At 38.0% G+C, this 141,967-nt stretch overlaps 1 protein-coding gene across 11 annotated transcripts; it reads left to right on the forward strand.

Moving 5' to 3' along the window:
• Positions 1 to 4,971: 4,971 nt before the first annotated feature.
• On the forward strand, positions 4,972 to 99,568 carry LOC149843588 (uncharacterized). Of its 11 annotated transcripts, none has more exons than XM_089999939.1 (19): positions 4,972 to 5,243; positions 40,873 to 40,910; positions 41,055 to 41,077; positions 58,221 to 58,327; positions 58,420 to 58,471; positions 58,545 to 58,629; positions 60,188 to 60,278; positions 61,366 to 61,404; positions 61,507 to 61,574; positions 61,665 to 61,742; positions 85,391 to 85,458; positions 85,564 to 85,637; positions 85,745 to 85,837; positions 85,929 to 86,030; positions 90,560 to 90,640; positions 90,728 to 90,819; positions 90,932 to 90,947; positions 99,048 to 99,158; positions 99,276 to 99,568. In XM_089999939.1, the coding sequence occupies exons 1-19, from the start codon at positions 5,121 to 5,123 to the stop codon at positions 99,384 to 99,386; spliced, it is 1,452 nt and encodes a 483-aa protein (XP_089856065.1). In that variant the 5' UTR covers positions 4,972 to 5,120; the 3' UTR covers positions 99,387 to 99,568. The 11 variants fall into 11 exon arrangements, 8 of the variants coding, with proteins under 8 accessions (XP_089856065.1, XP_089856066.1, XP_089856068.1 ...); XM_089999940.1 differs by having other exon boundaries at positions 90,731 to 90,819; XM_089999942.1 differs by having other exon boundaries at positions 85,391 to 85,446.
• Positions 99,569 to 141,967: the final 42,399 nt, after the last annotated feature.

Raw genomic sequence — 141,967 nt, forward strand, 5'->3', positions numbered from 1 at the left:
TAAATGCATGATCAATAACCCAAGCCAAACTTAAATGGGTAAAACCTTGGGTCCTCCAGCAAGAATCAATTTGAAAGCACTCTAAACCGGTCTGAAACAGCCCCGAACCGGTCATCCAAGGGTCCGAACCGGTTCTGAACCTTATGAATCGGGTCAAGTATGGACAAAAGTTCATAAAAACCCCATAAACGTATGCCAAAATCCCTGTATTTTCTTACATTTAAGAAAACAGAGTCTTAGCATCTCAGAATCGGTGAGAAATTGGAAGAAACCGATCAAAAACGGCTCCGAACCGGTCTCGAAAGGGGACCGAATCAGTCCTTGATTTGGTCTAGGCCAAATAGTGCCTGGACCCTACTGGATCCGGGTCAGACCCGACTGTAACCAGATCCAGGTCAGACCCAGAATAATATGGATCCGGGTCGGACCCGGTATTATCTGGACCTGGGTCGGACCCGGTAATATCTGGATTCGGGTCAGACCCGATAATATCTGGATCCGGGTGAGACCCGGTATGAATCGGATCTGGGTCAGACCCGATATTATCTGGATCTGGGTCAGCTCGGGGTTTACTGGATCCGGGCCAGACCCGGTAATAACCGGATTCGGGTCTGACCCGAGGTTTACCAGATCCGAGTCGGCCCGGGGTTTACTGGATCCGGGCCAGACCCAGTAATAACCAGATCCGGGTCTGACCCGGGGTTTACCAGATCCGGGTCGGCCCGGGGTTTACTGGATCCGGGTCAGACCCGGTAATAACCGGATCCGGGTCTGACCTAGAGTTTACCAGATCCGGGTCGGACCCAGTCCGGTTCCACCACGATAAAAAAAATGAAAAGGGGCAGAAAACCCCGATTTTTTGAAAAAGGGGTTTTTCCCTTTTTGCAGTCGGCGACCAATGTTGCCCGCCGGCGACCGATGTTGCCCGCCGGCGACCGATGTCGCCCGCCGGCGACCAACGTCGCCCGCCGGCGACCCAGTGTCGCTCGTCGACGACCAACGTCGTCGACGGCGAGCCACCACGACTTCCGACAACTCTCACGGAGCCCAGACCCGGCGCAACTGCATTACAGGAAACCCCAAAACGCCGCCGGCTGGATGCTTGCATCGCCGGGCAGTGGTTGGCCAGAAAAAACGGCGACACTGCGCGGTAGTCTCCGACGACGATGAAAGAAACAACAGCCTTATGGCCTCAGGTAAAGAAAAAACCCGAAACCTTTTTTTTTTTGCTGTCTGTCGCCCGACGGCGACAGTCGCCGGAAAAGGGGTATGTCGCCCCATGGCGACTGTGGCTTGAAAACACTGTCGCCCAATGGCGACAGTTGCCGGAAACCTCGCAGCGGAAGGCGAGATATGGGCCCATAACCCAATGTTGGGGTTTTCCGATTCCGGTGGTGGATTTCCGGCGAAGCCTCAATTAGCACCCCTGAGCAGTGGTGGCCCTACATAAAAAACAGAAATAACACAGAGCACGTGTACTTGATGCCGCCATTGGAGGAGCTGCTGTGCTCATCGAAGATGGTCGCCGGAGTTTCTCTGCTCAGCCGGATTGCTGCCCTTCACGAGCCCAGGCTTCCGGATGCAGTCGGTGAGTAGACCTGTATTTCTCTTTTCGTCTCTTATCCTGGGTCGCTCATGAAACCGAGTATTTATAAAGCACAAAATGGGAACGGTTGAGAAACCGTTCCCTCTGATTTTAATGCAGACGGAAGGAGCACATTCATGGGGAGCGTTACTCACATTGTGGGTAACCACCACCAACTTGGTGGTTTATCCCAACAAAACACTCTTAGGCAAAACTTTATTTTCCTACAAGAGTTTTTCTCTCTTGCAAACGTGCCCTTAAAAGAAGCCAAAGAGAATCTGTTTTGGAGAAAACAACTTTCCACTAAAAGAAATCGAGTTACCCAGATTTTGGAAGCAAGATTCCTCTCGTTTCTAAGGCGAGGAGCTTTCCTTCTGGATATAGCGAGAAGTAGTTAATAAATAATGGAGACTTTAGCTTTTTTATTGTTTTGTCAGTTGTCACCATGTCGGCATCTTTACAATGAAATGTGAGGTTAGGCAGACCCTACCTGTTGATTGTGAAATGATAACAGTAAATTACATATTTACAATGAAGGAATCCATGTTGGATTCAAATGAGACCCGTGTCTGCCGTCGATAGTGCTAGCCATGATAGTAAGAGATTTCGCTTCTCTATTACACTCCTTGGGAATAGGGATGGCAGTGGACCGGGGGAAAGCGGGGCCCCGCCCCGCCTCGCCCCGTTTGGACCGGGGATGAAGGGTATGAAACGGGGATGGAGGCGGAGACGAAGGTTAAAATCCATCCCCGTCCGGGGATGGAGGCGGGGATGAACATGCACTTTTCCCCGCCCCGCCCCGTCCCCGCCCCGACCACTTTTCCCCGCAATATCCCCGCCCCGCCCCGCCTCATCCCCGTTTGAACCGGGGATGGAGGACATGAAACGGGGATGAAGGCGGGGGTGGAGGATAAAATCCATCCCCACCGGGGATGGAGGATAAAATCTTGAGGCGGGGCGGGGGTGGAGACCTTGTCCCCCGCCCCGCCCCGCCCCGCCCCGCCCCACTGTCATCCCTACTTGGGAACAAGCCAAACTACAACCCGATAAAAATGATAAACATATTGAGTGAGCTGCTCCATGAAACCATTCACTTTTCGTCTTCCTTCCAAACTTTGATTAATATAAATCACCATATCCCTTCTAGATGATCTTATTATGATACTAGCCGAAGCAAAAAGACTTGAAAATCAGTATCCAACATTTGATTTCTCTCTGTAATAAACTCATCATCAATGCACCACAGCCTGCCTTCAAAAGACGTTCTTGAGCATCCCAAATTACATACCTTCCTACCATTGATCCCCATACACGCTAAAAGTATTGATCTGAATCCAATTCGCAGGTAATGAGGTTCATTGGCCTGCATAGAGCCTCTCTATCAAATGGTCTGTGTCGTTACACTCTCTTAGTCCATGTTAGCTTGTGGTAGCCAAACACATCTGTCCAACCATGCTTGCCAATGAAAAAGACAGCTACAGGTGGACCCTTCATCAACATGTCCGCGTTTGCATGAGTCCGAATATTCGCCTAATAATCCTTGTCGTTACTTCCTATTTTTATGTGAGAGAACGGACACCACAGAACATGGATATGGTTTCCAAACGCTTTCGTTATGGGAATTATTATATCGATAACCGTGGAATAAGGGTCTCGGGATTTCCACGAATCAAGAACATAAACCGACCACATTTGACCCTCTTGCAGAATGCCTTGCTTTTGTGAAACAATAACAAAATGCCACTGCTTTCCCTGCGTAAACAGGTGATTAGAAACTTGGGAATTGGGACCCTGGGATATCTTAGCTGATCCCTTATGTGTCACAGCCAATCAAACGCACATGAAATGCCATCATCTGATTGGCAGAGGCACATAAGGGATCAGATAAGAGATCACTAGGTCCCCTCTACATAATTAAATGGCTTTTGGTTTCTAAGGAGGTTGACGCTATAGGTGTTTGGATGCACTCACTTCATGCATCCAATCTTCAAGTGACTGGGAAAAATTTTCACTGGAAAAGATCGTACCATTCAGCAAACGTGCAAAACCTAGGGATGTAAACGGGCCGGATTTGGTTTGAATGTATATATGCTTCATTGAACTGCATCCCGTTGGATATTTCCTAATCGGATTCGGAGTTGGAGTCGGGTGTGGATGGACAGGTAATTCTAATGCCGGATTAGTCTGTCTTCAAATTGCTAAGTGGATGTACTTTTGCACAAATGGGTTTGAATGTCTATTTGAGTTTATATTCAGATGTAAGACTGTATAGCGAATCCAAATCCAATTATTATTTGGATGCACTTTACCGAATCCAGCTAAGCAGATTTGGATCTGGTTGGGTATCTGGACCAAAACCAAACCTTTGATTTAAGAACTTGGCAATTCAATGATTAGCAGTCTGTATAAACAAATTTGTAGGTGCACTAGGTTTCTGTTGGATTCAAATTTCAACACATGGTTGAGCCCAACTGGTTTTGGGTGTGAGCCCAGATTTGGTCTATCGTATCGGGGATCAATGTTTGATTTGAGTTTGAGCCTGGGACTAGGTCTGGACCTTGTTCCATGTCTAGGTCTATGGATCAATTATGTGGACTTTCATGTATGGAATCCCGAGTCTCACGTCATAAGTTCGTAATATAGGAATCCTGATTCTCACGTTATAAGATCCTAATTTTCATAATATAGGAATTCCAATTCTCTTAGATGGGAACCTCAATTTCATTGACATAGGAATCCAGTTCCTCTTGCATGGGAATGCTGGTTCTCACAACTAAGAATTTTGATTCTTTGAGTAATTCCAATTCCTTTCAAGAATCATGTTAATTTTTCTTACGAACCTTGAAGTCTTTGTTCACATGATTTCACATATTGCCTTTTAGGGCATGTTTGGTAACCTCTCCTGATATGCAGAATCTCATGCAAATGAGACAATGAATCTCATTTGCACAACTAACCAAACATTGGAAAATGCAAATGAGGAACCGAATGTAATTCGAATTCACATGAGAGTCACTTCAAATGTGATTGAAATGGAATAACATGAGATGCAATATACTGATTTCTAATGGCTTTTCGATTTATTTAAAAATTCCAAATATCCACTTCTTGATTTCAATCATCACCTGACAACTATGATGCAAGGGTGCACCTCTTCTGAGAAAAACTTGAAAATCCTAAACATGTTTCTGGAGGAAATCTACATTTTAGTAGAGGAATCACAACTTAGGAAATCAATATCAAGATATCCAAACACGCAATAACTAGTGCATGCACAGTGGTACTATCGTAAATTCAAGAACATCCGTACCTTAAAAAACTAGTCGCCTCGCTGGGGCGGTTTCATTTTTCGTATTCTTTATTTTCCCTCTCGCGGGTAGCGCCCTCGCTCGTCCTGTCCCGGTTCTTTCGTTTTCTTTCTTGTAGTTCAAAGAAAGTGAAGAAGCTTCGCGAGGAGCTCAGGGCGCGTGGGGTCTTAGGGTTTCTGTTACGTCGAGGAGTTCCTTCTTTTTCGTTCCTCCGGAACAGAGAACGAATGGGATCCGGTGCTGACGAAGAATTCCCGATGAACCCGCACTCTAATCACCTCCCGTTTCACGATCGACGCCGCACGAAGTACGTCTACGATAACGTCCACGGAAACATTCACCTGGATCCGGTAATCCTTCTCTCTTTCTCTCTTTCGTTTTTTTCTGCTTTGTATTTGATAATCGTATTGCCTTCATCGAGTTTAGTGGAATTCGCGTCGAGTTAATGGAGGAAAACGAGAATTACTATTCTATTTAATCATTAATATGCGGTTGATTGTCGCTTAATCGTGTCAGAAGTGGAAAATTGGCGTTCTTGTTGTATTATTGAGGCGGTTATACTTTACATGGAGAAACATGGAAGAGTAGGTTGGATTTTGAATTATATCGTTAATCTGTAGTTAATGCTGTCTTTCTAGCGTAAACTATGAAAGATTCGGTCTAATTCTTGTTGTGTAGTTGAGTGTGCTACAGTTGCGGTGAATTCGATGAGATTTAGTGTTAAATACTGAAATATAACTGAATCCGTGCAAAAGTATGAACGCTTTGTTCCTTTTTATGTCAATATTTAAATTTTTGTTTGGAACCTGTCAAGAATCAGTGAAACACATTGATAACTAGATTCTTTTTATTTTAACTTGATATCATGGTTTGGAATATTCAAGAGGCCGTGAGCTTTTGAAATTTTTACTTGATAAGTATTACTGTTTCCATTCTTGAGGTGATTATACTCTACATCGGGAAACATAGAAGCGTAGGTCAGATTTTGATTATGTTGTTAGTCTGTAGTTAATCCTTTCTTTTTCTAGTGTAAACTATGAAAAATTCGGTGTAGTTGTTTAGTTGAGTATGCTACAATTGCAGAGAAATTCGATGAAATTTAGTGTTAAATTCTCAAATACAACTGAATCCATGCAAAAAAAAGAACAATTTCCTTGTTTTTGTTTCAATTTGTTTTTTTTTTGGAATCTGTCAAGAACTGGTTAAACTTAAACACATTGATAACTAGAGTCGTTTTCTTTCAACTTAATATTATTGTGTCATAAGTCAAAAGTTTGACGTTCTTGTTACATTATTGAGGCGGTTATACTCTCCATGGAGAAACATGGAAGAGTAGGTCAGATTTTGAATTATATCATTAGTCTGTAGTTAATGCTGTCTTTCCAGTGTAAACTATGAAAGATTCGGTCTAATTGTTGTTGTTTAGTTGAGCTACAGTTGCAGAGAATTCGATGAAATTTAGTGTTAAATACTGAAATATAACTAAATCCATGCAAAAGTATGAATGATTTGTTTTTTTTTATGTCAAGCTTTAAATTTTTGTTTGGAATCTGCCAAGAATCAGTGAAACACATCGATAACTAGATTTTTTTTTCTTTTAACTTAATATTATGATTTGGAATATTCAAGAGTCCGTGAGCTTTTGAACTTTTTACTTGATAAGTATTACTGTTTTCATTCTTGAGGTGATTATACTCATCTGGAAACATAGAAGCGTAGGTTAGATTTTGATTTATGTTGTTAGTCTGTAGTTAATCCTGCATTCCTGCTTTTTCTTGTGTCAACTATGAAAAATTCGGTGTAGTAGTTGTTGTTTGGTTGATTATGCTACAGTTGCAGAGAAATTCAATGAAAATTAGTGTTGAATTTCCAAATACAACTGAATCCATGCAAAAGTATGAACGATTTGCTTTTTGTTTTATTCTTTTGTTGTTTTCTTTTGGAATCTGTCAAGAATTGGTGAAACGCATTGATAACTAGATTCGTTTTCTTTTAACTTAATATTATGGTTTGAAATATTCAATAATCAGTGAGCTTTTGAACTTTTTACTTGGTAAGTATTACTATTTTATTGATTAATATTTTTCCGATAGTATAAATTGAAGAAATTGCAATTGCAGATAGTTTTGGATTTTATTGATTCCTGGATATAGGTGCTGATGATAATTCATGAAATCAGGATCGGTCATGAATATGTTGAAGTTTTGTAAATCCGTATGATATTTATCAATGAGAATGATCGAAAATGATAATAAAAGATGAATTCTTCAATTTTCTAGATCCTAGTCACTACTTTGCCCTTATAGTTTCAGATGGAGATAATTGGATCATAATCCTTGATTTTTGGAAGTGGTCAAAAAGCAACTCTGACACAACATTGGTGGTTAATATTTACCTTGATAGGTGATCAACAGTATAATTGTTGTTACATTTGAAAAATTTCATTTCTGAGCATGAAACTCTCACATGGGTTCTAGAAGGTGGAAAAATATAAAAATATAGAGCTTGCTCACAGATAAAGGAAATATTTTGAACTTTTGTGACATTATTGTAATGAATTAAAATTGCAATTTAAATGTAAATATCATGGTATTTTTAAGATACTTACATTTTGAAAAAGCCGATGATGTCACAAAATGATCATGGTATTGTCATGACAGCTTCTGGGTTAACTTTTTGTTTTTCGTTTGTTAGTATATTCTAAATGTGTTTCTTTTTCTTGTTCCTGCTTTTTCTACATTTTTGTAAAACTTGTAACCCTTTTTTTGTATTGTAAGAAATAAATTTTTATTCTGTAAAATTTTAATATATTTTCTCAAAATGCCTAGATTTTCTCAAGTTTTTTAGGAAAGCCTATAAAATCTTTATAAATTTAGTTACAAATTGAATTTGATATAGATGGGCATAGATAAAAGATTCTTTCTTAATTTGCATTTTATTAGTGTCAAAACAAATAAAATTCTCAACTAATGTCACATGGATGTGGCTGAAGATACGGGGATGCAATTATTTTTATGAAGTTGTCTGTGTAACTAATATCATAGTCACAAATATTAGTATCGGCTATATCTCGGTGAGAGTATTTCTCGTGAATCATGATATTATAGGTTTGGTGATAAATCTCGGAAAAATCTCAAGATCTCATAGCTTAAAAAAACAAAAAATATATAAAAATAACAAAAATAAGTAAGAAAATATCATGTTTAGATAATAAAATACATATATGATAAAAGAAATAAGTAAAAATGCAAAATAAAGAAGAAAACACATTTACGATGTGGAAAATAAATAAAACAGTAACAATAATTGATAATATCGAGCTATTATCAAATTGGTGATATTTTCAAAATACTGCGACAATTTACCTATAATATCATTTGCTGAAAATACAACGATAATATCGCAATATTTTGAAAATATCACCGATATCTGTGTCTATGACTAATATACAAAGGGATACGGGACGAGATTCAAAATGGAATATCCATGTGACATACTTCTCGGTTCATTGCCATGATGCCATCAAAGAAGTAAGGGATATACAATCTCTTCTATTCACATCTGTGTTCTGATCAAGCAAATTGAGGATGCTTGCATCAAAGAGTAGAATGTGGATAGATTCCGAGATTAGGAGTAATGGTCATTGTAAGGCCAATTTAGTTTATTGAATTTCTAGGAAGAACCACGATGCCAAATCTTCAACATAGCATTTTATCTTTTATGCATTACCTGATTGAGTTGTTCAATGGTTTCACTTGCACTAACTAACATTTGAAATGTGGACATGGTCATGATTCACCATCCAAATGGTGCACCTCCTGCAGTTATCCTAAACCCTATAAGCTAATTGTAAAAATAGTAAATTTAGTTCTGCTGTTTAACTTAGTAATCATTGGAGCAACTTTTTTATGTACATCTTTTGGACCTTTCTTAACAATTATTACTGGAATGGAAGTATATTTATAAGTTATATTTGACACGATCTGCAAATCTGATTTGGTGGGGAGGATATGGTATGCCATTTACTATGTCAACAGTCAACCCATCCAGGCAGCCTATCAGGAATGATCTAGTTAAAGTCAAGATTTTGCATAATGTGATAAGTTTCTAGATCGTCATGGACATTTCTTGATGGTGGGGGTGGTGTAAAAATCTCTATAAAAAGAGATTTTGTGTATAAACACAATGCTAAAAACATGAAGTGTGCACAAAGGAGAACTCTCACAAGTGCACAAAGGCACGGATACAAATGCACAAGAGCATAACAAATATCAACTTCAATATATTGGGTCTCAAGAGGGGCTTTACAAAAGCATAAGAAAAAGAGAAGGGGAGCACCCCTATTTATACAATGTTGGAGGGGTGGTGGTGGGGGGGGGGGGGGCTCCAACATATACGTTGGAGCCCCTCCAACGGTTATAAATATAACTGTTGGAGGGGGCTCCAACGTCTATGTTGAGCCCCCCCCCCCCCCCCCCCCCCATGTGACAAAAAAAGAAAAGAAAAGCTGAAAAGAATTAAAAGAAAGGAAAATATAGTCATATTCTCAAATGAGAATATGCGCAAAATGAGAAAAGATTGAAATACCCTTTATCAGGTTTTGTAAATATGTTAATATATATACTTAGATAGATACATATACATATATATATATATATGTAAATGTATCTCTCCATATATATATATGAATATATATATAAAAAGATCATTACATTTTTACACCCCCTCTCAAACTTAGGGTGACATAACCGAAAGTTTGCCAAGAAGGAAGTTAAATCTTGGAGAGCACAACGTTTTGGTGAAAAAGTCTGCCAACTGGTATTCTGATGTAACATATGGGAGGTCTGTGGTTTTTCTCAAGTATTTTTCATGAACATAGTGACAGTCCATCTCAATATGCTTCGTGCGCTCATGAAATGTGTGATTTTTGGCAATGTAAATTGCACTTTTATTATCACAACACAGTTTGTGGGCCCTTGAACTTGAACATTCATATCTTCCAGCAAGCTGTGAATCCAAACGATCTCCATGGTAGTAGATGCCATGACTCTATATTCGGCTTCTGTGGATGAAAGTGAGATATTTTGTTGTTTCTTGCATCTCCAAGAAATTAAAGATTCTCCTAAAAAGATGCAAAAACCAGTGGTGGAGTGACGATTATTCGGGTCACCTCCCCAATCAGAGTCATTATAAGCAATTCAATTCAATTCAGAAGAAGATACAAATACCCCCTTGTTTACAATACCCTTTATGTATTTGATGATACGGAGAATGACGCTCATATGAACTGTAGTGGGTGCATGTTGAAATTGACTAGCAACATGTATTGCATGAGAGATATCAGGCCTTGTAATGCTGAGATACGTCAAAGGTCCAACCAGTTGCCTGTAAGGTATGAGATCTTTTAGGGGAATCCCATCATCAATCTTCATCTTCGAACCTACTATTTCAAGAGTTTCACAGACCTTATCATCTGTGATACCTGATCTGTCAAGAATCTTACAAGCAAACTTAGTTTGAGACAAAAAATAACCTCTGTGAGAGTAGACAACCTCAATTCTCAAAAAATATGTCAGAAATCCCAAGTCTGACATTTCAAATTTGGAAGTCAAGATAGATTTAATACTCTTGATTTCTTTGGTATCATCACCTGTTATTAACATATCATCAACATATAACAGTAATATAACAATTCCTGCATAAGATTTCTTAACAAACAATACAGTGTTAGTATAACATGAAGTGAAACCATTTTCAGTCATTACATTGTTAAACCTATCATGCCAAGCTTTGGGAGCTTGTTTCAAAGCACAAAGAGCTTTACGAAGACGAAAAACTTTATTTTTAGGAATTTTCATACCAGGTGGAGCATCCGTGTAAACTTCTTCATTAAGATCACCATTTAAAAATGCATTTTTGACATCCATTTGGTAAATATTTTATTTTCTAATGGAAGCAATGGTTATGAGACATTTGACAATAACCATATGAGCTACTAGAGCAAATGTCTCTTCATAGTCAATTCCGTATTTTTGGCTATACCCTTTAGCTACTAGACGAGCTTTATACCTCTCAAGAGATCCATCACTCTTGGTTTTGACTTTAAACACCCATTGACATCCTATAGTTTTCTTTTCATTGGGAAGCGATTGAAATTCCCAAGTGTTGGCTTTCCTAAGCGCTTTGAGTTCACTTTCCATGGCTTCTCTCCATTCAATACAACGCTTGACATCTTCAAAATTTTTTGTTTTAAAATATGAGTGAATGACACTTAAGCAAGCCCGATATTTAGGAGAGAAAGAATCAAAGGAGACGAATCTAGGGGAGTTTTTCTAGTTCTTTCGGTTCTTCTAGGATTTGAATCATCCGTGGAGATAGATTCGCTAGGTTCACTATATCGTTCAATAGCACTTCTAAAGGTGCGTCTATCTCTATGAGTATAAGTGATAGGGTCTCTAGATATATTTTCTTCTCGAGAGATAGTAGGGTTAGAGTTATTGTTGATTTCAACCACTTCATTGTCACTGCTATATGTTGATTCATCATCACTAGAGATATCATCATCTTTAGATAATAGATCAAAGAGAAACAAATAGTCGACATTTTCTAAATGAGATTCATTCTTTTCAAAACCACTATCATTTTCCAAAAACGTAACATTCCTTGAGACATATAACTTATCATTCTTAAAATCATAACATCGAAACCCTTTTTGGGTTTCGGAATAGCCAAAAAAAGCATAAGGAATGACTTTTGGGGAGAGTTTATTGTTTTATCTGTAAGGACAAAGCACTTACAACAAAAAACTCTTAATCTATTATAATCGGGTTTTTTTTCATATAGAGCCTTAAACAGAGAAATTTTATCTAAATTTTTGGATGAAAGACGATTAATAAGATAAACGGAAGCAAGAGCTTCCTTGGCCCAATTTTTTTTTGGAATACTTTGAGAAATAAGAAGGGTTCTAGTGGTTTCAATGATATGCCTATGCTTCCTTTCGGCCAAACCATTTTGTTGTGGGGTCTTAGGACACGATCTTTGATGGACAATACCATAGTCTTCAAGATATTTTTTAAATTCGTTAGAGAGATATTTTCCTTCGGAATCGGTCCTAAATATATTTAAATTACTATTAAATTGATTTTCGATTATCATATGATATGATTTAAAACATGAAAAAACTTCATGCTTATGTTTAAGAAAATAAATCCAACAATATCGTAAAAAATCATACACAAAAATCACACAATAGACAAAACCTCCCTTTGATATAACGGGTGCCGGTCCCCAAACATCCGAATGAACAATTTCAAAAGGTTTAGTGGTAAACATAGATCTTTGTTCAAAAGGCATACTTCTCATTTTTTCAAGAATGCAATCATTACAAGCGAGTATTTTTACAAAGATTTCTAGTAAAGTCCAAATAAGACAACTTGGTGATATTGGGATGACCAAGTCTTTTGTGCCAAACATTTATGTCTTTATGTTGGGCTATATTATAAAAAGGGTTTTTTGGACTTTGAAGAGAGTCCACATAGTATAAGTCTCTCTTCCTAGAGCCTTCCCCAATTAACCTCTCGGATCGGTGATCCTGTATTAAACATTTATTAGATGAGAATTGAATGCCACACCCAAGGTCTGAGAGTTGAGAGACAAAAAAGTAAATTTAAATTCAATTTTGGTATAAACCTAATTTTTGGAATAAAGAGGTTTTGAGTTTCAAAATTTCAAATTCCCTTAATTTCAAGAGAACTGCCATCCGCGGTTCAAACAAAAGATGGTGATGAACTTTCAAAATATTCGGAAAGAGAGAAAATGCTTGAAGACATATGAAATGAAGCACCAGAATCTAAAAGCCAAGAAGTTTTACCTGGAGGAGACAGAGTAGACACAACGGTACTGGAAATAGCCCCCTTAAGAAGAGGTTGAAGAGCTTTCACAATTTGATTTAGAGATAGAGCTCCATTTGTAGATTCCTCTTTTTGTGGTTGAGATGTGGTGGCCATTGCTAGCAATTTCTTCCGGTTAGGACAAACCGGTTTGATATGACCTGGTTCTTTGTAAAAGTGACACACAACTTTGCTATAGTCCCTTCTTCCACCTTCTCCAAGCAACCTTGCTTTGATACCATGTAAAAATCTCTATAAAAAGAGATTTTGTGTATAAACACAATGCTAAAAACACGAAGTGTGCACAAAGGCACAAAGGAGAACTCTCACAAGTGCACATATACAAATGCACAAGAGTATACAAAATATCAACTTCAATATATTGGGTCCCAAGAGGGGCTTTACAAAAGCATAAGAAAAAGAGAAGGGGAGCACCCCTATTTATACAATGTTGGAGGAGTGGTGGTGGTGGTGGTGGTGGTGTGTGTGTGGGGGGCTCCAACATATACGTTGGAGCCCCCCCCCCTATGCGACACAAAAAATAAAAACAAAAAAAAAAGAAAAGATAAAAAGAATTAAAAGAAAGAAAAATACAGTCATATTCTTAAATGAGAATATGCACAAATTGAGAAAAGACTGAAATACCCTTTATTGGGTTTTGTAAATATATTAATATATATATATATATATATATATATATATATATATATATATATATATATATATAGATCATTACATTTTAACAGGTGGTACCACAAATGGTCATATTTTGGATGTTGTTTGAATGGAAGAAATGGCCAAACTTAGAATGTTTGAAAAGAGATTGGCTGAAGAGCCAAGCAAAACATCATATAGTGTTTGAAAACCAAGTGACTCAGGAGTTGACTTGTGACTTGGTCTGGTCAACTCTGAGTCGGTCGGATTTTGTTAACTTTTAACTTTAAATAAGTGTAGTGCATTAAATTTCATATAAATAGCAAAAAGGTTATTACTTGTAAAATCAAGATATAAGGCAAAGTCAAATAATATCATGTCAAGCTACAACTAAGCTACATTTACTTATCTAGTAATAAGAAATTGAACAACTAAGCTAGTGTATAACTGCATATTGTTGGACATGCATCATGACTAACTATCAAGATTAATGATCAAAACAAAAACAACAAATACAAGCATTAAAATTCATCCACTAAGAATATCAATTAATAACATCACAATTTAAGAAAAATATTTGTAAAATAAATGGTCAAATTTATCAGAAATATACATAAATATAAATATTATATATATATATATATATATATATATATATATATATATATATATATATATATATATATATATAGAGAGAGAGAGAGAGAGAGAGAGAGAGAGAGAGAGAGTTTGACTTGGCTGGGTCGAACTATGAGTCTATGACAACCAAGTTATTTGACTCAGCCGAGTCCAACTATGACTTGGCCGAGTCTTGCATGGTTTCGCTAGTTCCCGATCCATTCACTGGTTAATCCAGTAAATAAATGGGCTGGGCCAAGTAGAACGAATCAACAAGCTGATGTGTAGGGTTTTAAAACATTGCATTGTTATCTTTATTGTGAAAAATCTTGAGTATTTATGTATTTATTGTTATTCTGGTACCAACTGTTTAATATTTATTTATTTGTTTATAGTTATTATTTGCTTTGGAGGCGCTTGCCCATGGAAAATGGGTACTGGAAAGCTGTTGAGAAACATCCCTGGCCTATTATTTTCACTAGTTTGGTCCAATTTTTATAAGCCACAATAATATCCAAGGATTTGGAAAATAAAAAACAACAAAGAAAGTTAAATTTGGTTTTATGTTGCATCAAGGTGCCATGTTTAAGCTTTCTAGCATACATTATGTGATTGAAATGATATTAGCTGTGAAGTCAATAAATTACAGGCCAGATGGCCACTTGTGATCATATTATGGACTTTGATGGTCAGGGATAACAAAATGCATTGAAGTCAATGCCAAACTTATCTAGGTTTTATTTTTGGCTTTCAATAGTTTACAAGCAGTAGTGCAGAGATATGGAAAACACCAATGTTATTAGTATCGGTCCGTATCGGCCGGTACACATCATATCTGTAATGAAACCAAGAGCTCTCCACACACCTCAAACAAGAGGCAAATACAAAACCTAAAAAAGGCAAAAAGCACAATAGCCACTTTGGGGCTTAGAGGAACACACAACGACGTAAACAATAATCTTTATTCAATATCAAATGCACACAAAATGCATTACATTACAAGGGGCTCTAGGCCCATATTTATATACAAAGAGGGAGTGATGCTCCAAGAAATAGCTATTGGGGGCTCCCCAATGGCTAGAAATCTAGCCGTTGGGAGCTCCCAACAACTATAATATTGTTGTATTTTCAAGGACAAAAATGCTCTTGACAATAGAACAATGTACAATAAAATAAAAACAATAAAAAAAGGGGTGACACCTATTATAGTGGTCAAAAGACCAAAAATACCCCTAAACTGTGATACATATTACAGTTACACATGTCTATGTGTGTGCGTGTGTGTATATATATAACAACTACCTATATTATTTAACACCCTCTCAAACTCACGAGAGTTTGCCAAGCGGAAAGTGGAATCTGGAGGACAATAGTACCTTAGTGAAGAAGTCCGTTAGTCGATACTCAAATGACACATATGGTAAAGTGATGGTCTTCTTTAGGAATTCTTCACGAACATAATGAAATCCATTTCAATATGCTTTGTTCGCTCATGAAATGTATGATTGATTGCAATATAGATGGCGCTCTTGTTATCACAATATAACTTTGAGGGTGCAAATATGAAAACCCTCAAATATTCGAGTAATTGTCGCAACCACACCAATTCGGAAGTCGTAGTGGCCATGACTAAGAAAGTAGATCCATGTGTGCCTAGTATAATCATCTACAAAAATTACATAATAAGAAACTCCTTCATTGGACATAACTGGTGTCAGTCCCTATACATCCGAATGTATTAACTCAGAAGGTTCTTTAAATACAAATTGTCTATTTCAAAAGGTAGAAATTTCATTTTTCCAAATATGCAATCTTTATAAGTCAAATCCTTTTCATTACAATTTTCAAGAAAAGGGAATACATACATTTTTGATATGCTTGGATGTCCTAATCTCTTATGCCAATGTTCAATAGTTTTCCTTTCAACAAAACTACAAAAAATTTGATTTGATAGTTCCAAGTTGTACATATAGTAGAAGTCTCCTCTTCTATGGCCTCACCCAATCGACTTCTTAGATTGAAGATCCTGTACCAAGCAATCATTAGATGAAAATGTGACCTCACACCCATGGTCAGTAATTTAAGAAACAAATAATAGGTTTAGGTTAAATTTGGGTACTACTCTAATGTTTGAGATATAAAAGTTTTGATTATTTTTAGAAAAACTTTTCAAAGTTCCCAAACTTTTAATTTTTAAAGATGTTCCATTGGTGATTGAAATATAAGAATAATTTGAGTCAATTAAACATTTGGATAGTAAGGACTCGTTTAGAGTAATATGAAAAGAGATACCAGAATCAAGAATCCAAGAGTTCTTACCGAGGTCCACGTATGTTGATACAACCTCACCGGAGAGAGAAGATTGACCTTTGATTAGTGGTTGAAGTATTTTCATGAGTTGAGCAAAGGAGACATTCTTGGAACCTTCGTCTATGCCACTCTTTTCTCTTGATGATCCCATAGAGGCCACTTTCATTTCATTTCTCCTTTTTGGGCAAAATGGCTTGTGTAATGAGATATGCGGAAAGACAAAGAGTGCGATAAACACTTACAACATCCACCAATGGACAAACAAAAAGGGGTAACACCCAAAACCACAAAGAGACAACACAACATAAAAATATAAATGTCTCTTATTGAAAAGAGAGAGAGAGCTCTCAAGAGTAAAGAATACAAGAGGGGGGCACCCCTATATATACAAAAAGAAAGGGAGAGAGGGGTGGCCTTATGGCCTAAAAAGAAGTGCCACAAAGGGGGCTCCCCATGGAGTCGTTGGGAGCCCCCAACGGTCACAAATGTGACCGTTGGGGGCCCCATCGACTCAATGGTGGGCCCCCTTATGTGGGTAAAAAAACAAAAAAGAAAAAAGAAAAAGAAAAAGAAAAAGAAAGTGTAAAATAAATACAAGAAAAGAGGAAAATAACAATTACCCCTATCGGGTACTTGTAAAATAACTAAAATACCCCTATTGGGTATATTAGACAATATATATAGATTACATGTATTTTAACACCCTCCCTCAAGCTTTACAGGGATATAACCGAAAGCTTGTTAAGGAGAAACAAAAAACGAGGAGCAACAAGGGCTTTAGTGAAGAAGTCCGCCAACTGGAACTCGGATGTGACGTAAGGCAGTGCTATGATTCCTCTTAGGTATTCATCACATATGTAATGGCAGTCCATCTTGATGTGCTTAGTACGCTCATGGAAGGTGTGATTGCTTGCAATATAAATTATGCTTTTGTTGTCACAACACATCTTCGAAGGAGTAGAGATGACAATGCCCATATCACTGAGGAGACTTCTTAGCCATATAAGTTTCATAGTTGTAGTGGCCATAGCACGATATTCCGCTTCCGTTGAGGACAAAGATACTTTGTGCTGCTTCTTGCATCTCCAAGAAATCATAGTCACCTAAGAAAACACAAAAACCCGTAGTTGAGACTCTGTCATTGGGATTTCCTCCTCAATCAGCATCAGTATAAGAAATTAAATCAAGTGATGAAGAGGAGAAAAGAAAAACTCCCTTAGATATGGTGTTTTTGTTGTATCTGACAATCCTTAAGACTGCACTCATGTGCACGGTTGTAGGTGCATGTTGAAACTGACTGACAGAGTGGACAACATGAGCTATGTCTGGCCGAGTGATGGATAAGTAGGTTAGAGACCCAACAAGTTGACGGTAGGGAGTAGGATCCTCGAGAGGTGTTCCATCTTCCAATCTTAACTTTGCATTGATGACTTCAGGGGTTTCTGTCTTCTTATCATCGGAGATACCAGACTTGGAACAAATGTCAGCAACAAGTTTCATCTGAGAGAGAATGTACCCTCGAGGAGAGTACGCCACTTCAATTCCTAAAAAATATCTTAAGAAACCAAGGTCAGACATGTCAAAATTTTCTTTTAAAACTTTCTTAATATCATTAATTCCTTGCTCATCACTTCCAGTGATGATCATATCATCAACATAAAGTAGTAGAATAACTACTGAAGACCTTGCACTTTTCACAAACAAAGAAGTGTCAGTATAACATGAACGAAAATTCAAACTTGTCATTAAATTACTAAATCTATCATGCCAAGCCTTCGGAGCTTGTTTCAAACCATATAATGCCTTTTTAAGTTTGAGAATTTTATTTTTCCCCATACGTACTCCTGGTGGAGGATCCATGTAAACCTCTTCATTTAATTCGCCATTTAGGAATGCATTCTTAACATCTAGTTGATAGATAGGTCATTTTTTAACTGACGCAACAACGATAAGAGTCCTAACACTAGTCATCCTAGCTACGGGTGCGAAAGTTTCTTCATTGTCTATACCGTATTCTTGAGCGTATCCTTTTGCTACTAATCGGGCTTTATAACGTTCTAATGAATAATCACTTTTAGTTTTAATTTTGAAGACCCATCTACTTCCAATCAATCTCTTTTCAGTGGGTAATGAAGTTATTTCCCAAGTTTTTGCCTTTTCAAGGGCACTAAGCTCTAAGTTCATGGCTTCGACCCATTGGGGGATGTTTTTGGCTTCATTATAATGTGAAGGTTCATGAAATGCGTGTAACGCAATTAGACACGCTCTATATCTTGGAGTTAGAGACTCATAGGAAACAAACCTATTAGGAGGATTGGAGATTCGGCCGGATCTCCTTAAAGAGGTTTCTTCTATGTTGGACCCTTGAGAGTATTTTTTTAAGGCGCTCATTTGAGCTTGTTGACCACGCCTAACATAGGTTTGGATTGGTCTATCACTTTTATTTTCAACATTGTTAAGAGGAATATCCTCTAGGTCATTTAACGACTCATTAGAGATTTCCTCTTCTTGAGGAGTCTCATCTTCTTGGGAGAGAAGATCAAATAAGAAATCATATTCACTTACGTCAATATCTTTAGTTTTCATAAAACCATTTTCATTTTCCAAAAAGGTTACATCTTTGGATACATAGAGTTTGTTATTTTTTAAGTCAAAACATCTAAAACCCTTTTGATTTTCTCCATATCCTAAGAAAACGCATTCAATAGCTTTAGGAAATAATTTGTCTCTTTTATGTGTAAGGACAAAACATTTACACCCAAAAATTCTTAATGTATTGAAATAAGGTGTTCTTTCAAATAGTTTTTCATATGGAGATGTATTTTGTAAGGATGAAGATATCATTCTATTTATCAAGTACGTTGAGGTTAAGGCGACTTCGGCCCAAAAACTCTTTGGAATTTCCTTGGAAATAAGGAGAGTCCTAGTGGTTTCCATGATGTGTCTATGTTTTCTTTCGGCTAAACCATTTTGTTGAGGAGTCCTTGGACACGATCTTTGATGACAAATTCCATTTATTTCTAAATACTTTTGAAATTCATTTGATAAATATTCTCCACCCGAATCGGATCTAAGAGTAGAGATATTACTTGAAAATTGATTTTTGACTATCATATGAAATTTCTTGAAGAAGTCAAAGACTTCGGATTTTAAATTGAGAAAGTAGATCCACACATACCTAGTGTAGTCATCAATGAAAGTAACGTAATAGGAGTATCCTCCTTTAGACATGACTGGAGAAGGACCCCAAACGTCCGAATGGACTAACTCAAATGGTCTTTTGGACATAAAAGTTCGATTTGGAAAAGGAGTGAATTTCATTTTGCCAAAAATACAACTCTTGCAAACAAAATGTTTCTCATTACAATTTTTTTTTCCAAATGGAAAGGAGTACATTTTTGAGAAACTTGGATGTCCAAGTCTTTGATGCCAAATTTTAATATTTTTATCTTGGACATGGTTATAAAAAAGAGTTAGTGGGAAGTTTCAAGTTGCTCATGTAATAGAGATCTCCCCTCCTATGGCCTTGCCCAATCTGCTTCCCGGACCGGAGATCCTGTATAGAGCAATCCTTAGTTGAGAAGGAGATTTCACATCCATGATCACATATTTGAGCAACAGAGAGGAGATTTAAATTAAGTTGAGGTACCACTCTCACGTTTGGCACAAAGAAATCTTTGAAAAAATTTAAAGTTCCAAAACTTTTTACTTGTAAAGATGTACCATCGGCAGTTAAAATATAGGAGTTTTTAGAGTTATTACACAAGTCAGAAAGCCCATTTTCAAGAGGGGTCATATGAAAGGAAGCTCCAGAATCAAGGATCCAAGAAGACATACCTGGAGGAGAGGAAGAAGCTATGACGGCACCCGAGGTTGATGGTATCTTGAGTAGAGTTTGTAGTGCTTCTGATAGTTGAGCAAGAGAGAAATACTCCTTCCCTTTGATAGTTTCCTCTTTTTTTTGAGTAGCTTCTTCAACGGAGGCAACCTTATTTTTAGGTGCTTCATTCAACTTGGGACAATTAGGTCTTATATGACCCGGTTCTTGGCAATGATGGCAAATGGCTTTTCTATATTTGCCATTATAATTATTTTGCCTTCCAAAGTGTGGAGGCTTATAGGCTTTCACATGGTTGCTGGGTTTTGATACGGCCAAAACGTCATCTCCTCCTTTAATCATGCAAAGACGAGTTTCTTCTTGACATATTTCGGCTATGACATCTTCCAAGGGAAGATGCTTAGATCTATGAAGAAGGGAAGATCTAACTTGTTCATATTCGGGCCTAAGCCCATGTAGAAATTGTGTATGCTCTGATACCATGTAATGAGATATGCGGAAAGACAAAGAGTGCGATAAACACTTACAACATCTACCAATGGACAAACAAAAAGGGGTAACACCGAAAACCACAAAGAGACAACACAACATAAAAATATAAATGTCTCTTATTGAAAAGAGAGAGAGAGAGAGCTCTCAAGAGTAAAGAATACAAGAGGGGGGCACCCCTATATATACAAAAAAAGGGAGAGAGGGGCGGCCTTATGGCCTAAAAAGAAGTGCCACAAAGGGGGCTCCCCATGGAGTCGTTGGGAGCCCCCAACGGTCACAAATGTGACCGTTGGGGGCCCCATCGACTCAATGGTGGGCCCCCTTATGTGGGTAAAAAAACAAAAAATAAAAAAGAAAAAGAAAGTGTAAAATAAATACAAGAAAAGAGGAAAATAACAAGTACCCCTATCGGGTACTTGTGAAATGACTAAAATACCCCTATTGGGTATATTAGACAATATATATATAGATTATATGTATTTTAACAGCTTGATGTGGCCAGTTCTTTGCAAAAGTGACATATTATCTTACCACTTCTCTTGTATTCATAGTTATTTGAATTTCTTTTGTAATCATTTAAGCTCTTCGCATAATCACTTGAGTTCCTTCCGTAGTCATTTTGGCCTCTTCCAAAGTGAGGAGGCCTATATGCTTTTGTATGATTCTCGGGTCTTGATATATCAAGCACCGATTTTTCGTCTTTGGTAGATGAACTTTTCTTCAATTTATTATCTTCCATAGTTAGCTCTTCTAAAGTTTCTACTATGGAAGGAACACCTCCTCTATGAAGAAGGGCCGATTTTGTTCCTTCAAATTCGGGCCTAAGCCCATTTATGGAATGATAAAAATGCTCTAAGTTGATTTGCTTTTCTCGGAGTTTAATGTCAAGTGGACAATGCCACTTAGGCTCCAAGAGAGCCAACTCATCCCAAAGGAGAGAGAGAGAGAGAGAGAGAGAGAGAGAGAGAGAGAGATAGAGCATTGTAATATTCTCTTATGCTCCTTGGGTCGTGGTTCTTTCTTTCTTTTGAAGATTACATATATTAGCTACATTTCTTAAAGAATACATATCTTGGAGATAGTTCCAAGCATCACTAGCAAATTCAAACTTTGCTAAGCTAGAACATTTCTATATTTCAATACTATTAATGAGCCATCCCATGATTTTGGAATGACCCATCTTCCACTTCTTCCATCTATTTTTATAGTCGGCAATGACTTCTTTTATCTCATCTCCTTGAAGTGCAATTTCTTTGTTGTTTTTATTCTTGGACACGAGCTTTGGTCCTTTTCGGATCCATCTACCAAACTCCATAGACCCCTTTCCCAAATCTTGTGTTTTACTATGGACCCCCACATCACATAGTTTGTGTCATTGAGCCTCATGTGTATGGTGACAATCACTTCTCGTTTATCCTCCATAGGTATAAGAAGAGAGAGAGAGGAAGATAGATAGATAGATAGGAAGAAAAAGAAGATGAAGGCAAAATTCTTTTGAGCACCACGAGTCCACGATCATACGATCAACGATCTCACGTCCACACACACGATCAAAATAACAATGGCTCTGATACCACATAATGAAATCAAGAACTCTCCACACACCTCAAACTTAAGGGCTTAAAGGAACACACAACAACATAAACAATAATCTTTATTCAATATCAAATGCACACAAAATGCATTACATTACAAGGAGCTCAAGGCCCATATTTATATACAAAGAGGGAGTGATGCTCCAAGAAATAGTTGTTGGGGGCTTCCCAATTGACTAGAAATGGAGCTCCCAACAACTATAATATTGTTGTACTATCAAGGACAAAAATGCCCGTGACAATACAACAATGTACAATAAAATAAAAATAATAAAAAAACAAAAGGGAGTGACACCTATTATAATGGTCAAAAGACCAAAATATCTCTGAACTGTGATACATATTACAATTACACACTGTCACAGGGATTCACCCAATAGGGTGTCGCACCCGCATCGATGTGACACGGGTGCGGGTGCAGCACTCGGTGTGGTAAAAATGCTGCACCCAGGGTCATATCTGTTCAAAATGGACTCAATCAACTTTGATTGAGTCCATTTCAGACAAAAGAAAAACCTATGAAAGGGGGAGTACCTCGAACCCCCCTCTATTAGAAAAATAAGGGGGGAACCTTGAGTGCCCCCACCCCCAAGGGGTACCTCGAGCGCCCCCCCATTAAAAAAAACAGGGGCTTACCTCAAGCCCCCCCCCCCCCCCCCAAGGGGTACCTCGAGCTCCCTCTCATTAAAAAGAATAGGGGTGGGGTGGGGGGGGGGGGCGCACCTGCACCTGTGACATAGGTTACAAATATCTATGTGTGTGTGCCAATGCTTACATTGCATTTGCGGGTAAAAGAGTAATTGAACAAACATTGAAGAAGACAGTACCTGAGGGTTCGCAAGTAGCGGAGTATTCATTCCATAAGGGTTTATTTGATCCAATCGTACCATGTAATCTTTTAAGAGGCGTTCCGAGTGAGTTATTTCAGTTCCATGGTTTCTTTCCCCGCCCTTGAACTTGAACCAAAGAAATTAAAGTAAAAAAGTAGAAGTAGAGCGATAGATTTGGTTATTTATAGGCAAAAAAGTAGTTCAGTTCATTTTATTTATCCGAATTGAAGTAACAAGAATGAAGTTATCTTTGCTGACATAAACATAATTTCTAATTGTAGTAAGTAGTAAGAATTTCATAACAACTACCCATATTATTTATCAGTATTAGTTGGTACACATCGTATCGGCAAAAAATCGATACGTTGCAAGTCTGAATTGACTATTTTTTAATAAATGTAAAAAATACCAAAGAATATATTTTTAATATTATTTTAAAATTATTTTAATGATTTTAACATGTCACATTATGTGTCACGGGCCTATTTCCTTCAATGGGCCAGCGCGGCGCGACGGTCCTTCCTTACCGCCGCAAGCCTACTCGTCAACTCGCTTGCCGGTCGCGGAAGCTTGTAATCAGAGTGCAAGAGAGCAAGAGAGAATAGAGGGAGAGAAATTGCAATCACAAGAAGCAATCACAACGAAGGTGAACAAAAGAAAGCTCAACGCATTTACTTCATTCACAATTTTGCCCGCAGGCTATTACAGTTCAAGTATACGGGCTGCCCCTTCGGGGTATTGATTCACCTGAATCGGGCAGCTTACATCAGACTCAACAAAAGCAAAACAGACTCTAAGCGCAACTGTACACTGTAAGTCGCAAGGGAACATGCTCCCCCCTTCAAATCATGCGCCGTCCTCGGCGCTATCTGTTTCGTGGTAGGCCCTGACTTCAGTCGGGTAGCGGCTGTTCATTCGAAATGCAGGCTCCCACGTTGGTTCCGCTGTTTCCTCCCACTGCACCAAGTATTTCTTCGCTTGTCCCAAGTAGTTGACCTTGTGGCGAAGGATCTGACTGAGGTGCTTCTCGGCCCGTTGTGCTGCCGGGGCCCTTTGCATGATGGGAGCGCGTTGCGGCACACTGCGTTCCAGGTCTCCATCATCTGGATGGAACTGCTTGAGGTTGCACACGTGGAACACTGGGTGCACCTTGAAGTCTGGGGGCAACTCCAGCTTGTATGCCAGCTTGCCCACCTTCTTTGTGATGGTGAAGGGTCCCTCATACTTTCTGAGTAGTCCGCGGTGCCGCCCACGGAAGATGCCTGTGCGACCAAGATATAACTTCACCAACACTTGGTCCCCAACTTGGAACCCTGCGGGCCGACGGTGTTTGTCCGCCCACTTCTTCATTCTCTTTGTCGCTTTGTGTAAGAATGCCTTCGCTAACTCATTTTGCTCTTGCCAGTCGCGAACAAACTGATAGGCGAATGATGGCCTTCCCTTTTCCTGTGTGGCAAGAGTGTGCGGGGTCAGTGGTTGTTGCCCCGTGGCTATCTCGAACGGACTGTGGCCTGAAGACTCGCTCTTCTGCAGATTATAACAAAACTGTGCCACATCAAGGAGCTTCACCCAATTTTTCTGATTGGCACTAACAAAGTGCCTAAGGTACTGCTCCAGTATCCCGTTGATACGCTCTGTCTGCCCATCTGTCTGCGGATGGAAGCTTGTTGAAAACAGCAACTCAGAGCCAAGTAGCCGAAATACTTCACGTCAGAACTTGCCCGTGAAGCGAGCATCGCGATCACTCACAATGCTCTTTGGTATGCCCCAGTGCTTCACCACATGCTTTACGAACAACTCTGCAGGGCACTCCTTGGAAGCTGGGATGAAGGTGACATACTTTGACAAACGATCCACCACAACCAAAATAGAACTGAGGCCCTCTACCTTTGGCAGACTAACAATAAAGTCCATGGAGATGCTATCCCAAGGATGTTCTGGAATTGGTAGAGGCTCAAGGAGACTGGCAGCCTTCTGGTTTGTCCCCTTATCTTGCTGGCAAATGAGGCATGTCCGCACATACCCCTCAATGTCGTCTCTCATCTGCGGCCAATAGTAGCCGCGCTCAAGGAGTGCTAAGGTCCGCTCCTGACCAGGATGGCCAGCCCATAGTGTATCATGGCACTCCTTGAGTAGCTCTCGGCGAAGGCTTCCTCACCGTGGTACAAAGATGCGTCCCCCTTTTGTTACGAGGAGGCCATCCTGTAGCCAAAATCGCCGAGTCTTCCCTGCCTGCGCCAGAGAAACAAGGTGTTGTGCGGTCGGATCCTGCTGCGTACCCTCGCGGATGCGGCTCAGCAATGCACCCTCCAAATGCACTTCAGAAGACTCCATACGCGCAACTGCCAGTTCAGCCCTACGGCTCAGGGCATCTGCCACAACATTGGTCTTTCCAACCTTGTACTCCAAGGCAAAGTCAAACTCAGCCAAAAACATCTGCCATCGAGCTTGTTTAGGCGTCAACTTCTTTTGTGTCTGAAAATAGCTCGTGGCCACATTGTCCGTCTTGACGACGAACTCGGCACCCAAAAGGTAGTGCTGCCAGGTCCTGAGGTAATACACAATGGCGGTCATCTCACGTTCGTGCACTGTGTAACGCCTCTCTGCATCCTTCAGCTTACGACTCTCATATGCGATCGGATGACCATCTTGCATAATAACTCCGCCAATGGCAAAGTCTGAGGCATCAATGTGGACTTCAAAGGGTCTCGAATGATCAGGCAGTCGCAGCACTGGCTCCCTCACTAAGGCTTTCTTCAAGCCATCGAAGGCATCTTGGCACGCTCCTGTCCAGAGCCATACCCGATTCTTCTTTAACAAATCTGTGAGGGGCGCAACAATGAGAGAATAACCTTTGATGAAACGCCAATAATAGTTTGCCAAACCAAGGAATGACCGCAATTCTGGCACTTTGCTCGGCAGAACCCACTCCTGGATGGCCCTTATCTTCTGCCCATCCATACGCAGCACACCACTCCCCACAACGTGGCCAAGGAAGCTGATCTCCTCCTGCCCGAAGAGACACTTCTCTCGTTTGACACAGAGGTCATTCTTCTTCAGCACCTGAAACACTGTTCGCAAGTGCCCGACATGTTCCTCCATGTTGTTGCTGTAGATCACGATATCATCCAGGTAGACTACCACAAACTTGTCTAAGTAAGGGTAGAAGATCTGGTTCATTAAAGTCGTGAACGTGACTGAAGCATTTGTCAACCCGAATGGCATTACTAGAAATTCGTAAGCACCATAGCGGGTGACGCAAGTTGTTTTCGGCTCATCACCTTCGGCAATCCTCACTTGCTAGTAACCCGATCGCAGATCTAGCTTGGAAAAGATACGGGCACTGCCTAGCTGATCGAACAAGTCCGCTATCAATGGCAATGGGTACTTGTTCTTCACCGTGATCTTATTCAAGGCACGGTAATCCACATATAACCGTCTAGAGCCATCATGTTTCATCTGGAAAAGGACCGGGGCACCAAATGGGGCTTTTGATGGACGAACAATGCCTGCGTCCAACATCTCGTCTAACTACCTGCGCAATTCCTTCAACTCAGCTGGCCCCATACGGTATGGAACCATTGCAGGAGGCTTCGCTCCCGGGGTCAACTCAATCTTGTGGTCGACCTCGCGTCTTGGCGAAAGACGCTTTGGCAATTCCGGGGGCATCACCCCCTGAAACTCCTCCAATAGTGGGGCTAGGGTCGGTGGCACTATTGCTTCCACTTTCCTTTCTTCTGCGCGCACTACCACTAAGAATGTCTGCTCCCCATGCTTGACACCCTTCTTTAGTTGCATTGCCGACAACACCGAAGACTTGTCTTTCTGCGTAAGGCACTGCACTGTGTGGGACATGTCTGACTTCATGATCGTCAGCGTGTTGAATTTTGGCAACATCATAACATTCTGGCTTCGCAGAAACTCCATACCCAAAATCATCTTGAAATCGTCTAGGGGCACCACAAAGAAGTTGGCTTTACCGACCCAACTTCCCACTTGAATAGCCACATCCCTTGCTTCACCAAGGATGTGCTTGGCCTCAGAGTTTACCGTTTTAATGGTCTTCTGCTTTGGCCCATGCTTCAAGCCCAACCGCTCTGCCTCTTCCCGCGAGACAAAGTTGTGTGTAGCCCCGGAGTCTATCATTGCTGAAGTAGACTTTCCATTCATAATAACTTCAGCGTACATAAGTTCCTTACTGACCTGCATGTTTTTAGCTGCACAACTTCTGGCCGCATTGATCGATCGCATGACGCCCATCCTCGGTTGCATGGTCTCAGTGTCACTGCATTCAGTATCGCTGCATTCTTCCTGTGCAACATTGGCTTGTCCGTCGTCCTTTACAAGGCGCTTTGGGCATTGCCGGGCGATATGTCTATCACCACAGAACCAACATGTCACAACCGCACCCTTGTTGCTATTGTTATGCTTTGTGTAGTTCTGTTTCTTTTCGGATTGATGGCGTGTCGACGCCTCACCTTTATCGTTGCGCTGCTCATCCTTCTTGCCTCCGTGGTCAGACTTCTTCCCAACTTTGGTTGATGGGGTAAAAGGCTTGCGCTGAGTGTCAACTAAGCGCTCAACCGCCACATATGCATCTTCCAAAATACGGGGGTTGCTCCTTTCCACTTTAGACTGTGCCTATGGTTGAAGTCCCACAATGAACCAGTTGATCATGTCGTCTTCTGGCATGTTAGGTATCTCCAACATAAGCTTCTGGAACGTTCTGACATAGTCTTGCAACGAACCAGTATGTTTGAGCTCACGAACCATACGGTAAGACTGTCTCTGCGCATTTCTTGGCATGAAGTAGTTGCACAACTCTACTTTGAAGTCATCAAAGGTGTCTATCACACATTGACTCCTCTTCATGTCATTGCGCTTCCGCCTCCACCAAGCAATAGCATCACCATCAAGTAAGGCCGCTGCAGCCTTGATCCTCATATCTTCGAGGGTCACACTCTGGATATCCAAGTAGTCTTCTACTTGGAACAAGAAGTTCTCAATGGCCTTGCTGTCACGAGAACCATTGAATTTTGCGGGTCTAGGTACATCAATCATTGATGGTCTCTCACCATTTCCGCCATTTAGGGTCACCGTCCGCTGCAACGTACGGTTCCTCAACTCAAGATCGGTCACTGTAGTCGTCAATGAAGTGACCTGCCCCATTAGTAAGTTCACCTGCTCTTGCAGGCTCGCCACCACATCATTCAATCCATTGAATGATTCACATGCGCGTGAAATCGCTTCATCATGCGAAGTCACATCTTCCACCAGCTTGTTAACAGTTGCAGCCAACTCTTCTTGGTCTCGAGGTGAACCCATCTCCTCAGCTTCGGCAACTGCCTTGCCTTTGGTGTTGCGCAAGTGTTAATAAGGCGCCACGATGTCTTGCTCACAAATCGCAGTCTGTCGGCGTGTCTGTCGACACCGACTCCGGAGTCCCTTCCCCAACACGAGAACAGGCTCTGGTACCACTTGTCACGGGCCTATTTCCTTCAATGGGCCAGTGCGGCGCGACGGTCTTTCCTTACCGCCACAAGCCTACTCGTCAGCTCGCTTGCCGGTCGCGGAAGCTTGTAATCAGAGTGCAAGAGAGAATAAATGGAGAGAAATTGCAATCACAAGAAGCAATCACAACGAGGGTGAACAAAAGAAAGCTCAACGCATTTACTTCATTCACAATTTTGCCCGCAGGCTATTACAGTTCAAGTATACGGGCTGCCCCTTCGAGGTATTGATTCACCTGAACCGGGCAGCTTACATGAGACTCAACAAAAGCAAAACAGACTCTAAGCGCAACTGTACACTGTAAGTCGCAAGGGAACATTATGATTGATATGTAATAATTTATTATTATTTTTGGGCCGATACAGAACAATTCACTTGAGTATCGGTATCGGCTGATACAGCTGAATTGGTGGCCAAACGATTCAGGGCCGATATGGATACTGACAACATTGGAAAACACAAGCGCTCTTGAAATGAATGGAAAAACTATAGATCTCAAACATCTATTTACCACAAAAATTTAGGAAAAGGTTCTGCCTATCCTCTTCTTGTTAAGAAGACACATTTGGATTGGATCAGATCTTGATCCAATCCATAACACCGCCTAAGGCACGCGCCTCTAGGCGGTGGCATACTTGTAATTACATTTTTTTTTATTATGTATTTTGTAAAATGTACATTTTGAGTATAAATAGAATGATACAAAGGGGGAGAAGAATTCTGCGCCCCTACTTTATCTCTCCTCTCTTCCTCTCTCTCAGGTTTTCCTATTTCCCTCTCTATCTCTCTCTTTTGTTACAGCCCAAATATATCAAAATCTTACATGGTATCTGTTAAAATGTAAAACTGTACATATATGTATATATAATAATATTATATTATTATATATATAAATACATTTTTAATTTCTTTCTTTTATGTATTTTTTTTCCTTTATTTTTATTTTTTGTCTTTATGTCATCTAGTTCAGTTTGAACTAGAATGACTGTTGCTAGTCAAGTCCTGTCCAGACTTGACTAGCAATAGAGCTGTTGGACTGACACAGTCCAACAACTCTTAATAGAGCTGTTGGACTGACACATTCCAACAGCTCTAAATAGAGCTGTTGGACTGTGCCCAACAGCTCTATTGAGTCCTCTTTCAGCTGTGTATATAAAGGGGTGCAGCCCCTCTTGTATTTCACTCCAATGCTTCTTAAGCAATTGGTTTTTCATATCAATAAAGAATACATTTTTATTTTTATTTTGTTTCCAGTTATACCCTTTTTAAGGGTTATGCTTTAGTGTCATTCTTGACACTTGCTCTTGTTAATCAAAGCTCGTGTTTCGAAGATCCCCATTTCATTTCATGGTATCAGAGCCGCGGAAGTACTAAATCTTGAGGAAAAGCTGCCTCGGTTTTCGTGCCCGTTTGCAAAAGTGTTCGCCACTTGAAGAGAAGTGTTTTATCACTTCATTGGAGAAGATTTCACATCTTGTTGTATTGTTTTTTTTTTCTTTCTTTCTCATTTTCCTTCTTGTTTCTCTTCTATCCCTATTCTTTCTCTCCTTGTAATCGATGGATGACAATGATAAAGTCACCATCATGCCTATGAAACTAAGCGATACGAACTATGTAACATGGGCTTCAATCATGAAGCACCATATATGGGGAAAAGGCTTATGGGGGATTGTGGATGGTTCCGATTCGGAACCTAAGCTATCTCTTACTAAAAAGGAGGGAGATAAAGACGTCCCTCTATCGGAAGAAGAGAAAATCAAGGCTATTGCCTCATACGAGAAGAAATGGAAAGAATGGAGAATATCTCATGCGAAGATAATGTCATGGCTTATCAATAGCGTTGACATTAAAAAATGCTCAAGTCTTGCCAAATTTGATCATGCCGCTAAGGCATGGGAATACCTTAAGAATATGTATTCCCTTAAAGATATTGCACACGTGTGCAACCTCCAAGAAAAAGTTCGAATGATGACACAAGGAGACAAAACTATTCGTGAATATTACAATGGGTTGTCCGAACTTTGGGAAGAACTTTCCCTTTTAGAACCAAAGTGGCATTGTGCCGAAGACATCGAGCTTCGTCAGAAACAACTCGATGTTGAACATTTTTACCAGTTTATCACTGGATTAAGGCCGGAATTTGAAACCACTAAATCGGCCCTACTTCACCGGGGAAAAATTCCTTCTATTGTGGAAACTATTGAAGAGTTAACAATGGAAGAAAATCGTCTCCGGAAAGGTTCTTTAAAAATTGAAGATGATTCCGTTTTAGCCGTGTCTAGACCAGGGAATCATGTTCGATCATATAGGCCTCCTCACTTTAACCGACAAAATGGTGACTATGATAAGAAGAAAGTTATTTGTCATCACTGTCATGAACCGGGACACTACAGGCCATAATGTCCCAAACTTAAGGAGCTGAGAGAAAAAAGAGCTGCAATTGCTGGATCGGAGCCTAAAGATCAGGATGCACCAGTTTCCCTGGCCCAACTAATGGAGATCCTTCAGCCTCTCATCAAAGGTGCCTCTTCCTCATCTGAAGCTTCAACCGGCGCAGCAGCCTCATCTTTTTCTGATTTAGGTAAAATTTCTTGGCTTCTTGACTCTGGTGCATCTTTTCATATGACCCCAAATAATCAAAGTCTATCCAAATGTGTTAAAAATAAAACAAGTGTGTCAAAGGTCTTTACTGCTGATGGGACTTCTCTTAAAATAGAAGGAATAAGAGATTTTGAAAAAATTTATAAAACAAAATTTTTTTTTATTCCAGAAATTAGACATGTTCCCAAATTAAATTTAAATCTTTTATCTGTATCTCAAATTTCTGATTATGGGTGTAATATTTCTTTTTCTTCTCATGGTTGTTGGGTACAGGATCGCCAGTCAGGCAAGCTGATTGGGGAAGGCCATAGAGAAGGAGGACTCTATTACATGGATTTTTTGGAAATGCCGAAGAAAGTTTTTTGTTATAATATTCAAAAAATAGAGTTGGAACTGTGGCATAAGAGACTTGGTCACCCACATATAGCCAAAATCCAACATTTTCCAAATCTAGGGAAATTTTGTAACTCTGAATCATTTGATTGTAAAGATTGTATTCTCGGCAAAATGAAAAGATTACCATTTCAGAACAGAACCTTTTTCTCTTCAAGACCACTTGAATTAATACACTCGGATGTTTGGGGTCCTGCACCAGTAATTTCTAAAGGAGGATTTGTTTACTATGTTATTTTTGTCGATGATTTCTCCCGACATACGTGGATGTACTTTCTCAAACATAAGTCTGAAGTATTTTCATACTTTCAAACTTTTCATAATATGGTTAAAAACAAATTTCAAAATGATATTACTATTTTTCGCACAGATTCAGGGGGAGAGTTTTTATCCACAGATTTTCAAAATTATCTTAAATTGCATGGCATCACACATCAAAGATCTTGTCCTTATACACCTCAACAAAATGGACTGGCAGAACGAAAACATCGTCATATTATAGAAACCACTAGAACTTTATTAATAGCAAATCAAGTCCCTAAAGACTTTTGGGCAGAAGCTGCCTTAACTGCCACCTATCTCATTAATAGGATGCCATCTTCTTCGTTACAAAATATCACTCCCATTGAAAAACTTATGAACATTTCTCCAGACTACTCTAGATTAAGAATATTTGGGTGCAAATGTTTCATATTTACTGACAAAAATGATAAACTTTCCCCTCGTGCGATTCCCTGTGCCTTTTTAGGATATGCTGAAAACCAGAAAGGTTATAGATGTTTTGACTTCAAAAATAATAAACTATATGTGTCTAGAAATGTTTCCTTTCTTGAAAAGGAGAGCTTCTTTGATTTTAGAAAATTAAAAGACGTCACTGAGTACTCCTTTTTGCTAGATCTAACATCAACATCTGATGAATATGACCTTGATTGTAACTTTGATGATGATCCAAGAATTATTGATCTTAATGTTGAAAATGAAGAAGTTCATAGAGATACTAGTATTCAATATTCCAGGCGACAAGAGTCTAATACTCCATGTGCACTTGAGAAATATTCTAACATTCCAACTAGACAATCATCCCGAATCTCGAGGCCTCCAGAAAAGTTTGTATCATACGAGTCTTTCTCACCCACATATAGGGCAGTTATTGCATTAATTCACTCATATGAAGAACCATCCACATATTTTCAAGCAAAAAATGATATCAAATGGATAGAAGCCATGAAAGTTGAATTAGATGCACTTGAAAAGGCTTCTACATGGAATATTCAAGATCTTCCTCCAGGGAAGAAAACTATAGGATGTCGATGGGTTTATAAAATTAAAACCAAGAGTGATGGTACTCTTGAAAGATATAAAGCCCGTTTAGTAGCCAAAGGTTATGCCCAAGAATATGGGATTGATTATGAAGAAACCTTTGCTCCGGTGGCTCGTATGACTACTGTCTGAACCTTAATTGCCTTAGCTTCTATCAAAAAATGGTCTATTTTTCAAATGGATGTCAAAAATGCTTTTTTAAATGGAAAGCTAGTTGAAGAAGTATATATGGAACCCCCTCCTGGTCTAAGTATTCCTAAGGGTAAAGTCCTTCGCTTAGAAAAAGCTCTTTATGGACTTAAACAAGCACCAAAAGCTTGGTATGATAGGTTTAGTCGTGTTATGATTGATATTGGTTTTCAATTCTGTTTAACTGACACTGCTTTGTTTATTAAGAATTCTGATGCAGGAATCATTGTGCTTCTTCTTTATGTGGATGATATGATCATCACCGGAAGCGATAAACAGGGAGTTGAAACAATCAAAACACTTCTTAAATCTCATTTTGAAATGACTGATTTGGGCTTGTTGAGATATTTTTTAGGCATTGAAGTTGCTTATTCTCCTAGAGGATATTTATTATCTCAGACTAAATTTGCTTTTGATATTGTTTTCAGGTCTGGTATTACTGATGATAAGAAAGTTGACACTCCAGAAGTTGTTAATGTTAAAATGAAGATTGATGATGGAGAACTTCTTGCAGACCCTACTCCTTACAGACAGCTTGTCGGGGCACTTTCCTATCTATCCATTACCAGACCAGATATAGCACATGCTGTTCATACAGCAAGTCAATTTCAACATGCTCCTACTTCTGTTCATATGGGAGCAGTCATGCGTATTATCAGATACATCAAGTCCTCTCTTTCACGAGGACTTTTCTTATCTTCCTCCTCTTCTCTTGATTTAATTGCATATACTGATGCTGATTGGGGAGGTGATCCCAATAACAGACACTCAACCACTGGCTTTTGTGTCTTTTTAGGGGAATCATTAATCTCGTGGAGGTGTAAAAAGCAGCAGAAGGTATCTCTCTCATCCACCGAAGCTGAATACAGAGCCATGGCAACCACGACCATGAAAGTAGTTTGGCTCCGACGACTACTTGCTGACATGGGAGTTGAAGCAACAAAGGCTTCACAAATGTGTTGTGACAACAAAAGTGCGATCTACATTGCCAGTAAAAGAACATTCCACGAACGCACCAAACACATCGAAATGGATTGTCACTACGTCAGAGAGGAATATCTACACGGGATAATTGATCTGCCATATGTCACTTCAGAATATCAGTTAGCAGACCTCTTTACAAAGCCTCTCGCTGCTCCCCGATTTCACTTTCTCTTAGACAAACTTTCGCTCATTGTACCGTAAGTTTGAGGGGGAGTGTTAAAATGTAAAACTGTACATATATGTATATATAATAATATTATATTATTATATATATAAATACATTTTTAATTTCTTTCTTTTATGTATTTTTTTTCCTTTATTTTTATTTTTTGTCTTTATGTCATCTAGTTCAGTTTGAACTAGAATGACTGTTGCTAGTCAAGTCCTGTCCAGACTTGACTAGCAATAGAGCTGTTGGACTGACACAGTCCAACAACTCTTAATAGAGCTGTTGGACTGACACATTCCAACAGCTCTAAATAGAGCTGTTGGACTGTGCCCAACAGCTCTATTGAGTCCTCTTTCAGCTGTGTATATAAAGGGGTGCAGCCCCTCTTGTATTTCACTCCAATGCTTCTTAAGCAATTGGTTTTTCATATCAATAAAGAATACATTTTTATTTTTATTTTGTTTCCAGTTATACCCTTTTTAAGGGTTATGCTTTAGTGTCATTCTTGACACTTGCTCTTGTTAATCAAAGCTCGTGTTTCGAAGATCCCCATTTCATTTCAGTATCAGAGCAAGGTTTGGGCTGAAGACATATCGTGCGGGATCTCTCTCTTGATCGTAAGTTCCTCTCTCCCAAAATCCCTAAACCTCTCTCCTTCTTGTCGTGAATCCCTCTTTCTCCCAAATAACCCTATTTCTCTTCTTCTTCTTCTTTCTTACCGTGAAGATCTCCTTTTACTCCGAAAACACCATCTGTTTTTGTCTCTACTGTGCCCTAATTTCTGCCCTAATTTTCAATCCGCCCCTAATTTTCTCAAATTTTGCCCTAATTTTGCCCTAAATCCCAAATTCGTCTGATTTTATCTTAAATCCCTCTATGGCTGCCCTCTCTTCTAGCTTTCTTTCTCAACTTATCTCTCAAAAACTCAATCAAACCAATTATTTGACGTGGAAACGTCAAATCATCCCCTTTATCAAGAGTCATCGGCTTTATGGCCACATTGATGGCTCTCTTCCTGCACCACCTGAGTTCAATGTGACTGATGTGAAGAATGCTGCCGGGGAAGTTGAAAGCACATTAACTGAGCCTAATCCGGATTATGATACATGGACGGCACATGATCAAGCTCTTGTTGCTTATATTACATCAACCCTTTCAGATGAAGTGCTCGCAGGGATTGATGATGATCTCACTGCAATGGAGTTGTGGCAGGCCTTAGCCACAACATATTCCCAAATTTCTGAAGCCCGATTTCTTCAACTTAAGAGGCAATTTCAAGATTGCAAGCGTGGTACTAGATCAGTTTTGGAGTTTATGACTGAACTGAAGAATATTAGCGATCAACTGGCCATTGTGGGACACCCTATTAACGATAAAGACAAAGTTCAACAAGTCCTAAGTGGGTTGGGATCTGATTTCGATGTCTTCTGTACTGCTTTAGAGGTGTTGCCTTCCCTTCCCTCATTTGAAGATCTCAAGGCAAAACTGCTTCAACATGAAGCCAGCCGATTGCAATGTCAGGACTTATTGCCGCATGGTCAACACAATGTTCTTGTTACAAACACTTATTCTCATCCAGGGAATCGTGCTAGAGGGTTCCATGTGCAACCAGGGACGGGAAGAGGAATCCTTCCTACTCCTCAGGCTACCACACAGGGCAATATCCCACGGAGGATCCCTACTTGTTTTTATTGTAACAAAAAGGGACACATAAAGTCTGAGTGTTGGCACAATCCGCAGAACAAAGGCAAAGGGGTTCGACGCGATAACACGTAGACGAGTTCACATGTGCCAGGCAACCATATTCCTCCAGATGTGCAACAAATTCTTATGACTGCTATGTCCAAGATCAATTTTAAACAGAATGAGGAAGGAACTTGGTATGTGGACTCTGGTGCAACAACTCATGTGAGTGATAATGCAGGTAAACTTTCTAGTGCTCTCCCTTATTTAGCTCAAGGCTCAGTTGTTACAGGAGATGGATCCCATCATAAGATATCCCACATTGGAAATGCACAAGTGTCTTTGTCTCACTGTTCTTTACCCTTGAAAAATGTTCTAGTTGTTCCAAATATCAAGAAAAATATTATTTCTGTCTCTAAGCTTATTGATGATTCTAATTCCTCTGTTGAATTTACTCCATCTTCTGTTTATGTCAAGGATGCTCGAACCAAGAAGACATTCGCTGAGGGTGTTCGCAAGGGCAACATGTACGTTCTTGAGGAAGCTCCTACAGTGTCTTCGTCAAGTGTCTCTGTTCCGTCTTCTCCTAGTCCTCATCCTGTTGCTTTAACAGAGTATGATAGGTCATTCATTTGGCATGGCCGTTTAGGTCATTGCAGTCATTCTTTTATTCGTGATCTTGTTAAGAATGGGTTCATCCCCAAGTCCAGTCTGAGTCCTGCCAATAAGTCAGACATGTGCTCTAATTGTCATATTTGTAAGAGCCATGCCTTGCCTTTTCAGTTGATAAATAAACGAGCTTCCAAATTATTTGAGACAATATATTCTGATGTTTGGGGACCAGCTCCTCTTTCTTCTTCTTCTGGGAGCAAATATTATGTTGTTTTTATTGATTCTTACTCTCGATACACTTGGATTTATTTTATGAAGCATAAATCCGAAGTGTTTCACTTGTTTACTCAATTTCATGCCTTAGTCCGCAACAAATACTCCTCTAATATTGTGCATTTCCAATGTGATGGTGGGGGAGAATTTATCTCAAAAGAATTTACTGAGTACTTACTAAATCATGGGATCACTAGACAGATTTCCTGTCCACATACACCTCAACAAAATGGCATAGCAGAGAGAAAACACAGACATATAGTTGAATCTGCATTAAGCATGTTACATAATACTGGCATCCCCATGACTCTTTGGACTGAAGCTTTCCATACTGCCGTATATATCATCAATCGTTTGCCATTGTCATTACTTGAAGGAAACTCTCCATATTTCCTTTTACATCATGAACACCCTGATTACAATGTGCTGCGGGTTTTTGGGTGTATTTGTTATGTTCATGTTGATGTCTCTTTACGAAACAAATTTCAGGATAGGGCTATTATGTGCAGATTTATTGGTTATTCTGACAGTTATAAAGGGTATAGATGTTACAATCCCAAAACTGGGCGTGTACACATTTCCCGTCATGTTGTTTTTGATGAACTCAGATTCAAGGACTCGACAGACACACTTGTGGAATCCAATGCTGATCCTCAGTCTTATGATCCATGGCTAAGTGCTGAAATCTTATCTCCACAGGGTGATCCACATCAATCTTCGGCTCCAATATGTCATGACACTTCCTTTGCCTCATCCCAAGTTGATTCAGAACCATCCACATGTGATCCTCGACCATCTGGTTATTTTTCAGGGATGACTTATAGTAGAAGGCTTCCCTCTATCCGTGCTTCAGACACAACCGATGTTCTTCCACGCAGATCAGAACGGGTGAGACATCCAATTGACAGGTGGGTCAACTATGCCAATTTTTCTTTAGATTTTCAGATCTTTATGACAGAGGTGAACAAAAATGAGGAGCCCAAGAGTTATGATCAAGCCTCTCAAGATAGACGTTGGATTGATGCCATGAATGAGGAGATGTCTGCCTTGCATGAATGTCAAACTTGGGCTCTTGTTCCTCGACCAGACGTGAAAAATGTAGTGAGTTCCAAATGGGTTTATAAGATTAAATATAAACCCGATGGCAGTGTTGATCGATACAAAGCCCGTCTTGTTGCCAGAGGATTCACTCAACAGTATGGTGAGGATTATGATGAAACTTTCAGTCCAGTTGTCAAGATGGGGACAATACGAGTTATTCTTTCACTGGCAGTGTCACATGGATGGCCTTTATATCAGTTGGATGTGAAGAATGCATTTCTTCATGGCTATTTGAAAGAAGAAGTATATATGGAGCAACCTCCAGGGTATGCATCAAGTGATCCTACTCAATGGGTTTGCAAACTACAGAAGTCATTATATGGGCTCAAACAAGCATCTAGATCATGGTTTGACAGGTTCTCTCTCCATATTCAGCAGGCTGGTTTCACTCGAAGCGCTCTTGATCATTCTTTATTCTTATATCGGTCAGGTGAAACTGTAACTTGGCTTCTCATATATGTGGATGATATAGTACTCACGGGAAACTCTTCCTCTCATATCGCTCATGTTAAAGAGGTCCTACAAGAGGCTTTTAAAATGAAAGATCTTGGCGAGCTACGATACTTCTTGGGGGTTGAACTTGATAGAAAAGATAATGAGATGACTCTCACTCAACATAAGTATGCTCTTGACATATTAAACAAGGCAGGGATGTCGCAGTGCAAACCCATAAATACTCCCAGTGTTCTTAACTCCAAGTTGCGTGCTCTTGATGGAAGTGATGCATATCCTAATCCTCGGTTTTATCGAAGTATTGTTGGCATGTTGCAATACCTCACTTTTACCCGTCCTGACATAGTATATGCAGTGAACCAGGTCTCTCAATTCATGCATGCTCCCACAGAAGAGCATATGGAAGCAGTTAAGCGGATTTTACGCTATCTTAAAGCTACTATTGGAGATGGCCTCGTTTACACAAGGTCCTCAAATGTCTTGGATGAACATCATCTTTATACCTATACTGATGCTGACTGGGGGGGTGATCCAGATGAGAGACGGTCTGTTTCGGGTTATTGTGTTTTTCTTGACTCCAATCTCGTCTGTTGGAGTAGCAAAAGACAACGGGCCATTTGCAAGTCAAGCACAGAAGCAGAATATAGAGCCATGGCTGCCGGCACTGTTGAAGTTGCATGGTTACGACACCTCCTTGGAGAACTCTTACTTCCCATTGCCAGCTCCTCCTTCCTTTGTGATAATCAGAGTGCTATTAAAATGGCTTTCAATCCCATCTCTCACAGTCGTACCAAGCACATAGAGATTGATCAACATTTCATTCGTCAAAAGGTTGAAGACGGGGTCATTTCTCCAACATATATTCCTACATCACAACAGGTGGCAGACTTGTTTACTAAAGGACTTACAGGCGAGCACTTATGGACTTTGAAGAACAAGTTGTGCATGATTCATCCCCATGCCCAACTTGAGGGGGGCTGTTAAGAAGACACATTTGGATTGGATCAGATCTTGATCCAATCCATAACACCGCCTAAGGCACGCGCCTCTAGGCGGTGGCATACTTGTAATTACATTCTTTTTTATTATGTATTTTGTAAAATGTACATTTTGAGTATAAATAGAATGATACAAAGGGGGAGAAGAATTCTGCGCCCCTACTTTATCTCTCCTCTCTTCCTCTCTCTCAGGTTTTCCTATTTCCCTCTCTATCTCTCTCTTTTGTTACAGCCCAAATATATCAAAATCTTACACTTCTGACATAAAGCAAAGAATTATGTGAAAATATCTAGTCATCTCTCTCTCTCTCTTGTAGTTAGCTTGGTTCTTGGGAGTTTCTTTGTTCTCATTTTGTAGGAACTGGCCAAATTTTTGAAGATGATTTCTGCCCTTCAGAAACTTATTTAATAACTCAAGCAGGAAATATTTGCTACTTCAAAGATTTTTTGATACTCTATGCTATAAATTCTATGTGTATTTATTGGCTTCTGGGTTGCGGAATCTAGGGGTGGAAGCAGGTATGACATGGTTGTGGCTGTGGCTGTGGCTGAATCAATAATTGCGTAGCTTTTAGTCATTATTATCAGCCACTTCTTATGTTCTAGACTCGACCATAATCTGAGTGATATCATGTTTCTCATTGATATTCTACCTGCTTTTGAAATGGATTATGGGCATATATTGGATTACCATATGTAGGAAATTTGGTCTGTGGTTTAGATCCTGATTGGACTCAACCTGCTCAATAGTCTTGGATTAGGAAGTGCTGCTGTTGGAAGTTAAACTGTTGAAGAGACCTTGGAAATTGCAAAGGTTGTGATACTCTGCCAGTTTCCAGACTCCTAAAATTATTAGCTGTTCAAACTTAGGCCGCCTTCAAAATAAGACCAAATACTTGCAATTCCAAACAGATCACCCATTGTGATTCTTTCTCATACCTAATCTAATGTTCAGTAGCTGATACATAATAAACTTAAATTAAATCCTAATCATGTCATGTCAAGTAGATGCTGTCTTGCAACATGTAGACTGTACATATGAAAGCAAATTGCTTTTGTGGCAATTTGATCTGCCTTTTACCTCAATGTCTATCACATATGAGAACGTCTTCTATCTTAGTTGGCTACAAAGTGTTTTGCAGTCATTAGGTTTGTTAACCACACATAATATACTGACACTGGGTTTTGGTGTTCTAAATTGTGCTCAGGTGGCATATATATAAATATTGTATCCGGTTTATTTTTTGTTGCTTTACATTATACATATTTGTTTTAACATGGAGCTTGTTTATACTTCTGCTCCATATGCTTTACAATACTTATAAAGTGCTCCATATGATTTACAAGATTTTTACACTAGGCATGTTGAATTTCCGCCTTCTTTATTTTCATTCTCCATCTGCATTTATTGATTGATGAGTGAAATTGTGGCTGGAGTCATTTATTTGTTTATACTTTGGTCACAGCTATGCTTGAAGTTTATAGACACAGAGCAGTTTCAGAGGTATGCTAGCTGCTTCCACGTTCAATTGAAGCCAACAATTGTGATCATTTGCGGTTATTCATTTATATCTTTTATCATATATCTTGTTTGTGCTTATGTTGGTTGTGATGTAGAAATTTGAGATGAACTTTCTTTGAACTGCAGGCTGCGTGATCTAAAGCAACTTGGTAAGATTGTTTTTTTCCATGTTATTTCTTCTATAGTAACGTAATATCTCATAAATTTTACCGATATTTTAAAGTTTGAAAATACATTTTTTAATTAAATAATTATATTTATGTCTGAAAATAATAAATTATTATATATGGGCTGACGTCAATATGGGTCTGGACATGGTCTAGGGCCCATTGACGAGATCCATATATGAAATGTAACACCTGCAAATTTTATTCACTTTAACTTTTAAATTCAAGCGAAATTCAAGTTAAATTCAGGCAAAATTCAAGAGTTTAAGTGGAACTAAGAGTCTAGTTAGATCCATTATGAGTTGTAGATCTTGTAGGAGATTCAATTTGGCGATTTTGGATATGAGTTGGTTCAAAAAATGTGTTTTTCAAATTAGACCGACCTCTATTTTGGATTTTTTTCACTTGGATAGGAGTTGACCAACCTATATATATAAGTTGACGTCATTATGGATCTGGACATGGTCCAAGATCCATATTGACTAGTACCCATGTATGGGCTAAAATCCAAATGGATTTGGATTTGGGTCATGGGTCCAACTTAGACCCATAATCCATCCATAAACTTTTAAAATATAGAGGAATTTAAAACTTTAATTTAAAAGAAAAAAATATATAAGTATATATATATATTAAAAAGTAGTTATGATAGGGTAGAGTTCTACCTTTGGTAGAACTCTATCCCAAACCTATTTCACAGGGATTCGGCTAGCAGGGTGCCGCACCCGCGTTGACGCGACGCGGGTGCAGTCAACGCACCCAGGGTCATTTTGGTTCAATTTTTCGGTCTTAAATTTTTTTTTTTGCCAAGATTTTTTTTTAGCTATTTAATGGAAGTCATGCTCAGGATCTTGGAGACTTCTCCATTCCTTTTCATGAGATGAATCGTGACTTCATGCGCAAGATTCAAAAGAAAGAAATTGCAGAGACTTTAAAGAAAATGAAATCAAGAAGGGCAGTTGGGCCCGATGGTATACCTATCGAGGATTGAAAATGCTTGGGTGAGAAAGGTTTAGAATGGTTGACAAATCTTTTTAACAAGATTTGGCGGACAAATAAGATGTCTAATGACTGGAGGAAGAGTACTTTGGTGCCTCTATATAAGAATAAGGGTGATATACAAGATTGCACAAACTATCGTGGTATAAAACTCATGAGTCTTACTATGAAACTTTGAGAGAGGGTGATTGAGTATAGGTTGAGAAAGGTTGTCATGATATTGGAGAATCAATTTGGTTTTATGCCTGAAAGATCAACTATGAAAGCTATACATCTTTTTAGACAACTTATTGAGAGATATAAAGAGAGGAACAAAGATTTGCATATGGTTTTTATTGATTTGGAGAAGGCATACGATAGAGTACCTAGGGATGTTCTCTGGTGGACAATGATGAAGAAAGGTGTTTCTCTGAAGTACATTAGTATAATTACAGATATGTACGAAGGAGTAGTAACCAATGTCCGCACTTATGGAGGGGTGACAACCAATTTTCCTATAACGGTTGGGTTACATCAAGGATCTGCATTAAGCCCTTTCCTATTTGCTATAGTGATGGATGAGCTTACGAGATCAATTCAAGAAAATGTATTATGGTGTATGTTGTTTGCTGATGATATTGTTTTGATTGATTAGTCTAGAGCTGGGGTTAATGCTAAGTTAGAATTATGGAGACATACATTGGAAGCAAGAGGTTTTAAATTGAGTAAGAGTAAGACAGAATATATGGAATGTCGGTTTAGTAAGCAACGAAGTAGTGATGAGTGTGTAGTGAAGCTTGGTGAGCAAGAAATACCGGTGGATGTCTGTTTCAAATATTTGGGATCTATCATTCAAAAGTATGGAGAAATTGATGGAGATGTAAATCATAGTATAAAGGTTGGGTGGATGAAATGAAAAAGTGCAACTGGAGTGTTGTGCGATCGTAGAATACCATTGCGGTTGAAGGGAAAGTTTTATAGGACGACAATTAGGCCTGCTTTACTATATGGTACGGAATGTTGGGCTGCCAAGAGACATCATATTCAAAAAATGAGTGTAGCGGAGATGCGTATGCTTAGATGCAACAACAACAACAACAACTACGCCTTCATCCCAAAACAATTGGGGTCGGCGATATGAACCAACAAAGAAAATCATTATGGGTCTTCCACATGAATCCTTCTCCTCCATTCATTTCTATCCAATGCCATGTCCTCGGTGAGGTTCAAAGCATTCATATCTTTTCTTATCACCTCCATCCATGTCTTCCTAGGCCTACCCCGACCTCTTTTAACTAATATATTTTCCCATTTCTCCATCCTTCTAACTGGAGCATCATTAGGCCTTCGTCGAATATGTCCAAACCACCGTAAACGATTCTCTCTCATCTTATTTTCAATGGGTGCAACGCCTACCTTCTTACGTATCTCCTCGTTCCGAATCTTATCTTTTATTGTATTTCCACACATCCATCTCAGCATACGCATCTCAGCTACACTCATTTTTTGAATATGATGTCTCTTGGCAGCCCAACATTCCGTACTATATAGTAAAGCGGGCCTAATAGTTGTCCTATAAAACTTTTCCTTCAACCGCAATGGCATTCTACGATCACACAACACTCCAGTTGCACTCTTCCATTTAATCCATCCAACCTTTATCCTATGATTTACATCTCCATCAATTTCTCCATACTTTTGAATGATAGATCCCAAATATTTGAAAGAATCATCCACCGGTATTTTGTGCTCACCAAGCTTCACTACACTCCCATCACTACTTCGTTGCTTACTAAATCGACATTCTATGTATTCTGTCTTACTCTTACTCAACTTAAAACCTCTTGCTTCCAATGTCTGTCTCCATAATTCTAACTTAGCATTAACCCCATCTCTAGACTCATCAATCAAAACAATATCATCAGCAAACAACATACACCACGGCACATTTTCTTGAATTGATCTCGTAAGCTCATCCATCACTATAGCAAATAGGAAAGGGCTTAAAGCAGATCCTTGATGTAACCCAACCGTTATGGGAAAATTGGTTGTCACCCCTCCACAAGTGCGGACATTGGTTATTACTCCTTTATACATATCTTTAATTATACTAATGTACTTGAGAGAAACACCTTTCTTCATCATTGTCGACCAGAGAACGTCCCTAGGTACTCTATCGTATGCCTTCTCCAAATCAATAAAAACCATATGCAAATCTTTGTTCCTCTCTCTATTTCTCTCAATAAGTTGTCTAAGAAGATGTATAGCTTCAATAGTTGATCTTCCAGGCATAAAACCAAATTGATTCTCCGATATCATGACAACCTTCCTCAACCTAGACTCAATCACCCTCTCCCAAAGTTTCATAGTATGACTCATGAGTTTTATACCACGATAGTTTGTGCAATCTTGTATATCACCCTTATTCTTATATAGAGGCACCAAAGTACTCTTCCCCCACTCATTAGGCATTTTATTTGTCCGCCAAATCTTGTTAAAAAGATTTGTCAACCATTCTAAACCTTTCTTTCCCAAGCATTTCCAAGCCTCGATAGGTATACCATCTGGGCCAACTGCCCTTCTTGATTTCATTTTCTTCAAAGCCTCTGCAATTTCTTTCTTTTGAATCTTTCGCATGAAGTCACGATTCATCTCATTAAAAGGAATTGAAAATTCTCCAAGATTCTGAGCATGACTTTCATTAAATAGCTTATCAAAATAATTTTTCCATCTCTCCTTAATCTCCTCATCTTTGACTAAAACCCTTTGTGTTTCATCTTTGATACATCTAACCATACCCAGATCCCTCGATTTCCTATCTCTCATCTTTGCTAGCCTATAAATATCTTTCTCACCCTCTTTGGTATCCAACTTGTCATAAACCTCTTTATATACCTTATCCCTCGCGTTCCGAACTACTTTTTTAGCTTCCTTCTTTGCTATCATATACTTCTCCAAATTCTCATTATCACGATTTTTACTTAGATTTCTATAACACTCTCTTTTAACCTTAATAGCTAATTTGACATCCTCGTTCCACCACGATGTATCCTTACCTAGCGGTGCACCGCCTTTAGACTCACCCAATACCTCCTTAGCCACCTTTCTCATGCCACCCACTATCTTATTCCACATAGATTCTGAATCCTCCTCGAGACACCAATCATCTTCCTTAACTACCCGCTCTACAAACATTCCTTGTTTAGCTTCTTTCAGTGCCCACCACTTAATTCTAGGATTTATCATATGTCTATCCCTTTTGCGGTATTGTCTAATTCTAAGATCTAAAATTAAGACTCTATGTTGTGTAGCTACACTTTCTCCCGGTATAACCTTACAATCGATGCAACAACCCCTATCTCTCTTTTTAAGTAGGAAAAAATCTACCTGACTCGTATTAACCCCACTTTTAAATGTTACTAGGTGAGACTCTCTCTTCTTAAACCAAGTGTTTGCTAAGATCATATCATAGGACAAACCAAAATCTAAAATCCTTTCTCCACTTTCGTTTCTTTCTCCTATACCATAGCCTCCATGGATGCTCTCAAATCCATCCCTACTAATGCCTACATGCCCATTAAGGTCACCGCCGATGAAAAGCCTTTCTCCATAAGATATCCCTTGTACTACTCCATCTAAATCTTCCCAAAATTGACGCTTAATGGAATCATCTAAACCTACTTGAGGTGCATAAACACTAATAATATTAATAATATTTGTACCTAATACTAATTTAATAAGTAAAATCCTATCACCCTTCCTACGGACCTCAACTACATTATCTATAAACTCACGACTCATAACAATCCCTACTCCATTCCTATTCCTATTTATTCCTGTATACCAAATCTTATATCCCCAAGGTTCTATCACTTTTGCTTTCTCACCTACCCATTTGGTCTCTTGTAGACATAAAATATCAATCTTTCTCCTACACATAACATCTACTAACTCTACCAACTTACCAGTTAAAGATCCTATGTTCCAAGTGGCTAACCTAATTTTATGGTCTTGGACTAACTTCTTTACCCCCACCCGTCCAACAAAGTGAGGGAACCCTTGCCTATTTGACACCACACCCGGGCGCCGGTGTGACGCGTCGCTTCCGGGCGACGACCTAGCAACCCTTGCCCATTTATCACTGCCTCCGGGCTTATAGAGTACAACACGTCGCTCAGTAGGGAACGCCCCAACGAAATTCTCATATTGGTTCATATTCATAGGGTATGATTAAGTTTTTATGCTGGCTGTCACGGGCCTACCGCAACCCTCCTCCTTTATCCAGGCTTGGGACCGGCAGTGTATAACTAAACAGTTATACAAAGGCGGAGTTATGCGTATGCTTAGATGGATGTGTGAAAATACAATAAAAGATAAAATTCAAAACGGGGAGATACATAAGAAGGTAGGCGTTGCATCTATTGAAAATAAGATGAGAGAGAATCGTTTACGGTGGTTTGGACATATTTGGCGAAGGCCTAATGATGCTCCGGTTAGAAGGATGGAGAAATGAGAAAATATCTTAGTTAAAAGAGGTCAGGGTAGGCCTAAGAAGACTTGGATGGAGATGATAAGAAAGGATATGAATGCTTTGAACCTCACCGAAGACATGACATTGGATAGAAATGATTAGAGGAGAAGGATTCATGTGGAAGACCCCGAATGATTTTCTTTTTTGGTTCATATCGCCGACCCCAATTGTTTTGGGATGAAGGCGTAGTTGTTGTTGTTGTAATATATGTCACAGGGATTCTCCAACTAGGTGTCGCACCCGCACCCGATGCGGTCAACCTAACCCTGGGTGCAGTCAACGCACTTAGGGTCATTTATGTCCAACTTTTGGACTTTATATATATATATATATATATATATATATATATATATATATATACATATTTTATATTTTTGCCGCACCCCCGCACCCGGGTTTTTTGGAAGTGCCGCATCCCCGCACTCGCACTCGCACCCATGTGACATAGCCCCAAACACATCTAGAAGGAGGGGGTGTCAACCCCTAGAAGACCCTTCTTCTATAAAGAGAGAGGCTAAGCCTCTCTCTCTCAAAAATGTTAGAAGAAAAAAAAAAGAGAAAGAGAGGGAGGAAAAGAGGAAAAAAAAAGAAGTGAGAGAAAGAGAGAGAGAGAGAAAGGAAAAAAGAAGAGAGAAAGAGAGAGAGAGAGGGAGAGAAAAAAGGAGAAAAAAAGAGATGGGCGTCACCTTCTTATTCTATTCTTTTTGTATATTTTCATCCAAGTAAGGTACGAGTTCCTCTCTTTTTCCAATAGAACGAGGGTTTAGCATGTCTTAAATCGTATGTGTTTAAGGGCTGAATATGTCTGCAAATTTCTATATGTATATACTTTGTATTTTTTATATTCTTGATGCTAAAAATTGATTTTCTCCATCCTTGAATATGTCTGTAAATTTCTGCATGTATGTACTATGTATTTTTTATGTTCTTGATGCTAAAAATTGATTTTCTACATCTCTGAACATGTCTGCAAATTTCTGCATGTGTATTCCATGTATTTTTTGTGTTCTTGATGCGTAAATCCAAATTTTTGCTTCTATGAATAGGTCTACAATTTTATGCATGCATACCATATATTTTTATCGTTCTTGATGCTTAAATTCAAGTTTTTTCATTCCTAATCATGTCTGAAAATTTTTGCATGCATACCATGAATATTTTTATCGTTCTTGATGCTTAAACCCAAGTTTTTGCATCCCTAATCCTATCTGAAGATTTCTGCATGCATATCATGTATATTTTTATCTTTTTTGATGCTTAAATTCAAATTTCTGTATTCCTGAACTTGTCTGCAAATTCCTACATGTATATTCCATGTATTTTTGTGTTTTTGATTGGATTTACAGCATATATGGTGTACAGACATGTGCTGGCTGCGTTCTTGATGAGATTCACATCAACATATATTTTCATATATATATATATGTTGTCTGCATCATAAACAGATTCACAACATATATTTGCGTATATATATGTTGTCTGTGTCATAAACAGACTTGCAGCATATATATATATATATATATATATATATATGCAGTCTAAGTCATTGTAGAGCAGGTAGTTAAGGAAGTTGATTGGTGTCTCGAGGAGGATTCAGAATCAATGTGGAATAAGATAGCGGGTGGTATGAGAAAAGTAGCTAAGGAGGTATTGGGTGAGTCTAAAGGCGGTGCACCACTAGGTAAGGATACATCATGGTGGAACGAGGATGTCAAATTAGCTATTAAGGTTAAAAGAGAGTGTTATAGAAATCTAAGTAAGAGTCGTGATAATGAGAATTTGGAGAAGTATATGATAGCAAAGAAGGAAGCTAAAAAAGTTGTTCGAAACGCGAGGGCTAAGGTATATAAGGAGGTTTATGACAAGTTGGATACCAAAGAAGGCGAGAAGGATATTTATATGCTTGCAAAGATGAGAGATAGGAAATCGAAGGATTTGGGTATGGTTAGATGTATCAAAGATGAAACGCAAAGGGTTTTAGTCAAAGATGAGGAGATTAAGGAGAGATGGAAAGATTATTTTGATAAGCTATTTAATGATAGTCATGCTCAAGATCTTGGAGACTTCTCCATTCCTTTTCATGAGATAAATCGTGACTTCATGCGCAAGATTCAAAAGAAAGAAATTGCAGAGGCTTTGATGAAAATGAAATCAAGAAGGGCAGTTGGCCCAGATGGTATACCTATCGAGGCTTGGAAATGCTTGGGAGAGAAAGGTTTAGAATGGTTGACAAATCTTTTTAACTTGATTTGGCGAACAAATAAGATGCCTAATGAGTGGAGGAAGAGTACTTTGGTGCCTTTATATAAGAATAAGGGTGATATACAAGATTGCACAAACTATCGTGGTATAAAACTCATGAGTCATACTATGAAACTTTGGGAGAGGGTGATTGAGTCTAGGTTGAGGAAGGTTGTCATGATATCGGAGAATAAATTTGGTTTTATGCCTGGAAGATCAACTATGGAAGCTATACATCTTCTTAGACAACTTATTGAAAGATATAGAGAGAGGAACAAAGATTTGCATATGGTTTTTATTGATTTAGAGAAGGCATACGATAGAGTACCTAGGGACGTTCTCTGGTGGACAATGATGAAGAAAGGTGTTTCTCTGAAGTACATTAGTATAATTAAAGATATGTATGAAGGAGTAGTAACCAATGTCCGCACTTGTGGAGGGGTGACAACCAATTTCCCGATAACGGTTGGGTTACATCAAGGATCTGCTTTAAGCCCTTTCCTATTTGCGATAGTGATGGATGAGCTTACGAGATCAATTCAAGAAAATGTACCGTGGTGTATGTTGTTTGCTGATGATATTGTTTTGATTGATGAGTCTAGAGCTGGGGTTAATGCTAAGTTAGAATTATGGAGACAGACATTGGAAGCTAGAGGTTTTAAGTTGAGTAAGAGTAAGACTGAATATATGGAATGTCAGTTTAGTAAGCAACGAAGTAGTGATGGGAGTGTAGTGAAGCTTGGTGAGCAAGATATACCGGTGAATGATTATTTCAAATATTTGGGATCCATCATTCAAAAGTATGGAGAAATTGATGGAGATGTAAATCATAGGATAAAGGTTGGGTGGATGAAATGGAAAAGTGCTACTGGAGTGCTGTGCGATCATAGAATGCCATTGCGGTTGAAGGGAAAGTTTTATAGGACGACTATTAGACCCGCTTTACTATATGGTACGGAATGTTGGGCTGCCAAGAGACATCATATTCAAAAAATGAGTGTAGCTGAGATGCGGATGCTTAGATGGATGTGTGGAAATACAATAAAAGATAAGATTCGGAACCAAGAGATACGTAAGAAGGTAGGTGTTGCACCCATTGAAAATAAGATGCGAGAGAATCGTTTACGGTGGTTTGGACATATTCGGCGAAGGCCTAATGATGCTCCAGGTAGAAGGTTGGAGAAATGGGAAAATACATTAGTTAAAAGAGGTCGGGGTAGGCCTAGGAAGACTTGGATGGAGATGATAGGAAAGGATATGAATGCTTTGAACCTCACCGAGGACATGGCGTTGGATAGAAATGATTGGAGGAAAAGGATTAATGTGGAAGACCCAAAATGAATTTCTTTTTTGGTTCATATCGCTGACCCCAATTGTTTTGGGATGAAGGCGTAGTTGTTGTTGTTGTTTGTTGTAGTCTAAGTCATAAACAGATTCACAGTAGCATATACTTACGTATATATATGTTGTTTGCTTTCTGGAGAGGTTCGCAACAGCAAATATATACATATATATGTGTTGTCTGCGTTGGACAGGTTTGTAGCAACAGATATATACATATATATGTGTTGCCTGTGTTTTGGATTGCGTTATGTTGACTGCGTTCTTGAGCAGAATCACATCCTAACATATATATATATATATATATATATATATATATATATATATATATATATATATATATATATATATATATATATATATATATATGTGCTGATTGCTTTTGAATAGATTCACAACATAAACCATATATTTATATTGGTTGGTTTTTAACAGATCCACGACATAAAATATATATATACAGTTTGCTTTTGAACAACTTCGTAGCCTTATATGTATGTGGTCTGTGCTCGAACATGGAATTTTGATTAATTATGTGTGTTTCATGTTCACTGAAAAAACTTGCAATGCTAATTTATTGTAGTAATGTTTGATCCACTGACATGCCATTGAGGGTCGTGAGCATGTGTTGATTACGAAATATTAAATTGTGATTTTTGTATTGCAAAATGATTTTGTCAAAATTGTGGTTTTCTGAATTAATTACACTGTCGAAATTGATAGGGCAAGGGCCCAAATTTGTTATTACATGAGGATTTGCATAACTGTTCTTGTGTAAAGAACTCTTACTTAATTAAGATGGTGAAAGAGACCAAACAGTGTAATAATTTTCTTTTCTAGTGTCCCTCTGAAATGGTGGGAACCTTGAATGTGACACCCCAAAATTTTTAACCCAGATTTTTGAGGATTTTTTTTTTATGCGGAAACAACTAATAATTTCAGGGTTAAGCAATTTCAGAACGATACAGGAAGGTAAAAGCAAACCACGCCATTTATTTTTATTTCAATAATAATAGAATCCCACATTAGAGTTTTCACATTATATGTCTCAAAACAGAGATTCCAAACTGAAAGAAAGTAGGACCACCAGGGAACAAATAGATCAAGTCTTGGTCAGCGCCTCATCCCGCGTCGCTCATAGAACTACTCTTCTCCTGAAAATGATAAAAATTATAGGAATTAGACTACTACGTCTAAGTAGAAAACTATACTCTTAATGCAGGTATATCATGAATCGAGTATGAGATGGGGTTGTCGTGTGTGGAAATTTCAGCTTATTAAGAAGCACACAAGAAAACTATGTAACAGCAGTAACAGGCATATATCTAAGCAGAGAAGTAGATTATGCGACAGTTATAATTAGGCAAGTAAAGTATTTTATGCAACTACAACAATTAAGCAAGGAAGGTATTAAGCCATTAAAACATATTCTGTAACAGCACTAACAGTAACATACATAACATCTATGTAACATCCACAATATGAATTAATTATCTCATATATGCACATTTTAGGATGTCGTTTCATCACAAGTACCGAATGTAAAGCATGCTGAAGAATATGCGAATGTCTCTTAAACAACTCCATCACAGTGATACCTGACTGTTATAATAGATGTTTATCTTTTGTTATTCCGCGGGTACACACGGGCCGAGGCAACCATCTCAGAAGAAAACGTTTGGGGGTATATTATTCAAGGGTATTTTATCAACCCGAACATTCTAGCTGAGACTGAAATCCCAAGGGAGCGGCCAGTGACCGAGAGAAACTCCCAAAGGCCGAAACCAAAACAGGATGCATCCCTAACTTCTGCAGAAAAACAAAGAGCTATCACCTAGGACATATTGGTAGTCTGGGCCCCCCAACTCCGAGGACTGGGGACCAACGAGTCACTTTAGCTCGAAACTGATAATTATGTCCCCGGAGTTTTGTACCACTTACCTTCTCCAAGGTAAGCCCAAATCTGAGTGAGTAAATCTTTTCATTTAGTTAACCTTTCAGGGTGTAGGGCATTTTTCCCCAAACCTGCTACTACCACAGTAGTAGATTTCCAACCTTAGTCACTTTACCCAAGTGTATGAATCAACCCCATCATTTTCCATATTGTTTTCATGAACTCACTCAGAGTGCTCCGGTGCCTTTAAACCAGTCAAGCACAAAAGTTAATATTTAATTTTCTTACCAATATAATTGAACCAGACCACGTACCTACATTACTTACTTAACCCGCATCGCCCATTGAGCAAGGTTTCCCAAACAACCCCCTAGCAGAAGGGGATAACCATGACTTAATCATTTACCCATTTAGGTTACCACTAGATTATTTTCTTTCAATTCACAATGCTCCAAGGAAAAGAAATTCACATACTTTGAGTACGTGCAATATACCATGTCAATAAATAACATTTTTTTGATATGTCTCACTCATTTTCTACATGAAGAGATCAAGGAATTATCTTAAGAATTTAAAACTATCATTGGTGTACAGCTGCTACTCTAAGGTAGAAGTTGGAATATAATAGAACTTGCAGTTTTATGTGGAATCTAAGCCAAAAATAACAGAAACTGTAAATCCATTCAGCCTATTTCAGTAATACAAACACAAGAAATTCTGTGCACAAGAGAAGTGACAACTAGGTATTATTCAGCTAGCATACTGAAATTCTAAAAATCCAACATGAACCACTCAGCCATTCCACTGTATCCCACAAATTAACTAAGTGATGCACAACACGCTGGGTTACACAGAAAAATAAAAGAAAGAACCAGAATTCATTCAGCCGCATGAACTAAACACTCCTTTTTTTTTTCCAGTTCAGCCACCATACAACCTATACATCAAACAATGGTTTCAGCCATTCTACTGCATCCCACAAATTAACTAAGTGATGCACAACACACTGGTTTACACAGAAAATAAAAGAAAGAACCAACATTCATTCAGCCGCATGAACTAAACACTCCTTTTTTTTTTCCAGTTCAGCCACCGTACAACCTATACATCAAACAATGGTTTCAGCCATTCTACTGCATTTTATAGTATTGTTAAATATCAAACAACATGTTGTGTTATACAGAATAAAAACAGCAACTAGACATTCATTCTGAACCTATGGTGTGATCAAGATAACTCAGCTGAACCCAGAAACGAAAGCAACTACCTGTTAAGTTCTTCCACAGGTTAAATCGTAGGGTCAATCACCACCCATAAGTATATCAGGTACACACGGTAAAACACAAAAATGATAAACATAAATAAACCATAATTTGAAGGTATGATATATTCATCATTTAAGTATCCAAAACAATTATAGTGATGATTCATGCAATATCAGACCTTATTGGAAAAACAGTAAAGAAAAAAAAATCAGACTTGAAAAGATCGCAAGAGAAACACTGAATCTTAGTTAAAGTTTTCAATACCAAGGTCAAGAAGAACCCCCACTCAAACTAGGGTTTTTGATTGGAAGGGACATAGATTTTCCATATACATTTCAGACAAAATAACCAATCAGAGAAAAAAAAAGAATGAATCTTCAAGCAAACACCCAAATCGGTTAAAAGGGTCTCCCCGTGGTCATACATCCCCATCCTCTCCTTGAATAGGGTAACACACGAAAACCCCTAATCACTGTCGTATCCAGTGTAAACCCCCAATCAGTTGATTTGTTTTTTTTTTTGTAGAGGATTGATGAAAAAATACCCAAATTAGTGACGTTACTACCATCCACCCCCCCCCCCCCCCCACACACACACACACATTTCGAAACATGAAATACCTACAGAAAGAAAAGCACAGTAACCTACCATTATCCGGCGAGGAGGTTGCGGCAGCCACGAGAGAGGGTTGGTCGGCTTTGACAGCACCACCGCTGTGAGGGGTTGGCTTCTCCCGGCAAAGGCTTCGAGCTACAGGCCGGAGTTCGGAGGACGATCCGAAAGGTAGAGAGGTTGGTGAGAGTGAGAGAGTGAAAAGAGATAGAGAGAGAGAAAATGGGATGGCGAGAGAGGGAGGAAGAAGGGTTCGGGGGTCCCCCCTTTGTAGGAGGGTGGCCTTCCGAAAAGGAAGGAAACTTTTCCCTCCGGTGGCTGCGGCTTCCCCCCCCCCATTTCCCCGACTCTCAATATGTTAGGGTTCAAAAGAACCCTAACCTGCGACTTATCGGGGGAGGGGGGTTTTCCCCTCTTATTTTTATCGGGCGACCCATATCGGGTTGCCCCCTTATTTTTTTTAACCCCCATCTTATTTCATTTCGCATGGTGTGGGCTGGATTCGGGTCCGAACCACGACCCGCGATGCTGGATCCAATCGGGATTTGGATCTGGGTCGCGTGAATAGCAGTGGATCCAAGGATTGGATCCACTTGGGTTCAACGGTGGATTTGAAAAGTTTAAAATAAAAATTATTAGTTATTTATTTATAAAGTATTACTATTATATAAATACTTTAATACGCACACATATCTTTCTTTTGGATCCGGGTAACGGATCCTAGGCCCAAATCATGTTAATTATAGAATGTATATATAAACATAATTTCTAAGTTCTGTATAAAATTTGTGGTTGTTACATTGAATGGCGGTCATGGGGAACTATGAGAATACTAAACACTGTGTGCATTTGTTGTTCCCAAGAATCCGATGTGTGGTTCATGTTCTTTGCCAGGGTTATAGGAAATTTTCAGCCACTTTGCCTAGAGATGGTGTTATTGACTTAACTGTAGTTATTGGTATAACAAGAAAGTGGCGTCAATGATTGTGGATTTTCATTGATGTCTCAACATTAGGTGTGGATTTCTAATGTCGGTTAGAGAATAAGTGTGAAACCCAGTAATTAAAATAAAAATTATGTTAAGTTACGATTGAAAACTGCCTTGAACCTCAAGAACTTTGCCCGTTTTGAGTATCCGCGTGTTTATAAGAAAGTGAAAATTAAATTTGTGTGCATTAAACAGGGACATGCATGTAAAAGCAATTCTGATAATTTAACTTAAAAAGTTATTCATGCATGTTGTATTAATTCATGTATCCTTAAATGTTTAGCATTGTTTTCATGCATCCCTAAATGTTTGATTTAGCATGAATTTGTTGAGTGCTTGCTTGAACTGCTTAGATGGTAAGTTTGTTCTGATGATATGTTATCTGTGAGTTCTCTTAAAATTGTGCTTGATTAACTTTATGCTATTTCCTTACTGTTAAAAATTTAGAGGGTCTTGTACGAGAACTTCGGTTTTTACTTGGTTTTTAAAAATGTTTTTCAGGTACTGAGGCTTCGTGATGAGAGAGACTAGCTGGTTGGAGGACTCGAGGTTTATGGTCTGGTGACCCGGGTTCAGACGTACACGTGGTCAACTAGAGTTGATTTTGGAATTATTTAAAACCATATTAACAATATTTGATTAAATAAATGAAGTTCAGTTCATGGTTTAAATTTATTCTATGTCTAAAATGGTTGATGGGTTGTGAATATTAAATCTGGTCCTTGGGAGGTTTCTTGCAATTGTTTAAAAAAAATCTATATTTTTCGAGGGTCAGTTTGAGGCCGTTACAATTAAAGGCATGGCTTTCTATTTTGACATTTTTTATGGTAATATTTGAAACAATGATTATTAGAGCATTAGTTATCATAAACTCCATGTATTTAAAAGCATAATCCTACTATGACATATGGATGAATAGATAGTCGTTGATGCAACATAAAATTTTACTACATACATAAATGCAATATATGTAATTATGTGTGAGGTTAAATAAGATTGCTGAATGTTAGGATTAATGAAGTTAATCTCTTCTCTCCTTTCCCTAATGCATGTATCTCTTTGAATACTCAATTCTACTGGCTTCCTTGGCAATCTTGAAACACATCCACCCACATGCAGTCCAACAATCTGTCTCTCTCTCACACACACAGAGAATATCTATCTATCATAGTGACAAATATCATGAGATTTATGAAAATCTTGCAATAATATTGCGAGAAATTGCTTGAAAGTTTAAAATGGCAATTTCTTGCTAGATTTTCAAAATATCACAAGATTTATGAAAAACATAAATACTGCAATTTAAACACGATATTTACGTTTTAAACAACTATTTATCATGAAAAAACCGTGTGTTTTTATTTTTAAATATTTTTTATTAATATTTTCTTATAAAAAATAATTATATATTTTTAATATATTTTTTTATTTCTAACATTTTGCCAAAAAAATGCGAGTTTTTTTAAAAATTTTCACATTTTCATGAGTTTTTGAAAAATGATATTTTGCCATTGTTAACTTTTGTCACTATATATATTATATTGTTCTTGGCAATTTTTGGGCGCTTTTTTCAAAAAGTAGTTTTTTTTTAAATTTGGAAGTTTTAAAAATTAAATAAATGTAAATAATAATAAAAATATATAATAAATATTATGATTTATATGTTTTTTCTTGAAAAAATATAAAGAAGCAAGTTGAAAAGATATTAATATACAAAAGAAACAAAAAATAGAAAAATCCACATATTTTTTATTTGATAATTAGTTATTAGTTCTTGTTCATGCAATTTTCATATCATACAATTCCTTTCTTGTGGGATCATTTAGTTGCTAGAAGAAAATAAAGCAAAAGCAATAGGCTTGAAATATATAAAAATACTATTCTTTTAAATTCTTGCCAAAATATTGTGATATTATCATGATAATATGGGTTCTGGAGAAATTTTTATAATATTGCAATATTTTCATGCTTTTTGGCTGTTGAAAAAAAAGCATAACAATAATTTATAAATATTGGCAATATTGGTTAGTATGATATACTTATACATGTACATACATACATATATTCATCCATCCATCCATACATTCATGTGCGTGTGTCTATATGTATATATATATATATCTATGTCACATGGGTGCAGGTGCACTTTCAAAAACCTTGGGTGCGGGGGTGCGGCAAAAAAAAAAAGTATATATATATATATATATATATATATATATATATATATATATATAGAAGGGGGGTCCGGGGGTTCCCCCCAGCGTGGGTCCCGCTGCGCGGTCAGCGGGCAGGGGTCCAGGGGAGGGCCGCCCCTGGCAGGGGGTTATAAGGGGGCAGCAACACCCCCCCCCCCAAGATTTTTTTTATAAATTCCGCAGCTCATTTCATAGGGCAATTTAAAAAAAAAATCCAAAAAATGGTCCAAAATGACCCTCATTGCGGTCAACGCACCCAAGGTCGGGTTGACCGCACCGGGTGCCGCACCCGCGTTGAGTCGACGCGGGTGCGGCACCTGTCTGGCCGAATCCCTGTGACATATATATATATATATACATGAGAGAGAGAGAGAGAGAGAGAGAGAGAGAGAGAGAGAGAGAGAGAGAGAGAGAGAGAGAGAGAGAGAGAGAGAGAGAGAGTAATTGGTCTGTCTATCCAACTTGGGAATTGACTGATTTAGTTTTTGGATGTTGTATTGCCCATTTCACAAATCAAACCCTGTATACATGATCTCTTTAGTTTATTTAGTAAAAAGAATGTATTAGATTGGGAAGTATTATGTTTAGATGGGTTTCTAATGAAATATATCACCTATATTGCACCATTAATTTATGAAAAATAAAAACTTCTGTTGAAACAGTTCAACCCAAAGCGTTGGTTTAGATTTAGCAAGTAGCATCTGCAACTACCAGGTCATTTTGGTTCATTTCAAAGTTGATGAGGAATGAATTACTGACATGTATGTATGTGTGTATTCATATTGATGGAAAAGATGGAGTCCATTATATATATATATATATATATATATATATATATATATATATATATATATATATATATATATATATATATATATATATATATATATATATATATATATATATGCACTTGCCTATGTATGCATAGATATGCTTGTACAAAATCTGTTACATTGGTTTATGATATGAGAAACTGATGGAGATTTCGAAGACCATTCATCACATTTGGCATACTTAGGGTTTTCTTAATGCAGTTTGCTGTTTTACAAGAGTTATTAAGAAATAATATATGCTTTACAGGCCTCACGTACATGGTCTATCCAGGAGCTGTGCATTCTCGTTTTGAGCATTCCTTGGGAGTTTATTGGCTTTCTGGTGAAGCAATAAATAAACTTCAGTATTTCCAGGTGAGAACATGTTCTCTATGTCAATGGAATTTTATTTTCTATTTTCAAGCTCGGTTGATTCAATCTGGCTGATATCTTAATTGATGTTTTAGGGACCAGAGCTTGATATTCATCAATCTGATATTATGGCTGTGAAACTTGCTGGTAACATATTTGGTTTAAAAGAGTTCTAGTTGGTCCCTGTAATGAGCTTTTTGTAACTATTCTGCATTTGTAGGTCTACTGCACGATGTTGGGCATGGGCCGTTTAGCCATTTATTTGATCGAGCATTTCTTCCTCATATTCTTAAAGGATCTGAATGGTAAACGTCAATTCCCCTTTTTTTTTCTTTAGAAAAGTGATCTGCTATTGGAACATGAACATGGATTGGTGAAGCAGACTATTTTGCACAAGATTGAAGTGTTTGATGCTCTCCTTTGGGGAAAGGATGCTTCAACCATCTAGTGTTAAAACATTTAAAATTTAAAGACCTTTTAGGAGTTCACTATAATTTATGTTGAAGCTATAATTGAAGATCAATTCCATCAAGGCTTTCAAAGGCATGAGGCATGATGCGGCATTTTTGGAAAATATAAACAAGACATAAACCTTGATGTAACAAGGTGTAAGCCTCAACAATATGACAAAAATTTGTTGATAATCTTGAATCATTTTAGTTGTTGACTGTGTACCAAAGGAGATCAATAATCTGATGACATACTTAGGTAAGATAGGCAGAATATGGAAACACAAACCTCTAGATTAGTCACCGGGTGCCTAATTTGTGATACAGTTCTGTCAAATGAACCTGTAGGTTTCTTTCTAATGCCCAATTGATTATTGAAAAAGGAAGGCATTGGGCATGCAGTTGAGAAGTGTAGTTATCATGAACTGGTCATTGCACCCATGCACATAATAATTTGTTATAAAAGCTTGGCTCATATTATAGGGCCCAGCTCTCATATTAATGAGATTTGGGATGGTTATATAAGGATAAGTCTCTGGTGTGGATGTCTGCACCATAATTTGGTATCAATGAGTAATATCATATTACTCATGCATTGTTAAGTATATTTAACCTTATTGGTTGATTTAACATGGTTCATTTACTTAGAACATGCTTTGAATGAACAAATATATAAACTAGAATATATTTTTCAATAAAAATAAAGGCGAACAGTCTAGATTGCTCCAAAATGTAACCATGAAAAAAACCTTCACGTTCAAATTGTTAGATTAAAAACATCATGATACTAAATAAATCACGTCGAACTCATCCTTGTAGTCCAATTTTTGAGAATGCATGAGGTGAGATTGAACTCATTAATATGGTATGCTCATCCGTACTAGCGGGTTAGCTGTCATGTAGCTGGCCGCTAACCTCATTCAATCCTCCATCTTTTTGAAACATGGGTTGGGTGATGCTGGTAGAGTTGCATTTATATCACATAGATACACACAACTAGGGGCAACATGTACAGGCCCCCACACACACATATCATGGACAAAAATGGCTAGCATTTTTATTTTTATTTTTTAAATATCTGGATTTTTTGTAGTATCTTGGTTAAATTGACAGTCTCAGCAATATTTTAGAAATATCACAATTTGAATATTTCATGCAAAATAGTTTTATTTCCTTATCTGTTAAAACATGGTTCCTGTCATGTTCTTGTTTATGGCCTTGATGCAAAATAGTTTTACTTCTTTATCTTCAGAATATTGAACAAGTTGTCCCTTGATGTTTATTTGTACTAATTGTGTTATGGAATTGCTATTTCGTCTCATGAGCAGATGTCAGCAGACATGATTGATTACATGGTTGATGAGTTGTCCCTTGATGTTTATTTGTACTAATTGTGTTATGGAATTGCCATTAGGTCTCATGAGCAGATGTCATCAGACATGATTGATTACATGGTTGATGAGCACAATATCGATATAGATCCTGACTTACAGAAAAGAGTGAAAGTATGTGATTTGATCTCGTGAATATTTTATTTAGTAGTCTTAGCTACCATCAAGTTGTATAGTATAATCTTTTCACAGCAGAATAACAAACTGCATGCTGACAATAAGTGAAAGTAATACAAATATTTTTGTGCCCATGTACAAATATTGTGAGTGCGGTGGTTGTGCTTCTTAAGCTTATCAATTACAAAAAACGCTTCTAAACTTTCTTTTATGGGATTCTAGTACTAACCTAAAGAAATCCTGCCACTCTGTGCTTTCTTTTTGCTATATCTTAGATCAAGCTCTGAAATAACCAACAGCCTGAAAAAGATCTAAATTTCTCTTCAATTTCTAACCTTACCATGGCTTCACGTCTTTGCAGAATTAAAGAAGGAAAATACAATATCACCTAGAAAGATGGAGAAATTTTGCCTTATTTCTCTACAAAATCATGCTACTTGAGTTTCTTTTGATGGCAAGAAACCATTGCGACTCCTAGTGAACATAGGGGACTTGCCTTTGGAAATATGTAGCTCTTCTTTGGTTCTGCATCAGTTTATTTTCTCTCAGTATTTCTTTAAAATTTTTGAAGTTGAGAGATATAAAGCATCTAGGGGAAAAACTTGAATTGTGTTCATGTACATGACTATTGATTAACAAGCTTGTGTTTGTATGATCTACTGCAAACATGAACAAAATGAGTTAAACTAATGATACACTATTTGCAAACTTGTCAATGAGTTTTTTTATCTTACTCTGACTGGTATGATAATACAAATATTCTATAGTAGGACTACTCTTATTTCAGTATTTTGTGCATAGTTTTTTCTCACAATCTTTTATCCTTCTTGTATTGTCTTTAGCATGTACTGGTCATTTACAGATCACAATGACTTATCTAACTTCATAAAGCCTGCAAGACTGTCATGTCTTTCATATCTGTCTATGTGCATGTGTCTGGTTGATGTCTTTTTTCTTAAGAAAGATATTCCTATGTTTATCTCCAAATTAGAACTGTCTGCTAGCTTTCAGCTTTCCTTATGTTTTTGTATTTTTTTTATTTTGCTCTTTTGCAATTTGACACCTCAACTGCTTCCTTTTGCAGGAAATGATACTTGCTAGTTGTAATGATATGATCACAGAAGTATGTTACATAGGCTCATCAATGTCATTTAATTATGTTCAGATTTTTGTTTTAGAAGGTCGTCTTTATTTTTCTTACTGCTATTTTATTTCTTTGATTTAGGGCTTAAAAGGGAAGCAGTACTTGTATGATATAGTTGCAAATGGTCGAAATGGGGTAGATGTAGACAAGTCAGTTGACATTTGAGCAAAAATATAATATATATTATTTTGCAGTTCTGCGCATCTCACATCAAAATTGGGTTTATTGCAATGCCATAGCAATTTCATGTGCAGGTTTGATTATATTGTCCGTGATTGTAGAGCATGTGGCATTGGCTGCAATTTTCAATATGAGAGGTAACACCATGCCACATCAGTTCTTAGTTTAGTTCTGCTCTGCCTACACACCCTGTTTCAAGATTTCTTAGTTCTATTCATGTCTCTACTACCCTCTGCATTGTTCATTGGTGGTGTTCATCCCATACTTGGCATGGCTAAGATTTAATTTCAGATTGTAAACAACAAATCAGTCTTGTGAAATGTGGATATCTAATTGGGTTGACTGAGTAGAGAAACAAGAGCATAAGATGGAGTTCAGTCCTTATGAGGGCAAGGAGAATGACACTAAAAAAGAATGTGAAAAATAGGCAACTGACCTTTGTAATAGGATTGATAAAGTTGAAGTGCTTGTACCCATACTGGAAATCATAAAACAGAGGCCTTGAAAAAGGGTAAAAGAAGTTTGATTAATGGAATAGAAAGCATGAGAAGACTTTAAAGGTAAATCTCTTCCAGATTATTCAATATTTGGATGTCAATAATATAAGCTCTTTATAATGTGTTTTTGGCGTAAGCAATGTTACCATTGATAAACTGTCATATGTAAAAAAAAAATAGGGTAACTCAACTTGTTAGATGTGTGTTCATGTAACAATGAGGTCATAAGTTCGATCTATTGACATCATGGTATCAGCAGGAACAAAAGGAGAAGGGGAGAAGAGACGAGAATAGAGAGGGAAGTCTGCTTCTATTTTTCATTCATGAAAAGGAGAGGCCTATATGAATATAGGGGTTGACTCCCCCTTTACACTACAAGACAATATACTAACCCCCTTGAAATATTACAATTATACACCTTGCTAGTAGGAATATATACATACAAGTAAAGGGTAACATAAAAATAGATAATACACATATTACACTTACACTATTCAACACTCCCCCATAAACTTAAGATGATGTTAGAGAATTCGTGCCAAGTTTGGGAAGGAATGACTGAAAGTGTAATGAGACCAAACTCTTTGTAAACACATGCTACTTGCTCCTTGGTGTCAACATGTTCTAGAGCTATAACTCCCTCTTCATAAGCTCTTCTAGTGAAATGACAATCAATCTCATTCTGCTTAGTTTTCTCGTAGAATTATGGATTCTTGGCAATATGAATCACTCATATTGTCACAATATAGAGATGTCTTTTTAGAGACTCACTCCAAGTTCTTGCAAAAGCCATCTGACCCATATAATTTCAGCAGTGGTTTGAGTCGTAGCCTATGTCACACGGACTCGGCTCCAAGGTCGCCGCACCCGCGTCGACACGCACCGACACGGGTGCGGACACGGGTGCGGCTCGGACTCGGTCAACCCGACCCTGGGTGTGGTCAACGCACCCAGGGTCATTTTGATCCATTTTTTGGAAATTTTTTTTTTTCAATTTTTTTTTTTAAATTTTCTGGGCTACAGCTGTAAGGAAAAAAACCCATCACAACTAAAAAACCTGTACACTTTCAAGTTTTAAGTACAGAATGGGCACAACTCAAGTTTTTGTGGTTTTTTCCTGTATGAAGAAAGTGAATTATTACAGTGTATGAAGAAAGTGCCCAAAAGTGAATTATTCCTGTATGAAGAAAGTGTACAGAATGCCTTCACAACTCATCACCTGTCCCCTAATGGGCACAACTTTGACCGAGTCTTATATATATATATATATATATATATTTTTTTTAATATATATATAGCCGAGTCCCCGTGTCCAAATTTTTTGAAATTGCGCCGCACCCGCACCCGCACCCGCACCCGCGCCCACACCCGCACCCGCACCCATGTGACATAGGTCGTAGCCCTATATTCTGCCTCTGCGGTAGATAGAGCAATCCATTGCTTCTTACTCTTCCAGGAAATCAAGGAGCTTTCGATAAACACACAAGATCCAGTAGTAGACAAAAATCCTTGGTTGATCCTCCAAAATCTGCGCCACAAAAGGCTCTAACCTTTGTAGAAGATGAGGAAGAGAAAAACATCCCAAAGTGCATGGTGTCTTTTGCATATTGAATGATTTGAAGCACCGCTACAAGATGCACATATGTGGTGAATTCATGAAATGGCTAACGACATGCACTGCATATGTGATGTCTGGTTTGGTGATAGTCAAATATATCAAGCTGCCCACTAATTGCTTGTATATCCCAGGATCGTTAAGCTTATCTCCATTTGAGCTCCTCAACTTGATACTTGTTTCCATTTGAGATTACACCTTGAAATCATCTGCCAATCTGGCTTTGCTTACAAGATCTATAATAGTATACTTATGTTGAGACAAGAAAAGCCCTCTTTTGGAATAGGCAACCTCAAGACCCAGAAAGTATTTCAAATATCCTAGATCTTTCATCTCAAAGATGCCAACTAGTCTACTCTTAGTATCAACAATGCCGGGTCATGATGACTCAACTCAAAACCAAGTTACTTTGCAACATCGCTAAACTTCTCAAACCAAGCACGAGATGCTTGTTTAAGTCCATATAGAGAACATCTCTATGTGCACACCTTGCCTTGAGAATATGAATATCCAGGTGGAAGTTCCATATATTGTAATAACCTAGAAAAAAAAAATTTAACCTTGGATTCAGGTCGGACCCGACCCCGACCCGGACCCAGACCCAGACCCAACTGAGGCATCGCCTCTGCTACCCCTTTTAAAGGACAATGCTGAAGGGGGGGGGGAGGTTCTCTAAACCCCCTTCTACCTCGACTCTCTCGTCTCTCTCCCCGATACCCACTGCCTCTCGTCTTCCTCGATTCGCTGGAGACCAGCGTCAACTCATCGCCACCGGCGACTCTCCGACGCCGTCGGCGACTACCAGGTACACTCCTCCTTCTCCTCTTCTTCTCCTCTTTCGTCCGTCTCTCTCTCTCTCTTTTCCCCTCGTTTCTCTGTTACGCAGGGAGGGGAGGGCCGAACCACCTCCCTGCTACCCTAGGTTGCAGGAAAGGGGCAAAACCCCCTCCCTGTGTCCTGCAGGGTAAGGGAGGGGCTGATTCTCCTCTCGGTGCCCTTTTGGCTGCAGGAGAGGGGCTGAGGCTCCTCTATGCTTCTGTCACGGCAGGGGAGGGGTCGAGCCCCTCCTCCCTGCTCCTTGTTACGGTAGGGGAGGGGCACGACCCCTCTCTGCTTTCTGTTACGGCAGGGGAGGGGCCGAGCCCCTCCACCCTGCTCCCTGTTACGACAGGGGAGGGGCACGACCCCTCCCTGCTTTCTGTTACGGCAGGGGAGGGGCATGACCCCTCCCTGCTTTCTGTTACGGTAGGGGAGGGGTCGAGCCCCTCCCTGCACCCCCGTTGTTCAGGGGGGGGGGGGCTCGAGCCGCCTCCCTGCTCCCTCTTCTCTGGCGTCGGGCAGGGGCTTCGCCCCCTGCATGTTCACGTGTTCGGCAGGCAGGGGCGAAGCTCCTTGCCTCCCCCTTTGTGGCCAACGGGCAGGGGCCTAGACCTTGCCTCTTTACATGCTATGTCACAGGGACTCGGCAAAACAGATGCCGCACCCGCGTCGACGCGACGCGGGTGCGGCACCGGGTGCGGTCAACACGACTCTAGGTGCGGTCAACGCACCTAGGGTCATTTTTGTCCATAATTTGGGCGTAAAAAAAAATCCCCCGATGAAAGGAGGATTAGGGAATTTTTTTTTTGCCCTAATCTCTCCTCTCTCTCCCCCTGAGCTCGAGCTCTCTCTTCGCCGCCCCAGCTCCGCCTCCCAGGCTCCTCCTCTCGGCTCCTCCTCTCCTTTCGCAGGTATGTCTCTCACTCTCTTCTTGGGTCGGCTGGGGAGGGGCCGAGCCCCCCCCCCTCTCGGTCTCTTGTTGGGTCGGCAGGGGAGGGGCTGAGCCCCCCCTGCTCCCTCGTTTTTCGGCACAGGAGGGGTCAAGCCCCTACCCCATCTAGCTCTTTTTTTGGGTCGACAGGAGAGGGGGCGAGCCCCTCCCCCATCTGTTTTCTTTTTTGGGTCGACAGGGGAGGGGCCGAGCCCCTCTCCCATTTGTTTTTCTTTTTTGGGTCGACAGGGGAGGGGCCGAGCCCCTCTCCCATCTGTTTTTTTTTTGGGTCGACAGGGGAGGGGCCGACGGCCCCTCCCCCATCTGTTTTTTTTTGGGTCGACAGGGGAGGGGCCGAGCCCCTCCCCCATCTGTTTTTTTCTTTGGGTCGACAGGGGAGGGGCCGAGCCCCTCCCTCATCTGTTTTTTTCTTTGGGTCGACAGGGGAGGGGTCGAGCCCCTCCCCCATCTGTTAGTTTTTTTCTTTGGGTCGACAGGGGAGGGGCTGAGCCCCTCCCCCATATGCTTTTTTTTTGGGTCGACAGGGGAGGGGCCGAGCCCCTCCCCCATCTGGCTCTTTTTTTGGGTCGACAGGAGCCCCTCCCCCATCTGGATTTTTTTTTGGGTCGCCCCTCCCCCATCTGGCTCTCTCTGTTTTTAGCAGGGGAGGGCCCGAGCCCCCCTCGCTCTCACTCTCTTGTTGGGTTGGCAGGGGAGGGGCTGAGCCCCCCTTTCTCCCTGTGTTTTCAAATTGATTTGAAAATTGTAATGTATTTTTTTTGTGTTTTCAGGATAAAACTGACGGATAAAGGGAAAGGACTTGCGTCATCCTCATCCCAACATGTGAGTTCTGCTGCTAGTTTTGCTAATAGTTGCAGTGGGATTGATGATGTGGGGCCACTATGTGTACATGTAGATAAACTTGCAAAAACTGGAGAAGGAGGTGGTGGAAACAAGAGATTTCGATGCAAGCTCTGCGAAAGAGATTTTGTTGGGTCTTACACAAGAGTGAAGGCTCATTTGTTGAAGATACCAGGACATGACATTTCAGCTTGCAGGAAAGTTGATGAGGCAATGCAAAGACAATACAAGAAAATACAAGAAGAATATGAGAAGAGAAAGGCAATGGCCGATTCTTCTGCAGTCAGTGTGCCATTTGCAAGCCACCAAGAAGATGCTGAAAAAAAAAGAAAAGTCAATGTAGGAGGTAGATGAACGATACAAGCAACATTCAATACATATGGAAGAGAAGAATTGGATAGAAAAGTTGGGAGGTATTTTTATTCTGGTTCACTCCCATTTAATGCGGCTAGAAATCCTTATTGGAAGGATTTAGTAACATCCTTGGCAAATTGTAATTTGAGTGGTTATGTGCCTCCAAGTTCAGAAAAAATACGAACCACACTTCTTGCAGAAGAGAGGGCAAATGTGGAGAGGTTGCTAGAGATTAAAAAATATTCATGTGAGCAAAATGGAGTTTCTATTGTGTCTGATGGATGGACAGATATTCAAAGGCGTCCATTAATCAATTTCATTGCTTGTTCGCTTAGTGACCCAATATTCTTGAAAGCAGTTGATGCATTTGGGGAATATAAAAATGCAGAGTATTTGAAGGGATTGTTTATAGAAGTGATAAAAGAAGTGGGTGATCAGAAAGTGGTACAAATCATTACAGACAACGCTCCAGTTTGTAAAAGTGCAGCGTTGAGTTTGGAGAGTGAGTACCCTCATATTTTTTGGACTCTCTGTGTAGCATACAGCTTAAATCTAGCCCTAAAGAGCATCTGCAACCCCAAAGAAGAAGAAAATTCACAAACATATGCTTTATGTTCATGGATTGAAGATTTAGAAAGAAATGTCAAAAGCATTAGGAATTTTGTTGTTAACCACCATCGTGCTAATGCTATATTTAATAGGCATTCTGATTTGAAATTGTTGAATGTCGCTAAAACACGTTTTGCGTCCATCATTGTGATGATGAAGAGGATTAAAAGAGTGAAGAATGCTTTGATTAACATGGTGACTGATGAAAATTGGACATTCTATCGTGCTGATGATGATATCAAGGCTCAAGAAATTAAGAAATTCATTCTTGATGATGAGTTTTGGGACAGATTGGTATACTTCCTTCAATTTACGCAACCTATTTGGGAAATGTTAAGAGAAGTTGATAAGGATGAGCCCATGCTTCACAGAGTTTATGAAATGTGGGATAATATGATTGAAAAAATACAAGCTATAGTTTTCATGCATGAAGAAAAAAATCCTGCATTTGATGATTCAGATTTTTTTAATCATATTCATTCAATTTTAGTCAGAAGATGGGATAAGAGCAACACTCCTTTGCATTGCATGGCACATTCTCTTAATCCAAAATATTATGCAAATAAGTGACGGGATGGTGGTATTGGTCGTGTCCCTCCAAATTTAGACCCAGAGCTATCAAGACATAGAAATATGTGTATGACAAGACTTTTTCCAGAAGCATATCTTCTACATCAAGTCACATAAGAGTTTGGAAAATTTTCATCTTCGAGATTATATGCACCGGCATTATTCGCGAGAGAAAAAGATAATATAGATCCTATCACATGGTGGTCAACATTTGGATCAGAAACACCTCTTCTGCAACGTCTTACATTAAGATTGCTATCGCAGCCTGCTAGTTCATCTTGTTGTGAAAGAAATTGGAGCACATATTCTCAAATCCACAACACGAAGAGAAACAAACTCACCAGCAAGCGTGCAGAAGATTTAGTATATGTTCATTCAAATCTTTGATTACTTTCGCGAAGCAATGATGAATACATGTACTAATTTGCTCTCTTAGTTATTTGATTATTTCTTAGTTTTCATTTAAATATACTTGTATTGTATTTATCATTTTCAAATTGGGTTTATAACGCAGACAAGGTGTTAAATAATGTAACATATTTCAATATGTAATCTCATAGTTTTAGTTTACTTTTAAGCTTAGTTAGGATTAGGTTAGTTTATTTAACTAGGTTAGGTTTCTTTTTCTTTTTTAGTTTAGTTTTTGGACTTATTTGGCTTTATGCTTTTTTGACCAAAGTCAAAAAGCATAAAGTAGAGAGAGTTGTTGGACTCCCAACAGCTCTATTTAGAGCCGTTGGGAGCCCAACACTCCCTCATTCCCTCTCTCCCTTGTATTATAAATATGGGGTGTTACCCCCTTGTAACTTACACTTTGGTAAAGCCCTCTTTTGGGACCCAACATATTGAAGTTGATATTTTTTTACCTTTGTGCATTTGTATCCGTGCCTTTGTGCACTAGTGAGAGTTCTCCTTTTATGCCTTTGTGCACACTTTGTGTTTCTAGTATTGTGTTTATACACAAAATCCTTTTTTATAGAGATTTTCACATGGTATCAGAGCAAGGTTGCTTGAGAAGGAAAGTCTTGTGATTCTTCACAATATTGAGTGCCTCGAAAAACGTGCCTTCAATTTTTTCGAGATTGGCGTGAAGACTTCTCTTCATCAAATATTTTGGAAGATTACTACAACAAGTAAGAGTTAAAATCTCTTTGTGGTACGTATTTTTCTCCTTCATCTTATCTCTCTAATGGGTGAAAAAGACTCTCATTTCTCTCTTGGCTTTAAGCTCAATGGCTCCAATTATCATGTATGGGCCGGAAATATGGAAGCTCATATTAAAGGAAAGGGGTTTTGGGGATATGTTCAAGGTTCCATAACGGAACCCGAACAAAAAATTACGATGGTTGAAAGAGGAGAAATCAAAATTCTTGAAGGAGAAGAAAGACAAAAAGCTCTTGAAGAATATTCAAAGAAACATGAGGAATGGGAAATGAGAAACTTCAAGATCCTATCTTGGATCTTCTCATCCGTTGAAACCAAGATCAATGCCAATATCATCAAATTCAAGAAAGCCTCTGAAGCTTGGCATTATCTTGAAAAGATGTATACTTCACGAGACTTATCTCACAAGTACTATCTTCAAAAGCGGGCCTTGACCCTACAACAAAATGAGATGTCTATTCATGAGTACTTTGCTGAATTATCCTCTATTTGGGATGAGCTTGCCATGCTTGAGCCCAAGTGGAGTGGCGAAGCTATTGAACTTAGATACAAGCAATTAGAGGAAGATCACTTCTTTAACTTCCTAAATGGTCTTCGACCCGAATTTGAACAAATTCGGTCCTCTCTTCTATCTTCTTTCACATCTCCTTCCATTGAAGATGTTATTACCAAGTTAAGTGGAGAGGAAACTCGTATGGGCATTAGCAAGCAAAATCCAAGTGTTCTTGCAATGCCCACAAATCAAGATGAATGTGATGGAGCTAATGCCGTGTCTAGGCCTGGCAACAACTTGAGGACATATAAACCTCCTCACTTTAAAAACCAAAATCAAGGATACAATGGGTGGTCAAGGCGGAAGAAGGGACAATAGCAAAATTGTGTGCCACTTTTGCAAGGAACCCGGTCACATCAAACCGGTTTGTCCTAAATGGAAGAAACTACTTGCAATGGCAACCACATCTCAATCACAAAAAGAGGAATCTACAAGTGGAGCTCTCTCTCTAAATCAAATTATGGAAGCTCTTCAACCTCTTCTTAAGGGAGCTATTTCCCGTGCCGCCGTATCCACTCCTTCTCCTCCAGGTAAAACTTCTTGGCTTTTAGATTCGGGTGCATCTTTTCATATGTCTCCAAACATCTCTTCTCTTTCTGAATATTCTAAAAGTTTATCACCATCTTTTGTTTCAATTGCGGATGGCACTTCTCTTGAAATTAAGGGGATTGGAAACTTTGAAACTCAAAATTTTTTTATTCCCAAAATTAGATTTATACCTAAATTGAATTTGAACTTACTTTCCGTCTCTCAACTCTCGGACCTTGGATGTGACATTCAATTTTCATATAATAAGTGTTTAATACAGGATCACCGGTCCGCGAAGTTGATTGGGGAAGGCTCTAGGAAGGGAGACTTGTACTATGTGGATTCTCTCCAAATTCCTAAAACCCCTTTTTGTAATGTGGCCCAACATAAAGACATAAATGTTTGGCACAAAAGACTTGGTCATCCCAACATCACCAAGTTATCCTATTTGCATTTTATTAAAAATCTTTGTAAAAATACTTTCTCTTGTAATGATTGTATTCTTGGAAAAATGAGAAGTATGCCTTTTGAACAAAGATCTATGTTTACCACAAAACCTTTTGAAATTGTTCATTCGGATGTTTGGGGACCGGCACCCGTCATATCCAAGGGAGGCTTTGCCTATTATGTGATTTTTGTAGATGATTTTTCTCGATATTGTTGGATATATTTTCTTAAACATAAGCACAAAGTGTTTTCATGTTTTAAATCATATCATATGATAATTAAGAATCAATTTAATAGTAATTTAAAGATTTTTAGGACCGATTCCGGAGGCGAATATCTTTCCAATGAATTTAAGAAATATCTTGAAGACTATGGTATTGTCCATCAAAGATCATGTCCTAAGACCCCACAACAAAATGGGTTAGCCGAAAGGAAGCATAGGCATATCATTGAAACCACTAGAACCCTTCTTATTTCCCAAAGTATTCCAAAAAAATTTTGGGCCGAAGCGGCTCTTGCTTCAGTTTATCTTATTAATCGTCTTCCATCCAAAAATTTAGATAAAATCTCTCCTTTCGAAACTCTATATGAAAAAGAACCCGATTATAATAGATTGAGAGTTTTTTGTTGTAAGTGCTTTGTCCTTACAGATAAGAATGATAAACTCTCACCTAAAGTCATTCCTTGTGCTTTTCTTGGCTACTCCGAAACCCAAAAAGGGTTTCGATGTTATGATACTAAAAATGATAAGTTATATGTCTCAAGGAATATAACATTTTTAGAAAATGATAGTGGTTTTGAAAAGAATGAATCTCATTTAAAAATTGCTGACTATTCCTTTTTCTTTGATCTTTTATCTAAAGATGATGATATCTCTAGTGATGATGAATCAACATATAACAGTGACAATGAAGTGGTTGAAATCAACAATAACTCTAACCCTACTACCTCTCAAGAAGAAAATATAACTAGAAACCCTATCACCTATACTCATAGAGATAGACTCCCCTTTAGAAGTGCTATTGAGCAATATAGTGAACCTAGCGAATCTATCCCCTCACATGATTCAAACCCTAGAAGAACCGAGAGAACTAGAAGAACTCCCTCTAGATTCGTATCTTTTGATTCTTTCTTTCCTAAATATCGGGCTTGCTTAAGTGCCATTCACTCATATTTTGAACCAAAAAATTTTGAAGATGCCAAACGATGTATTGAATGGAGAGAAGCCATGGAGAATGAACTCAAAGCGCTTAGGAAAGCCAACACTTGGGAATTTCAAACGCTTCCCGGTGGAAAGAAAACTATAGGATGCCGATGGGTGTTTAAAGTCAAAACAAAGAGTGATGGATCTCTTGAGAGGTATAAAGCTCGTCTTGTAGCTAAAGGGTATAGTCAAGAATACGGGATTGACTATGAAGAGACATTTGCTCCAGTAGCTCGTATGGTTACTGTTAGATGTCTCGTCACCATTGCTTCCATTAGAAAATGGAATATTTACCAAATGGATGTCAAAAATGCCTTTCTAAATGGTGATCTTAATGAAGAAGTCTACATGGATGCTCCACTTGGTATGAAAAATCCTAAAAATAAAGTTCTTCGTCTTCGTAAAGCTCTTTATGGCTTGAAACAAGCTCCCAAGGCTTGGCACGATAGGTTTAACAATGTAATGACTGAAAATGGTTTTACTTCATGCTATACTGACACTGCATTGTTTGTTAAGAAATCTGATGCAGGGATTGTTATATTACTGTTATATGTTGATGATATGTTAATAACAGGTGATGATGTCAAAGGAATCAAGAGCATTAAATCTATCCTGACTTCAAGATTTGAAATGTCAGACTTAGGATTTCTGACATATTTTTTGGGAATTGAAGTTGCCTATTCTCACAGAGGCTATTTTTTGTCTCAAACTAAACTTGCTTGTGACATTCTTGACAGATCAGGAATCACAGATGACAAGGTCTGTGAAACTCCTGAAATAGTAGGTTCAAAGATGAAGATTGATGATGGGATTCTCCTAAAAGATCCCACACCTTACCGGCAACTGGTTGGATCTTTAACGTATCTCAACATTACGAGGCTTGATATTTCTCATGTTGTACATGTTGCTAGTCAGTTTCAACATGCACCTACTTCAGTTCATATGAGTGCCATTCTCCGCATCATCAGATACATAAAGGGTACAGTAAACAATGGGGTATTTCTATCTTCTTCTTCTGAATTGAATTTAATTGCTTATACTGACTCTGATTGGGGAGGTGACCCAAATAACCGTCACTCCACCACTGGTCTTTGTATTTTTTTAGGGGAATCTTTAATTTCTTGGAGATGTAAGAAACAACATAAGGTCTCACTTTCATCCACAGAAGCCGAATATAGAGCCATGGCATCTATTACCATGGAGATTGTTTGGATTCGCAACTTGCTGGAAGATATGAATATTCAAGTTCAAGGGCCCACAAAACTATGTTGTGATAATAAAAGTGCAATTTATATTGCCAAAAATCACACATTTCATGAGCGCACGAAGCACATTGAGATGGACTGCCACTATGTTCGTGAAGAATACTTAAGAAGAACTATAGACCTTCCATATGTTACATCAGAATACCAACTAGCAGACTTCTTCACCAAAGCGTTGTGCTCTCCAAGATTTAACTTCCTGCTTGGCAAACTTTCGGTTATGTCACCCTAAGTTTGAGGGGGGTGTTAAATAATGTAACATAATTCAATATGTAATCTCATAGTTTTAGTTTACTTTTAAGCTTAGTTAGGATTAGGTTAGTTTATTTAACTAGGTTAGGTTTCTTTTTCTTTTTTAGTTTAGTTTTTGGACTTATTTGGCTTTATGCTTTTTTTACCAAAGTCAAAAAGCATAAAGTAGAGAGAGCTGTTGAACTCCCAACAGCTCTATTTAGAGCCGTTGGGAGCCCAACACTCCCTCATTCCCTCTCTCCCTTGTATTATAAATATGGGGTGTTACCCCCTTGTAACTTACACTTTGGTAAAGCCCTCTTTTGGGACCCAACATATTGAAGTTGATATTTTTTTACCTTTGTGCATTTGTATCCGTGCCTTTGTGCACTTGTGAGAGTTCTCCTTTTATGCCTTTGTGCACACTTTGTGTTTCTAGTATTGTGTTTATACACGAAATCCTTTTTTATAGAGATTTTCACACAAGGAACATCCAAATTTTGGGATGTAAACCCAGAAGAGTGTGACTTCGAGGGAGAACATGAATTCAACGTAACAAACATGGATTTAGCTGAGCCCAGTATTCCTTCTAATGATGCATTTGATGATGAAGAAGAAAATTATTAACATCCATTACTTGATCAGGATATACTTTGGTATGTAATTTAGTTCTTTTATATAATACTTATTTGATTGATATTTAGGTCGATTTATGTAATTGCTTTACTTATTTGATTGATAATTTGATATTTGGGTTGATATACTGCATGCATGATGAATCATATTATGAGTTTATGACAATGTTTACTGTTAAATGTTAAACTGTTAAAACTTCAAAATTGTATATATATATATATATATATATATATATATATAAATTTTTTTTTTACATTTTTGCCCCTGCCGCACTCCCGCACCCGGGTTTTTTGGAAGTGCCGCATCCCCGCACCCGCACCCATGTGACATAGTTTACATGTTTGTTAGGCAGGGGCGAAGTCCTCTGTCTCTCCTTCGTTGTTGACAGGCAGGGGGCTTTGTCTCTCCTTCGTTGCTGACAGGGGCGCAACCCTGCCTACCCCTTTGCTTTCTGAGGGCAGGGGTGCAACCCCCTGCCTCCTCGTTGGTTGCTGACAACAGGTTAGCAGGTACTCGCAGCACCTGCCCCTGCTTCTTGCGCTGATAGCAGGTGTGCAGGGGCACGATGCCCCTGTCTCTGCTTCCCTTACGTCAGGACGACGACAGTGCCCCTGACCTTCTATTTTTGGTATTAGCTTGCTAAGATCATTACTTTTGCAGCTCGTGCGACGGATCCTGCTCGCGCTCCGCAACCCGAGTCGTCCATCGCTTACACTCGCAAACGCCAGCAAGCTTGCAACTCTCAAAGATAGGGGAAGATTACACAAAAGACTTTAATAATTGAATTGAGTTCAATTAACTAAAAAGGATAATTAAATAAATATAAATGCACATATATATATATCATATATATATATCATATATATTTATACGAGTACGCACTTAACTCAAGGACGCGGTTTCGCGATCCTTGTCCCTTACTTTGCCGTCACGCATTGCGCAAAGGTTTTGCGTTGCACTCCTGCTTACAGTCCCTTACTTTGCCGTCGCGCATCGCGCAAAGGTTTTGCGTTGCGCTCCTGCTTACAGTCCTTTATTTTGCCGTCGTGCATCGCTCAAAGGTTTTGCGTTGCACTCCTGCTTACAGTCCTTTACTTTATCGTCGCGCATCGTGCAAAGGTTTTGTGTTGCACTCCTGCCTATAGTCTTTACTTTGTCGTCGCGCTTTACGCCCAGGCTCTTGCTTTTGCATATGTGTTGTTACTGCTTTGCTATTGCAGATGACGCTCAGGTTTTCGCTCATTGCATACACGTTTGAAGTATCCTCGTGGAGGATGCAAGAGACATCTACCACTCTCCCTGTTGCGACAAGAGTTCAGTCGGGAGCGAGCGATACATCCTTGTCTAAGGAGAGGGATACCTCGCAAGGATCCTAGCTATTCGAGTACGCAGTTCCTGTATAGTAGACTTGAGATTTAGGGAGTTGCGCAAAAGCATCAAAGACTACCCAAATCGAAGCATTTGGAAGGATGTGATTGGCTGGTTCTGTTCGTCTTTTCGGCATATCTCGGGTGATCCCGAATTGGGGGTTCGAGCGAACTTCTTAGTGGGTGTTCTGTTGAAAAACCCGTATCCCGTCTATCGAGGCCGGTATCGAGTCATGCGAGGCATGTAGATACCTCGATAGCGGATGAGATTCGAGATAATCATATGCCAATTGTTGGCACAAGTTGCTGGCTGTTTCAAAAGATAAAGAATGTCAAAGTATAGTTTGAGAAGCATTACTTGTAGTACTTGTAGTCGTGCACAACACGTCTAGTACTGCGATGATCGGATGAGATGGTCGTGCAACCTCAAATAGTGCTAAATGCATAATGCTGTAATCACATAAAATGGCCTCACATTCGCCTTCACAAGTAAGATGCTCGAGTGGGTTAAAGACCACAACATAAAATAGGTTGTTAGTTAAGCAACCCCTAATGTACCTATTCGCTTCTTGTTGTCTGTCAAGGGAGAGGACAGAGCGGTACAAAACTCCAATGGGCAGGTTGTTAACAACCACCCCACGGGCAATGATCCGACCTCCCCAGTCATTGGAGGTAGGGAAAAGGGGCTACAATAGTTAGCTCAACACTTCTGCAGAAGTTGGATGCATCTGTGGCACTGCTTATCAGCCTCTGGAGAATCCCCTCTCGACTAAAGCTGTCCCTTTTGGAGCGGACTCAACTAGCTATTCGGGTTATTGAAAATACATAGAATAACAGACGCCCAAACTAGTCTCAGTTGTTTCTAAGTTTTGCCTGCGCGTACCCGCAGGCCAGTAATATCGAAACATAAAGTCTGTTCACACTGGTCGATTGCGTACTTGCTCGGTAGTTCAGTATGTTACTCGTTGAGCTGTACCCGCCTGTCGAGGCGTTACTCTAGTTTGTTAAACTGCTTACGCAGTTCCTTGCTAAGTAACATCTAGCTTCTCATACTAGTTAAATGCTTATAATAATAGCATTATGCCAGTTGCTACATATTAGCATGTGACTTGCTTTACCCCTTGGTCGAACTGTTTGGTGCTTATTGTTGCGTAACACTTGTTGGCTTGCATCTCTTATGATTGATGTGATTGCATACAACTCGTAATATACGAACTGGTGGCAACTAGGATTGATGTGGTCGCTTGTCTTATAAGCTGCTTACATATTGTGATATAACTACTGTCGTATGATTGCTTATGAATGACTTGTGATGCAATGGTTTATGCCTTACGATTAATTTAATTATTTGCTGATGGACTAAGCCATTTAATGATAATTGTATGTATTACGAGCATTGTTATGAGTGTTTGTCTTATTCAGTTGTTTTGTTTGGCTGTCGGATAGAGTTAGTTACTCTTCGCCTATAGAATCAGTTGGATTGCCATATCTGCATGTTCTCGTGTGTCGTTTACACATGCTTTGAGGTCCTATTTGAGGATTGCAATGTTCCTTGTGGCAATAACACGATGCATAGTATTATATGTTTCTGTGTGATGCGATTGATATGCCACGTGATAAGAAATGTTGGAAGTACGTGATAATATGTTCATGGTTCATGGAACCTTATTGGAGGAATGGGTGATCGTGTGTTTTGTTTTACTATGTGAAGTGATACGATGCATATTGCTGATATACATGCTTGTGCCCATATTGATGGCTTCTGACCCCAAGAGCGGTCAATTGTTCGGAGTAGTCGATTGTATTGATGCATGTATCACTGAGTATGATATCTGTTGAGGACCTAATCTCCAAAGGATTATCTGCGAGGGTGTATATGATCAAGACCAGGTAACCGGCTAGAGTGTTAAAATATATATACTCATATATATATATATATAATTTCATCATACCCGACTAAGGGTATTTCTATAATTTTTCCCAATAGGGGCAATTTAGTCTTTTCCATGCTTTTCTTCTTTTTCTTTTTCCCTTTATCATTTGTATTTTTCTTTTTTTGTTTTTATTGTACATGCATTAAATGCATGTTGCATTTGGGGTCCCAACCAAGAGTCGTTGGACCCCCAACGATCACAAATGTGACCGTTGGGGGCCTAACGACTCCTTGTTGGGCCCCCCAATGCCCGCTCCTCTTCTTTTCTCCCTCTCTCTCTCTCTCACTCTCTTGTCTATAAATAAAGGGGTAGACCCCTTTGCATGGTAAGGCTTCTTGAAGCCCATTTCTTGCTTCTATAACATTTTCATATTTTGCAAGTCGTTGTTGGCTTTTGTGCATGTCCATTGTGGACTTGATCTTTGCATTTTATGTGTGAATGTCCATTATAGGACATTGTGTTTATTTCCGCGTATTTCATTACAGAGAGTATCTATCAAATGAATTTTAAAATTATTTCGAAACAAATGGAATTTGTCATCAAAGATCATGTCCTAGGACTCCTCAACAAAAGGGTCTAACCGAAAGAAAGCATAGACATATTTTGAAAACCACTAGGACACTTCTTATTTTCAAAGAAATTCTAAAAAGTTATTGGGCCGAAGCCGCTTTAACATCATCTTGATAAATAAAATGATATCTTCATCATTACAAAATACATCTCCATATGAAAAATTATTTGAAAGAGCACCCGATTTCAATAGATTAAGAATTTTTGGGTGTAAATGTTTTGTCCTTACATATAAAAGAGATAAATTATCTTCTAAAGCTATTGGATGTGTTTTCTTAGGATATGGAGAAAAGGGTTTTAGATGCTTCGATCTTAAAAAGAACAAACTATATCTCTAAAGATGTAACCTTTTTAGAAAATGAAAATGGTTTTGAGAAAACTAAAGATATTGACGAAAGCGAATATGCTTTCTTATTTGATCTTCTTTCTCAAGAAGATGTGACTCCTCAAGAAGAAGAAATTTCTAATGATTTGTTGAATGACCTAGAGGATATTCCTCTTAACAATATTGAAAATGAAAGTGATAGACCAATTCAAACCTATGTTAGGCGTGGTCAACAAGTTCCCATGAGTGCCTTAGAAAAATACTCTCAAGGTTCCAATATAGAAGAAACCTCTTTAAGGAGATCCGACCGAATCTCCAATCCTCCTAATAGATTTGTTTCCTATGAGTCTCTAACACCAAAGTATAGAGCGTGTCTAATTGCGTTACACTCTTTTCATGAACCGTCACATTATAATGAAGCCAAAAACATTCCTCAGTGGGTTGAAGCCATGAACTTAGAACTTAGTGCCCTTGAGAAGGCAAAAACCTGGGAAATAACCTCATTACCCACTGGAAAGAAAGCTATTGGATGCAGATGAATCTTCAACATCAAAACTAAAAGTGATGGGTCATTAGAATGCTATAAAGCCCGGTTGGTAGCCAAGGGATACACTCAAGAATACAGTATAGACTATCAAGAAACCTTCACTCCTGTAGCTAGGATGACTAATGTTAGGACTCTTATTGCGGTTGCATCAGTTAAAAAATGGCCTATTTATCATTTAGATGTTAAGAATGCATTTCTAAATGGTGAATTAAATGAAGAGGTCTACATAGATCCTTCACCTGAAGTATGTATTGGTGAAAATAAAATTCTCAAACTTAAAAAGGCATTATATGGTTTAAAACAAGCTCCAAAGGCTTGGTATGATAGATTTAGCAATGTAATGACAAGTTTAAATTTTCATTTATGTTATACTGACACTGCTTTGTTTGTGAAAAATGTAGGGTCTTCAGTAATCATTCTACTACTTTATGTTAATGACATGATCATCACTGGAAGTGATAAGCAAGGAATCATTGATATTAAGAAAGTTTTAAAAGAAAATTTTGACATGTCTGACCTTAGTTTCTTAAGATATTTTTTAGGTATTGAAGTAGCATACTCTCCCCGAGGGTACATTCTCTCTCAGATGAAACTTGCTGCTGACATTTGTTCCAAGTTTGGCATTTCAGATGATAAGAAAACAAAAACCCCTAAGGTTATCAATGCAAAGTTAAGGTTGGAAGATGAAACATTTCTCGCGGATCCTACTCCCTACCGCCAACTTGTTGGGTCTCTAACATACTTATGCATCACTCGGCCAGACATAGCTCATGTTGTTCACTCAGTCAGTCAGTTTCAACATGCACCTACAACTTTGCACATGAGTGCAGTCTTAAGAATAGTCAGATACATTAAAAACACCATAACTAAGGGAGTTTTTCTTTCCTCTTCGTCATCACTTAATTTAATTGCTTATACTGATGCTGATTGGGGAGGAAATCTCAATGATAGAGTCTCAACTACTGGTTTTTGTGTTTTCTTAGGTGACTGTGATTTTCTGGAGATGCAAGAAGCAACACAAAGTATCATTGTCCTCAACTGAAGCGGAGTATCGTGCAATGACAACTACAACCATGGAGCTTGTGTGACTTAGAAGTCTTCTCAGTGATATGGGCATAGTTATCTCTACTCCTTCAAAAATGTGTTGCGACAACAAAAGTGTAATTTATATTGCAAGCAATCAAACCTTCCATGAGCGTACTAAACACATTGAGATAGACTGCCACGATATTCGTGATGAATACCTAAGTGGAACCATAGCACTGCCTTACATTACATTAGAGTACCAGTTGGCAGACTTCTTCACTAAAGCTCTTGCTGCTCCACATTTTATGTTCCTTCTCAACAAGCTTTCAGTTATATCCCCGTAAAGCTTGAGGGAGGGTGTAAAAATACATGTAATTAATATATATATATATACCTGATAAGAGTATTCCTGTAATTCTGCCCAATAGGGGCATTATAGTCATTTTTATATTTTTTCTTCTTTTCTTATTTTTTCTTTTCTTCCTTTTATTTTTTGTTTTTCTTTTTATGAAATGCATTTAATGCATTCACATTGGGGTCCCAACTAAGAGTCATTGGGCCCATTGGGAGCCCAACGACACCTTGTTGGGCCTCCCAATGTGGTCTCTCTCTCTTTCTTTTCTCCCTCTATCTCACTCTCCTTTGCCTATAAATAAGTGTGGTCTCTCCCTTTGTAAAGTATGGCTTCTTGAAGCCCTTTTTTGCATTTATAAAGATTTTATGTTTGCAAGTCATTGTTGGCTTTTGTGTATGTCCATTTTGGACTTGTTATTTGCTTTCTATGTGTGAATGTCCATTGTAGGACATTGTTCTTATTTCCGCATATTTCATTACAAAAGAAAGCCCTTCAAATGAGTCTCAATCTATCACACACCAAAAAATGACTAGATTGCAACTGATTTGGGCAAACAAAACCCACTAACAACATCACAATCATGAACTTCTTACGTTCAGGGTACAATTCATCATGTTTTTCAAAAAAGACAAGAAATGTTCCACAAAAAATCATCGTCAAAACTGCACCCAAACACCAAAACAGCCCTTCGAATCAGTCTCAATCTATCACACCCAAAAACGACCAGATTACAACTGATTTGGGCAAACAAAACCCACCAACAACATCACAATCACAAACTTCTTGCATTCAGAGTACTGTTCATCACCTTTTTTCAGAAATAAGAAAAATCTACAAAAAATCGAGATTTCATCCGATCATTGAAAATTTTGGTTCATTCAATCACAAAAATCAAGAAGTAATGGAATCCAACCTCAATCGACCAAAAAACCAAGCTCGGTATGGACGTCAACAACGAAGCACACAAAACGACATGGATCCCAACATAAATGAATCTTCTTCTTCTCACGATCTTTAACAAGGAACCCTTTCGATTTCAATCAAGCTTTGATACCATATTGAAATTGTGGTACCAGCAGGAACAAACGGATAAGGGGGGAAGAGACGAGAATAGAGAGGGAAGTCTACTTCTATTTTTCATTCATGAAAAAGAGAGAGCTACAAGAATATAGTGTTAAGATTATCCTTTTTGTATGTATATATATAATATATATTCATTGTAAAGTCAACTAAAGTTGACTTTACACTAGTTGTTGGAACTCAGCCCAACAGTCTAGTTGTTGGGAACTCAGCCCAACAACTAGAATTGTGTTAGGACTAAGCCCAAGAGCTAGATTTCTAGACCAATGGCTAGAGATGACTTTTTCTCTATCTCTTCCTCTCTTTTCTCTCTCTATATATGGGGTGTGTGTAAAACCCGAGAAAAAAAATGCAGATTCGGGTCGGATCCGGACCCGACCCGAGGCCACCGCCTCTCTATCTGCCTTTTAAAGACAACGAGGCAAAGGGGGGAGGTTTCTCGAAACCTCCTTCCCCTCTGCTCTTCCGTTCTCTCTCTCTCTCTCTCTCTCTCTCTCTCTCTACCTGACCCCCCTCTCCTCGCGTCTGCCGAGTAGCGGCCACCGACGACCCCCCTTCTTCCGGCAGGCTCCTTTTCGGTGAGCTTCTTCCGGCAACCCCCAGGTACGCCCCCCTCGTTCTTCTTCTCCTTTTCCTTCCGTCTCTCTCTCCCTCACTTCTACGTTTGCACTGGGAGGGGCTAAGCTACCTCCCTGTCTCCCTCAATCGCAAGGGAGGGGCAAAGCCCCCTCCTTGTTGACTTAAATAGCAGGGGAGGGGCAGAGCCCTCTCCCTGCGATGTGCTTTGCGAGGGAGGGGCCCAGCCCCCTCCCAATGCCTCTGTTTGCAGGGGATGAGCCAAACTCCTCCCTGCGTGCCGTATTTGGCGGGGGAGGGGTCGAGCCTCCTCCCTGCATCTCCTTTTGGCGGGGGAGGGGCCGAGCCCTCCCTGTGATCCCTGCGGCCAAGGGAGGGGTTGAACCCCCTCCCTGTGCCACCTTTAGCAGGGGAGGGGCCCAGCCTCCTCCTTGCTCTCTTTGACGACAGGGAAGGGGTCGAGCCCCTCCCTGCTCCCTCTTTTGGTCAGGAGAGGGGTTGAGCCTCCTCCCTGCACCCTAAGTTTGGTGAGGGAGGGGCCGAGCCCCCTCCTTGTGCCTTCTTCTCCTTCTAGTAGGCAGGGGCGTTGCCCTTGCCTCTACTAAGTTTGGCAGGCAGGGGTAAAGCCCTCTGCCTCCCCCTTTGTGCTAACGGGTAGGGGCTTGGCCCCTGTCTCTTTTCTCTTCTGGCAGGCAGGGCAAAGCCCCTGCCTCCCTCGTTGCCTTCATTAGGCAGGGGTGCAGCTCCGTGCCTCTCCCTTTGTGCTAACGGGTAGGGGCTTGGCCCCTGCTTCTTTGCTCTTCCGGCAGGTAGGACGAAGCCCCTGCCTCCCTCGTTGCCTTCATTAGGCAGGGGTGCAACCCCCATGCCTCCCCCTTTATGGCTAGCAGGCAAGGGCCTCGCTCTTATCTCTTTGCTCTTTCAGCAGGCAGGGCGAAGCCTCCCTCGTTGTCTTCTTCAGGCAGGGGTGCAGCCCCCTGCCTCTCTGTTTCTCGCTGACAGCAGGTTAGCAGGGGCTCGCAGCCCCTGCCCCTGCTTCTTACACTTAAAGCAGGTTTGCAGAGGCACGTTGCCCCTGCCTCTGCCTCTTTCACGACAGAATAGAGGCAGTGCCCCTGTCTTCTCTACCTTTCTGATTGAGATTGCATGTTGACGTCTCGCTTTTGCAGCTCGTACGATGGATCCCGCTCGCACCCCGCGACCCGACCCGTTAATTGCTTACACTCGCAGCCGCCAACAATCTCGCAACTCCCCAAGGTAGGGGAAGATTTCATGGAGGACTTGGACAATTGAATTAAGTTCAATTAACTAAAAAGGACAATTAAATAAATATATATGCATATATATATATACATATATATATATATATATTTATACGAGTACGCATTTAACTTAAGGACACGGTTTCACAATCCTTGTCTTTTACTTTTTGTCATGTCTTTACTTTGTCGTCGCGCTTTGCGCTCAGGCTCCTGCTTTTGCAAATGTTTCGTTATTGCCTTGCCATTGCAGCTGACACTTAGGTTTTTGCTCATTGCATGTGCTATAAAGACATTCTCGTGGAGGATGCAAGAGGCATTTACCACTCTTCCTCTTGCGACAAGAGTTGAGTCGGGAGCTTAACGATACATCATCGTCTAAGGAGAGGGATCCCTAGCAGGGATCCTGGCTTTTCGAGTGAGCAGTCCTGCAAAGTAGACTTGAGAATTTAGAGAGCTGCGCAAAAGCATCAAAAAGTGCCCAAATCGAAGTATTTGGAAGGATGTGATTGGCTGGTTTTGTTCGTCTATTCGACATATCTCGGGTAACCCCGAATTGGGGCTTGAGTGAACTTCTTAGCGAGGGTTCTGTTGAGAAACCAGTATCCCCTCTATGGAGTCCGGTATCGTGTCATGCGAGGCATGTAGATACCACGATAGCGGATGAAATTATAGAAATTGTATGCCAAATGTTGGTACAAGTTGTTGGTTGTTTCAAAAGATAAAGAATGTCAAAAGTAAAGTTTAAGAAACATTACATCTTTATGAAACACTTTTGTTGAGGCTCCTATTGAGGAACTATACCCCTTTCATCCCAGAGTACTTGTAGTCGTAGACTACACGCTAGTACTGCGATGATTGGATGAGACGGTCGTGCGACCTCGAACAGTGCTAAATGCACAATGCTGTAAAAACATAAAAATAGGATCGCCTTCACAGGTAAGATGCTTATTTGGTAAAAAGACCAGAGCATATAGAATGAGTGGTCAGTTAATTTACCCCTGACGCACTCATTCGCTTCTTGTAGTCTGTCAAGGGAGATGACAGAACGGTACACACTCCAATGGACAGGTTGTTAATAACCACCCCACGGGTAAAGATCCGGCCTCCCCAGTCATTGGAGTTAGGGGAAGGGACTACCTGACATTATCCTAGGTGGTAGATCTCATGGACTTCTACAGAAGTTGGATGCATCCGTTGCCAAGTACCTGCTTTTGGAGAATCCTCTCTTGACTAAAGTCGTCCTCTTAGGAGCGGACTCAACTAGCTATTCGGGTTATTGAAAATACATAACATAACAGACGCTCGAACTAGTCTCAGTTGTTTCTATGATTTATCTACGCGTACCTGCAGGCCAGTAATATCGAAACATAAAGTCTGTTCACACTGGTTGATGGGTCATGAGACTTGCTAGTTGTGTGGTAGTTCACAGCTTACGATCAAATGAATCGTCATGTTGTGTTTGACAGTTGCAATGTTTATTTGCTTTGAACTGCTTACCTGTTTAACTGCTGATCTGCTTTAAACTGCTTAGCATGCTAAATTAAATGCTTTTAATTAAATTTCCTGTAATCTCTCTTGTGCACTTACTAGTTTTTCGCGAAACTAACTCATTCTATGGGTACAGGTGATGATTAGGTACACCACGGGCGTTGGCGCGATGGCAAGATGACTTCAAGATTTTCTTTTCCTGCTCTTAGCTCGCGTCCTGGACGTTTTTGGGTTTTGTCACGGATTTTCCTTTGGATATCCGAATTTTGTATTATTTGGAAACTTCTTTCAATGAAAGTGGCTTTTCCAAGTGTTTTGCAAGTAAGGTTTATTTACGATTGTGCAGGCAGATTTGGTCATTTAATAGACAATGGTAATTTTAACACTGACTAATCCAGGAGTTGTTGCCTTAACTCAAACAAAAACTTTCTGGGAAATCGAAATGCCTCAAAAGTTTGGTTATCATATAAATTAGACTGAAAGGTTTGGTGAAAATTTCCCTTGTTTTTACATGTGATTTCCTTACATTTTCTGCAAGATTTCTAATTGATTGTGGAAATTTGAGGCTGCAAATTATGGATTTTGAAGTTTAATAAAAGGATATAATTTTTCTGCACTATTCAATGTCTGTTCAATGTCTTTAATCTTGTTTGTTTTCTGCAGGCATGCTGCTCAATTAATTTCAAGATCTCTTCTAATTCAGTCATTAGCAGAATCATTATATTAACCTTTGGGGATATATATATATATATATATATATATATATATATATATATATATATAGTGTATTGTAACCACTACTGTCTTATGTAATCTTATTAAGCATACAATAGGTGCTTTAGTAATCATGAAAATTGTTAAGGGTAGAGTTTAATGATTCCTTTCTTCTACTGACCATCTTTCTGTATATCTGAGTGAGCTCATTTTCATTTTTCAGACCCAAATCTCTTTTAAAGGTGTACTTTTTTTTCTAGGTTGATGGATAGCATGCGCGTCATTGGAGATGAAATATGCTATCGAGCGAAGGAATGTCGGTATTATGGTGATAGTTGTGCAATTTCTTTTTTTTTTAGTTTATTGTTGTCCTTGTTGCCATTTGGCATCCACATATCCTCTTCTTGAGACTGTATTGAGATAATTTGGCCAGATCTTACTATCCAGAGACTGTTTTCTGCTCGCGCTGATCTCTTCCGGACAGTCTATACACATGCAAAAGTAAAGGTATATTATTATTATTTTTTCATTAATCCATTTGTTATTTGAATGCTTACGTAACAAGGTAACTTTTGTCATTTGAGTTTAATGAATAATTGTCCATCTGTTCTCAGGCATTGGATCTAATGTTCGTAGATGCACTTTTACTTGCTAATGAGCACCTTGCTATTTCTTCTAAGATCCACAACCCTGCAGAGTACTGGAAGGTTCTCAGAATTTTGCCCTTTGGTTATCGTGAGGTTGAAACTCTTGAGACCTGAATCTTGATGGTAAGAGTTTTATTATTAAATGCTGCAGTTGGATGACACAATAATGAAAAAGATTGAAACTGATCCTGATCAAGAGCTGAGGCAGTCAAGGGAATTAATCCTTCGAATGCGCAGGAGGGATTTGTATCAGGTATATTTGATCCATTCTTTACTAAGTGTATGTTTCTTTAATAGTTCTCATCTATGCCATTTTCTGCCTACTAAACTTTTCACGTTCTAGTTCATCATCTTGTGGTTCATCAACAGTCTCAAATACCTCCACTACATAGCTCTTCTTTCTTTATACTTGTTTCTGTTGTTTTCTTATTTTCACATTTTGTAGTCCTTAATATGTCTACACAGTATTTTGATGTGGAAAAGTAGTGGTAAATAGTTAAGAAAATGAGTTAAAGAAGAAGTAAAAGAGGAGATTAGGGCAATCAAAATTTTGTGTATCCTCTCATTCATGGTATTAGGTATATTATATAATACAACCTTCTAGCATGGACAAAATTACTCCTACAAAATATAGTAGTAATAAAAATGCATAAGATAGGGTAAAAAGACAATATTGCACATATAAAAGTTTCTTACTGACTAGTATCTTTTCTACTCTCTCCAACACTCCCCCTCAAATTGGGGAGGATGTATCAATCATTCTCAACTTGCATATCATCTCTTTGAATCTTGATATTCATTGTTTTTTTAAGGATATCCACAAGCAGTCATATTTTTATGAGCAAAAAAATATTGCATATTGTGGGCCTTTGATTTTTGAAGCCTTATAGAAGCCTACCTATTTGTCATAATGGGACGGTCCAAGAGCCGATTCCCACTAAGCAAAACATATAGATCACATCTATAAGGTTAAGTTCAGTTTTATGAAAAGCAACAAAAAGATCATGGCAACCTGACCACATATTAATGCATATATATATATATATATATATATATATATATATATATATATATATATATATATATATATATATATAAAGTAGTGGACGGTATTTGTTCATCGAATGGGCTGATGCATGCCACGTGTTCCGCTAAAGAACTTTCTTGCAGAACATTTTTTCTGCCACTGATCGTGCTGAAAATCATTCGATGCTCCTGTCCAACAATGGGGCATCTGATGATACTCCCATCTCTCATATATATATATATATATATATATATATATATATATATGCATGCTTTATTCTTTCATGATAAACTGGATCCAATGACAATTTGGAATGATTTGTGTTGTGAGAGAGTAGAGAAAAGGAAAATTTAAAGAAGATGAACCCTAAAATCTTTTCTTATTAGAGAAAGTGAGATGGCTTCCTTGATCTTCTTATTATAATAGACACCCCCATTAGGGATACAAATAAGCCAACACTAAAAGAGAGCTTAATTGCATCAAGTGCTACAACATGTTCTACTGATAGAACTTCAGCGACCCCTTACTAATCGACACTCTAGACACTTTTCTTCAAGTTGTACATAATTTTGAAACATGTGCAACTTGTTCTTTAGATACATGTGTCATTGGTTTGACAACCATTTTGTACATATATATGCTATTTGGTCTTCTATGGTGATGAATTTTGCTTTAATCTTGTGCTTCATGTATTATCAATTCCTATATGCTTGGATCTATCATTGAATGTTAGGTTTGCAATGAAGGCCAAATAGGGATGTCAGTGGGTTGGATATGTCCAATATCCAACCCGTTTCCAAATACGATTTGTCAGATTTGGTTAAGAAAACTGAATCTGATTAGTAATTATATTTGTATTCGGTATGAGGATTTCATGATCAAATCCAATGGATATCTGAATCCGATTACATGTTATTTTATTTTTGATTCAGTAGTAGTTTTTTCCCATCCGAATTGAATGAGTCCTATTAGCCAATATCTGATTAGTCGGATTTGGTATTGTCTACATCTGACCCAAATCTGAACCGTTTACATCCTTAAGGCCAAAGCACTCTTATTATCACAGAATACCTATTTTTGTACTGTTAATCCCATGGAAGTCATGAGGATTCAAATTATGTAATTTCAGATATCACACTAGTCAAAGCTCTATATTCAGCCTCAATGCCGGATTTGGCCACTCTTTCTTTTCGCTGCAGTAAGAGATTAAATTTGTCCCCAAATTTATGTAGTATCATGATACTGAATTGAATTCTTAAAATCTGGATCTCCTGCCCAGTTTGCATATGAAAAACCAAACGATGGATTCAATCTGTACACTATGAGGGTTATTCTTGTTTTAGACTATGCCATTTCCCAAACTTCCTTTCAATATCTCATTATTCTTTTTCAATTTTCCATGTGAGTGATAGTTGAGGCAAGAATATTGGCGAACCTAGTTCACTGCATCTGCGATGTCTGGTCTAGTAAAAGTGATATATTGCAGTGCTGCAGCCATGCTTCTAAACATTTTCCATCTGCTAGTGGGTTTCATCATCCTTTGATATTCTTTTGTTCGTTGCCAAAGATGTCTTTATTGACTTGCAGTTTTAACATATTCTATGTTTGCAACATATCAATTGCATGTTGTTGTAACATTTTTATGCAACCAGGTGTTTTATCAATCTCAATTCTAAAAAAATATCAAAGTTGACCCAAATCTTTCATTTGAAATTTGGAGCTAAGTATGATTTGTGGTTTCATTTATCGCTATAAAGGAACTGCCAGTTGCTATTATATCAATCACTACTTTTCTCCTTTATAAAAAAATGAGTGATCAACTGCAGCCCTTAGGATTCACCAATCTTTTAATGCATTGTGAAAACTTTGGAACGAAGTTCTTGAAACTTGATTTAGTCCATATATGGACTTCTTTAGTTTGTGTATATAATTTTGTAGATTTGCCTACTCAAAATCTTGTGGTTGCTCCATGTAAACTTTTTTTGTTTAACTATCTATGCAAGAAAACATTTTTTACATGCACCTGATACAAGTCCCATCCCAGGGAAAGTACTATTAATAAGATGATGCAGAATGTAACAAATTTAACCACTTGTTTGAAGGTTTCTTCATAATAAAAATCCATGCCTTTAATTGTATCCTGTAATGAACCTAACTTTAAATCTTTCTATGCTACCATTGGACTTGTATCTTACTTTATATACTTATTTACATCCGAAAATGTTTTTGCCTTGTAATTTTTCTACTATGTCCCATGCGTCATTTTTATATATTGACTTGATTTCATCTTTTATAGCTTCTATTCATTTCTCATGTTTGATGGCTTCATAATATGCGCTTCCTTTCTTCGTTTTCAATGCTCTGTTGGGAAGATATTTTATTCATGTGTGAAGGCTTCACATGAATCTCATATACTTATAGGATGCCTAACTCATGTGGATCTTCTCAAGTCAGTTTTTGTACTTTCCCTTAATTGTGTTTGTGGTCCTGCATTATCACGGAGCCCCCCATCATTATTGGTTGGCTACCAGCCTACCACCAATTGATTTCATTGCATATCGTTTTTCCTTCAAATTAGAATTGTGGCTGTGATTCCTTTTTTTTTCTTTTTTTTCTCTTCTTTTATGGCCACACATGGATTAGGTCTGTAATTTATTTGTTCTGCTTCGATGTAGCTCTAAGGTGACCCCTCATCACCAATTGATTGATGAATCTAATAAAAAATCACTTTCCCTCAAATAAAACTTCTCTTTTACTATACACTATCAGCAACTTTTCATGTTGTTTAAGACTTCCTAGATGCTGTGTATTTTGATTCTGTATGTCTTGTGAATCACCTCTCAATGCTATAACACACTCATTTCAGCTGCATTTTGATGAATCTCTTGGCCTCTCCTTGCCTCAACTTGTGTACACTGTGAAGTACTTAGCTGCACAAAGAATGGAGTAAATACTTCACCTAGATTATAAGGCACTGTCTCTATTTCTTTGCATGTTGCATGCTGTCCGGATTTGCTTATGAACTCTGGGTCACATATTTTACAGTCACAGATATTGGTGATATTTTCAAAATATCGTGATATTATCGCTGTAAATTCAGCAAACAATAATATAGGTAAAATATCTCGATATTTTGAAAATATTGCCAATTTGATAATATCGCCAATTTGATAATATCACAATGCTATCATGAGAATGTCGCTATAGTCTCATGATATTATCATATTATTATCAATTAATTTTACTGTTTTATTTAATTTTTACATTTTAAATATGTTTTCCTTTTTCTTTTACATTTTTTACTTATTTCTTTTGTTATTTATGTATTTTTTGTCTAAACATAATATTTTCTTACTTATTATTTTTTTATTTTTATAATTTTTAAGCCCCAAGATTTTTCCAAGATTTATCACCAAACCTGTAATATCACAAGTAGCCTCGCTGCGATATAGCCGGTACCGATATTTGTGACTATGATATTTTATCACCTTAATTGTTGTCTTATTAAAAAATTTCTGCACCAATGCCCTTAGGAGGATGATAAAGATTTAATTTGTCAAAAGTAACATTCTAAGAATTGAATTCTCTTTGGATTATAGCAATGGAAACCTATCCAATTGCAACTTGCATAGATGATCAAGCTTAGGAAGTTGAATGATTTAAGGGCTATTTGCTTTCTGTCAAGTTTTGCTTGGTCCTTACTGAATTCTTTGTTTCTTTAGATTTTCATCCTATGTCTAATAACTTATGTGCAGTTCTGTAATGAGTATGCTGTCCCAAAAGATACACTGGAACATTTCAAAGATGTCACTCCACAGGATATTGTCTGCTCCCAGGTACTTATCATTTCCTTGTTCTCATGTTAATGCTATTATGTTCATCTTTGGGATAAAAATCACTGTTCACTTATCTTTACTTTTCAGAAGAATGCAGGAGTTACTTTAAGAGAAGAAGATATTGCTGTTAGCAATGTAAAGATTGATTTGACTCGAGGGAAAGATAACCCGCTTGAATGGTAATAGCACCTTGAATATTTGATCAATTTTACAAATGTTTATGTTTTATGCATTTTCAATTTTGCATAATAATGACAATGTTTTCCTCTATGCATTCGCGGAGACGTGCAGGATCCATTTTTTCAAGGTAAACTCTTTGCCTTGTTTCAATATAATTGTCTTCATTATTATGTTAATTTCACATACATATTGCTTAAGTATGTTAGCATGTACAGAATTCCAGGCATGGTTACTATGCTGGATCATCAATCCAAAAACTCAAAATTTCTCAATACCACCCCGGTACTCCAAAAATATTTTATACATATTAACTTGATATATTACATGACTTACAAAAAAATAGAGGGTGTTACACCTTTTTCCTTGACATGTCCTAACATTCACAAATACATTATGACATTAGCAACTACTATACTCTTGCCATCAGAATGTTTTTAATGCATTGAACATCTACAGGTGTAGATCAAGGTCTCACTACTAGCTAGTGTTTGATTTGTTTAGGAATGCCGTGAATAACATACCTTTTACAAAAAAATGTCCATGGTTAAAGAGCCTTATGGAAAAAACTGTGGATGCTACAAGTGCATGATTATGAATGACAAATTTCAATAAAGGTTCAAATTGTGCTCCCACAGATTTCTGTTCAATAATTGTATTGGTCTGTATTACTATGTGGCTTCCATTTTCTAAGTGAGAGAAAATGGAGCCATTACTAGACTGGAATTTATTTGTTCAAAACTCATGGTTCTGCTACTTCTAGCCTTTTCAACTTTTGATTTTAGCTGTAAATGGCAGTAGTATCAGTACTACTTCCTGGGATTCTTGCTAACGTTTATACAGATTGGCATATATAGGCTTGCTCTGTATTCTTTTAACTTTAAGATCCTTCCACCATATTGTCAAACTGTATTGAAGAAAAAGTTGAGAGAGAGATTAACCAAGATTTCTTGGTTGTTTTGTATTATTAACCAAGATAATTGTTTTGAAGAAAAAGTTGCGCGATTGCAAGATGGCTTCAAGACTTCTTCTTCCTGCTCTTAGCTCGCGTCCTGGACGCTTTGGGTTTGTATCGGATTTTTTTTAGGATACTCGAATTTTGTGAGTTTTGGTTCTTTTAGCTAACGTGCCCAAAGTTGTCAGTTTGCCTTCTGAATTAAAGGAAGATTAGTCTTCCGCTGATTTCATAAATAAACTCTGAAGAAAAGAGATTTTTCCTAGTCTCTTGCCTGTTTTCTGAAAGGTTCGCAAGTTTGAAAATTTGGGGCGTTACACCGCAAAAGCGAGGTGATCCATCCGATAGATGGATCAGATCTCTCCTTTTAAAAGCCAAAATCAAATAAATACTTCATCTCCTTAGTTTTATTTTAATTTGTTTTCATGCAAATTGTGTGTTTTAGGTATTGTTTTAGGTTTATTTTACTGTTTTTATAGGCATTCCATTAGTTTCATTAGTGATTATCTAGTATTCATAGGTTTCACCCCATGGGCGTCCAGTCCAGTCATCATTTCATGCATAAATTGTCTTCTATAAATCCAGAATTTTTTATTTTAAATAGGTTTAGGTGTTTCTGACCTCCTGCCAAAAACCCGAAACCATTTGACTTTCAGAACCCCACTAAATAAATTGGACTCTAAATAGGGTTTTTAACCCATTGGAAATTCTGAATCCTGGTTTAGCAGACTTGTGGATCTTGGATCTCCACCATGGGAGATCCGAATCCTCCTCAAAAAAATGTAGTGGATCCCTGTTAGAACCTATTGTTTTCCAATATTTTCCTAGATTTTTCTAAGGAGATCCAGTGTCTGCCAAAAATCAAATTTTCCAGACCTTTGTGAAAATCCCGATTCCTGCTTGTCAGGGTCTAAACCGACCTTAATCGACTGTGATGCTTCAATCCGTAGGTCGGATGTCGAAACCTTCAGCAGTGGAGTTGTTCCTAGTGAACTCCTCTGGCATTTTCCAGAATTTTAGGATTTTTAGGATTCGGATTTCTAGTTTTCCAGATTTTATAGGTTTCTTGGTCGAATCCCTGTTAGTTAGACTTTATCAAAATTAGAGGTCTGATAAACCTCTGTGTCCATCCAATTTGTAGGTCCAATGTCGAAACAGTCAAAATAGGAATTGTTCATCTGTTTGTCAGGGACATTCTCCCAAAATTTCAGTCATTTTCTTCACTGTTTGCTATTTTACCCATAATTTTTCCCGAAACCTGTCAGCCTGCTTTAAGTTCTAGAGTCGCCAGATTCTGATCTGACTTGCTGGAGCTGTCAAGCTCCGACCATAGGTCAAAACCAGAATCTGTAAAGGCAAAAATCTTTGTCTAACGGTCCTTTGTCACCCCATAAAATTTGGAGAATTTCTATGGTAGGTTAGTACCCGAAATTCGGTTTTCATTAGGTTAAATTTAGAATTTTAGGCAAAATCTGGATTTTAGGATTTTTAATTAATTTCTATATTAAAAAAATATCAAAAATATAGATTTTCGAGTTCCATTCTGTTTTTAAGGTTAGTTTAGGTGTTCATGCCAAATTTGAGCCAATTCCAAGCTCATTTGCCTTTTGTGTTAATTCATTTTTAAAATCAAAGGCGAAAAACAGGCGAAATTCAGTGTTTTGTGATATTTTTGCAATTTTAGGGTTTTAATATGTATATCATCATTTAATATCATGTTATAGTTGATTTCCATGTCATTTGCATGCATTTGAATTTCAAAATTTACATTTTTACAAAAAATATTTCAGAAAACCCTAATTTCAAGGCCATAGTCTTGCTATCAGGGGCATTTTGGTTATTTGATCTCAATTTTAAAATTCCAAACTTTGATTTTCATATTTTCAATCATATCATATCATATTGTGTTTGATTTATTTTCATTTGTATTTCAAAATCCTATTTTTACAAAATATCTTTCTAAAAAGCCTTGATTTCAAGGCCATAGTCTTGTTATCAGGGGCATTTTGGTCATTTTGACCCTAATTTTGAATTTCCAAATTTCATTTTCGTATTTCCAATCCAATTTCATCATTTATGTTTATATTAGGGAGGTATGAATTGGGTTTATATCTGAATAATATCCCTAGAATTTCTAATATTTTGGGATAAATCCAGATAAACCCACATTTCTATGCTAACATGTTTTTTAGTTTTGCAGGAATATTCAAGAAGAAGACTTTCATTTATTTATTTTATTCAATTCAATGTAATAGCAAAATTGTAATATTTGGAATAAGATTTACATTTTTTGCTTAGAATAGGATTGCATTGCATATAGTTTAATTTCTGCAAATTTCAATATCGGATGTATCATTCATGCACATTTTTCCAAATCTACTATGGTTGACACGAATGGCACGTGCACAAGCTCTTAGGGATAGGGATGGCAGTGGGGCGGGGCGGGGGACAAGGTCTCCACCCCCGCCCCGCTTCAAAATTTTATCCTCCACCCCCGCCCCGCCTCCCTGGCGGGGATGGGTTTTATCCTCCACCCCTGCCTTCATCCCCGTTTCATGTCCTCCATCCCCGGTTCAAACGGGGATGAGGCGGGGCGGGGATATTGCGGGGAAAAGTGGTTGGGGCGGGGATGAGGCGGGGATCGTGGCGGGGAGGGGAAAAGTGCACGTCCATCCCCGCCTCCACCCCCGGACGGGGATGGATTTTAACCTTCGTCCCCTCCTCCATCCCCGTTTTATACCCTTCATCCCCGGTCCAAACAGGGCGAGGCGGGGCGAGGCCCCGCTTTCCTTCGGTTCACTGCCATCCCTACTTAGGGAGTTGACAAATTCGGTGGAATTCGTATTTATGGTCATAGTCAGAATACAAAGGAAACCTAGATTTGTGATCTTCGTATTAGCTACATTCAACCTACACTCTTAGGCTAACTTCAAAATTGCACTGCATTTCTCAAAATTTCGAAAGGATTTTCCCAATTCCTCAAAGAATTATCTTTTAAATTCATATTCATTCATTCAATTTGCATTATTTTCAAACTCATTTCCCAATTCCATTTCCGAGAAATCGATTTTCTCAGAACTTTCTAAGTCTTTCTCAGGATTTGATTTTCTCAGAACTCTGAGTTTTCAAATGATATTTCAAGTATTTCCCAAGTTCAAATCATGATTTTCCAATGTTTTAACATCCTCAATTTCATTTTCAAATCCCAAAATTGATTTTTCCAAAGTCCCTGAATTACTTATGAAATTGATTTTTCTCAGAATTCTCAAATCTATTTCCTTAGAAAAGCAATCCAAATCTCAAAATCGATTTTCTCAAAGATCTGATTTTCCTGAGAATCCATTTTTCATTTAAGATTCATTTTCCAATGCAATTCCTGATTTTCCAATGAAATCCATGATTTTCCTATAATCATCACTTTCCCAATGTATTTTCTAAGCACATTTCAAGTTTTCAAGCAAATATCATATTTCTCAAATTTGCTTTTTTTCAAAATTCCATAGCACAATCTTGATTCTTTGTGCATTCTAGGAAAATAGAACATGATTTAGATATTTGAGTCAAGTTAAAGCACACAATTGATTCTTGGTTTGATGACCCCTGGTAAAGGTGTCAGGAACGGTTGAACCTCGTACCGACAGGCGGATCCCATTCCATGGAATTTTCCCTCAATTTTTCAAAACGGAGGCGAGTAATTTTCAAAACCAATTTTCAAAACTTTGGTCGAGTTTGACTCGCAGAATCGTTTCTCTCTCTCGCAGAGGGAGGGGAAAAATTTTGCGATGATAACAGCTGGTCAGACCTGCCGATATGCTTTTGAGAGCAATCTGATCAAACTTGCTATGATGTTGCGTGTGTGCAGTCTGATCAGACTTGCCTATTGTTTTGTGGGTGCAATCTAATCAGATCTGCCACTGGGTTATGTGTGCAATCTGATCAAATATGCATTGTGTGTTGTGTGCGCGAGCTGATCAAATCTGCCATTGTGTTTTGCATGTACAATTTTATCAGACTTGCTTACATGTTGTGTGTGTAGCTGATCAAACCTACCAATAGGTTATTTTTTTATGTTGTTATCAAACCTTAAATATGTTATTTTTTATGTTAGATATGTTATTTTCGATGTTGTGATCATATCTGCCATTGTGTGGTGTGAGTGCAATCTGATCAGATTTGCACTATGTGCTATGTGTGCAATCTGATCAGATCCACCGCTATGTTGCGTGTGTGTGTAATTTGATCAGATTTGTACTATGTTGAGTGTGCAACCTGATCAGATCTACATTGTGTTTTGTTGTACAATATAATCAGACTGTCGACGTGTATGCATGTGCAATCTGATTAGACTGTCGATGTGTGTACATGTGCATTCTAATCAAACTGTCGATATGTGTTGTGTTGTATGTAATTTGATCAGATTGTCGATGTGTGTACGTGTGCATTATGATCCGATTTATCAATGTTTTGTGCTTGTGCAATTTGATTAGATTTGACAATGTGTTGGGCTTGCAATTTGATCAGATTTGCTAAGTCCTTGATATATGTAAAGTTGACCAGAATTTGCCAAGTCTCATGCTATGTAAACCTGAACAGTTTTGTCGTGTTCAGGCTCACATTCATGTTGGCTACAGGATGATGTATTCGATTATATGTTTTGATTGGTTGTGTATGCTTATGTATTCAAATACCATGTTACAAATATACATATTATACACATGAATCTGAAGTTTATTTTGATGTTTGCATAAATATGATCATGTGCATGTTTGGGTGTTTATGCCAGGGTTACCGGAAGCGCCTAGCTAAAAGGGGAAGCGCGCTTCGGAAGCGCGGAACGTCGCGCTTCCGAAGCGTGGGGGGAAGCATCCCCTTTTTTGGGAAGCGCGTCCCCCTTTTTGGGAAGCGCGCTTCCCTTTAATGGGGACGTGTTTCCCTTTAATGGGGGACGCACTTCCCTTTAATGGGAAGTGCGCTTCCCCCACGCTTCCCCTGTTTTTTTCAATTTTTTTGTATTTTTTGTTTTTATTTTTTTCGCTTCCCCCTCGCTTCCGATGTCGCTTCCGAGACGCTTCCTATGTCGCTTCCGAGACACTTCCCGAATCGCTCCTAAGTGGTCCCACGCTTCCCCGCTTCCTAAAATTTTGAAAGTGCCTCGCTTCCCGCTCCCGCTTCCTCAACTGGCAACTATGGTTTATGCATAGAATTGATCATGATAATGCATGTTGCAAGCATCTATTTGCATGCGTATGCGTTTGATTTTATGTGCATTCATTTTGTGTGTTTGAATGTTAATTGTGAACATGTTTGAAACAAGGTGTGCGTTGCATGTTTACTGAAATTTTACAAAAGATGCATAAATCATTTTTAAGATGCTTTGGTGGTCATATGTGAACCACTACAGGCCATGTAGGTCAGGAGCAGGCGTTGCTCTAATTGTTGTTGATTTTATTTATGCATTGCAAAATTTATTTCTGAAAATTATTAGTTTTCCAAAATTAATTGCACTGTTAAAATATGGCGGGTCAGGGCCCGAAGTTGGTTTTGCATATGGATTTGCAAAACGGTTCATATGTAAAAAAACTTAAAATTGTTTAAAAGTTAAAAGAGACCAAACAATGTAATTAATCTCTTCCTTAATGTCCCTTCCACAGTGTGAGAATCTTGGATGGCGGTTATGGAGAATCGTAAGAATACTAAAACTCTGTATGCGATTATGCCCTTGAATTTGATGTGGTGGTTGACCACCCGACCACGGTTTTAGGAAGATTTCAGTCACTTTGCCTGGGGGTGGTGTTGACTCAACTGTAGTTTTCGTATACTAAAAAAGTGACATCAATGGTTGAGAATTTTCATTGATGTCCCGACATTATGTGAGGATTCCTAATGTTCTAATGAAAGATGAGGATTCCTGATATTTGTCGAGGAACAAGTGTGAAACCTAGTAATAAAATACAAATTGTATGGTAAGCTACAACTGGGAACCTAACTTAGACTTTGAAAAATTGTACCCATTTTGAGTATTCACAGGTTTAAGGAAAAGTAAAAATTAAATTTGTGTGCATTTAATAAGGACATGCATACAAAAGAAACTCTTATAAATAACTTAATAAATTATTCATCCATATTTATTGTTCAACATTAGTTCATGCATTCATGATTAATTTGTTTCGTATGATCTTGTTACTGCATGATATCCTGGTTATATGCTTGAATGGTAAGTTGATTGTAGTAAATTGTTATTGTGATATTCCTTTGAAATTTATGCATGAATTTGGTTTGTGTTATTCTTTTATTGTTTGAATTTTTAGAAGAATTCTTACAAAAAACTTTGGTTCTTACTCGTTTTCATAAAACTGTTTTACATAATCGGATGCTCAGTGATGTACCGACTGGCTGACTGGAGACTGCAAGCCCTGTGATTGGTTTTTGAGTTGTCTGACTGAGTGGCTCTTATGTGATAGACGATTTTTTGTTCTGAGTCTATTTGACATTATTGATTTAGTAATAATGTTTGATTATTCTTCTTTGATTCAATGCACAGTCTGTTTGTGCTTTGGTATATTAAATCTGTGAGAGCCCGGGATCTTTGGGTTTGTTTTCACATTTTTTTAAAAAAATAAAAATTTTGCTTTTTTTTCGAGGGTCAGTTGGGGTCGTTACACTTCCAAATGAAATTCTTGGCAAAACCATGTTATTTTCTAGCTGTAAAAAAAAAACTAATGGAAGATTGTTCTTGGCCAATATAGATATGCTTAAGTATTGCATGATTGACCTAGAATAAACTTCAGAAATAGAAATGACCACAGTCATCACCGACTCTAACATCTCCAGAAGTGGAAACTTCCATTGCCTTATATGGTGACATCATGATAATATCTGACAGTTGTTGATTGTCTTCTCTAAGCAACATATGTCTTGAAATTCCATCATAAAAACAGTAAGGATTTTCAGTGGTAAACAGTGTCCTAAATGACAGCAGTTACCTCTTGGACTTATCAGGAACACCTTGTATGGTGCCACTGTTTTGCTTTTCGTCTTTTAGGGAACTAATAAATCAGATACAGTAGATTTAGTGCTGATTTGCTGATGGTTTTTCAAGTAAATGATGGTTACTTCAATCAATTGAGCCGTTAACCTCATGAATGTCTGTTATTTGATGATTTTTCATGATGAAATGATTGATCAATTTATGATAGGATGATTATGATGCCTTAAAGGATGACATAAATGTTTGACAAATGGCCTTAGCTGTTGTTTGATCGATTATGTTTATAGGATTATGAATGCTCGGAGAAGTTTCTTATTGCCGGTGATCAGATAAGCCACTTGCTGCCAGCATCATATGAAGATACAATTGTGAGGGTGTACTCCAAAAAACCTGAGCTGGTTGGTGCAAGTTTGTCAAATGAATTTTTTAAGCTTTTTATCGACATTCTTTCTTCTTTTTCTCTCTTTCCAATTGCACTTGCTAATGTTCTCCTTTTGTTACTATAATTATTGTAGGTGGAGGCAGTTTCAGAGGCCTTTGAAAATTTCCAGCTGAAAACTTACGGTATCAGAACTCAGGTCCATGAAACACCAAAGAAGAAGAAAAACCAAACTTTGAGAATGTAAAGCTTGTTTGGAGCAATTTCTTTGCAAAACTACACTTACATTTTGACAGAAAGCAAATCTCAGTTCTCATAGAAAATGTACATTCTATTCTTTAATTCATTTTCATGTGCAAGAATGTTGTCAGAGATCTAAATTTCCATACGTCAAAGTAAATAAAATGGGAAAGGAATTACTATATGGTTTAATCGCTCGGCATGATGTTTGAAGGCTGTAACTTTGTGTAATTCCTTTCAGTTCAGGGCTTGGGATTTGATGGCTTCCGAAATATCCGACCGTTATTTAAGTGCGCTTTCCACATGCGAATTTTAGACTGTAATGTATAACACAGGCAATTAGTCATCGGTGTAGTCATTAATAACCCAGTGGCTAATCAAACTGTTAAGGTTTGGTAGCCTATTGTTTATCTTTGAAATTTTTGTTGGATCTACCATGGAATATTTTCTGCAGGGTCTATCATTCAAATGATGGATCTTAGACAAACATTTGCAATATTATTGGTGAAATCCTAGTTATGGTCATCAACTTCATGTTCTTCACTCATGGAACATGTATACAAGCACAAAGTTTTAACCTTGCAGCGTGTATATATCTATTCTGGGTGTTACTTTTGCTCTAATAATGTTTGCAAGACAATTCTCTGTAAGCTTTGCCTTCACCTGAAACGTTGCATTGGCCATCATGGCTCTTAAATATATGTAAATATAAAGACATCTTTTCACACATTTTGGACACACACCAAACCCAGACGGTTTAGGTTCAGCGGAAAACTTGATTTCTACCTTGATATAAATCCTTAATTTTTGCAGATTTAAGACAAAAATTGTTTAAGGATAGTTTTGTAATTTTACCACAATAGGTTGCCCTAGACTCCTTGTATTTTAAGAGGGCAATCAGTTTTTTGTAGTGTGAGCATGTGTGTGTTTTCAATCTAATAAAAGATTTCAGTGGCCTTGGACGTGCACAACTTTTGCTAAACCACATAAAAACCTTGTTCTTTGTGTGGTTGATTTTCTCTCTTCTTTATATTTTTGTTTCTTCGATATATTTATAGTGTGATCTATCAATGGGTTGTTGAGTCATTTTTCAACACTTGGTATCAAATCCTTAGTTTAGAGGGAAGAGTGAGAATGATGATGATAGAAGAAGGAAATGTGAAGATTGATAGGCTCGACAACAAAGACTTCGGTTTCTGAAGATGCTAATCGAAGACTATTTATATAAGAAGAAGCTACATCAGCTTTTTGCTGGAACAAAGCCAAAAAAGAAAAGTCAAGAAAATTGAGACTTGTTAGATAGACAAGCGTTAAGAGTTACTCGATTGACATTGGCCCAAAATGTTATTTTCAACATCAAGAATAAGAAGACTATGACTGGTCCTTTGAAGGTGCTCTTAAATATGTATGAGAAACCATCATCATCGAATAAGGTATTTTTAATGCATTTGTTTAATTTGAATATAGCCGAAGGTGCCTCTATTGTTGATCATATCAACGAATTCAACATTATTACGAGCCAATTGAGTTTGATAGACACTTATAGTAGTTAGATATAAAAAATATTTTTCTTCATGGTGATCTAAAAGAAGACATTTACATAATGCAACCGGAAGGGTTTAAAGTGCAGGGTAAAAAAGAACTTGTGTGCAAGCTAAATAAAAGCTTGTATGGTTTGAAGCAAATCCCTAGACAATTGTATAAGAAGTTTGATGGATTCATGTGTAACCACGGTTTCATAGGATGTCAGATGGATCATTATTATTACCTTAAAATGTTTGATGATTGCTATATTATTTTGCTCTTGTAAGTAAATGATAAGAGATCAATAAGTTCAAGCAATAATTATCAAAGGAATTTGCAATGAAGAATCTAGGAGCTGCAAAGAAAATACTTGAGATGATAATTATTCAAGATCGAGAAGATGACTTTTTAAAGTTGTCTCAGACAGATTATATTGAAAGGATGCTAAGTATATTTCATATGCATGATGCAAACCTGTAAGTACTCCTTTGACAAGTCATTTCAAATTATCGAAAGAGCAATCACCCAAGTTAGATGTAGACTATATGTCTAAAGTTTCATATACTTTAGCAATTGGGGCAGCTTGATGTATGTCATGGTTTGTACGAGACCAAACATAGCTCAAGCAATGGGAGTTGTGAGCAGGTACAAGGCACATCCATGAAAGCAACATTGAGAAGCTGCGAAGTGAATCCTTCAATACTTGAGAGGTATCACATACATAATACTTTGCTTTGTCAGATGTAACATGATTTTGCAAGGCTTTATTGATGCAAATTTAAGTAGTGATGTCGATAATCGTAAAAACACTACAAGTTATGTTTACACTTTGGGTGTCACTGCTATAAATTGTCTCTCAATTGTAGAGGATTTTGGCTTTCTCCACCATTGAACCTAAATATATTGTTGTTACTAAAGTAAGCAAGGAGGTGAAATGGTTGAAGAGTTTTTTGAAAAAGTTTGACAAAAAGCAAAGCAATAGCGATCTTTTATGTGATAGTGAAAGTGTGATCCATCTAACAAAGAATCCAACATTCCGTGCAAGAATGAAACACATTCAGATGAAATATCACTTTATTCATGATTTGTTGGCTGATGAGGCACTCTCTCTTGAGAAGATACATTGATAAAAAAGCCCAGCAGATATGTTGACCAAAATAGTTAATGCAGAGAAGTTGAGGTTGTGTGCAACCTCGGTTGGCCTTCATGGATAATAATCAAAGGTGTCACACTGAGATTCTGGATTGCATAAGGAGAAAAGTTATAAGATGTAGTTGTTGAAAGGAAAATCAGTCTCCATGTGGGAGATTGTTGGAAGAGTGTGAAACCTGATTTTTATCTTGATATAAATCCCTAATTTATGTGGATTAAAGGCAAAAATTATTGAAAGGTAGTTTTGTAATTTTATTTTAATAAATTGCCCTAAACTCCTTGTATTTAAAGAGGGCAATCCATCTTTTATAGTGTGAGCATGTGTGTTTTCTCAATCTAATAAAAGATCTCAATGCAGCCATGGACGTTGGCAACTCTTGCCAAACCACGTAAAATCCTTGTTCTGTGTGGTTTATTTTCTTTCTCTTCTTCATTGTTAAGCCGTTCCCCAACACAACTTTGTTTTAAGATTGAAACACTGATGGATCATATTATTGGTAGATATGATCAGAACATTTTTATGTTCTCCCTTTGAGGTATTGACCTAGGAGGCCTGACATAAAGTCTTAAAATTACAAAGGTTGACAATGTTATGGTTAGACTAAAAGGCTTGCTTGTGATTCTCTGGCCCCTCCCCCCTCTCTCACTAATGTATTGTAAGGGTTCAGTGGGGTACAAAGGCAAAAACAAGGTTCCCGAGCTTATATTTTAAGGGTTTTTGCAGCCATAGCCTCTATGTAAGGGTCCGCCCTCCCTCTTGTTTCCTCCATTTTCACCATTTGCTCACGATTAAGGTTGATAATCAAATCTTGAACTTGACTTAAATTTAACTTGTTAAAAGCACATTCGAGCTACTTGTTAAAGCTAATGATGCCAGCTCAAACACTAAACTTCAAAAATAAACCAAGACAAGCTCACACACTGTTTTGAAGGTGTTGCTCCCAATTTTTATAAAGTCTGAAGCACTTCAAAATAATATATCTAGGATTTGGATCGGCACTTATGGTTTATATCGTATAGGGCCATAGGGCTTATCCCCCAGCTTGCTTTAGAAAAACAAAAAATACAGTGGCGCAATTCCTTATGGTGCCTACAGTGGCAATAAGGGCCTACCCCTTAAGTCCACTAAGTTAAGCAAGCCTTGGCTGTAGAAGAAGGCATTAGAATTGGTCAGGAACCCAGCTATGGCCTTGACGAGGTTCACCCTATGCACCCTATCAAGATCTAACATGGACTTGATCCAGGCACACTCAGATCCAACTAAACCATGTCCCTCAAATATATGAGGATCTTCTTCTCAGATTTTCAAAGCAAAGAAAAAAAGAACTCGTCAGATTTGGAAAGTATTTTTTTAAGAAAAATGCCAAGAAAAACTCGGCACATGTAAAACTAAAAAAAAACATAAAAATAATAAAAAATTAAAACCTGTTAAAATAGAGTTAAAAGTAAGGTGAGAATTGAGATACACTATATTAAAAAGTGCAGATATTTTGAATTTATCACTATCTTGGTGAGCATTTATCATTTTGTGAATTTCTTGCAATAAAACCATGAAAAATTCAAAATACTCGTGATATTTCTGATATAGCTTATTAGGACATTAGATCACAAAAAAATAAATAAATAAATAAAGCCACAAGTGAATTGCAAATATTTGTTAAATATACAAAGTGCTTGGTATGTCCTACTTAAGATTCAAAATTCTCTGGCTTTTTTTTTCGTTCTTCTTCCTTTTTAACGTTTTATGACAGTAAGTCCTTTTTTGTTTATTTAACAGGAAAATATAAAGCCACAGGTGATTGAAGATATCGTTAAATATGTGAAGTACTTACTTGAGAGTATCTTGTGAAAGATCTTCGACTCAGTACTCGTTCTTGTTTGTTCCACTTCTTACGTTTAAATGTTCTGTGACAGCAACCGCCATATTATATTTATACAAATTTCACAATTTTTAATGACATCAGGGGGAGAGAGCGACTCACACCAACTTCATTTCATCTTCTCTCTCCTGTCTTCCTGGCTCAACATAACCAAACAATAAAGAAACAGTAACCATCGCCAACCCCAAGGAGAAACGAGAATTCTACTCACTTCAACCCTTTCTCATCCTCTTCTCCTTTTTCTTAGGACCCTAACCGTATTCTAAATTCATTTTCACCCAGTTCTTTAAAAGTACAAGGAAGTTAAAACAATCAAACCACAAGAATGAACACAGAATTTTTAACGTGGTTCGGTGTTAAGATACACCTACATCCACTAAGAAGAAAACCATACTCTCTCTCTCTCTCTCTCTCTCTCTCTCTCTCTCTCTCTCTCTCTCTCTCTCTCTCTCTCTCTCTCTGCACGCATAGTGCAGTTTTATTCAACTCACTTCTTTTATTACAAGCCTCGTTCCCCTCTACAAGTTTTTTACTTGGGGAATGGTTTTTCACGTGTAGTGTTAACAAAATTAGCACCATATGAAGTGTTAACCATGTTATATTTCAGATCTTGGTCCTTGATGGATCTTTCCTTAGCTGCCTCACTGCTTGATAGCTGCTGACTTTTCCTTTGGTCACCTTGATCTTCCATTTTCATGCAACTCCATCTTTCCTCATCTTGATCTTTTTTCTCTTCTTCACACTGATCTTTTCCTTGATTCTGGTAAGGATTCCTTATCCTACCATTTGCTAGAATGAGCTCAGTATAGCACCTTCTATATTCAAGGTCTGGAGGTTGCAGCTTGCCATTTCCTTCAGCATTGCAGCTCCTCTTTCCTTTCTCATGAGGATCATGACCTGCATTGCAACTCTTTCCTTTCTCATGAGGATGACCTATTGAGCTTGCTACGTATGTGGATCCCACAAAAGTTTGTCTCGTAAGCGCACAAGCTCCTGGGTATAGCCTTGATAATACACTTGGTTGCCAATGCATCACGTGCTACTTTTTCTCTAACAAAATGATAATCAATTTTGACATGATTCATTCAAGAATGAAAAACTGGTTTGATGAAAACATAGAGAGTAGACAAATTATCTAAGAGAATAACACGAGGTTTGTGTAAATATACACCAAATCACTTAATAAGAACGCGAGTCACATATGTTTTGGTGTAGCAGAAGCCATTGCTTTATACTCAGCTTTGGAGCTTGATCGGCAACAGAGGCTTGTTTCTTCACACTCCATGAGATAAAGTTTGCTCCTAGGAAGGTACAATTTTTTATAGTGGATCTCCTAGTGAGAGAGCATCTAGCCCAATCGGCATCAGAAAAAGCATATAGTGTTGGATATTTTGGGTTACGGGTCCAACCCACAGTCTGACCCGGTTTGACACCCTCTTAGTGGGTCACGTAAGTGGCTGATTAATGGAGATAGTGGGTGAGAGTTACGTGAATGTGGAGAGACCACATTCACTTAACTGCCCAATTCCTCCATTATATAAGGGGTTAGGGGTTACGAAGTTGATGAGGATTCGTAACATATCTCTGCCCAAATTCAGTTCTGCATTAAGGCTTAAGCAGAATAGGGTCCTGCTCACCGTCGACATAAGGCCTGGGCTCATTGTGGGCGTCGACCGGCTGAGGAGAACGCCGAACCTCGTACACGATCAATGGCGAATCCAGATACGCTCCCTGTCATCCTGTTTTCGCAGGGTTTCGCCCAAAATTGGGTTATGGGCCCACGAGCCACGCATTTCCGCTGCGCGTGGCCGTGTAGACCCTTTCGGCGTTTTCACCCCATTGCATGATTTCTGCGATCGCATGTCACCGTAGGGTGACATTCTGGCAGATGCAAACAGTTTGCAAACGACATAGGGTTTTCAGGCAGACTGTCGCTGTGTGGCGACAGTCATCACCGACAAATGTCATCGTAAAGGGCAACATTTATATTCCCGGTTCAGGCAAACCTAAAAAAAAATGAGTGTTTTATACCTGTGGTCGTTGGGCTGCAAGGAGGATTTGCTGTCGTCGAGATCATCGCCGGAGTCGTCACCTGTAATCCCCTGCACCGTCGAGTTGCAGGGTGGTCGGCATATGTTGGAGGTGTTGCCGGGGTTGAACGTCAGATGGCCGGCGTCTGGGGCCTCAAAACCCCCCTTTTCATTGCCCGGAGTTCCTTCAGGCCGCCATGGAGTTGTCGTCGCCGGGGCGTCTGCAGTCGTTTCCAGCAAGTAGCTGGTACCGGCAATAGCTTGCCACCGTCGGTCGCCGATGGCTTTGCTGGCGCTGCTAGGATGTTGCCGGCGGATTTTAGGGCATCCGGAAATGGCAGCCACCATCGTCGCCGTGGGGCGACGTCTTCTGACGGGTGGTGGTCGCCGAACCGGCGTCACCGTGGGGTGACGCAGGTCGCCGACAGCTGCGTCGGTCGCTGTTACGGCAACGTGAGTCGCCGTGGAACCGAAAAGGGAGAAAACCCCCTTTTCGGTTTCCCTAAAACTGAAACAGAAACCATCAGGTTTCTGTTTAGGTTTTAAAAGAGGACCGGATCGGGTCCGACGAGGAGACCCGATGACAGACCCGATCCAAACCCTTTTGGGTGGATCGGGTCTGCTCTTTTACTTTTTGGATCTGACCCGGACCCATAAAGGTACCGGGTCTGGGTCTGATCCGGAAAGGATCGGGTCTTTCTATTGGATTGGGTTTGACCCGGGTCCATTTTGGACCGGGTCTAACCCGGATCTGATTTTGGATCGGGTCCGATCCAGGACCATTAAGGACCGGGTCAGACCCGGGTCCAGTTTTTACAGGGTTGTACCCGGGTCAGGTTTGGACCGGATCAAACCCGGTATCCTGTTTTGGACCGGGTCCGACCCGGGTCTGTTTTGGACCGGGTCTGACCCGAGCCTGTTTTGGATCGGGTCAGACCCAGATCTCATTTAAACTGGATCAGATCCATGTAAAGCAGGATCCAAACACTATTGAGACTGAATCGGATCAGAAACCTGATCCGACCCCTTCCAGAACCGATTCAGAGCCGTTTTTGACCGGTTCTTTCCAGTTTTTCACCGGTTCTGGGATGCTGAGACCCTGTTTTCATAAATGTAAAGAAATACAGGGATTTTGGCATACGGTCATAGGGTTTTATGAACTTTTGTTCATATTAAGTATCAGTTCATAAGGTTTAGAACTGGTTCAGATCCTTAGATGACCGGTTCAGGGCGATTTTAGACCGGTTCAGAGTGTTTTTAGACCGGTTCCTACTTGAGGACTCTGGGTTTTACCCATATGAGCATGCTTTTGTTATTTTTCATGCTTTATAAAGTATTTATTTTGAATAATGTATGACTTATGCATGTTAATTCATGTATTTAGTGTTGGTTAAGTTATGCATGATGATTTTAAGCATGAATTATAACTAAATTTATGACAATTAGTTTATGCATTTTTTGTTGAAGTATGAACTGATATTATGTCATGAAGATACATGCATTAATATGTGTGTATGGGCGTGCTCCATAATACGAATAGGTTTTTTGGTAAAAGATTTTGATTAACCGATTCATGTAATCATCAAAGTGATCTGAGTCGTGTTAATTAAGAATTCTTTGAACCATATTAAGATTCGTAATTATGATTGTGTGTGAATTTATGAAACATCGATTCTACCCAAAGGTAGGTCGTTGTGTTCCAAAATTTACACAGGGTGTGATAGTAGATGTGTATTCCATCCCATGAACCATGTTTGTACCCAAAGGTACAGTGCTGAATTGCCTCTGGATTCATGATCTACTAGTTTCACCAACTGTAGTCAATTCCTTGAGAATTGAAGAGACGGAGCAATTATGAGTATTATCGTTTTCACCAAAGTGAAACGATAATGGCTCAACTATGCTTGTCTCAGAAAAGGTGAAAATAAAGGGTCTCACTTTTACCTTTTCAACACGAGTCTCGTCTGAGCAATAATAGTAATGTTTTTCCGTTTTCGTTCCATGATTTATCAAGTTCCTTCCATATCGACGGTTCAAGTAGTATCCCTATCTTAGACGGATCGAGTTTTTATGATTGGAAAGAAATCGTGTTATTCACTTTGGGCTATATGGATTTAGATCTGGCCCTTAGAATTGACAAACCTCCCGCTCTTATAGAGCAGAGTACAGCCGATCAGAAGGCTGCCTCTAAGAAGTGGGAGCGCTCGAACAGACTTAGCCTGTTGCTTTTGCAATCTCGGGTGGCTAAGAACATTCGAGGCGCAATTCCTCATTGTAGGACTGTGAAGGAATTTCTGGGAGCCATTGAGGCTCAATTCATCACTTCTAATAAGGCAAGGGCCAGTACCCTCATGTCCAAATTAGTGTCTATGAAATATGCTGGTGACAGTCACATCCGACAGCACATTTTGGAAATAAGGAATATTGCGACTCAATGACCTCCTTTTTAGTCGATCTGATCTTAACCTCGTTACCTACTGAGTATGGACCCTTTAAAATCTCTTACAACACACATAATGATGAGTGGTCTTTTAATGACCTCTTGAGTAAGTGTGTTGAGGAAGATGAGAGGTTGAAGGGTGAGAGGGTGCCAAGTGCACATATGGCCTCTCATAAGAATAAACAAAGGTCGAGGCCAAAGAAAAGCTTCTTTAAAAAGAAGAATCAGAAGAGAGCCACTGGAGAGAGTTCAAACTCTCAGGCGAAAGCCAAATCCCAATTAAGTGGCCCTTCTATAAAGTGTTTCTTCTGCAAAAAGAAAGGGCATAAGAAGGTGGACTGTTTGAAGTTCAAGAAATGGCTCGAAAATAAAGGTAATAAGTCATTCGTTTCTCATGAGTGCAATCTAATTCATGTTTCATTGCATAGTTGGTGGATTGATTTTGGTGCCACGATGCATATTGCCAACTCTTTGCAGGCTTTTCTGAACAAAAGGGAACCAACGGAGCATGAAAGAAGCATCTTCTCAGGAAATAAGATGTGTTCGCATGTCAAGAACGTTGGGATTTGCAGAATTATGTTGGAGTCAGGATTCATGTTGGATTTGGTCGATACATTTTATGTTTCATCTTATAGTCGGAGCCTAATTTCAATTTCAAGACTTGACAAGTTTGGTTTTGCTTTTAAATTTGAAAATTTTGAATTATTATTATGAAAAATTCAATGAATATAGGTTCTGCATATATGTGTGATGGTTTGTATCGATTAAGAACCAAACTTTAAATTCAGGAATCTCACTCCATTGAGAACATAATGATTGGCAATAAACGTGGTCTAAAGGATGATCAATCCTATTTGCTTTGGCATCGAAGATTAGGACATATCTCGAAAGAGAGAGTCCAAAGACTCATAAAAGAGGAAATCCTTGGATTCCTTGATTTTACGAATATAGAGCCATGTGTTGATTGCATAAAGGCTAAGCAGTCTAACACATATAAGAAAGATGTCAAACGCAGCAATGGAAAGTTAGAAATAGTGCATACGGATGTCTGCGGCCCTTTTTCATCGTGTTATATGGGTGAAAAGTATTTTGTCACCTTTATAGACGATTACTCACGGTATATGTATCTCTATTTATTATCTGAAAAATCTGAAGTCTTTCAAGTTTTTAAGGACTTCAAGAAAGAAGTAGAGAAACAAATCGGTGAAGTTATTAAGGTTGTCAGGTCAGATAGAGGTGGCGAATATTATGGTCATTTCACTGAGATGGGACAAAAGGAAGGTCCATTAGCGCGGTTTCTAAAAGAGGAAGGCATTGTACCTCAGTATATCATGCCTGGTAGTACTTACCAAAATGGTGTAGCTGAAAGGAGAAACAGTACGCTTAAAGAAATGGTTCGAGCGATGTTGAATCACTCAAACCTTCCTTTGACCTTGTGGGGTGAATCTCTTAGAACTGCAGTGCATATTCTGAATAAGGTTCCTACGAAGGTTGTTCAAAAGACTCCTTACGAGTTATGGACAAGTAGAAAACCTTCTTTGTCATATATGCACATATGGGGATGTCCAACAAAAGCTAAATTGTATAACCCACATATAAAAGCTTTTGATCCTAAGACAACTAGTGGTTTCTTCATTGGTTATCTAGAAAGATCGAAAGGCTTTAAGTTTTATTGTCCATCTCATACACCACAGATAGTGGAAACAGATAAAGCAAGATTTCTTGAAAATGGTTCTGTTGGGATAGATGCATCTCAAAATATTGATTTTGAGGAAATGTAGGATTCAGGTTCTACACCTGCTGAGGATAATGACCCAATTTTTTCTATCATTGTTCATTCGAGTAATGTAAGGGAAAGTCCAGTCAATGAACATCAATCCCAACTAGATCCGATTGTTGATGAGGATATACAACAACAACAGGATACATAGGCTCATTTTGAACCACCTGTAGCACCTGTATGGAGGTCCACCAGAATTAGGAAATCTGCTATCCATCCGGACTATGTGGTGTATTTACAAGAGTCAAATGATTTCATAGACATTGATGAAGATCCCTTCACATTTGCAAAATCCATTGAAAGTGAAAGATCAACACATTGGATCAATGCCATAAAAGAAGAGCTTGACTCTATGGCAAAGAACCAAGTGTGGGATCTTGTACCTCGACCTGATGGAGTTAGACCTGTTGGTTGTAAATGGGTTTACAAAACCAAAACAGACTCTAAAGGTCATGTGGAGAGGTACAAGGCTAGGCTTGTTGCAAAAGGTTTCACACAGATAGAGGGCATTGATTATAATGAGACTTTTTCTCTTGTCTCAACTAAAGAATCATTGAGAATAATCATGGCCCTCGTAGCTCATTTTGATTTAGAGCTGCATCAGATGGATGTGAAAACTGCCTTCATGAATGGGGATCTAGATGAGGAGGTATACATGCAACAACCTCCTGGTTTCAGTATAGATGACTCAAATAACTTAGTTTGCAAATTGAATAAGTCAATTTATGGACTTAAACAGGCCTCCAGCCAGTGGTATAAGAAGTTCAATCAGATAATAATGAACTTTGGATTCACTGAAAACATTGTTGATCAGTGTATTTATATTAAGACTAGTGGGAGTAAGTTCATAATTTTGGTTTTATATGTTGACAATATTCTTCTTGCAACTAATAATTTGAGTTTTTTACATGAAACAAAAGACTTTCTTTCCTCTCATTTCGATATGAAAGACATGGGTGAGGCCACTTATGTCCTTGGAATCGAGATCCGTCGTAACAGAACTAAGGGTGTCCTTGGCCTATCTCAGAAATCCTATATCCTTAAGGTTCTTAAAAGATATGGGATGGAGAATTGTTCTCCTAGTTCAGCATCTATAGTAAAAGGAGATAAATTGAGCTTGAAGGACTGTCCTCAGGATGATATTGCAAAGGCTCAGATGGATGTTGTCCCATATGCTTCAACAATTGGGAGTTTACAATACGCGCAGACCTGCACTCGACCTGATATAGCATTTGTTGTGGGAATGCTTGGTAGATATCAGTCAAATCCAGGCATTGCGCACTGGAAGGCAGCGAAGAAGGTCATACGCTATTTACAAGGAACGAAAGACTATATGTTGACCTACAGGAAAGCTGACCACCTAGAGGTCATTGGATACTCTGATGCGGACTTAGGAGGGTGTATTGACAATAGAAAATCCACTACTGAATACATTTTCCTTCTAGCGGGTGGTGTTGTCTCATGGAGAAGCGGAAAGCAGTCTACCACTGCTGCTCATACCATGGAGGCGGAATTTATTGCTCTATACAAGACTTCGTCACAGGCCATTTGGATAAGGAACTTCATTATGGGTCTTGGTATAGTGGACTCTATTGAGAGACCACTAAAGATCTTTTGTGACAATGAAGCAGTTGTGTCCTTTTCAAATAACAACAAGAGCTCAACATCGTGTCGACACATAGAGTTAAAATATTTTGTTGTTAAAGAAAGGACTGAGAATCATCTGGTATGTATTGATACAATTGGGACGAAGGAAATGACTGCGGATCCCCTTACTAAAGGGCTAGCATCGGGATTGTATTCCCAACATGTAAAGGGGATGGGTCTTTTTTATTCCTTTTGATGTATAACAATACATTATGTAATCACATTTGTGTTTATGTTTTGATTCTCTAAGGTTTTCAGTTATTGTTGATTTTGCATAAATGATCTCTCATATGGGTTAGAGAGAATAGCAGAATGACAATATTAAAGGACCAATAGAATAGGTGAGAGACCAACCTATTCATAAAAGTAATTTCTTTACATGCCTAAGCACTGAAGGTGAATTGTAGTGTAGTACAAAGAAATATGACATTTCATAAAGGGGTGTTCATATCCTTGACTCATACGATTCATCCTTGTGATAAAGGGTGGCATGTGAACCCACATGAAGAATTAAATCGAGATAACGGAATACACCTCGATTTATTACACTTTTGGTGTCAATGGGTCAAGTGGGAGATTGTTGGACATTTTGGGTTACGGGTCCAACCCACAGTCTGACCCGGTTTGACACCCTCTTAGTGAGTCACGTAAGTGGCTGATTAATGGAGATAGTGGGTGGAAGTTACGTGAATGTGGAGAGACCACATTCACGTAACTGCCCAATTCCTCCATTATATAAGGGGTTAGGGGTTACGAAATTGATGAGGATTCGTAACATATCCCTGCCCAAATTCAGTTCTGCATTAAGGCTTAAGCAAAATAGGGTCCTGCTCACCGTCGACATAAGGCCTGGGCTCATTGTGGGCATCGACCGGCTGAGGAGAACGCCGAACCTCCTACATGATCAATGGCGAATCCAGATACGCTCCCTGTCATCTTGTTTTCACAAGGTTTCGCCCAACATATAGTTCAAGAAGAGATTGAGCTAGAAGTCGTGTTCTCAAATCAATAGGGTCATGAATATACCTGAGAATTCGCTTAACCATTTAAAAATAAAAGTGGTAGAATTCTGCATGAATTGACTCACATAGTTGACACTGAATGAGATATCAGGTCGGGTAAATGTCAGGTGAGATATGAGGTCGGGTAAAGGTTAGGTACTGCATGCAGTCCACCAACAAGACTTCTATACAGAGTGAGATCCGAAAACTCAAGTTTAATTGCCCTCCTTGGTGGGTCAAAGATTGGAAACCATAGGGGTAGACGTGTTTGGATCCAATCATTTAAGCTCGATCTAAGAGCTCATAAGCATATCGCCTTTGATTTAAAAACAATCCATCAACAAATTTGTGGACTTCAACCCCTAAGAAAAAATCAAGAAACCCAAGTTCTTTCATTCTCAACTCCTTACTAACCCTATCAATAAATTCTTGAATAAAACTTGAATTACTTCCGGTGAGAATAATGTCATCAATGTATAACAAAAGGATAATAATCTCCTTGTTATTTTGGCATATAAACAATGACGAGTATGCAACATTGGAAAAAAAACCCATAGTAAGTAAGAAAGCTCAAATCTGTCATACCAGGCCCAGGGACCTTGTTTGAGGCCATAGAGCCCACTTAAGTTTGCAAACCTAGGTGGCCTTTGCAGGGTTAGCAAATCTGGTGGTTGCTCAATAAAAACTGTTTGATGCAGATAACTATAGAGAAAAACATTTTTGATATCAAGTTGACAAAGTTCTCGTTTATGAACTAAAGCTATGGTGAGAACAATCCGGATTGTTGCAGGCTTAATAATTGGAGAGAAGGTTTTAAGAAAATTGATTTCTAGAATTTGATTAAAACCCATGGCAACTAACTGAGCCTTGAGGCGTTCTTGGCTCCCATCACTTTTCAACTTAGCTTTGTAAACCCATTTAGTGCCAATCACGTTATGTCTGGAGATCGATGGACTAATTCCCATGTGTCTTTTTTATGAAGAGCATCAAGCTCTTTTTTCATAGCTTGGACTCAACCAAGATGCTTCAAGGCAACCTTAATATCTTGAGGTTCAAGGGGAATGGTCAAAGCCAAAAAAATATTTTGGATTTGGTTTAACAATTGTAGCTTTAGACCTCGTGAGCATGGAGTGAATATTTTCAATACACACCTGCTGATTGATGTCAAATTCACTATGTGGACCTGACTGCACATTAAACTCAGCTTGCAACTGATTTTCATGACCAACCAGATATGACCCAGGCTGAACTATAGTCACCAGCATTAATAGGTAACACTGACTCGTTCTGCAACATATTCTCAACCAAGTTACTAGCCAGCTGCATATCAGGCCGTTGTTTATCAATAGAACCAGATTGGTTCAACAAAAAATCATAAGACAGATCTGCACCATTTTCACCACACTCACCCACGCTCACAACACCTACCCTCAACTGCACATCTCCAACGTTTTGCTAATTTGGATTTCCCATAACTACATTAGATCGTCTTAATTTTCTCATTCTCTAAAACTAATCACTTCACCATGATTGAGCCACTGAAAAAAGATGTCCAAGGTTTTTGTAGGGAAAGATCGACTCATCAAAAGCAACATGATGAGAGATGAAAATTTGCCCAGAGGGAGGATAGAGACATCTATATCCCTTATGAATTTCATCATATCCCAAAAACACACAAGGCACCGATTTTGGTTCAAACTTGTTCGAGTTGTAGTTTTTGAGAAACAAAAAACACCTACACCCAAACATTCTCAAGCTACTGTAGACTAGTATTTTTTAAACAACATTTCAAAGGAGGATTTCATCTGAATATTGGAAGATGAAAGTCTGTTAATCAACCAACAAGCCGTAACGAAAGCCTCAACCCAAAACCATGTGGTAATACTACTATGGAAAATCATAGTAAGACCCAACTCCGTAATAGTTTGATGTTTGCGTTCAGCCAACCCATTTTGTTCTGTGGTTTTGGAGCAAGATTTTTTGTGATGAATCACATTGTTTTTAACAAACAACTCTAGTTGTTTACTACTGAACTCACCTCCTTCATGAGTTTAACAAACTCTTGTTCTTTACTACTGAACTCACCTCCTTCATGAATTTGGAAGATTTTTATATTTTTTCCAATCTGATTTTTTATCAGCTTATGAAATTCAATAAACTTTGAAAAAGTTCTGATTTGTGCCTTAATGGGTAAATCCAAGTGAATCAAAAAAACTCATCTACAAAAATTGCAAAAATAAATGGAAGTATGCACATCTTCCCCATTTGACAACTAATACACATGGAGTTCTTAACACTAGCCAAACTTATTGAATTTTTTAAGTAGATAATCCACTACCTGCTTATGAGGATGTGCAAGACATTAGTGCCAACAAAATCTAGTAGAGAAGAAAACTTGTTTTGTTGATGGTGTGAGCCTGTAGATATCTCCAATCTTACTCCTTGTCATTATCGCCTTGTTATTGTCCTTGTCCTTAATCATAAATTCATTAGATGAGAAAACATCATACGATGTGGTTAATTAACTAATAAAAATCAAGTTTTTCTTTGTTTCAGGGACCACCTTAAGGACTTATCACCACACTTCAGGTTAGTTGACCCTACATGTGTGATGTCCAACTTACTCTCATCCCCAATCATTATTTTTATAAAACACAAATACATTTGCAATTTATAGAGTTTACCTAGATCAGATGTAACATGAGCCGAGGCACCTTAATCTAAGAACCATGTAGGATCTTGTCCTTTCAGACACCTTCATGGTTGCTAGGGCTTGAGGGATGTCATAATCTTGTAAGGCTTGATTGAACCTGTGCCAACAATTTATAGCACAATGGTTCGGCTTGTTGCAAATATGACAGATAACACCCTTGTCTTGACTAGATTTTTGTTGATTTGATGTGTATCTATCTTGATTAATTTTAAAATCAGATTTGGATCCATTGTTACCTTGATTTTTTCTAGTCTATTGGCCGGCTTGGAGGAACTCACAACCTTTCGAGCTGAATTGGTAAGTCTTATTGGAAAACCAATTCTTTTGATTTTGGTTTCCTACGTGCGGTCCCATGTAGGCAGCACGATGATTCATGCCCTCCTCTTTTCATGGTTTTGGAGTAAAGCAACCACAACTCATAAGGCTCCCTAGGTAGTTTTATCATGGCAGCAACAAAGGACTCGTAGCTTAAACCCAATCCATTTAATAACCAAAACACCTTAATGTAATCCTCAATCGGCTTCCCAATGGCAGCCAGTTTATCACATATATTCTTAAAATTTCTGATGTAGTCGTTTAATGATCCATCTTTCTTACGAATGGATTATAATTTTTGAACCAACGTGAACTCTCCTTCTTGAGACTTATGAGCAAAAGCAGTGATAAGAGTGTTTCATACCAGTGGCGGAGCCAGGGGTGGGCATGGGTGGGCGGTCGCCCACCCCAAAATTAGAAACCGAAAAAAAAAAAATCGAACAAGTGTCAGGTATAATATCAGTAATAGTTTTTTGCACATTATCCAATAATTCTGTTACTTTACCTTATATTTTTACATGCATTAGCTTAAAAGAGTCTTTGATTAGCCCATAAATGAATTAATTCGGACCTAAATTCACACGGGTCTGGACTGTAGTCCGACCTGTATGCAGCCTTAGACTCTCTCTTTCGCTGTCTCTATATGCCTCTCTCCTTCTGCCGCCAAGTCCGAAATAGAACAGGAGACGACGACCATCTCTCTCTTTGAAACCGATGGCCTGCACCATCAATTTTTGGCATCTAGATGAAGGGCTGGGAGACCAGAATAGCAACAAGCGGAAGAGATCGGCTGCCGACAACGGTGGTCAGCCCCTCGCAATGGAGATCGACGACCACCCATCTTCGAAGAGGGCGGCCCTCCCTTCCGTCGAGGACCCGGACAGACCCACCTTCAGCAAGCCCACCTACGATGGAGTCATCGCCCGGAACTTCTGGCATTGTCCCTGAGACCCGAAGTCTGCCCACCCAACAAAAAACTTCTGGCTCCGCCACTGTTTCATACCTCCTTAAATGTCTGCAAACTGACCACCAGGCCTAGGACCTCTTCTGCAATTGTTCCAGTTATCCACCCACAAAGAAGGCGATGGATTTGATTGGGCGAGTCCTTGGTCATCTTGCACTTGCAAGGTCTAATTCGGCATGAGGCATTCCTCATCTATGAAACTGACCATATCTTGGCTCTCAATGAGTCCAAGCATTTGAGTTTGCCATAGCAAAAACTGGTTGAGTTTGATCAATACGAGATGTTGATATTGTACGGGTAAGAGTACCACTGGATGTAACATAATTGGTTGATGAGGCTATGATAGAGATACAAAGAACAAAGCTACCAGAATTGTAGCTTTGATACCGTGAAAACAATCAAACCACGTGAATGAACACAGAATTTTTAATGTAGTTCGGTGATAAGATCCACAAAGAAGAAGATCCTACTCTCTCTCTCCACGCATAATGCAGTTTTATTCAATTCACTTCTTTTAGTACAAGCCTCATTCCCCTCTACACGTTTTTTACTTTGGGGAATGTTTTTTCACACATGTAGTGTTAACAAAATTAGCACCATGTGAATTGGTAACCATGCTATATTTCAGATCTTGGTCCTTGATGGATCTTTCCTTAGCTGCCTCATTGCTTGATAGCTGCTGGCCTTTCCCTTCATGACCTTGATCTTTCATTTTCATACAACTCCATCTTTCCTCATCTTGATTTTCTTTCTCTTCTTCACACTGATCTTTTCCTTATTCTGGCAAGGATTTCTTATCCTACCATTTGCTGGAATGAGTTCAGTATAGCACCTTCTATATCCAAGGATTGCAGTTCCTCTTATGAGGATGACGACCTGCATTTCTACTCTTTCCTTTCTCATGAGAATGACCTATTGAGCTTGCTATGGTAACGTTATCAGGAAGTTGCTCATATCTACCCTCGATGAATCTCACTACAAACTCCTCACGATTCTTGTTAGGAAAAACCACGAGCAAGAGACAATCAAAAGGGAACCAAAGAACAAGAACGATCAAACAAAACACAAGAAAAACACAGATTTACGTGGAAAAACCTTTCCTCAAATCCGAGAGAGAGTAAAAAACCACGGCCGCCCAGAGAGAAATATTATTACTCTTAACAGACAGTTACAAGCTTGAGAAAGAAAAGCAAGAATATAAACAAGGCAACAAGGCAAGGGCGACAACCCTAACCCTAACCAAATCGGGTCGGATCCACTGAAAACCGGGTCCCAAACATAAGCCCCAGAAAAATTTCTTCTGGGGGGCGCTGCCCCCCTATAACCCCCCGCCCGCTGACCGCGCAGCGGGACCCGCGCCGGGGGAGCCCCCGGACCCCCCTTCCTGCAGGGGCAAAAACAGTGAATCAGGCTCCACAACTCATCAATTCTCTGCTGCTAGTGCCGGAGACTTGTCTTCTTGGTGGGCATCTTGTGGAGATTCCCGACAACTGTATGCTATTTGGAGCTCAAAGGCCTTCGCCATCATCCGCTATCCATTTCCTTACATTGTGTCAACATCTTAATGTATGCATCCAGTCGCTCCATCGGTGATAGGATACTCGTTCCTCTCTCTTTAGTGGTCTTCCTTCGTCAAGGGTGGCTGCAAAAAACGCTTTATGCATGAAGACGTTGGTTATTTTATTCATTTGCCCAATGCGTATTGTTTGTATCCTATGAAACAGGCAGTAGAGGCCAAGAGAGTTTAAATGACTTGACATGAGAATAGATGACTTGAAACAAAATCTCTTCAACCATATTTCACAGAAAGAATTTAAATGGCTTAAACACGAGAATAGAAGACAAAACAAAAGGATTTTTAAGGTACACTCCTCTTCAATTATATTTCACGGTAAACGAATCATGTGCATATGAAATTTCTCTCACATTGATCAAATCAATTTTTCATACAATAGAAATGGATTACCGTATTTGCAGAGCCATGCTACACATGTAGGCTGCAGAGATAGCTTATGCTATCTTTACAATCAACCCTGTTGGATACAATCCTTAGTAGGAAAATGATAGCCACACTCATTTTCTCTGTGGTTGATCAATGCAGAATAAAAGAATGTGGGGAAAATAAACAACTGCATACCTGCTGAATGATTTGACTATTAAGGTCTTCAAGATCTTCTATTGCTGATTTTTTACATGTTTTCCCCCTCCAAGGTTTGCTTTTCTGTCCTATGCTTTCATTTGAGGTATCAGGACTTCAATCAGTGGTTCTTTAATAATTTACAAGGCTTCTTTTTTGGTTTTTGTTGGATATGACAAATATGAATCAGGATCAAGAACCATATCAGAAACTCCAAATTGAATATCAACCAACCATGATATTAGTCAATTCCTTTGCTATAACTGATATGCTACTCCACTCTGCACTCTGCTAAGCTATTTTAATTTCTTGTCCTTGTTATCAGTATAATTACCCATCCTTTTGGTTTCATGTTCGTCACTACACAAATTTTGATTTACGAATAGCAGCTCTGAGTTTTCTTCTTTCTTTCAGTAAACCTGTCGTATGAAGTCCAAGAAGGACTGCACGATGGGTAACATTGAGGACCTTTATACCATCCCTTAAACAAGCTAGCAGGAGCTTATATGCATTCCTGTATTTTCCTGCACTGCAAAGGCCATGCAATAAGGACGTGTAAGTGAAGGAATCTTTAATCTTCATTTCATTGAAGAGCTGTGTAGCAATATCTAAACGGCCAGCATTGCAAAAACCAAATATCAAACAGTTTTCTGCCACCAAGTTTGACTGGAATCCTTTCATTTCCATGTATTGAAAGTGTTTAGTAGCAGCTTCCATATTCCTCGTCTTACACAGGCCATCAACCAATATGGTGTGGGTGTATTCGTCACTCTTCAGGCCCCCTTCTTCCAATTCATTCAACAACTGGAATGCAGTGTCCAAATTTCCTTCCTTGCAGTAATTATTAATGACAGTATTATAGGAAACTACATCCATGGTGATTCCCTTGTTCATCATCCGCTCAATGAATGCATTAGCCTCTCTTGTCTTCCCCAGTCTAGACAATGCACTTATTACAGTAGTATAGACAAAGAGATCAGCTGAATAGCCTTTGCTTTTCATTTCAGAAAAAAGCTGGAGACCTTGCTCAATTTTCCCTGACCTAAAGCAACAGTTCATGACTGTTGAGTATGTTATTGCATTGGGAGCATAACCCAATTGCCCGAGCTCCTTCAGAACCTTTCTTGCTTCTGCCAATCTACCTGCTTTGCAGAGTCCATCAATTAGTATGTTATATGTGACAATCTCCGAAAAGAAACCAATGCCCTCAAGTTTCTTGAATAATTTAAGGGCACTACCAGTATTGCCAGCCTTGCAAAGTGAAATGAAATGGGGATCTTCGAAACACGAGCTTTGATTAACAAGAGCAAGTGTCAAGAATGACACTAAAGCATAACCCTTAAAAAGGGTATAATTGGAAACAAAATAAAAATAAAAATGTATTCTTTATTGATATGAAAAACCAATTGCTTAAGAAGCATTGGAGTTGCTTATTCTCCTAGAGGATATTTATTATCTCAGACTAAATTTGCTTTTGATATTGTTTTCAGGTCTGGTATTACTGATGATAAGAAAGTTGACACTCCAGAAGTTGTTAATGTTAAAATGAAGATTGATGATGGAGAACTTCTTGCAGACCCTACTCCTTACAGACAGTTTGTCGGGGCACTTTCCTATCTATCCATTACCAGACCAGATATAGCACATGTTGTTCATACAGCAAGTCAATTTCAACATGCTCCTACTTCTGTTCATATGGGAGCAATCATGCGTATTATCAGATACATCAAGTCCTCTCTTTCACGAGGACTTTTCTTATCTTCCTCCTCTTCTCTTGATTTAATTGCATATACTGATGCTGATTGGGGAGGTGATCCCAATAACAGACACTCAACCACTGGCTTTTGTGTCTTTTTAGGGGAATCATTAATCTCGTGGAGGTGTAAAAAGCAGCAGAAGGTATCTCTCTCATCCACCGAAGCTGAATACAGAGCCATGGCAACCACGACCATGGAAGTAGTTTGGCTCCGACGACTGCTTGCTGACATGGGAGTTGAAGCAACAAAGGCTTCACAAATGTGTTGTGACAACAAAAGTGCGATCTACATTGCCAGTAACAAAACATTCCACGAACGCACCAAACACATCGAAATGGATTGTCACTACGTCAGAGAGGAATATCTACACGGGATAATTGATCTGTCATATGTCACTTCAGAATATCAGTTAGCAGACCTCTTTACAAAGCCTCTCGCTGCTCCCCGATTTCACTTTCTCTTAGACAAACTTTCGCTCATTGTACCGTAAGTTTGAGGGGGAGTGTTAAAATGTAAAACTGAATGGTAATCTTTTCATTTTGCCGAGAATACAATCTTTACAATCAAATGATTCAGAGTTACAAAATTTCCCTAGATTTGGAAAATGTTGGATTTTGGCTATATGTGGGTGACCAAGTCTCTTATGCCACAGTTCCAACTCTATTTTTTGAATATTATAACAAAAAGCTTTCTTCGGCATTTCCAAAAAATCCATGTAATAGAGTCCTCCTTCTCTATGGCCTTCCCCAATCAGCTTGCCTGACTGGCGATCCTGTACCCAACAACCATGAGAAGAAAAAGAAATATTACACCCATAATCAGAAATTTGAGATACAGATAAAAGATTTAAATTTAATTTGGGAACATGTCTAATTTCTGGAATAAAAAAATTTTTTGTTTTATAAATTTTTTCAAAATCTCCTATTCCTTCTATTTCAAGAGAAGTCCCATCAGCAGTAAAGACCTTTGACACACTTGTTTTATTTTTAACACATTTGGATAGACTTTGATTATTTGGGGTCATATGAAAAGATGCACCGGAGTCAAGAAGCCAAGAAATTTTACCTAAATCAGAAAAAGATGAGGCTGTTGCGCCGGTTGAAGCTTCAGATGAGGAAGAGGCACCTTTGATGAGAGGCTGAAGGATCTTCATTAGTTGGGCCAGGGAAAATGGTGCATCCTGATCTTTAGGCTCCGATCCAGCAATTGCAGCTCTTTTTTCTCTCAGCTCCTTAAGTTTGGGACATTGTGGCCTGTAGTGTCCCGGTTCATGACAGTGATGACAAATAACTTTCTTCTTATCATAGTCACCATTTTGTCGGTTAAAGTGAGGAGGCCTATATGATCGAACATGATTCCCTGGTCTAGACACGGCTAAAACGGAATCATCTTCAATTTTTAAAGAACCTTTCCGGAGACGATTTTCTTCCATTGTTAACTCTTCAATAGTTTCAACAATAGAAGGAATTTTTCCCCGGTGAAGTAGGGCCGATTTAGTGGTTTCAAATTCCGGCCTTAATCCAGTGATAAACTGGTAAAAATGTTCAACATCGAGTTGTTTCTGACGAAGCTCGATGTCTTCGGCACAATGCCACTTTGGTTCTAAAAGGGAAAGTTCTTCCCAAAGTTCGGACAACCCATTGTAATATTCACGAATAGTTTTGTCTCCTTGTGTCATCATTCGAACTTTTTCTTGGAGGTTGCACACGTGTGCAATATCTTTAAGGGAATACATATTCTTATATTATTATATATATATATAAATACAGTTTTACATTTTAACACAAAGGCCATTGATAATAATATTATATGTAGTTGAGGAAGGGGGGAGTTTCCTGGAGGCCATATCAAGGAACATACTGTGTGCTGCCTCTGGCCTTCCAGTTCTGTAGAAACAGTGCATCAAATTATTATAAGTCCAAACATCAGGGGAGATCCCAGCTTGCAACATTTCTTCAAATAGATCCAGAGAATGAGATAGTAAGCCATTTCGAGTGACACCTGCAATTAAGGTATTGTAGGTAACAGTATCTGGCATGATTCTTGCTTCTTTCATTTTATCAAGTATAAGATACGCTGTATCCATCCCAATGAGACGACAGTATGCAGATATCAAGGTGTTGTAGGTAACAACATCCGGCAAATAACCAAGTTGTATACCGTCCATTAAAAGGGCCTCTGCTTTTCGTAGGTTTTTAGCTTTGCAGAAAGAGGGTATATAGATATTCAGTAAACGTGTAGAAAAAATGCAAGCCATTATTTGTAGCTAAAAGAGTTTATATACTGCAATCAAAACCAGCATAAGCAGACAAAGCAGCCTGTAAAAATTCAATACATAAACAAAGAATACCATCAACAAAGATCTCATTCGAAGTTCTTCAAATGAGATACAAGGTATGCAATTTTTAAAGAATGAATAAACTCCACCTGCAACAGACAGAAGAATGATTTACGATAGAGAACAAAGTAAAATAATGAAAAAGAAAAAACAGCAGCAGAGAAACAGTCATTTTTCTTTATTGATAACTTAGGAAGCCATGTATTTGAAAAACAGGAAAACATCAATATTAACTTAAATTTGCTTAGAATTTGGTAAAAGGTAAATTTCAATTTATAAAGACATTCAGTTTACTACAATCATACAATTATTTATTAGCATATTTTCAAAAGAAAATACTCTTTCTGGTTTTGTTGAATTTTCTCTTCCTTTCCATTTTTTCATCTTTAAATTTCCCAAGATTTTCCAAGGCCCACCTAAGCGAACACACCTTAAGAACAGAAGGCCCTATAAAATACTATATTACTCTAATATTGGTATTTCCTATAGTTGAAATAAATTCTAAAGCACCTGAACTTACATCACGGGCTTCAACTACTCCTGCTAGACACCACATAAAGAGTAAACTAGAAAATATATTCCACTTCTTTCCTATGATTGCAGTTAATAAAGAAACCACAATCGCACCGCTGTAATTAAACGTTACCAAATAATACATTTAAAAAAAAACAGTGCATCATATAGCTAAACTCAAAGCGAAATAGATAATAATACTGTTCAAGAAAACATAGGACAACAAATTTCCTATTATAAAATATAGACCATTTAGCTTGAGAGATTGAACATAGTTTTTAACAAAATAAGCTTTCAATGAAGGAGCAGATTTTCCAGTTCATGATGTACTCTTTTTTGTGAACTCTCAATGCCTCCCATTGTTCTCTTTAAGTGCAGAGAGAGTGTTTTAATTTAATCATCAGGATATGCATTTAAGTATATCATGCACATGATGCACTTGATTTTTAGCCAATCTGATCTGATCAAACCGCCAAAGAGTATTGTGTGATCAATAGGATTTAAGATGTCAACCCAAGGTGCCTTAATAATGCATTGTTGATTAAGTAGTGGTGGGTAACAGCCATGGAGGATGGGTTACGAAGAGCAAGTATGGACTACATAGCTGTGGCCCTAGAATTGGGTTGAAAATTTGAAATGGAAAACAGAGTCTAGTTTATGGAAGGAGTGACTGAAGGTCTATGAGGTTTTTATTTCCGTCACTAAGGTGAATGTTGAAAATGAGTGCAAGACTTCATTTTGGAGGGATGTATGGCTCGCCGAGGTATCATAATCGAAACCTTTTTTTTAATATGTATTCACATGGGAAAGAGTATGAGAGAACTAGTCAAGGGATCATCATTGGCAGCTCCACGTGGGACATCGCCACACCAGCGGGACCAAACAACAACTACAATTGCTTATGGGTGATTTGGAGGGTGTACAACTCTTGGATGGAGAAGACAACTTATGTGGGAGCGCGAGAAAGATGGGGTTTGTTGGATTTGTAGATCCATTGAAAACTAAAAGGATTGTCAAACATGTTCGCGCTAAATCGTTGAAATCAAAACTGAAATCAAATTTTGATGTGAAAATGTACCTGAATTCATTGGTGCTCCGCTAAATCTTTGAAGGGTATTGCTTTTCTCTAAAACCTTGTGAGAGAAATTGATTTCTTTTGATGATAATGAAAAGTTTGGTGAAAAGGTCACTATATAAGGTTTTGGGACCATAACCTAATTTGACTTCAATTGAAAGTCTATCTACAATTCAACCTTTATAGAATTGTAGACAGACCATGTTTCTTCACATAACAGATCATGAACCTGAGACCGTTTATAATGTGTGATTTATCATATGTAGGCCCACACAATTTTCCCAACAAGGGTCTTAATGCTCAGTTATTTGGCTTTTTAATCATGGTTTTTGGGGGGCAAATTGCTTCCAAGATTGGTGCTTTTAGGATGGGTGGAGTTGCACAAGAGAGCGACGACTTATTCCAACCTCCAACGACACGACATTAGCTTGGCTAGTAGGCGCTTTTGGAATCACAGTCTGTCGGCATATATTCACAGCCCACCTGACATGTTCCTTCGCCATCGGCAATGTAGGAAAAGGGTCAAAATTTTGAATGAAGGTGTTGGGTCATTACCATCTAGAGTAGGTCTTGGTGCATAGAAACTAAACCACATACATAAAGCTTGTCCAACTTTGGGTTACCCGAGAGTGCAAAGAGTGGAAAAGGCATAAAGATGAACCTTAAATCATGTTTTGCCTATTTAGGGGGGGCGCTTACTATCCTCAGGGGCCCTTGTTAATCATGTATTTTGTAAGATCTTTAAATTATAAATCTGAATGGCCTTTCGTCTAAAAAAACAAAATAGCCTCGGCTTACATAAGTAGGTTTTTGACATTTTGTAAGGCTTCAAAAATCAACGGCCAGGTATTTTCTCAAATAAAAACATGTTTTGGTTAACAAAAAAAAATACCATGCGGATACCCAAAGAGTCCAGATCGGGTGCAATCACATGGCACAAAATTTGTACATTAAGCACCCTGATTCAGGCCTTGGGCCCCACAACTGATAGGCCCTATCCTTAAGATAGAGGGTGATCAGGTGCTTAATGCACAAATATTTGTGCAATCATATTGCACTTGATCTTCTCACCTATTTGAAACGAGTCCTGTCTGGTTCATCCGCACCCCGTATAGGATCAGGGTATGATGATAAATAAGAAGACTTGATTAAGACCCGAGTCCAGTCCGATTAATATATGAGCCCGGGTATAGTTTGTGAAATTTTATACCAGAATCAGACCTGACCCGAGTTTTGATTAAGACCTGCAAATTTTCAATATAAAATTGATAAAAAAATATGGTTTTACAGGGTATGGTCTGGGTTTGGTTCATGTATTTTTTATCGGATCCGGGTATGGTTTTTCTGATAATAGATTCAATTAGACTCGGGTCCAGACCGAATACCATACCCAAAAATCTAGTCCAAGTCTAATTTCACCTGGGTCCGAACCAAACCCGACCCGTTAACACCCCTAATTGCATACAGGTTCTCTCTCTCTCTCTCTCTCTCTCTCTCTCTCTCTCTCTCTCTTCCTTCCACTTGCCGGAACCTAAGCCCCGAAACCTCGGCCTTCTTCCTCTCTTCGTTTTCTCCCCATGTGTCCTTCCCTGCGAGGCCTTCCTCTCTTCCTTTTCCCCTTCCCTGTGTCCCCCTGCGACCAGTTCCCATTTCTGGTGTTTTTCTCTGTTCCTCCTTCCTATCACCCCTGCGACGAGTGACCCTGTCTCCCTCTCGCTTTTTTTTTTTTATATACATCTGTGGTTCTCTCAATAATAATAGGGGAATAACTGTATTTTTGAGTGGCTCGATGGATTTTATTGAATTCAGGAATCAGCAAGATCTTTCGTAGAAGAAGATGAACTTAAGGTTCGGTTACCAAATTTGAAAAAGACATCTTGACTGGCAATACACAACACGATTGGCGACTTCTTTGACTTGACTGTCAAATAGAAAGGCACAGCATTGATTACAATTTTGCTCAGCACTGCCATTTTCAGCTGTTAAGTAGTGCACAATATAAAGAGAGTTTTCCCCAAGGAGGCATGATCCAGTACTCAAACTGAGGAAAAGTGGTAACTGCACGCCTACCACTTTTTGAGCTGACCACCAGCCTATCATCAGTGAATATGTGTTTCCGGGTTGTTTTGCGCAAATCTGACCCTATATATGTGTTTGACATGGTTGATTTGCTAAGAAATAACACTAAGATCATGTTTTTGGATTAAAAAAACGTGATTTTATAAGCATTGAATATTTTTATAAATTGTAGACCACCAATTTTTAAATCTTATAATTGTTGAAGGAGTAGGATTCTCAACGTTGATAGGGTCCACGTATGGCAAGGTGTGCATGTTCCATAAGAGGTCTCAACTCAAGAAGTCTGTGTATGGTGTCCTACAAGGAATTCTTATGGGATGAGTCCAAGAGAGTTCAACGTGAAGGACACGAGTTCTAAATGTATGGAGCCCAAATTGATAAAGTCTCTATAACAAGGAGACTATATGTGATCAAATTTCTTGTAATCAAGGGAGTCCCAACCAACGTAGTAATGAGAAGTTGGTTGGAGACCTACCCAATCGTACCACCCCATCCATCTATAAATACAAGATCCTCTCTCTCAAAGAAGCATGAATGAGAGAGAGAGAGAGAGAGAAAAACCGCATTGGTCATGGACGTAGGCACCATTAAGTCTAACCACGTTAAATCATTTTGCATATGTGTGGTGATCAACCTATGATCATAGTGTGCATGTGAGGATCTCATTGTTCCCGGTGATCCACTAGAAAATGTTAACATGGTATCAAAGCAAAGACGAAGTTGAGCAAGGAATCTCGTTTTCCCATCATGGTGGACAATCGATTGAGTTAGTCCAAGTTCTCAACGGTTGTTGTGGTGCATCCCTTTGCAAAACTTCATGCAAATCAAGTTCGTACTTCATGGCTACATCGGGCTCTTCATTGTTGCCAAATACAGACATTCAATGAATGTCTTTGCTAACTTGGTGTAGATACAATTAGACGGCAATAATTATTTGCTATGGTGGTAACATATATAGTCAGTAATGTACAACCAAGATCTCATCAAATTTGTTGATAAATCTCACTCCGAACCACCACAATACAAAGTTGAAGGCATCAATACCATTCTGAATTTGCTGTTTAGAAAAGATTCAATCAGTTAACCTTAAGTTGGATAAACACTACAGTTACAAAGTTAGTGTTGGCTCAGATCATTCATATCCCCTCACTTCGTGAGGCATGGGTGGCTCTTGAACGCTCCTATACTTCACAATTGAACCTACATATTCTTTAACTTAAGAGGGGTTTGCAAAATATCAAGAAAGAGGATTCGAGTATAGTCGACTACCTAAATAAAATAAAATCTGTGTATGACTCCTTAAGTGTTGCAGAAGAGGAAGTCTCAGACAATGACCTTGTTTAATATACCCTTAATGGTCTGCCTAGAGAATATGAAAGTTTCATGACTACGGTCACCACCTTTCAGACACTCCCTGAATTTGTTGAAATCTATGAGATGCTTCTTAATCAAGAGAAGCGACTTCAAATACTTGCTCCGAAACCCAGTCAACCAAGTGAAAACACCAATATCGCCTTCTTCACTCAAAGCAAAAGGGGGCATGGACAGTCCTCCAGGGGCCGTGGATTTGGCCGAAATCAAAACTCGGGTCACAAGACTTTTCTATATGACAATTATCGGAATGATAGAGCTCCTCATAATTAAAATGAGACTCAAGTTATATGTCAATATTGTGGAAGAAGAAATCATATTGCTCGCTAGTGTTACGATATCCCAAAAGTGTTTGCAGCGATGACCCTACATTCAATTAAGGATACTAACAGGTATCCAATAATGGAGTGTCCCATCATATGATGTGTGATGACTTTAGCATGACTCAAAAGTCAAAATATTAAGAAACAAACAGTATCATAGTCAGCAATGAAGCTAATCTCCTAATTGCAAATATGGGTAATGTGACTCTTAACTCAAAAGAAAATAGTTTTGTTCTAAAAAAATGTCTTGCATGTGCCTTAAATCATGTGTAATTTGATCTCAATAGCTAAGTTGACTAGAGATAATAATTGTTACATTGAGTTTCACCTGAATGATTTTCATATTAAGGATCAACAGAAAAGGAACATACTCCAAAGAGGACCGAGTAAAGGAGGTGTCTACGTGTGGCCAATAAACAAGGAAAAGTCAAGTCTTAGAGCAAATGCATTTGTAGCGGACGTGGACTCTACCATTTAACAGTGGCATCTTAGACTAGGACACCCTAGTCAAAAGACTATTGATTTACTTAGACAAAATAATTATTTGAGTCCGTTTGGTGATACACTTTTTAAGTTTTTGTTTTATTTTCTTGGTCAGCAAAATGGATAAACTTTCATTTGAGTTATCTGAAACTGTTGCCAAAACTCCATTAGAGTTGATACATGCTAATCTCTGGCACCAACACTTGTCACATATAGAGAAGGGTACAATTTCTATTCATTGTTGATGATTTCTCAAGGTTCTCCTAGCTATTTTTCTTGAAAAGAAAGTTAGACACATTGGCATGTTTTCAAAACTTCAAGGTTATTGTTGAAAAATAGACAGGACATAATACTAAAAGATTTCATAGTGATGTAGGAGGAGATTTTGTTAATAATTCTTTTAATGCCTTTTTAGATCAACATGAGATCTGAAGATGACTCACGTGTCCACATACTCCTCAACAAAATGGTATTGTGGAACGTGTAAATACATACATGTTGCTGAATGTGGTCTTAGCATGCTTACTTAAGCTTTATTGAATTTAATGTTTTGGGTTGATGCTTTTAGACATGCTACACATCTCATAATTTGCCTTCCAAGCACAAAGTTGAATGAAAAAACTCCTTATAAGCTTCTAATGAAAAATGTCCCATATATAATCACTTAAAAAATTTTGGATGTACCTGTTATCCCTTGTTGTCCCTTTACTTAAGCACTAAATTGTCTCCTAAATCTAAGCCATGTGTATTCATTGGATATGGTCCTAGTTATAAAGGTTATCTATGTTTTGACCATGTTTCTAAAAGACTTTATATCTCTAGATATGTTATATTTTATGAAAATATTTTTTTATATGTTGGTGCAAGAGACCCAATCACAAGTGAAGTTGTTTAAAAAAGATCAGTGATTGTCCAACTCAGAAAAATGGGTCCAATCAACCAAATGTCTAACCCAGTATTCAAAACCTCATCAAACAGCCAGTTGACCTTGCAAATAACCTCACCAATCAACAACCAATGATCACACTACCTGTCACCTAACCTAGTCAAGATCAAACAAGTACTCAAACTGAGTCAGTAACCAGTATCAAACCTCACCAAACTGAGTCATCCCAAGAGTTGAAAAAACGTTGGACAAGAAGAAGAAACAACCATAGAACCACCACTATAGTCCAACTGAACCCATCACATGGTGACTAGGTCCCAAGAGGACACCCTAAAACTAAGAACTTTCATGGCATTAGCATTTGGAGTGGGTCTCTTAAGTAAACTAATTCAGGAAAATTAACCTAATTCTTTTGAGCAGACAACATGTCACACAAAATAGCAAGAGGCTATGAGATGTGAATATGAAGCCTTGATAAAAAATAATACATTGACTCATGTTCCTCCTAACAGTACCCATAACATTGTTGGTTGTAAATGAATGTATTGTATAAAATGACATGATGGGTCAGATGCCAAATACAAGGCTCAGTTGGTAGTCAAGGGTTATAGCCACCAAGATGGTATTGACTATTTTGAGACCTTTAGTCTTGTTATAAAACTCACTACTATTAGGACTGTAATATATGTTGCCATTGGTCAAGGATGGTGATGCATCAACTAAATGTTAATAATATTTTTCTACATACTTATCTCAAAGAAGAAGTGTATATGAGTCAACCACTTGGATTTGAAGATAATAAATTATCTCACTCTGTATGTAAGCTCAATCGAGCTCTTTATAACGTAAAACAGGCTATAAGAGCATGGTTTGATAGGTTGAGACATTATTTGCTTCAGTTGGGTTTTTTATGGGTTCGAATGCAGACACATTTTTATTTATCAAATCACTGATTAAATAATCTTATATGTGCTAGTCTATGTAGATATAATCGTTATAGGTGACTCACATAGCAAAGTTCAATAACTCATTCAAGATTTTGGCAAAAAATTCCCTATAAAAGATCTAGAAAGGTTGCATCATACCCAACAACAATGAAATTATTTTATCTCAAAGGAAATATATTTATGACCTCTTGGTCAAGACTGGGATGAAAAATGCAAAACCTCTTACCACTCTAGTTGCAACAAGTGTTTAGTTGTCAAAGTTTGAAGGACAACTAATGGAAGATTCAACAAAGTATCGAAGCATTGTAGCGACACTACAATATGCAACGTTCTCAAAGCCAAATATTTTATATTCAGTCAAAAAAGTTTGTCAGTTTTATGTATCAACCCAATGATGTGCAATGGGCCCACATTAACAGGATTATCAGATATCTCAAGGGTACCATAAATATGGGACTACATATGACGTGTTCTAGGTCTCTTAAACTTAAACCTTACGTTGATGCTGGTTGGGTATGATGTCCAGATGACAGAAGAACTACCAGTGGTTATCTCATGTTTATGAGGCCCAAGTTTTTTAATTGAGTTGTACCAAACAACACTTTGTTGCAAAATCCAACACTAAAGTTGAATACAAAGCCTTAGCTGAAGGAGCCTCCAAATTACTGCGGCTAAAACAACTTGTCAATGAACTTTGGATAAACTCAAACAGTCCTCTCACACTATGATCCAATAATTTGTCAGCAACTTATTTGGCTGTGAATCCAAAGTTTCATGCCAGAACTAAACATGTGGAAATTGATTTTCACTTTATGTGAAAGAAGGTGGTCAAACAGGAAATTGAAATCAAATTTGTTTCATCACAACAGCTAGCAGACATATTGACCAAACCACTTGCAGGACCATACTTTTGTTAGTTAAGAGACAAGCTCAATCTTAAGGAGATTGACATGAGCGGGCATGTTGAAGGAGTATGAGACATCATAACTATCATGTAACCCCCAAAATCCAAAAGACGCTCCCATGTTGTCCTTTGATGTGCCCAAGTCAATATGGGTCACATCAAGGTTGAATCCGATCCATTTTAAAATCCAACATTCTTTCACTTGACCCATTGATATAGAAAAACACATCATCGAGGATCATTAATGTTATCTTGATTTAATTTTCATGTGGGTTCAATTGCTATCCTGTATCACAAGAATGAATCATATGAGTCATGAAGATGAACACCTCTATATGAGATGTCATATTTTCATGTACTAGAATATTATTCATTTTAAGTTTAACATTTTTAGAATATCTTTATGAATAGGTTGATCTCTAACCCTTTCTATTAGTTCTTTTAATATTGTTATTCTGCTATTCTCTCTTATAATTGATGAACACTTGACATAGAATCAACAATACACAAAATCATAGAGAATCAATTTAGTTTAAGAAATGTGATCACATATAACCATAATGTATTGTCATACATTAGAAGGAATCAAATAGACCCATCCTCATTATATATTGAGAATATAATATCGGTGCTAGCCTTTTAGTAAAATGATATGTTGTCATTTTTTTGTACTGATTGTATCAATACATACTAAATGATTCTCAATCTTTTCTTTAACAACAAATTACTTTAACACCATATGTCAACATGAGGTGGAGTTTTTGTTGTTATTAAATAAAGACACAACAACTTCATTATCATATAAAATCTTTAGTGACCTTAATAGATTCCACTATACCAAGACCCATAATGAAGTTTCTGATCCATGTGGCCTGAGACAAAGTCTTGTATAGAGCAATAAATTTTGCCTCCATGGTGTGAGTTGTAGTTGTAGACTGTTTTTCGCTTCTGCATGAGACGACACCACCTGCTAATAGAAAGATGTATCCTCTAATAGACTTCCTACTATCGAGACAACTTCCTAAATCCGCATCCAAGTATCCAACAACCTCAAGGCAGTCAATATAACGACCTTGATTTATATCTCAATTTTTCTTGTGATTTTTTTTAAACCCAGCGAAATATACAAATTTGGATTGTTACAATTACCGTATCAATCCATATACTAACTAAAATGCAAAAATTATAGTACATCAATATCAATTGAGTTGAATTAAATTAAGTCCAGATCATTCATAATCATTTAGTTATGGAACCATTCCTAAACCCAATGTCAAAGCTAATCAAACCCTCAAAACACAAGGAACTAAAACTACTACCTCGATAGGTAGCGTGCAAAGTCCAAGAACAACTGAACAACGTAAGATCACTAGGCTTTCTCAGAACCTAAAAAATGTTCAAGGAATCAGACAACCCGAGTTTGAGTAGGCAATAACATACTCGCATGATGCACAATATCAGAATGCATTCAAACACAACCTCATATATCAATCATGTAACACATATCTTAGCAAACAATTACATAAAATCATGCTAACAACAAAATAATAAGTCAATTTAGTGAATATTCATGCATGCTAAGATTTGTATCAATACAATAAATTATGCACATGCATGAACATTTATAAAATGCATGAGCATATACAAGATGCATGAACTTACCATTTAAGTGTTACAAGTCCTTCATGCATGAATAAATTCTTATCTCCAAATATCATTTTCTTTCTTAAATGATTCATGTCATGTTCTATCTACATGCAATTCACATTCTTGTTTCACTTGTAAATATATGTTTGTAGGTACAACACAAACACTCTCAGTATGGAGGTACAACCAAGGTTTATATTTTCAAGCAATTATGTCTTATTAACCTTCGTGGTGCCCCAACTTTGACTACTCCGGAGAGAAAAATATAATTTTTAAAGAGAGTTTCAAACCTTCTGCAACCCAATATATAAGATTTTCTTCATGAATCTTACCTTCCATACCACAGACAAATCATGGTAGTTCTCTCAGTTATGAGTTCTTTGGATGAGGGTTAAAGTAACCTTTCATACTAAACAATATTCCCACAGAACCATCAATACCATGCTTACCCTCTCAATAAGCTACAAGAGAATTAATTTTATTTTGATTTCTTAATTAACTTGCTTGTTAATCGTGCCAATGCAAACATGCAATCACATTCAAGGTTCATATGTATTAATATTCATGGTATTCTACACATGTTTTTGATTAGTCTCTATCATAAAATCTATACAATAATGAAATTATTATGCATTTACACAGTCAAGGTAGGATAATCATTTATATGTATGCATGCACAATTCAATCAAGAATGAAATGCATTCAATAAACATGCATATCAGTCCAATTTTTAATTTAATCATCAATAAACATGGTGCATAAAGTAAAACACAACTAGGCACCAACACATGTCATATTGTGTAGTTCGGATTCTTGTTAACACGATTTTAGAAAACCCACCAAAAATTACAAAAACCGAATTTCATTCTTAAAATTTTACAGGCACTGACGCAACATCACAGGAACATAGTCCAAGAAATAGAACTTCAAAATCATTGGTAATAAAATCAGAATTTTTTTGGGACTAAACCCTATTTAGGAAAAATATAAAGCAGATCCTGCCAACTGAATAAATTTATCTTGGATTGAGAAATTTTTCAAGACTTATAGAAAAAAATTGACAATTTTTTTTTACAAAATCTTTTTATGTGTGTTAGCTTTCACCCAGATTTTTCATAATTTATTTTGATTAGTTTTGATTGAGTTTTAGAACTTTCAAAATCTTTGGTCAAAACAGTCTTGCTGACAAGGCAGAAAATCTATACTCTGTTTCAATGAATATTTCAGTGTTAAACCAAAACCAAACATAATGAAACAAGATTCTAAATTCAAACTCTAAATGTGTAGAATACTCCAGTATTTTTATTTTTATTTATTGAATTTATTTTCATAAAGATATCGCTTTTTTTTTTAAACTGGTCAAAACAAAAAAAACAAGGACAGAATAGCCAAGATTCAAACTCATGCAAAATCCATTAAGCAATAACAAGAATCATGGTATAATCCATACAATCACGATTATTGATGTTGTAAACATATTTACAACATCATACACCACATCTTTGATCATATTTATGTTAATTTTGCTAAAACATTAACATCCGTCATCCAAGAATTATAAAACTTTCATGAAATATCTCAAATACAATTTCAGCTATGCAAGAATCATAAGAAATCTTAAACAATATAAAATCATGGTTTATTTATATAATAACATGTTTAATCATGCTACACGTGTACTAATATAATATATATGCTTATATCAACTTTCTTTAACATAAAACATCAAAACCCTAAAACATTTTTTGCCAAAACCTTCATAAAAAAGGATTTTCATGTATCTTTAACCAAGATCTAGGCAAGAAACAAATTTACAACTTCAAGAAGAAATACTAATTTTTTTCTATATTCATTATACATGCTAAACAATCAAATAAAATACAGATCTAACGATTTACATGATTTTTGTTTTTTAGGGTTTCAAAACTAGTCTTTTCTAAAATGCTTTCTCAAAATCGATCCTCCAAAATACTATTCTAGATTTTCAAAAATCTTTTTCATGTAGATCTAATAGTCATAGACATTCTAGGCATATATTACATGTAGATCCAATCTTTAGATAAAAAAGAGGGTATGATAATGCATCCCGAAATTGAACACCATGAAAGTAGAGATTCTCTATTGAAAATGCGCTTCCCGCAACAATATCGTCACTTTTTGCTCTACTTGCATCTTGTTCCAGACTGGTTTAGACCTTCACCAAGGTAGTTGAAGGTCTCTAATGAAAGTCAAGACTACCTTTATGGTTATGAGGAAGAAGGAGATGTAAGGAAGAAGAAAAAAACAAGGTATGCTCTCTCTTTCTTTTCTTCTTTCCTTTTTTTCTTAGAATATATAACAGTGAGGTCGTGAGCCTCTCTTTCATAACGTTTAATCTCCTAAGTCTAATCAAACTCTCAACCATCTTATCTTAAAAACTATATTCCTAATTATCTCTAACTTCTTATTTTTTTCAACTATTTAATCACTATATATTATAAACTATTTAAACTTTAATATTATATATATATACTTAATTTGACTTTGTATCAAGGTCCACACAAAAGGGGCCACTATGGGGGACGTCTTCTTGTGGATAGACTTCTCGAAAGTCCAATTTATTTAGTCTTCTTCCTCTCTGTATCTCCTATTAATTTAAAAATCTCAATTTTCTTTTTTTTCTTTATCTCCTTATTTTTTGTATTATTAAATAATAATATTTCTTTCAAGTGGCATGACCATATGTGGGGTCCACAATGGAGGTCCAGCCCATGGGACTCTGTACCAATAATTAATACTAATTTTATTTTTAATTAAAAACATGATTTATCCTTAATTGGATATTTCATTGGATTTTCTTACTAGATTTTAAATCCAATTAAGATCCAATCCAATCAGAGTTAACTGTATCAGATCCATATCCATATTTAATTAATAAAACTCACATCCCAATGAGGGTCCAAATTCATCTTAAATTTCTATCAAATTAAATTAAATTCCTACATATGATTAAATTCCAATTTCATGCCTAATTAAATTCAATGTTAAATTCCATTTCAACTATTGACTCAATTCAATTTATAATTTTAATCTCAAGTTGAAAATCAAATAAATTTTTAATTTCATTAATTTAAGATATAAATAATGATTTAATAATTACCAAAAAATATAGGCATTGCAGTCAACCTTTCTGTAGGTTAACATATAATCGTTTGGTCATTACAAATAGCACATGACCTTCTTTCATAGCTTTTTAGTGTTCCATACCTGGATTAGATTGATATCTATCAAGCATCTCAACAATAAATGCAATGTCGGGTTGCGTGCAGGTCAACACATATTGCAAAAGTTTTAACCGCCAACGCATACATGATACTTGCCATCTGAATCTTTCTGTTATCATCCTGCTGACAGTCATTTAAGCTCAGTTTATCCTTTTTTACTATAGGTGTAGAACCAAAAGAGCAATTCGCTATCCCATACATTTTAAGAATTTTAAGAATATGGGATTTCTAAGAGAGGTCGAGTATATCTTTCGTTCTATCATGATGTATCTTAATTCCAAGGATATAAGCGGCCTCACTCATGTCCTTTATATCAAAATGAGAGAGAAAAATCTTTTGTTTAATGTAGTAGACTCAAATGATTAGTTGCAAGAAGAATATCAAAATAGAAATAAGGTTTTAACTATAGGATAAAACATAAAATGTATCAACCAAATAAAAAATGAATTCAGACTAAAAAACAACTCTGCAAGTTTCAATATTATTGACATGAGAACACATTTTATTTATTGAGAATATGCTTTTTCATGCTTCGTTGGTTTCTTTTTGTTCAAAAATGCCTACAAAGAGTTGATAACGTGCACCATAATACCAAAATCAATCCACCAACTATACAATTAAATATAGATTAAATTATACTCATGAGAAATAAATGACTTTTTATATTTCTTATGCTTTAGACAATTCATCTTCTTATGTCCTTTCTTCTTACAGAAGAAGTATTTTACAGAAGAACGTCTAGATTGAGATTTGGGATTCAGCCAAGAGTTAGAACTCTCTTAAGAGGTTTTCTTCTTGCTTTTCTTTTTAAAAGAACCCTTTTTTGCTCCAGGCCTATACTTTCCCTGATGAGAAGCCATATGTACACAATGCACATTCTCACCTTTCAATCTTTCTTTCTCTTCAACACACTTGGTCAAGAGCTCAATAAAGAACAACTCATCATTATTGTGTTGTAGGAGATTTTGAAGAGCCTTTATTCTATAGGTAATTAGGTCAAAATAAGATGGACTAAGAAAAAAATAAAAATAGAGAGCTTCATGTCATTTAGCTGAGATGCAATATTTTTCATTTCCAAAAATGCGTTGTCAGATATGACTATGTCTAGAATATTTTATAGATAATTTGGACATCAGGGTACTGAATCTAGCTCTATTAGAACTGATGAATTGAGCCTTAATGACTCTAAAAAAAAAATCGCTGTCAAACAAGTCAAGCATAATAGAGTCATTATCATTTAACTTTGGTGAAAACAATAATAGTCAAAGTTGATTCCTCTCATCAATTATCAAGAAATTGACTTCAATTGGTAAAACTAGTAGATCATGTAATTATGAGGCAATTCAACATTGTACCTTTGGGTATAATCATGCTTCATGGTTCGGTGTACACACCTACTATTACACCCTATGTGAATTTGGAGCACAATCTTGCCTTTGGATAGAATCATTATTTCATAAAGTGTCACACAATCGTAATACCGAATATCACTTTCAACACAGTCAAAAGAACCCTTAATCAACACCACTCAAGTCACTTAATTTGGTGATATCAAGAGCGAGTTGATCAAAATCTTTTACCATAAGTATATGTAAAGCATGTCACAACACAAAAAATAATGCATACATTTATAATCTCATCCTTAAATAATCATGGATAACTCAAAACAACATGAAAGATACCAAATATCATGCTAAAGTCATAAAAAATATGAGAGTTATGAAAAATACATGCATTTACAAGTAATATTCAGGATTGGGCCTAAAAATAGTTGGCCACAATGAGGATAAAAAATCCAAAAAAGGGGAAAGCAAAAAAAACATGAGAAATTACAGGAGAATAAGGGGGTGAAACCCTTACTCTGATCGGCAGAGTTGATGGATTACTCGAACTTCGAGTTATGCATGTGGTGATTGAGGGTGGAGAAGAGGTCCACTAGAGCAACAGATGGTTGGGGCTGAGAGAGAGATTGGTCATGGGTGGAGATAGGTTGTTTGCGCCAACGATGGTGGTAGACGGGGGGAGCTTAAAAGAGAGAGGGCGAAGAGAAGAGGGATGCGAGGTTTTCTGGAGGGAACCAAAATAAAATATGAGGAAGGCTTCCCGCGCATGAAAATCTAAAATTTTAACATCAACGATGATATTTATCGTCGGTTGTTTATTAAGAGTGACGATAATTATCGTCATTTTTAGATTTATATTAACAGCGATAATTATCATTGATTTTAGATTTATAATTATCATGCATTTTCATATTTTTTATTTTTTATTAATTTTTCACTGTGCGGTTGCGATCTAGATGCATGGTTTATAGAAATAGATTCTTGGATCATCTGATTACGATGTATAAGAAGGGTCTTTTAAGACTTGTAAATCGATGACTTGGATTTTTGATAAATATGCAAGCATAAAAAAATACATTTTTTATCAAATTACGGTCATCTAATAGTCGATTCCAAGCAAGTGGACCACACCAAATGCATATGCAAGGTTAGATTTGCAAAACAACCCATGAAAATCTTGGTTCATACCAGCTTACGTACTTTGTTAGCTTACATATTCTAGTTTCCCTCGACCCAAGGTAACTAAAATATGTAAATTGGCATGCATCAATGCTTTTATAGGTTTTTTTTTCTAAATTTTTACCATACAGATGCGATCTAGATGCATGGTTTTATAGAAATAGACTCTTGGATCAATCGATTATGATGTATAAGAAGAATTTTTTAAGGCTTGAAAATCAATAACTCAAAATTTTTGTAAATATGCAAGCATAAATAATCACATTTCTTGAACCATTATAATGTTCCAATAGTTGATTCCAAGTAAGTGAACCATGCCAAATGCATCTGCAAGATTAGATTTGCAAAAAAAACTATGAAAATCTCAATTCATACTAGTTTACATATTTTGTTAGTGTATATATTTAAGTTTCCCTTGGTCCAGGGTAACTGAAATATGTAAATCGACATGCATCGAGATTTTTACAAGTTTTTTTAATATTTTTTTTCTAAAATTTCACCATATGGATGCAATCTAGATGCATGGTTTTATATAAACGGAGTCTTGGATCACCCGATTATGATGTATAAGAAGGATCTTTTAAGGCTTGAAAATCAATGGCTCAAAATTTATGTAAATCTGCAAGCATAAATAATCACATTTCTTGATCCGATTACGGTGATCTAATAGTCAATTCTAAGCAAGTGGACCACACCGAATGCATCTGCAAGGCTAGATTTGCAAAAAAAACTATGAAAATCTTGATTCATACTAGTTTACATATTTTTTTAATTTACATATTTCAGATTTTCTTGATCCAGTGTAACTAAAATATGTAAACTGTCATGCACCAAGATTTTTATAGTTTTTTTTTTTTTTTGAAAATTTCACCATATGGATGCATGTTTTTATAAAAACAGACTCTTGGATCATTTGATTATGATGTATAATACGGATCTTTTAAGGCTTGAAAATCAATGGCTCAGGATTTTATAAATATGTAAGCATAAAATCACATTTCTTGATCCGATTATGATGATCCAATATTCGTTTCCAAGAAAATGGACCACGCAGAATGCATTTGCATGGTTAAATTTGCAAAAAAAAGCTATGAAAATCTTGGTTCATACCAGTTTACATATTTCAATTTCCTTTGATCTAGGGTAACTAGGATATGTAAACTGGCATGCACCGATATTTTCATATTTATTTATTTATTTAAATTTCATCATACAGGTGTGATCTAGATGCATGGTTTTATAAAAACAAACTTTTTTATCATCTGATTATGATATATAAGAAAGATCTTTCAAGGCTTGAAAATCGATGGCTTAGAAATAATCAACATATTGACGATGATAATTATCGTCATTAATATATTACAGATAATCAACATATTGACGATGATAGTCATTGTCATCAATATATTACAATTAATTAGCTTATTAACGATGAATGTTTGCAAAAATCTCTAAATATCGCATGAGTTGATGTGAAATTCATTTTCTTTGTGAGAATTTCGTTATTGCGTGGGCAATTTTGTTATAGCATGCACAATTTTGTTATAGCGTGCACAATTTCGTTATAGCTTGCACAATTTCGTTATAGCTTGCACAATTCTTAAAATATTTTCCGTGAAATTCATTTTTGCATGGTGTTGACTTATAGCGATGCACAATTCTATTATTGCGTGCATAATTCCATTTTAGTAAGGGATTTTCGCAAGGATTGTTGAGATTTTAGTACTATATATGCGAAAATCATGATGGAGTTTTGTAAGGATTGTCGAGAGTTTCACATAAGATATTGTGTAAAATTAGTGATTTTAGCATAAACATTGTGCACATTTCATTTTTAGTGATATTTGTTGTACAATACAATTATTTTATGTTTAAAACCACTCTTAGTTGCTCAATGAAATAAATTATCCTCGTTATTTGTAATCTATTGATGACGATAATTATCATTATCAATACGCTGATTATTTGTAATCTATGAATGACTATGCTAGTTTAAAACCTACGATAAATATCATCAACTATATTATTTTAAGTCGACGATAATTTATGGTCGATATAAGGAATATAGCCGACGATTTTTATCATCGGTTATATGCACTTTTTTTATTTTGAAACTAACATAGCTGACGATTAATTGTCGTTGGCATAAGCAATATAGCCGACAATTTTTATCATTGGCAATATCCAATTTTTGTATTTTTATTAATTTGAAACTAACATAGTTGATGATAAAAAACGTCAGTGATTTTTCTTATATCGATGATAATTATCATTGGCTATGTTAGTTTTAAAATAAAAAAAGAGATATAACCGATGACAAAAATCAGCGGCTATGTGTCTTATAGTGACGATAATTTATCGTCTATTATGTTAGTTACAAATTTTAAAAAAATGAACATAGTCGATGACAAAAATCATCAACTATATTGCTAATATCGACGATCAAGTATCATCATTTATGTTAGTTTAAAATCAATGATAATTATCACCATCTTGTAATTGGTGACAATTAATTAGCATCATAATTATAAATGTTTTTTAGCGATGATTAATTATCATCATAATTTCAAAATCGATGATAATAGCGTCGCCAATATCTATTTCCAGTCGTCTTCCACGTCTTCCTATTCATACAATCGACGAGATAAGAGCGACGACAAAATATCGTCGGCAAAAGATGTTTTTACTATGACATTATATGTCAGCGGGATTAAATTATTAGTGAGGAAGATAATTTATCGTCACTATTTTTTTGGTCAACAATGACATGCTTTTTTGTAGTGAGCTTTGGATTGGAAGGGGTGAACCACAATAAAAGTGATGGTGTTGGGCCTCTGTCTAGACATGCTAAGGGTGAGGCAGATGCAAAGGGCCTTCAAAATTGGGAAGGTGTCTGT

This window comes from Nuphar pumila, chromosome 3, assembly GCF_984573655.1.
Source record: "Nuphar pumila chromosome 3, dmNupPumi1.hap1.1, whole genome shotgun sequence".
NCBI classification, from domain to species: Eukaryota; Viridiplantae; Streptophyta; class Magnoliopsida; order Nymphaeales; family Nymphaeaceae; genus Nuphar; species Nuphar pumila.

Coding starts and splice junctions, on each gene's coding strand:
- LOC149843588 (XM_089999939.1), top strand. CDS start 5,121: ATGGGATCCGGTGCTGACGAAGAATTCCCGATGAACCCGCACTCTAAT. Junction 61,405..61,506: donor GTAATGATATGATCACAGAA/GTATGTTACATA, acceptor TCTTTGATTTAG/GGCTTAAAAGGGAAGCAGTA. Junction 61,743..85,390: donor TGCAATTTTCAATATGAGAG/GTAACACCATGC, acceptor TTTTTTTTCTAG/GTTGATGGATAGCATGCGCG.